The sequence below is a fragment of the Dendronephthya gigantea genome, unplaced genomic scaffold (genome assembly GCF_004324835.1).
Source record: "Dendronephthya gigantea isolate DGI-Jeju-01 unplaced genomic scaffold, DenGig_1.0 000172F, whole genome shotgun sequence".
Lineage (NCBI taxonomy): Eukaryota > Metazoa > Cnidaria > Anthozoa > Malacalcyonacea > Nephtheidae > Dendronephthya > Dendronephthya gigantea.
Genome location: NW_021163182.1, coordinates 255,538 through 392,526, shown reverse-complemented (window position 1 = coordinate 392,526; position 136,989 = coordinate 255,538). Strand labels below are relative to the sequence as shown.

Genomic DNA, 136,989 nt, shown 5'->3' with positions numbered 1-136,989 from the left:
ACAAGGTGCCTTCTAGCGTCCGATGGTTTTATCGAGTAGAGCGAAAGCGAAGAAAAATAAAGAAATTTTTTCTATCTGGTATCGCCCAAGACGTGAAAGAAAATCAGATTATATCTTACTTAAAGAAGAAAAATATAGTCCCAACATATATCTCCATTTTCCCTAGTCGGCGCAGTGGAACCCTTTCATCGAAGATCCATGTCCCCCTGGCTGCTAGTTCACTCGTGCAAGAAGATAATTTCTGGCCAAAATTTGTTACTTGTAAGCCTTGGCGCCCAAAGGAGGAGCATCTTGCGAAGCGTGAAATAAATTTAACCCATAAGGGAATTTTATCAACGTACGTGTAATGGCTCACACAATTCAAGTCAGAATATCTTCTCGCGCTCATGGCCATAGATCTAGGCAAAATGCGCGGAACACAGCTAACCGGCATCGCAACCTTAAGTACGTAAATATTGCAAAGTGTGAACCTAGCAAACCACAGCAAATCCCACAATGCTTAGTACTGAATACACGATCAATTGTAAAACCAGACGCTCATCCGGCCTTGTATGCAGACATTAAAAGCAATAACATTGATATTTGTTTTATATCTGAAACTTGGTTAAATTCTTCTGTATGCAATTCTCTTATATGTCCCTCTGGGTATTCAATCTTAAGAAAAGATCGAAAATCGTCGTGGTGGTGGCGTGGCAATTATATGCCGAAATGATTGGAAGATGGAGCCGCTACCAAATCTGACAAATAGCTTTGAGTGCCTATGGGCCAAAATTACAACTGAAAACTCAAGTTTTCATGTGGCCTCTATATACCATCCTCCCGATCATACATACAACTCTGATGATCTTGTTGAATTCTTGACTGACTCATGCGAACAGCTATTATCGTCATTGCCTAACATTAAAATCATAATTGCAGGCGATTTGAACAAACTGAATATTTGTTCACTATTAAACCAACAATCTCTGTTCCAGATAGTTAAAAAACCTACTAGAGGAGATAACATTCTAGATCTTTTTATCACGAACATTCCACACTATTGGAAAAAAGTAAAAGTTGTAAAAAGCTTAGTAAGATCAGACCACAAAATGATTATAGCATACCCTCGAGATGTTGTAAAAGCAAAAAGAAAAGACTCATATATCAGAGATGTAAGGCAGCATAGAAAACTAATTATGTGGAAAGAACTAGAAGATGTTGACTGGAATGATATAAATAAGGAACATTCATTGGACGAGATGGTCGAAAAGTTTTACAAAATTATCGAGCCTAAATTTGAGAAAAGTTTTCCGACGATTAAAGTTCGCACATCCACTAGAGACCCGCCGTTTATATCTCCCCTAGTAAAACATTTATTAAAACAAAGGAAGAAAGCAATTAAAGCCAGAGACAGTGAGGCTAATATTCGGTTACAAACCCAAATAAATAAACTTATTCGAAGAAATCAACTCCACGCCGTACGGAATGAAAATAAAAAATACAAATCTGGAACAAAAGACTGGTGGTCAAATATAAATAAAATTACAGGAAGAACTGATAACAAAATACCAGTTACATCTTTCATCGACGCCGATGAGATAAATAATTTCTTCCATGATGTTTGTACCGACCCACTTTACACGGCACCAGAGTTACAAGAAATTCCAGAAGGTACCAGAGTTCCTAAGTTAACAGTAGAAATGGTCTCCAAGTTTCTTCAAAATCAAAAACGTACATCGGCAGGCCCCGACGACTTACCACATTGGTTTTGGAAAGAGTTTGGAGTCGAATTAGCACCAACCATCACACAAATATTCAATTTATCTTTGAGAAATGCTAACGTCCCGAGAGCTTGGAAAAGAGCTGATATTGTACCAATACCTAAGGAATCGACTGTAGAGAATTGCAATCGGTTAAGACCCATCTCCTTGACCGACATAATCATGAGAATATTTGAGAAATGTATATATAAAGCCGAAATTGCACATTCTATTCATGACATTATTGATTCAGACCAATTTGCTTATAAAAACGGCCACAACACTATAATGGCCCTGATTAAGTGCCAACATATGGCATTAAAATGGCTGGAAGACGGTGCCAGATATGTGAGAGTCTTTTCATTCGACTTAAAGAAAGCCTTTGACAGTGTGCCGCATGACATCCTTTGTAGCAAATTGAAAAACCTTCCTCTCAATCCATATATTATTAACTGTAGTTTCTTGGACAATCGTCATCAAAGAGTAAAGGTTGATGGAATTAGAACAAACTACGTTAACATCAATAGAGGAGTTCCTCAAGGAACTGTGTTGGGTCCAGTACTGTTTTCGATAATGGTAAATGACATTAAAACAGTCAATACCCAAAATGAATTAGTGAAATTTGCTGACGACTTGACATTAGAAATCCCCGGGTATGATCATGGAGATACATCAATGATGGAGGTAAGCAATATTAAAGAATGGTCCGAAAGAAATAGAATGCAGCTCAATATGGAAAAAACATATGAAATGGTCATACAAAGTAAAATCCCAACACCCTTACCGACTCCCATTCCAAATATCGTACGTAAATCATGGCTGGAATTATTAGGAATAACGTTGGAAAATGTACCTGATAAATGGGACTTACACTTTAAGGAAATGATTAGCAAAGCAGGAGGAAGAATGTACATATTGAGAGTTTGTAAGTATTATGGTATACAAACCAAACAGTTAGACCTTTTATTCAAAAGCTTAATAATGTCGTTATTTGTTTACGGAATTGAACTTTGGGGAGGCACCCATAGCAAGTACATTGATCAAATCGAAAAATTCATTGGCCGTGCATATCGAAATGGTTACATATCAGAAAAGTATGATTTAAAGAAATTATTGTGGACAGAGACAGGAAATTATGGAAGAATATTACAAACAATAAAAACAATGCATTACAAGAATTGTTGCCGAATAAGTTAAATAGACAATTAAGACAGAGGGGACACGAGTTCGAGTTACCTGTAATAAGAACCGAACGTTATAAACGCACTTTCATAAACAGATGCCTTTTTAAATTTGTATAATAAATCCACTTATTATTGTCTTGGTCTTGTAGATTACAGCCAATTATCGTCTTAGTTTTATAGTAATTAATAGTTAAAATTATGTAAATAACAGTAAATCTTATCCTGTAATATTTAATCTTAGAAAACGCTGTAAACTCAAACGTGTGTTTTGAGTACTATTCTTGTAAGAATAATAAAGAATTCTATCTATCTATCTATATATGGCAATTGTATTCCAGCAGCACAATCCTAGACGCTAGTCACGCAACATTCGACTGGAAGTGCAACAAAACATATCTTTTTAATTAATATTCAAAAAGTTGTTTTTTTCAACAGACAGTAGCGTAGCCAGCCTGTCGATTTGTCCCACTATGCTAATATGTTGGTGTTCACTGACTGTAAAAACAATAGATTTCTAAAGACATGAATAATTATAATAACTCGAAATTTACATAGCGGGACAAAATCGTCAGGCTGGCTATGCCACTGTCAACAGATAACAATATATGGCAATTTCATAAAGTTTTCTTTACCATTCAGCAGAGCACAGGAGATGTTTCGTTGAACACGGCTCAACGTTTGTTCCAAAACCAATGTTCAACATGTTGAATAATTTGACCTACGAGTGCTCACTTCCCCCACGTCTGTTATAACCGGCTAATGTGCACTCGTGCACCAAATGATTCAATATGTTGAGTATTCGGTACGAATATACGTGTGAACAAAAGCTTACAAAGCGTTGGCGGACACTGGCGGAACTTGTCTACGCTAAAGTTCACCAGTGAATTTTAGCTCGGCAGATAGCTTTCGTGTGCTGCCGGAATTGTTCATTCCGCATATTTCTCTTCGGCTGCTGAGGTATATTTGGAGCATGCGTTAAGCCGCACCTGTTGACATGTTTTTCAGAAACATCAATCTTCTTCTGTGCTGAATGGAAAAAAAAACAAACTTTCCGTACAATTACGGCATGCAGAAGAGAGTTGAGTGAAAATAAAGATTTAATATAGGCATACATAGCCGTTGTAAATAGGCAATGAATGAAATTGTTTTACACGTCACTTGAATTACTATCCATTTGCAAATGAAATTGCAAATTTGTCGGCGAGGTATATGTTGCATTTTCGTCGCATTCATAAGACGTGAGCTACTGCATGAAAACATGAAAAAGCATGGGGCGACCGTTGAACTGTAGTACCATAGTATCTTCTCCTAACTTAGTTATTGTGAAATGAAACCTTTTTCTCTGAATAATTCGATTATCTGAAGAAGAAAATTCACGTCGCGTTGCCCCATCACGCCTGCCTGCCTGTGTGGGCCTTTACGCTCGACTGCTTTCTTTTCTACGTTAAGATTACTATGATATGTGAACATGAATACAGGAAAATATATCACCGAATAAAGAAAATCGGAAGATGAAGAATTTTAATTTCTCAGCTAAGGAAAATCCGTTCTGTGCATCGGTTCTGCTCATAACAATGGAAGGGCCCTCTCTGGTGTGACACCGCGGAAATTGGTAAAATTGAAAAATACTTAGCCACAAATCTCAATACTTAGGCTTCAAACTTGGTGAGAAAAAAGATAAACAGATACTACACAAAATTTTTCTTGCACAAAAGATTTAAAGCTTGCACACAGCAAAAACGAATCATCTGAATTTAATAACCTTGTGTATACTTTAAGCCTCAAAGTAGCCATTTCACAGCTGTCATATGTGTATGATGTCAAAAGTTTGGAGAATGCGTATTCGGAGTTATTCAATAGTTTTCTCTTTGATAGCGATGCAGCAATGCACAATGTGAACCAGTGATCAGATTTTCGGATTGAAACTTCATAAACACCAATTTCTGCGGTGCTCTGGTGTAAGAATGGGCAAATTTCGTGATCAAAGTTGACTTTATATTCATTTTAAAAAAATACAATTACATACTAAAGTATAACCCATGCAGCTAACGTATCCATGAATGCGAAGTTTAAGAACAAATATTATATATTATTATCGCTGACAAGTGATGATTATTAATTAGAACCACTTTGTATCAGCGCTCTTGAATTTGTTTCGGAACCTATATACGACATAATTCAGATTTCAGAACATGGGAAGGACACAAAAATACTAGTGACATATAATATACTCTGATTCAAATCATTTAATGTTTTATTGATATAATGCAAGTTCTTGATAGTTACAAATGCAGTGTGTTTCAGGGCAGTTTCCTAGGGGACAATTAGCATTGCACCAATCATCCATATCATCTGACTCGTATGGAGGAATACTGACGCACCAGCCAGGCTCGGGTGGGTTTATCAGCTCAATCGTTTCAGTGGCTGTCGGCTCCGTGGGTTCCGTAGGCCTGGTACTGGGGTTTGATGCATTAACTCTTCCTCCCTCCAAGGCACGGGTGACAGCTGTAAGCAGTGGGTATTTCCCTTCGCCACATTCAATACCTTTAAAATCATCCAAATCCAGAGCCCAGAACATGGCCAAGGAGGCCTGGAAAAAACGCAGAAATATTGATACATTTTGATGGTCGGCTATTAGAGTAATTCATTTTGCTCAAATTTATCAGTTGGGCTTACGGAGTTCATCAAATGTTTGAAAAACTCCACGAAAAACTCCTAACTTCAGGGTTAGAATTGACCACTCTCTAACCCTTTTGGATAATGAAAAAAAACATAGACTAGTCAATATGATTGGTCAATTCGAAACCGGAAGTTAGGAGTTTTTCAAATATTTTAATACTTTTATGAGCTGCGTAAGCCAACTGATAAATTTGAGCAAACGAGTTTCTCGATATTTTTCGAAACGCTTCTATTGTAAAAGAACTTCGCAAACTTCAATTCCCAACGTAAATTTGATGGGATTTTTATTCTATTTTAGATCAAAATATCTTCTCTAAACATAGCTATTCTGTAGATGAATCGTACCTTTCTCTTTGACCAAGCCAACTTTGTCCTGCATTAAACTTTCCTGTGTGTCGTAGCCGACCCACGTATTGCCAGAATAACCATACGGTGCGCCAGCAGCGTTCTTCTTCACGACGGTCAGCGGCATTTTACATATCTCGTAGTATGACAGGAGTCCCGCCTCACCCGTGTATCTGCCTGCTGGCGGAGCGCTATTTGCAGGAGCATTTAAGCCGTTGTTTTGGGGATCCACGAGATTGAATGCCCGTCCATAGGTTGCCATACCGAGCGCAATTTTTTCACCAGGCATTCCCTTTTCCATCCAGTATTCAACGGCGTACCTATAATATATAGGTCAGTGTGATTAATGTGATGAATTCTGATTTGTTGAGATTAAGCTGAATTCCGTCGGCATGCATACTCTGAGAATATGACGTCATACCTGACAGTAAGTTTATCGTCACCATACATTGCAGTGTGGTGTCCAGTTTTTCGTTCCCAATAAGTATGTAAGTCATACGCCATCAAGTTAATGAAGTCAAGGCTTTTTGCAAGTTTGTCGACTTCATATCCGGCGTCAATGATAGGGTATCCGGCAGGCACTGCGGCTGTCAACAATAAGCGCTCTTTACCAGAGTCTGCAGCCTCGGCTACAAACGCGGCCAAGAGCTCGTCGCAAAGGGCGGTAAAACGTTGTTTATCCTCAGGGGGAGAATTTCCACGACCCGCCGGGTACTCCCAGTCCAAATCCAAGCCATCAAACCCGTATTCACGAAGGAAAACGATTGATGAATCGATGAAAACCTTTCGTGTTTGAGCTGTTGCAACCATGTTGGAGAACCTACTCACAGGGCCGTCTTCGTGTGCCCAGCCACCGACTGCTAGCGAAAGTTTAAGATGAGGGTTTTTCTGGAAGAAATATAAAAGTATAAGGCAATATATGAAAAGTAGAAGACAATACATGAAATAATTTTAGTGAAAACTATTGTGTTGTAACATCGCGAAAATTCTGCACTCTAGCTCAATTAATCGGGTAAAGTTTTAGATAAAGAGATATCGAATACTAAACCCGTTTGACTTTAGCAAATCTTAGAAACATCTTTTCGTCATTCTGGTCGAAGGTTGCCAGTTTGGGCCCGTCAACAATCTGTGCAAACGCGTAGATCACATGGCTGCACAGGGAGGCATCGACATTTTCCGGGTAATATTTCATGGGATCAGGTCTGTACTGAGACCAGCTCGTGTAGTAACATACACTAACATATTTAGCACTTGTTAAAGATGTGCACGCCAAGAGGAAAATTGACAGATACGACATTTTTGAGTAAATCATAAACGATGAAAAACCACGCTTTTTTTTCCAATCGATGGAGATGAATTTGCCTATAAAAAGATCGTAATACAATATGTCGCCGAGTTGCTGACACTTGAACGATAATTTGGGCGTGGTGTTTATTCACATATTGAGTTTTACCCGACGAATTTTGCTTTGTATAAGTTATTGCACTTCGGGCGAAATCTGTTGGGCGAACTGAATATGTGAATAAACACCCGTCGCAATTATTGGTCTAGTTTTGCTCCTGCGAGCTGGTGTCAACTTACGGCATTGAAACAGATCTCTCATTAGATGTTATCAGTGAAACGTTTTGGCACTGTGTGGCTCATGACATGCTTTGTAGCAAACTAAAAATTCTCCCCTTAATCCGTATAATTATTATAAATTGGCTTAACAATTTCTTGGAAGATCGTTGCCAGAGAGTAAAGCCTGATTTGAGAAGAAGATATTTTGCGAAGATTAATAGACTGAGTCCACAAGGAACTGTATTGAGGCCAATATTGTTCACGGTATAATGATAAATGACATTAAGACAGTATATAAATGCTCAGAATGAACTATTAAAATTCTCTGACGACCTAACATTAAAAGTGTAGTCCTAGGTATGTATGATTGTCGAGACACAGCTATATAAACGATTTCAAGAACGAATTATGCTCAGATTGTATCTTCCTACAGTATAATTTTGTCACTTTTCCTCTCCTAGTTACCTGCATTTAGATAAGAACCCCGGAATTGCATTGTATTGTTTATGTGATGATTTAAACCGATATAGCTGCGAGGATTTACCGAATTATACAAAAAGGTTGTTTTTTACAGCAATGTCTATAAGGATAGAGTAAAGTCGTCTTGATTTCGACTATACTGTACTTTCACTTCTGCCTACCTCTTAGTCCATGGGCGTTAATCTGACGTTAATTGTGGGGGACCATGCATGCATATTCATATAATTATCCCGCTATGCCAGGCTGATTTCTATTGAAAGTGAAATTGTTTTGACAAGAAATTAGCCATAGCAGAATATATGAATATGGCCTCCTCAATTAACGCTCGATTGACGCGCCAATTCGATCCCCTTCGTAACTTAATTTTATATTTCTTCTATACCCTGTTGTATTAGGGGTAAAAATGCAGTGAAAATGCTTGCTAAAAAGTTTGTTTTCAGCAGAATGTATTGTGATTTTGTAGTATAGTGTATGCATGTTGGGGCTTTTTTGTGTGGTATGAGTGGTGAGTACTAATATATAACTCTTAACTCTGTGAGAACTTGTTCATTCAGTCATCAACGCTCTGAGCACTTGCTCGTTTGCTCGTAAATATTTCAGCAGTTTTATATTTGCATACAACGAAAACACTTTACAGGCATCTTTATAGATAAGTAAAATTTATTCTACTTCTATGTTAACGTTAAACTTTTAGAAATATTCGCTTAATGGTCTTTTGCGGCTTATTTACTTGTCGTTATTGTAACTATGAATTTCGTCAATGAAATCAACAGAACGTTAACGCTGGGATATATGGATTTACGTTCCCTGCGGTCACCCGTGAGATATGTTTTTACCACTTGAACATAAAATCCATATCAATTTTCGAACTGTATAATATCCAAGTGCTGGATATGTGCTTATGTGCAATCTGATTGGCTCTTTACCTGGCAGATATTAGCTGATATCCGTCTATAGTAGATAAACGTAAATAAAATGACTGAAAGATTTGGAAAGTTAAGCGATAACAAAATTCAAATTTTATTCTAAAGTACACTGAACTTCGCGGCTGGTCTTTGCTGAAGGGGAGAAAATTTAAACGTTAGAATAAGGCCTGTTTCAGACGTCGAACTTTTCATGTGCCGAACCTAATGTTAATGAGCGTCTTTGTTTAAGTTGATTTGCATTCGATTCGGCACATGCATGAAAAATTCGACCTTTGAGACAGGCCTATCCTAAAAGTATGCAACGGCATTTTGTTTAAAAACGATTATTTTACAAACTATACAGTTTGTTTCAGCTTTTTCGTATATTAATTAAAACACGTTTGAAAAAAATACACGAACAGCACTTAATTGAAAAGTTGTTTAGGAATTAATTAACTAAATTATATTTAATTTGAAGTTGTTTTATCCAGCGCTTGTATAACAGTTGATCTAGAGTTAAATATATTATAACAGTTGATCTGCAATTAAATGTTTTCTATAGTATTCTTTAACCATAAACGCTCCGACAAAAAACCCCAAAATTCCCAGTAAGATATCAAAGACATCAAGTAATGTTCACTTACTTCAATTCCCTTTGCAACTTCGAAGTAAAATTAAACACCCAAATGTTTGAACGAACAATTTGAAGACTGCTGAGATTGTATATTTCGTCAGTAAAATTTCAACCCTTTGCATTGCCTCGCCTAATGACCTGCATTTATATAAGGGCTCCGGAAGACAGGTTGTTTTGTATTGTGCATTTGATGATTTTAGCCAATTATATTACGATGATTTTTCTAATAATATAACAAAAAGTTTAGTTTTTACAGCAATATACAGGAGTTGCTTAAAGCTTCCTTCACCATTCAGTAGAAGATTGCATAATTTAATTTAGTTTTTAACAGTTTTAAGTTTAGTTTTAGTTTTTAACTTACTTTTATTTTATTTAGCAACAGAGTAAGGTATAACTTTTAATTCGATCTTTCAATTAGATATTATTAATAGAAACCACAGACCACCGCAAGGGAAAAAATACGATCGCAGTCGCCGTTCGTTTCTGAACGACGGAATGTTATGAACTGCTGAGAACGACAACATAATATCAAATCGAATCCTTAGAAATGTCTGTCAGACTTGATTAATAAAAGGTTCAACATCGGTCTCACCGCGGTTCGGCCTCGGTCTGGCCTAGGTTAACCAGGGTTTTTGTTAGGTTTTTTCTTGACAGTACTGTATAATAACTGGACTGCTAAATGATTTCTAAATTGTAATTTTTTATGATATAGTATAAATCCAAGTTACGCAAATAAATTATATTCACCAAATCAACAGAATTGCCGTCTTCGAGCATCGAAGAAGATCTAAAGAAGCATCGAGCTTGTTATTTCAGAATGCTAACATTTAAAAATCTATCAATTGATAAGAACGAGCAAACCAACTCATCGATAGTGTTAGTCCAGCGTATTGACAGCATCGGAATTTGTCAACGTTGTTCATCCAGTTACCAAATCCACGATAGAGACTAGTGTTGTAATAACCAGCCTTAGAACATTTTGACCATCCTTCTTGATTAAACGATGATCCAAGATCTTCATCATAACACAATCCATACCGGTCACGATGATTGCTTGGTTTGCAGCAATAACCAGAAATTCAGGACATTAATTACCATAAAAGTTCATAATGCCAGGATTTCGCAATCAAAGATGGCTGCCTTGTTATTATAAATTATAAGACAAGAGACAAAATTTGAAATTAAAGCAACCTCCATCTTACATATTGCAGTTGCGAACTTCGATTTCAACTCAGTACTTTTATGACAATTTTTTCATATTTTTATCTTACGTTTAACAGGTTCCTCAGTAATGTCATCTCAGCAACTTGCTAACCATTATATTTCAAGGAGCGAAGGCGTTGCGGAGATGACATCACTGGGAGGTAAAGGTAAGACCAAAATATGAAAAAAATGAACTCAGATTGTACATTAAAAGTGTTAGAGACTTTATGTTAGTGTTTTGTTTACAAATAAACGCACTTGCTGCCCATACAATGAACTCGAAATTTCAATATTGCACTCGGCCTACGGCCCCACGGGCTCGTTTTCCACTGATTATTTCTGGTTCTCGCAAACTCTCACGCGTGTTTCTATAACTGTATAAAAACACGGAAAATTTTTTCTATTTCTTAATTATTAAATTCAGTTTTCACGTAATATGAAGAATTATCAAGCCTAAGATTGTGGTTGATAATTGCAAACTGAGGCTCGATAATTCTTCATATCATGTGAAAACTGAATTCAATAATTGTTTTATTAATTATTGAAAAGAATTAACATATTATAACTTTCTTTGCTCGAATTTGTGTCGATTTCACATTCCCGCTCTATTGGGACGTTGATGACTTCGCCATTGGTGTGACGTCAAACGTGTTATACTACATACTTAAAGTATGCTCCCGAGGGAAATAGTGAGTTTCTGAGGGAAATAGTGTATTGAGACTTTCAGACTCTTGGGACTCTATTTATCACACGTTATGACGTAATAGCGTGCATGACAAAAAGTCGCATCACACGTTATGACGTCACACGTTGGACATGATGATTTCACACATGGCACAATGTTAGGCTGTGAATTCTTTTAAATACAGGATAATTAATAGTTATTCGCAAACGGATAACGCGAACTGAGGCTTGATAATTCTTGATATCATGCGAAAACCGAATTCAATAATTGTTTTATTATGTATTTCCTTTTTAGAGAGGAAGCCTGCATCATTATTGGCAACAAACCACAGCGGCAAAATGACGTCACCTACGGATAATTTTCAATGTCGTATAGGTGGCAAAATATTGAGAATTATCTGTAGGTTTTTAGCCAATCACAATCGAGATTGCATTAGTAATGCATAATAATTATACTTATCAATACCTGCGCCTTTATCCTCAACATGATGAGACTGATACTTCTTTTTTTACTGATATCGCCTATGGTACTTGTGCGCACGCGCAAAATTTGAACAAGTGAAGGCTGGTAATTAGCAACTAGCTGATTGGCTAAGACGAGACGTTTGTGTCTCAGTGAAAAATGTCAGCAATTTAACTGTCATTTTGCAAACTATTTTTTAAAAGAAATGTTTCGAAAACACAATATGAAAGAATTTAAAATAATATCAGAACTGGAAGAGTTAAAAGTGAAAAGGAACAACTCGTAGCTTATAATCCTTTAAATGGTAGGTGTCTACTTTGTTATTTCGAGGTTATTTCGTGTTTTCTGTACGAATATATTTTATGACCTTGGTACAGTATGTCGTTTTGCTCGGTTTTGTGAAGACCTAACCGATTATTTAAGATTTACATCATCGTTTTAACTTAAAGCGTAATTCGGAGTTTTGATATAACAAATTTATAACTTTCAAGCTTTTATAGAGTCGACTGCAATCACTGCATGAATTCAATAATCGAAAAACAACATTCGACGTTTACTGCTTGGTTATTTATATTATTTGTGCTGTTTTGATTTTTTGAAGGTTTAGTTATAATGAAGTATTAACTCTCACTTAAACTGTGAAAGCCTATAACTTCATGCAACGTAATGCAGAAGGAAAAAAGGGTGATTTCACTTCATCTTTAATTTAACACAGCTGTGTTTGTTTCCGAAAAGTTTGAAACATCAGCTATCGGCTTTACATTTACAATAGGTCTGGCTAGCTCAGGAAATATTTTGCTTCGTTTGAAATGGCGAGGGGTTGCTGCATGCATGTATTTCTAGCCTTTGATCCTTAACTGGAATGTAATATATCTAGGTGCGGTTTAACTAGGAGTCTTGATCAAAAGCCTTTTGATGGTTTCTAGTAGTAGTCCCCCAGCCCAAGATATAAGCATGGATATACAATAATGAAAATTTGTAATTAATAAATGAGCGAATAAATTTAAACAAAAAAGTCACAAGACTAGCTTTTTGTATCGAAATACGACAACATAAACGACAAGTAAGGAACTTGTTAAGAAGTTTTAATTCGTTGTAATGATCATGAGGTTCATATACGTATATCAACATAAGAATCGCTACGGTGGAAAGCAGCCGTAAAGCCAAGGTTATGGCTACTTCGTATTTCGGTTGTTGAACGCAATTCAAACAATAGATAAGATAATGAGATTATAAACCTCATTTAGCCACATTATCATCTCATTATCCATTGTTTGAATTATATTTGACGCTAACCTAAGTAGATACAATACAAGTGCCATTGATTCAGAACCAGTGGGTCACAATACCCGGGGGACAAACTCCGGCCACGTGGCAGCAAACTTTTGCTCGGCAGTAAATCTGTTTCGTACAAAGATTTAGAAATTTTGTTCAATGATAACTTTTACAACATTTATTTAGTTTTATCACGTTCTCTACATTTTTGCACTCAATTATATCATAGTTACATTGGGTTCAGATATATAAAGAGCAGAAGAGGAACGCGGCAATAAAATCAGAATTTTGACACAGTGTTAGATGCCTAAAACTCGTCTTTCTGCAACGCTTCGTACAATGCGGTATTATTTGCCAACGGAGAATCCATATTATAGTGATATAAGTCCTTGTGATAAGCCTCCATCATGTACAAGGTATCGTTGATAGCTCTGCCTTTGCTTACATTTGATGTGTAGCATTTCTTACACGTGTCATACGCTGGGCCGAGACACGCAACACACGCTGGCAAGTCGATTTCAGCAGCAGAACAGACACCAACACATCCGGCAATGGCACCAGCACATTTCACCCATTCGCTTGTGCTACAATGAGTAGATTCACATTGCTCATTGCAACCGCCATCACAATTACAGCAGAATATATTACATTTCCCATTGCCACAGCACAAGAAATTGCCTTTTCTTTTGCAGCAAACCGCTTCCAGACTGGTTACAAGCCCCAGTGCAATAACCAATGTAAGCAGAAATTGAACGTTCATAATGCTTGCTTGATTGATTTAAGTGCTTGGCTAAAATAGAAGAACGGTTATAGTAGCTATTAACAAACTGAAGACTAGGCACAGTGAGGCTAACGAAAGAATGTGACAACGACATTTTGTGTAGTCCAGGCAAGGTAACAGGATATAAACTAATGCAACTTCGGATTTCCAAGGCATGCGTAGACCGCAGCAACTTACGCCAGAAATTTCAATGTATTTACATGGGGGAAAAAATAAGATTGAAAAATTGATGAGATAATATTGTTATTTTTTAAGGCTTTTAATTCTTATAATTTGCACCCGTTTCACGAAAACCCCAGGCTTTTGAGTTGAATGCATAAATGGATGTTAATATAAAATCTTCGTGCATTGGCCTAAATCTACTCTCGCGATTGGTCAACATCAATCACGTGGTTTCTTGTTGCCTGGCGACAGATCATGGGAATCATAATTTATTCGCAATAACCAATGAAAATCATAGTTTATTCAATAAATGACAGCCTGCAACCAAGCTTTGATCTTCAGTGCAGCAATGAATGAACTCAGATTGTACATTAAAAGTTTTAGAGACTTTATGTTTGTGTTTTGTTTACAAATAAACGCACTTGCTGACCATACCATGAACTCGAATAATAATATTGAAATTTCTGGTTCATTGTATGGTCAGCAAGTGCTTTTATTTGTCAACACAACAGTCTCTAACCCTTAAATATTGCATTTCATTTTCAAATCTTACTCTTAAACCATGATTTCAAGTTACAGTGCGGGAAAATATACAATGGTGTTAATTAATCAGAGGGTATTTATAGAAACATTAGTGCATTTATTAATAAATATTGCAATTAAGGGCCGTGAAAAAGAGGAACATTAAATTCACTTACCGAATAGTAATGTTGTCTTTGTGCTATTTCTTCTGTAGTTTCCTTCTCGAGGCTTCTTCCTTCTTTGTCTCTTACGCGATGGTTCGTTCTTTTTATACTCACCCTATGTAGGTTTCACCCACGTGACGTGTGAAGTCTCAGTGAGAAGACTCAAAACATCTGACGACTCAAAACAAATCATCGGCTATATGAAACAAACTTTTTTTGTATTAGTTAATTCATGTTTTCCGGCTCCCGTTGATAAATTGCTTATATACAGGGAAGCCATCAATCAACTATTTAGTGGGAGAGCAAGATTTTTGCAATCATTGTCAGTAGGAGATTATTTTTCTATGAAAACAGTTGTTTGTTTGAATTTCTGCCTTTTTGTTGTTTAACAGTAATCAAAGCGACATTTTCCATTTCAAAATTCGATTGAAAACGCCATGTTATGACCGTTAACCTATCCTATAAAGTTCATGCATTCGAATTAGCTCCATTTTTCGGTTTGAAATAATTCGTAATCATCTAAAGGTCTAAATATTTACTATTTTAAAACGAGGCATAACAGGGCTCCATCTCAACGAACCCAGTTCACTCCCCGACCATAATACCACTTAGAGAACACCACTATCGTTCCACTCTGGCGATTAAAAGCGCAAACACACAAAAATAATCCGCTAAATTTTTTTTTCATATTTTGTAATATACGTTTTTCGGTCCCCATTGATATATTGTTTGAAATGCATGCAGCGCAGCGATCCATCATCTATTCAGCGGGAGAGAAAGACATAGTCGTAGTCATGTCAGTGGTTGTATTATAGAAAAATATCGCATCACGAAACCTGTTATTGTCTTTAGACCAACATTCCGAAGTCTAACTTGATTAGTGGCGAAGCGACGGCGAGTCAACAAATGACAAAGCCAATTATTCACCCGATGCACAGTTATAATGAATTAGGCACTAGAGTTTTCCAAGTATGGATGAAATACGCCATACCCTTGCTGTTCAATTAGAAAAAACACTTCGCAACTCAAACGATCTTTTTAGCAGCTATTTGCATGGTATTTATATCGGTATGAAATAAGTTGTTTCTTAACAAGGCAGGGTTGATAGTATGTTAATAATCCATGCAACATTAAAGATTTAGGCTGCAAACGTTGCACGCTCGCTGTGTTCTGTAATTATAGATTTCAAAATGCAAGCGAATTTTTCAACATCATTGTTGAACCCCCGCGCGCGAGATTGATATTTGCAAACATTTTTGTTTGTTTAACTATGCACACTCTTCTTATTTTTAGAAAAAACATTCTTTCGACTATTCTAGACTTACAATTAATTACCTGTTCACCGGGTTGAAGTAGTCATGCAGCGAAATTTTTTTTCAAATATATCGTATTTCTCACACCATTTAAGCAAAAAAGGAAAGATTTTGTTTCTCTAACACAAATCTCGCAACACTTTCAATCGTTGTTGCCATAGTTACAAAGATATGAGACATAAAATATAGGTGTTGCGTTGAAATAAATAGACGCAAAGATACTTATAGCAGATGATACCAAATGGCAAAGTATACCCTATTCATCAGCCTCTGTCATAAAGATAAAAAATACTCAAATATATAGCCACAGAACATTATTTGTTTCCCATGTTAAAAAATTACGTTAAAACGACTTCATAAACTGAGGTTTTCTGATGGAAAGGAAAAAGATTTTCATGGAACATATTTTAGGCCTACGCGACATGAATCTCCTATTAACTATGGACAGATACTCGCTGAGAAATTTAGACGAAATCATGAATGTTATAGTGTTGAGAAAATGCCATTTGTGAAAAATACTTTGCTATTGTTTTGCGAATTATCTAAAGCAATAAAACACAATGATATAGAAAAAGGGAACAATGGAACCAATGACGGTAGTTCTCAGGGAAAAGCCGTCGCTTTACTTGGAGAATGAAAAACTTAGCACTATTTTATGTTTCAATTTTAAATTTTTTATCATGCAAACCTGAAAAAACCGTGTTTAGGGGAATTTGTCTGGGATCTGCGGAGTAATATTGGCAGAGGTTTTGCACAACTTCTCCGCTTCATTTTTTTCATTCCATTTAAGAAGTTAATGATCATAAATTAAAATCTTGAATAGAAAATTGCTCCCATTCCCTCCCAACTTGTATTGTTCTCTTTTGCTAGACATGGGGGTGTTGGAAAATACTCGATTAATAATATTTAAAATAAGCTTTTCTATTTATCACATTGAAGCGAAACCAAATTACTTTTCACAAACATTTATTTAAATTTGGGAGAATAATGCCACAAAATATCACAGTTACATTGTTTTAATAAACATAAAGGGCAAGAAGATTAAAGATGTGTCAGATGCTTAAAGTTCACCCCTATTAATCTTTCCGAGCAGTTCGGAATTATGTGCCAACGGAGTATCCGCATTGTAGTGATACAATTCTTTGTGATAAGCCTCCATCATGTACAAGGTATCGTTGATCGCTCTGCCTTTGCTTACATTTGATGTGTAGCATTTCTTACATGTCGAATACGCTGGGCCGAGACAGGCAACACACGCTGGCAAGTCGATTTCAGCAGCAGAACAGACACCAACACATCCGGCAATGGCACCAGCACACTTCACCCATTCGCTTGTGCTACAATGAGTAGATTCGCATTGCTCATTGCAACCGCCATCACAATTGCAGCAGAATATATTGCATTTCCCATTGCCACAGCACAAGAAATTGCCTTTTCTTTTGCAGCAAACCGCTTCGAGACTGGTTACAAGCCCCAGTGCAATAACCAATGTAGCCAGAAATTGAACATTCATAATGCTTGCTTGATTGATATAACTTGGCTAAAAAAGAAGAATTGAATTCACATTACAGTGCAGGGAATTAAAAGGGAATAGAATGTGTTGTATTATACCTTAGCAATACGGACAAAAAGCCAAGTTAAAGTAAATTAACAAAGATATGTTTGTATATACAATAATGAACTATAAATAAAGCAGTTATGGGACTGTGAAAACAATAAAATTCGCTTACTGAATGTTAATGTCTTTGTTATCTTTTTTGTAGTTTTCCTCTCGAGTCCTCTTCCTTCTTTGTCTTTCCCGTAATGGTTGTTTATTTTTATACTCACATTCTAAAGGTTTTTTGCCCGTGATGCGTGGATTGAGACGAGGTAATTAATCATTTCCGTTCCCTGTTGATATAGAGTATTACATGTAGGGAAGCCATCCATCAACTACAACTTGGCGGCGTAGCGAGATATTTACAGTCATAGCCAGAAGGTGGTTATTTGTGTAGCGAAACAGCTGTTTGTTACTGGATGTCTTTAATATCAAAACAACATGCTTTTGCTTGCAAATGCACAACACATGCTGCATGGTCACTGTTATTAGAAATTTTAAAATTTGACCAATTTTTCAACTCAATCTTAAACCACAATATCGGCGACTTGCTAAAATTTGTGGGTTTTTTGCAATACTTAATGATATGGCCATTCGAAAATCCTATAAAATCATCAAAAGACTCATATTACATTTTTTCGAAACCAAATAAGTCTTAATCCTCCAAAGAGGGCTAAATAAATATTACTATGTAATCTAATCCGGGCATGATATAGCTTCATCTCAATAAACATCATTCTGTGTACATAACATAACTTAGACAATACAACTGTCGTTTCGATCTAAAAACGTAGAAAAAAAATTGCTTGTTTTCATTATTATTTGAATGGTAAATAATGATAAAAACAAACAAACTTTTTTCGTATATTTAGTGATGCATGTTTTTTGGTCCCCATTGATATATTGTTTACACGCAGTGCGGCCATCCATCATCTATTTAGTGGGGGAGAAAGTTTTTTTGAGACGTTGTCAGACGGTGGTTGCATCAGTTAAAAATATCGTATCATGAAACGTCTTTTTTAATCCAATATGTTATGGTCTCAGTTTGACTTGATTAGCTATAGTGAAACAATGGCCAAGTAGCAAATGGTAAGCCAATTATATGCCCCTAACGTAGCACTTGTTAATTTTTTGGAATACTGCCAGTTATGAATTCTGTCTTTATACGACTAGAAATTTCCATGTTGCGATAAAATCAATTGTTTTTTCCACACCGCACCCTTGGCTGTTTAACACTTATTTAATTAGATCTTCCAGTTTGGAAATGAATTAGCAAATGAGATAAGAGCTTTGCTTAGATAAGATAAATTCGTGGACTAATTACCTGTATATCAGGTTGTAAAGAGTTATATTTGTGTTCAACATGCATATTATGCTTAAAGCAGGTTTACAATGAGTGGTATTACAAGTATATCGTTAACCACCTTGTGATGAGTTTATTGTGGTGGGAGATGAAAAAGATATTTTTGTTCCTCAATGTGTTCAATGTCAATTCAACGTCAATGTTCGTCAATGTCTTGGCAATTTTTTGATAGGCATTTTCAACTACTTCTGAAGAAGATGGACGAATGCGCAAAATTTCATATATTCCATTTTTCGAAATAAACTCCATAATCCACAAAAAACGTCTAAACATCGATAAGATGTCGGCGGCATGGATTAGTATAGGGTTGGACGACATATTCATATATTCATTCATATTCATTTTTCTATTCTATTTCTATTGAAGCGAAGCTTTCAACAAGCAGTATGCTAGAAAACTTTTGCGATACTTTAATTTGTGACATTCACCCATATTTACCATAGCATACATACAACAAAACGTTTATTTTGTAAAAAAATTCCATCCAGTACACAATAGTGGTTTCGTGAAATCTTGTTCTAAGATTTTCACCAACATTTATTTCAACTTGGTACAATAATGCCTCAAATCATAATAGTTACATTGTATCAAAAAATATAAAAAGAATAAAGAGCAAAGCAGTCATAATATCAGTATGTTAAAAATGTACTAAATTTATAGATGCTTAAAGTTCATCTCTATTAATCTTTCCGAGCAGATCAGGATTGGCTGCCAACGGAGTATCCGCATTATAGTGGTATAATTCCTTGTGATAAGCCTCCATCATGTACATAGTATCGTTGATAGCTCTGCCTTTGCTTACATTTGATGTGTAGCATTTCTTACATGTCGAATACGCTGGGCCGAGACACGCAATACACGCTGGCAAGTCGATTTCAGAAAGAGAACAGACACCAGCACATCCGGCAATGGCACCAGCACACTTTACCCAGTCGCTTGTGCTACAATGAGTAGATTCGCATTGCTCATTGCAACCGCCATCACAATTACAGCAGAATATATTGCATTTCCCATTTCCACAGCATAAGAAATTGCCTTTTCTTTTGCAGCAAACCGCTTCCAGACTGGTTACAAGCCCCAGTGCAATAACCAATGTGATCAGAAATTGAACATTCATGATGCTTGCTTGATTGTTTGAATAATTGCTAAAACAGGAAATGTATGTAAACAATAATTATACAATAAAGCAGTTATTGGGCCGTGAAAACTAAGAAAATAAATTTCGCTTACCGAATGTTACTTGCGTGTGTTTGTTCTTCTACTCTGTAGTTTCAACCTTGAGTATTGTTTCTTTCACTGGCGTGATGGTTCTTTCTTTTTATAGTGGAAAAAGCCACGTGACATCAATCCGAAAACAAAAACACACTGGAATCATCGGCTACCCGGAACATACGTTTTTTTAATTATGCATTGGGTAATATCAGGTGATTCATTTTTTCCACTCCCTGTTGTTATATTGTTCACATGTCGGGCAGCTATCAATCACCTGTCGAGTGGGGGAGCGAAGTTTTTACAGTCATAGTCAGCCGGTGGCAATTGTTTTACTTAAGAAATATTGCATCTCTGAACGTCCAAACTTTTAGAGCTGCAAGGTTTGAGGTTTGTCGGTTCGAACTAGCGCATGCATGCCATGAGACGATCACACGAACAACCTGGTATATTTTTATACCTGCTATATGTTTACAAAAATGGCAATGCATAATTATCTGGTAGCACCCAGTTAATCATTTTATTTCAAGGATTTTGTTACGTTGCTTTCTACTAATTGTTTTCTGTAATTTCTTCAAAACCTCAAAAAGAGCGCGAATTTCTCAGTTTAATTGCCGTACCACAATGCACGCGAGGAAGATATTTGCAAAAGTGTGTTTGTTTTCCTATCAGCATTTTGCATCCATTAAGAAATTAAATACAGTTGTTTGAAATGATAAGTTCGCAATGAACATCGAGACTGTAATACGCTATACTCTACTCTGTCATCGTGTTTGAATGCAAACAAATTGTACAGGATAACTCGCGTTAGAGCTCGGTTTAGTAAAATATACCTTCCATAACTCGAGGCCTAATCATTGGGTGATAACGGAAATTTTTGGGCTACCAACATAATGATGCACTTTAGCAGTAAGTGCATTTTATTACAAGTAGCGTTTGACCCCTTGAGATGGGTTGAGTGCGGCGGTTGGAGACACCGCGGAAATTGCAATAGGGCCGTTTACCCTCGTTTACGATTTTCGCTGCGATTTCATGTGCAATTTTCTTCTTTAATAGATGTGAACGAGTGATTAATTATGAATGCTCTGGTTATAAATGTTCCTATTTGATTTTGGTGAGTAAGATTTAATAAAACTCAACAAAATATGACTTCAACAGAAGATTTGAAGCTTGCACACGGTAAAAACGAATTGTCTGAATTGATAACCTTGTGCTTACTTGCCTCAAAATGTGCTTCACAGCTGTGGCTACTGAGCTGTCAAAGGATTGCAAACGCGTTTTGTACGTCATTCAGGAGTAAACACGTATATAAAACACATTTATATAAATCATGCATCAGGTACATCAAAAACACGCTTTTGTCCGATCTTTGTTGATATATTGCTTACGTACAAGGAAGCCATCAATCACCTATTTGGTAGGAGAGCAACATTCTTTACAGTGAGAGTCAGCAGGAGGTTATTTGTCTAACGAAACAGTTGTTTGTGAATTAATGCCCTTGATTGTTTGTTATTGACCGCACACTTGCTGTTCACTGCTATTAATAAACACTTCAAAATGTACGATTTTTTTACTGCAATCTTTTTATTACTATTATTATCCCTCCAATCTCCAAACTTAAACCACAATATACACGACAATGAATAGCTACTTACAGAAATTTGTTTTTGTTTGGCGACGTTGGCGATTTTTGCATGAGTCTACTTAAAATACCACATGTTCTATTTTCGGAGTCATGGAAATAGCTAATTCATTTAATCCTTCAGAGGTCTAAATATTAAAAAAATTAAAACGAAGCATAACAGCGCTTCAACTCAATCTAAGCTAGGGCCTGTTTACATGGAGCGAGTTATCCCGGCTAGGCGAGGTAAAAAGCGCATCACATAATTAGTCTTTTATTATACCCCGTTTTCACCTCAAAACAGGCCCTATAAGCATTTAATTTTGTCAACGGTTTCTTCAGGGATAATACAATATATGCAAATAATCGACCGAAGTTTTTTTCGTGTTTTTGTTCGTGTTTTTTTTCGTATTTGGCAACTTTTGTGTCCCCACTGATATATGAATTACATGCAGCGCAGTCATCCATCCTATTTAGTGGGGAAGAAAGCTTATTATAGACGAGGTAAGTTAGTGGTTGCATTGCTAAAAAAATATCGCAGCAAGAAACCTCTTAATTTTTAGACCAACATGTTCTGAGACTGACTTGATTAGCGCATGGTGAACCAATTATTATCTCGTAACGCGCAGTTATATTAATCTGTGTTTAATGATTTCGGTCTGTGTTTTTCTAGAATTTTCCATAATTATGGCGATGAGGCTGTTTACTGCTGTTTTTTTGTTTTAAGCAATTGCTATAATATGACGACGAAATTAGTTGCTTGTTTACTTAAACATACAAAACTATTTTTTTATACTGTAAACAACATTGCTACCACTTGAGCAGTCGTGCTTCGTTCTACTCATTTCAAAATTGCGGTTCGCTCCTCAGGAACCAACGCAAAATTAAACGATTCGCAACTATGTGAGCTTTTGCAGCTTTTTCTACGAGGGCATTGAACTTCACCTAGCCTTTTTAAAACACATTCCAATAATCAGAACTTCCTTAGAACTCTTGCTGAGAATATTTCACGGAAGAAAAATGAATCGTATGCCAACGTTATTTCATGGCTACGCATACAACTTTCGTTTGGCTTTCTGAGAACTACACATAAACGTAACCGATGATCGAGGAAACAATTTAACACAATATTTTAGCTACCTTCGGTATTTCTGCAATCAGCCTAATTTATACAACATATTTAATATAAAATATATGAATTCACGTGTAATAATATACAAAAATTTGTTTAACTGAGATATTGTCTTTCGTATTCCTGGTACAATTCCTATTCTCCTATACGGCGCGGATTTTGTCTGCTGACATATCAGTCTTATTATATTAGGCAGTTCAACCATACGAAGCCTATATACACACTTGAACACATCATCAAAACGTTGCGAAATGGCTGTTATATTGATCTAGAGGTTCTATTGACCTCCAGGCTCTATAATCTAGAGATGATTATAATTCACTTTAGGGTATGAGTACCTGCATATAATTGAGTAAAAATTAACGCTCAGCCGGCTGTAAATAGTACTATGAGCATGCGCATAATTCATCTCAAATTATGCGGATTATGCGGCAGCTTCGATGGTTTCATGAGGCTCTTGCAAGATATCGCCTTGGAGATCAATTTCATGTGCCAATCATTGTCTTAGGTATGAACATGCCGGGTTAATTGATCTGCCTACCATTGAAAAATCCCAAAACGTAACAACTCTCGACAGTTTAAGCGACAACTAAAACATAATGGGGCAGTTCTTCGAAAGGCGTTTAGCTTAAACGGTGAATAAGCCAAATTTAAAATATACTCTCATAGATCTTGTGAATGACTGATATGTACTTCCATAAACTATTTATATTGAAATATTTCAGCTCAGTTGATCAATAAAAACATAACTTTGCTTTCCGTTTTGACCTTATCCACCGTTTAAGTTGGTTATCGTGAGCTTCCTCCAACGAACTGTTACTTCAAAAATTGATTACTGAAATCGTGTAGAATTTTATCTAAAATTCTTTCAATTGATTCAATTTTTCAATTTAATGCAATTAAATGCAAAATTCGTACATACATAATGCAGGATTCAAATCTCGAGAACGCCATGCAGCGCTACTGCGCATTAACATTTTTTCTGTAGAGTAAAGCCTGACTAACGAATTAAAGCGAAGTTATGAATTAGGTTTATAAAATAATATGGTTTGGAAGATTCTTCTTCACCTGTTTTTGTTTTTCCTAACCGTACCTAACCTCCTAATTATGCAATGCCAATGATGGCAAATTCTTAAAATTATTGGATGAGTTTGAGCGTGATATTGAGAATTATTATGGCAGAGGTTGGCCGCGATATCTGCCAAAGCCGTTGGCTGCGGCAATTTCATTCGTGCTCTGCCTTTCCGTTTGCATGCTGTTAAAATTTGGATCTAGTTATCACTTTTTCCGTGCCGTGCCAATAAATAGTTTCCAACTATATTGCACACCCTAAATTCTGAGCAGACGCGCTACTCATTTGACAGATTTGTATTTTTTAACACCAGTTAAATATCCAAAGCTGTTTTTTACTGTTCACTATATTTATAATATGCGCTATGTTCACTTTTGAAATCTTAGTACCCCATTTAGAATTTGAATGCTTTACTATTATGCTGAATGCACAGATACGAAAAATTGAAAGCGAGATGCTAAATTTGAATGGCTCAACCTATTTACCATGCTATTTACAGATGCCAGTATTCAAAAACTTCATTTCAATAGGGGGTACTTTTTATATACTCTTTTTATATGTATTGTTCTTCAACATTATTAATTGAAATAGTCTTCTGACGTACTATCTTCGATCACTTAACAAAATATCTATAGTTCATATCAAGGTTAAATGCAAACGAATGTAAGTAAGAACTTAGATTAAATTTACCATCCACAACCCGATGCTTAATTAATCACTTGCACTTCTCAGGTTAACATAAAAAACGCTTTTTTTTCAAAATTCTAAACACGCATCGCAATTGTGTATTAGTTATAGCTGCCTTTGGACCCATTTCTAAAAGGAATGGACACAGACGTGTTTTTAAGGATGATCAAATCTGCTTTTCGGTTAGGTCGCATAATTAACTTTTTTTTGAAACGTCGCACAGTTTGGATCTGAAGAAGTTAATTCAGATATTTTTTTACATAAAAGACGCATGGTTGATCAAATAACATCGGCCATATTCACGGTAATTATGCCCCCTGCAATTCTTAAATCCCATAAAATGCATTCAAATCTACACACATACAATTTTTCCGAAGCTGATGAATCCGTTATCCTATTACTCTATATTAAACTAATCCCAGACATAACGGGACCGATCCGGCTCTTTCCAAGCATTGTACTTAGTCAAGAATTGAAGCGAAACTCAGACAAAAAACTGCGGTTTATAATTAGATCAAAGCTTTAAAAAACACAATTGAAATCATGCACCCGCTGCATGAAACACATTTTTTTTTTCATATGTGGCAATTCATGTTGCGGATTCCTGTAGATATAGTGCTTACATGCAGCGCAACATCTGTCATCTGTAGAATGGACCTAGATTTTTGGGCGGGACCAAGATTTCTTGCAGACATTAGTAAGTCCATGCATGCATTGTTGTTTTTACTGAGCGCTCAGCACAACTACAAGCCTTTGGAGCTATTAGGTGAGTGAGATATAGACTAGTAATGCGAATATATTGGCATGATGGGGCTTTGTCCTCGAATTTGATAATATATTTAGTAATGTTTACTTCCTTTTCGAGTTTTTCAAACGGAAAGAAATTAAAAACGGTAAACAACCGCCACGAAATAATCAATTGAGGTCAAGCAGAGTTTTCTTCACTGCCAACCGAAGCCATTCGATAAGATAATTTAGTCTTTTTGTTGTTTCATGAAGAAATGGTGTTGATTTATAATAAAATTGCTTCTTTTCAAAAAATTCCTAGAATTGTGCACAATATTGCTTTAAATTAACTATTATCTAATCAGCCCATGACTTCATTAATTGGACTTCGACTCCCAATAAAATGTGGCGGAACGGCGTTGTTGGGGTTCTACTGTAGAAATTTTGAACCAAATAGTTTCCATGGAGTTGGTAATTTGTAACATCCAATCTACCTTTCCAGATTGGTATTGCCAAATTGCATGCATTCGGCATTGCCGTTTCCATATGCATGGCTGCAGCACCGCTTTATGATTTGGAAAGAAATTTGTGCGCACTATAAATTATGGATGTCTGTAATTGCTGTGTGTTTTAGGTAAAAACCGTGCACTCTTGTTGTTTCTAGAGACTAGAGTCAGTATTAAGTTTTGCAGGACAGAAATCCGGACCTCCAGGATTGCGAAATACTCGCATCGGAAACGTGGAACGCGGAAAATGCTCGAAGGGCACAGACAGGTGATGTTGTATGAAACTAATAAAACCAAGAAAAAGTCGCCCAATGACCATAAACCAGCTTACTAAAGTTCATTTTTTAAATGATTAATTGAAATAAACAAGTTATCTAGCTCGTATCATCCCTTTTAAATGGAAACGAATTTAAGCAATAATTTAGGTAAATCTTACCTTCCACAACCCGATGCTTAATTACCTGCAATTTTTGTTCGACATGTTAAACACGAATAGCAGTTGTATATTATAGCTGCCGTTGGACCCATTTCTAAAAGGAATGGATAAAGAAGCGTTTTTAAGGATAGCTAACAGTTCCGCTACTGCAAAGGGACCTCCAGGATTGCGGAATGCCGCCTTTGGAAATGAAGGTTTCGAAACAAAAAATCACTAATTTGTGGCGTTTCTTTCTTAAGGTTCTAGCTGCTGCTGCTGTTAGAACGATGTAGCAATTTTTCAAAAGTGGCAAAATAATCTTTATAGACTTCCACACGAACCTTTAGAGGATCAAGGTTATGTACTATAATTATTGTTATAGCAAAATATAGTGATTAAAAATTCAGGATCATTTTGCAAGCTGCCTATTAATTTCTGGTCTCACGATTTTCCTCGACTAGCTCCTCGCATTGGAATCGTGGAACGCGGAAAATGCTCGAAGCGCACAGACAGGTGATGTTGTATGAAATTGATAGAAGTAAGGAAAAGTCGCGCAATGACCGTAAAACAGCTGACTGAAATTTACTTACTCCTTCCATATTTCGCCGTCTAGTTGAACTGGGCAAGGCGCAAAACACAAACCAAGATCTCTTAAACTATCATCAACACTCAATGACGCGGATCTAAAAATTCGGTCTGTTTTAAGCTTCAGTCTTAGGTCAATGTTTTTAATCAATCCCGTACATGTAGTTTAGAAGAACACGCGCGCAATCGGCGCAAGCCCTAAGGACAGACTGACATTCTGTAGCGCAACCTAAGTGACCTAAATATTGACATATTGCTAGAATAAATTGTTCCTACTTTGACTATTCACTGTGGAAGATCATTGTGGGCGGTTCATGACCTGTTGTATTATAAGGTTAGGCATATTTCATTACGCTCATTAACAATTATTTTCCGCCAAGCAATCACCTCGATCATGCATCAGTGCTGTTATGTTATTTAATATCGCGTGTCTGCATGAAAAAAACCTGATTGCATTCGCTTTGGCTGCATTGCCTCTTCTGAGTGCATGCATTGGCTCTGTCGTGCATATATATACATAGGTTTCAGCACTAACGTGTGCTTTGCAGAAATATTTGAGCGCACTCTCTGCTATTGCAATATATGCTTTAGTGGAAAAAGTGTGCACTCGCAACAAACTTGCCAGATTGTCGAGTATTAAGCATCGCAGGGCGCAAATCCGGACCTCGGGGGATTGCAGAATGCCGTCTTTGGGAGATTTCGAAATATATATCATTAATTGATTCATTTTCTTTTACTATATTGCTGAACGCATGTGGCTTGGAGACATATATAGCTACAGTTACTGTGTGCGCGCTCTAATATTATAACTGCATAAAATATCTTTTAACACTATATACAAATCTTATTTATCACTGCAAGAGTTGGTTGTCATTGCACCGAAGAAAAATCCCTACAGACATGAGTGTTTATCCTGCATGAGGTCGAGCGTCATGTGCAGCCTATACGTACATCTGTTACTCGTCCAAGTTATATATAACATGAGTATGACATGTATTGTCTTGTAAACTCCTTTAAATTGCCTATCATGACCAGAGGGGTTCGAATTTGGCGAAGATCATATTACGAAACGTTGACATGAAACGTTGCCAGACCTTTCAATGCAAGTGGGTTGGTATAAGGTTTGAGTTATTTACTTGCAGTGGTCATAAATTAATTATAGGGTGAATCACACTCAAACAACACTTCACTACGTTTATTACGTTTCCAGACATTTCTGAGAAATAGTCTGCAACCTTGAAATTTTTAGAAGATACCGTAGACAAGACAAGATTAATTTGCCAGATTAATTTTATGTGTTATAATATCGCGTGTTTGCATGGAAACCCCGACTGATTTATCTCGTTAGTGAGCGGAAGACACAATTGGTCTCAAAAGTAGATGTCTCGAAGATGTCGAGGATAATTTTTTTGGTAAAATGAGTGAGTATAAAATTCCCTGTTCATGCATTTGTCGTTGTCGTTTCTGTGTATGGTGGCAGCAATGCCTAGTGCTTTGCAGAAAATTTTGTTTCCGCTTATTGAAATTTAAAACCGGGGCTTCTATATGAGCCGTCACCGCCGTCTTATATTGCTTTATGCTTTAGTGTGAAAACTGGAAATCTGCCAGGATTTAGTAGTAAGTTGGTTTGCACGACGGAAACCCGGATCTCCGGGATTGCGGCAGTCGATTAAAAAACGGCTTCCGCGCAAAAAAAGGTGACCAAAAATGTAGTTTGACTTGACACGAATAAAAAAATGACCGGGAGAAGAAAGGTTAAAGTTTGGAATTTTAGAATCTGATTAGCTTCTTACAACTTGAAACTGATTAATCCGGATTTTGACTGATTTATATACATTACAAAATAAACAACATTTAAATAACATTTAAATATATCATATTGTTGATAGAGCCTCTCGATTGCGTCAAATATCTTTTTGAAAATCGTGGCGACATGCGATGTTTATTGGCATTAGATTTATAGCACCAAAGTAGTCTCGAAATAGCCTTGCGCTTAGAGAGACGACATAAATTTTACTGAAACGATCAGCTTCTCTAACCTGAATTTCGCGAATTTCGTAGTTTAGCGCTTTCTGTATATTGGGATGAATCAGTTGTTGGTCAAATCCAGTTGAAGCGAATGATCATAATTCTCATAATCATGTTCTTCAACATGATTAATTGAAATATTCTTCTGACTTATTATCTTCCGATGCGCTTAACAAGATATCAAGCTCGTATCGTTCCTTTTAAATGCAAACGAATGTAACTGAGAACTTAGATAAAAATTACCTTCCACAACGCGATGCTTAATTACTTGCAGTTCTCAGATTATTTTAAACACGTATCGCAGTCACTAGTGTATTAATTAAAGCTGCCGTTGGATCCATTTCTAAAAGGAATGAATAAAGACCCGTTTTTAAGGATAATCAAATCCGCTACTGCAAAGGGGCTTTTCAGTCAGGTCGCAAAATTTACGTTTGTTTCGAGCGTCGCACAATTTCGATCTGAGGGAGTTTATTTAGATCCTTTTTTTACATAAAAAACACTGGGTTGATCAAATAACATCGGCTACATCAGTTCACGGTAATTATGCCCCCTGTAATTCTTAAATCCCATAAAGTGTATTCAAATCTACACACATTCAATTTTTCCGAAGCTAATAATCCGTAATCCTATTATAATCTATATTATATAATCTAAGCCCAGTCATGACAGGACGGATGTCTTTCTAAGCATTGTACTTGGTCAAGAAACTCAGACAAAACAAATGCGGTTTAATCAGATCAAAAGCATTAAAAAGACTCGTTAAAATCACCCGCTGCATGAAACACAGGCTTTTTTCGTATTTGGCAATTCATATTTTCCGGTTCCCGTTGATATATTGCTTACATGCAGCGCAACAATCTGTCATTTATAGAATGGTCCTAGATTTTTGGGCGGGACCAAGACTTCTTGCAGTCCTACAACTACATGTCGTTGGAGCTGTTAGGTGAGTGCAGTGGCGTAGCCAGCCTGCCGATTTAGTCATGCTATGCAAATTTTATGTTATTATCATTATTCATTTCTTTAGAAATTCATTGTTTTCACAGTCAATGAACACCAAAATATTAGCATAGCATGACTAAATTGTCGGGCTGGCTACGCCACTGGGTGAGTGAGATATAGAGTAGCAATATGAATATATTAACATGATGGGGCTTTTTCCTCGAATATGAAATTAGATGAAGTAATATTTGCAGTATAGGATCCTTTCGAGTTTTTCGAACGGAAAGAAGTTAAAAAACGGTAAACACCCTCAATGAAATAATCAATTGAGGTCAAGCAGAGTTTTCTTCAGTGTCAACCGAAGCCAGCGGCATTGTACAATTCGACGTATATATACCAGCATTTCATGAGGCAATTTAGTCTTTTCGTTGTTTTATAATGAAATAGTGCTCATTTGATAAAATACATTCCGTAGCTGCTTTTCGAACAGTGTCTACAATTGTGCACAATTCTGCTTTAACTCAACAATTATCTAATCGGCTCATGACTTCATTAAAAACATCTGGGCTTTAATTTGACTCCTGCAGGAATGTTTGTATTGTTATACGACCAAAATATTTTGGCGGAACGTTAATTGGTGGGGTTATAGCTACCGCATGTAGCTAGAAATTTTGAACCAAATAGTTTCCATATAATTATATAGAGTTAGTAATTTGTAACATCCAATCTTTCGTAAAATGTGAAGTTCAAACACCACTTGTGTGTGTCCTATGTTTCCAGATTGGTATTGCCAAATTGCCCTATGCATGCATTCGGCATAGCCGTTTCCATATATGGAAATACATATATGGGCTGCAACACCGGTTCATGCTTTGGAAAGAAATTTGTGGGCATGCACTATATAAATTATTGCCGTCTGTAATTGCTGTGTGTTTTATAGGTAAAAACAGTGCACTATTGTTGTTTCCAGGGTGAGTATTAAGTTTGCAGGACAGAAATCCGGACCTCCAGGATTGCGAAATACCGCCTTTTTAAACATGTACTTACATTATGAATTTGTGCCGTTTCTTCTTAAGGTTACTAGCTATACTGTTGCTGCAGTTAGGACGATTAGCGATTTTCCAAAAGTGGCAAATTAATCTTCATAGACTTCCAGACGAACCTCTAAAGGATTTCGAACCTCTAAAGGGTAAATTTTACCTTCCACAATTTCCTTAATTACCTGCAGTTTTTGTTCGACATGTTAAATACGAATAGCACTTGTATGCTATATATAGCTGCCGTTGGACCCATTTCTAAAAGAAATAGATAAAGACGCGTTTTTAGGGATAATTAACAATTCCACTGCTGCAAAAGGACGTCCGTGATTGCGGAATGCCGCCTTTGGAAATGAAGCTTTCGAAACATACATATTATTAATTTGTGCCGTTTCTTTCTTAAGGTTACTCAATACTGCTGCTGTTAAGACGATGTAGCAATTTTTCAAAAGTGGCAAATTAATCTTCATAGACTTCCAGACGAACCTCTAGAGGATGAAGGTTATGTAGAATATTGCTATAGCAAAGTAGCGATTAAAAATTATGATTTTGCAATTTCTGATCTCACGATTTTCCTCGACTAGCTCCTCGCATCGGAAACGTGGAACGAGGAAAATGCTCGAAGGGTAAAGACAGGTGATGTTGTATTACATTAATAAAAGCAAGGAAAAGTCGCGAAATGACCATAAAACAGCTAACTAAAATTTACTTACGCCTTCTATGTTCCATCGTCTTGTTGAACTCGGCAAGGCGCAAAACAGAAACCACGATCTCTTTAACTATCATGAACACTTAATAGCGCGGATCCAAAAATTCGGTGAGTTTTAAGCTTCAGTCTTAAGTCAGTGTTTTAATCAAGCCTGCACATGTAGTTTAGAAACCGCACACAACCGGCGCAGCCCTAAGCACAGACTGACATTCTGTATATAGCGCAACCAAAGTGACTCAAATAATGAACTATATAGCTATAATAAATTGTTCCTACTTTGACCATTCACAATTTGAACGTATGAATTCGAATTGGTGATTATAACGATTTACAAACACAATTGAAACCTTTGGGTTATTTCATTATTTTGTGTCGCGCTTATATACATTTATTGGGTTTTAATCTATCAGACAGTGTACATGGCTATTGGCAAAACAGAAAAGAATATTCATACATTTTATTTGCATTCGAATTTGGTTTTTTTTTAACGAAATTGCACAAGTCGAATATGTTAGTGATCGGTCTTTTGTAAAATTGGTGCACTGATGAGTACTAGTGTAGACATTCCTGTGCAGGCATTTGTGATTGCCGTTTCTGTCGTTGCTTTGCACAAAAAATTGTGCGCATTCTTTGTAATTTAAAACCGGGGTCTTCTTTTGGTTATACTTATTTTGGAAAACTGCCAAGATTGAGTAGTACATTCCCTTGGAGGTTGAAAAGCCTGCAAAGGGAGTTAGTTCATTCGACGTACGATATTCATCTGCTTGGGCAACAAGAAAATATTCATTTTAATTGCAATCGAGTTTACGTGTCTTTGTTTACAAATTGCCTGCATTCCAAATCAATTTCGTGTGCGCGTACATGTAAACATATGCCTATATAAAGCAATAAACCCTAAACACAAAACGACAAATCTGCAGAATTTGTTTAGTAAATAACATTTATCTCTTCTATTTGCGAGATGCTTTGAATTAATTAGGTTAAGTTCATAAAAAGCTCAAATAATTTAGCATTAGCACTGTGGGCGGTTCATGACCTGTTGTATTATAAGGTTATATTTTAGGCAATATTCGACTATGGTCGAGTATGCCGTTTTCTTGTATACTCGACCATATATTTCAAAATTTTCCCGGACTCTCCTAGCAGGCGCGCGGTTCAGAGCCCCATGCAGCAATGCGAAAAACGCTCCGCGCGGTCTTTGAATTGCACAAGTAGAAGACGTTAGAGATCGGTCTTTTGTAATATAGATGAGCATAAACATTTCTGTGCAGGCATTTGTGATTGTCGTTTCTGTCGTTGCTTAGCATAAAAAATTGTGCGCGCTCTCTGTAATTTAAAACCGCGGTTTCTCTTCAGCCGTCTGCTTTTTATTACACTCAGGTGAAAAAACTGGGAAACTGCTATAAGATTGAGCAGTAAGTTGCCTTGGGGGGCGAAAAACATGCAGTTAATTCGTTGGGCGTACGATGTTCATTCTGCTCGAGCAACAAGAAAATATTCATCAATTTTAATTGCAATCGATTTTGCGTGTATTTATCCACAAATTGCCTGCGTTCTACATCAATTTCGTGTGCGTGTATATATGTAAACATATGTAAACTGTTAAGCAAAAAAAATTTATCTCCTCTATTTGGGAGATGATTTGGATTAATTAGGTTAAGTTCATAAAAAGCTTAAATAATTTAGCATTAGCACTGTGGGTGGTTCATAACCTGTTCTATTATAAGGTTAGGCATATTTCATTACGCTGGTTAACAATTATTTCTCGCCAAGCAATCACCTGGATCATGCTGTTATGTTATTTAATATCGCGTGTCTGCATGAAAAAAACCTAATCGCATTCGCTTTGGCTAAATTGCCTCTTTTGAGTGCATGCATTGGCTCTGTCGTGCATATATACATATGTTGTAGCACTAATATATGCGTTGCAGAAGTATTTGAGTGCACTTTCTGAAATTTAAAACTTCAGTTTCTATGTGGGCCGTCTGCTATTGCAATATATGCTTTAGTGGAAAAGCTGTGCATTCGCAACTTGCCAGATTGTCGAGTATTAAGCATCGCAGGGCGGAAATCCGGACCTCGGAGGATTGCAGATTGCCGTCTTTGGAAAGATTTCGAAATATATATCATTAATTGATTCATTTTTTTTCTTTAGGTCAGTTACTGTTGCTGAACGCATGTAGCTTGGAGACGTAGCTATATAGCTATCGTTAGCCGTGTGGGCGAATTAATATTATCACTACATAAAAAACCTCCCACTGATTTATCACGCTAGTAAGCGGAAGACACAAATTGTCTCAAAGATAGATGTCTCGAAGATATCATGGATAATTTTTTTTGTAAAATGAATGAGTATAAACTTCCCTGTTCATGCATTTGTCATTGTCGTTTCTGTCTTTGGGTGGCAGCACTGCCTAGTGCTTTGCAGAAAAATTTGTTTCCACTCATTGTAATCTAAAACTGGGGGTTCTATATGAGCCGTCAACGCCGTCTTATATTGTTATATGCTTTAGTGAGAAAACTGGAAATCTGCCAGAATTTAGTAGTAAGTTGGTTTGCAGGACGGAAATCCGGATCTCCTTGGATGGCGGCAGTCGATTAAACAACGACTTCCGCCTAAAAGAAGGTAACTGAAAATGTAATTCGACTTGACAAGAATAAAAAAATGACCGGGCCGACTTATATTGCTATATGTTTTAGTGAGAAAACTGGAAACCTGCCAGGATTTAGAAGTTAGTAAGTTGATTTCCAAGACGGAATCAGTTCCTTTTGCAATGGATTGTTTTTACGGTCTGCATGCCCACATGAATATATGAATATTGACCGCCCCACCCCACCCCCCACACACACACTTAACACCCTTTCGCCGCCATTAAACGTTTTCATCTCGCCAGTAAAATCGGGTATAGTTGCAGTTAAACTAACTCAACCTCTTTTCAAATAAATGCAATGAACTATAAAACACGTACTTATCCGGCTGGATTCAAATTAAAAAAACCTCACTCTATCACCGTTCGGACGGTTGAAAATGAAGAAATCATTCGCGATCGTATGCTTGCTACTTATGCTAACTGATAATTTAATAAACTTTTTCAAACTCTCGTCTTCCATGGAGAATGAAAAAACAAATTTAATGTTTTACTGAGCATCCTCACCACATAACCATGTAGTAATTGTTCCGTGACATACGAAATCGCAAAGAAATGTGATAGATAAATCAAATCAGAAGATACGAGCAAAACTCTGTTAGACGCTACGGGGAGTTCGCTACAAACTGTTTAAAGGGGTGGCAAAAAATGTCAAAATTGACCAAACTTCGACTCCAACATAAGATACGAATGAACTGATTTCAAAATGTCAATGAATGTTAGTGATATTTTGGAGGAAATTCGGGAGAACTTTCAAGGTCTTAGTATCCAGGTCAGTAAAGTCATTTAAATATAAGATTTGAAGCGAATGACTCTTATCAGAATGTTCATCTTTAGCAATTATTTTATATAAAGGCACAGGAGAATTGAGAAAAGTAGCTTTATTAGATTCGAGATCGCTTGATGTCCATGATTTAAGCGAGTCTCACTGTATTGTTTTTTTACTGTATTGTACTCTACGCAAAATCATCCGCCATCTTGTTTGCGTTAGTTGGCAGAGGCTTGGGAAATTACCCCCCTCCCATCGTACCCCGTGCGCTGATAATTGTTGGGATACGTCATGTAATAGTAAACCCAAGCATCTGCGTAGGAGGAAGATGGGCGAGCATTACCACGCACTGCAGAGCGTGGACGATTCGCATAAAATGACCAGGGTTACAAATGGGACATATTGTATGAATTCGTGTTTAAATATAGAAATATATGCATGCACCAACCACACAATTTCGTGGGAGAGCCTGACCTAAACTTTTATCATGAAATAACTCAAAATTCAAATAATTCAAACTCAAAACGATAAACGCTGAATTTCGATTCCAAAATTTTAGGGCCAAGATTGCTCAAAATTTTTAACTACTCTGAAATTATTATGGGAAAAATTATTATTGAAATTGATTGTTTTCATAACTAGTGAAAGAATTTCTAGAAAGAAACTTTAGGTAACGTTGGAGTTTGTACTGTGGAACAGTCTTTCTGCTGAGGCTGCTTATTGGATTTACTGTTTCAAAAGACTTATTTATTTTATTTGAATTCCGTTTTTAATTTTCATTTATTTGTATTTATTTATTTATTCTATTTCTAATCTACTTATTTGTTCTGGGTGTATATTTGTTTTGGTTGTGTGTTAATGAGTTACTTCTTTATTTTTATCGCCGAGCTGGTGCGCAGCCGGAGCACAGTGCGAGGGTAGTAATTCCGCCCGGGGATTAGGAATTACACCCGGAACCCGGGAGTACATTGCAGATTCCAAAGTTGCCCTATCATCGACGGTGGACGGTGGACGGGTACGACCGTTTTGTCAGTTATGCGCATGCGCGAGTAACGACTGTTAATCAATAACGTTCTGAATGGCTTAGACAGAAAGTTTGTTTCTCAATGAGAACGGCAGGAATTTAACTGTCATCTCGTAAACTCTTTGTAAAAGCTTTTCCGCTGTTTCATAAACTTTGCCAAAAAAAAACGAGAAGAAACAAGATAAAGAGTGACAGATAACTAAGAAGAGCATGGGTACAGCTTAAGACAAAGCGATGTAAGAAAAATAATTCATAATCTGCAAGATAATATAAGTGTTTTAAAAGGGTACGTGTTTACTTTGTTTATTTCGTGTTTGCTTCGCGGTAAGGATGCAGTTTATTCGAATAATTTTCATATTTGTATGCCGTTTAGCAAAGGCATAACCAACTGTGAGAGGGTATTACACCTTCGCTTTAATTTCAAAAAGTGTTTTTCAAAGTGTAATTTTGCTGATTTTGATATGACAAATATCACTACACATGCAGTATGAAAACTTTAACTACCGATTGCAATCACATGCATATTAAAATAACGTTTGAGTTTTTTTGTTTGGCTCTGACGATTTTGTACGCAAACGTCAGGTCAATGGCTATTTAAATTCTAATATATTTTCTCTGCAAAAGCACACACTTGCGACGACGAAATACAATAAAAACAACAACAATTTCGTCGCTTACGCCGGAGTGATATTTATTGATTTTTAGCTAGTTTTGAATCTTTCAATTCCATAAGATTTGTCAAGAAATGAAGGCTTTTCACACTGATAATGAATTTTGTGTCGCACTAAACAAGTATGAGAGTTTTTTTATTTAAAGCACTGTATATATAAAGGCCCAGTCTTAAAACAAACAATAATTGCATTAAAGCCCAGGTCTCGAATGAATAACAACAAGAAGGTCATAGTTTATATGTTATTAAAACAAGACGCCTGTTCTGGCGTAAATTCTGGCGCGCCGGGCGTGCACCAATCTTTTTGTTGGGACTGCTTTCCACTGCATGTCGCGTTTCTTATCTTTAAATGCTTTCAAATTGTTATTATTTCACAAGTGGGTCAACAAATGCATACTAGAATATACGGAAAATTAAGTTCTTTCGATCCATTCGACTAGCATTTTTAAATATGAAAATATGTATAAGGCTTTAGGCTTTTACGTGCGTGCATGTACGCGAGGTTCGTGTATATGAAAAGTACATTGTCTAAATTTATGCATTCTGATTGCCTTTGGCTAAAAAAGGAAAAAAATATACCGATTAGTTAAAAAACGAAGTTCTTTCTTGTTCCCTCCATGTAAAACAATTTTGATGGGAAATTACGTTTTGAAGTTATTTCTTCCCAGCAGTTTCACCTATTCGATATTGCGTTCTAAAAAGCATTCGTGGATCTTTTGGAGAATACCCAGACCGTTTCTCCCCAGCTTTGTGCATAACTGCCAAATTATCCCAAATGACGACATCTCCTGCTGTCCAGTAGTGTTGATACTTGGGTGCCTGAGTGATCATGATATCCCATGCCTTTTGAAGATCTGTCATTTCGTTTACACTCTTGGGTCGCAGCGTCACCATTGTGTTGGTCAGATACAAACAACGACGCCCGGAGCCTGGGTGATTGTAGAATATGGGATGTCGCGCTGTGTCTGGGAAAAGGGCAAAATCTTTTTCTGTGCCATTCTTAAAGTCTGGGATGTCTCGTACCGACACCGAAAATATTGTGTCCTGGATCCGTGCTCTAAGGTCTTGGGGAATGAGATCGTAGGCAGCACAATTATCCAGAAACATTGTTGTTGATGCTGATTTTTCTACTTTCTCAGCATAGAGGACACCACCAATGTAATCATCGAATTGAAAATCCCCGTCCTTGTGCCAATAACATCCAAAGCAATGGCGTTTGCCTTTCCATGTCCCATTGTGGAAATAGTTGGTGACCCTCTGAATAGCTGGAAGCCCTGGTTCCGGATCCTTTCCCTCAAATGATTCCGGAAGAACAACCACAGAACCCAAACTCCTTGTAAAATCACACTGCTGAACTCTATTCATCGTCTGATTTCGAATCACGACCACACCATTCGCGACGAGCGAACGTCTAATTGTATTCAAGATTAGGTCATAAGAGGCCGAGTTTTCTTCGACATGTTCAAAATTAATTTCAGTACCAAGAACAGCGTTGTTGTCAACTGGGCATACTTGGTGTTCGATGCATTTGTTCAATTTAGAACCTTCGCATGATATTATCACCAGCGTTAGAAACAAACAGTAAATATATCCCCTTGTCATGTTTCACTCTGAGATTGCAGTAAGTTACCTACAAATATTGCAAAAATTCTATTTTTGACTTTGAAAATCATCAAGATATTTTTCGAAACTAAAGGTATTGTAGCAGGATAATATTGTCGCACCAGTATTTATTACTAGCTCATTAGAAAATCCTGTACAAAAAGTCATCTTGATCAGTGTCTTTGTACGAAAGTTTTTTGAAGCCGAGATTCCGCCAGCTAAATTTTGAAGGGAAATGCGAAATAATTCGCCTGCTCCTTTTGAATTCCAAACAATGAAGCACGTTTAGTTTATTTACGTTGCCTCAATGAAAAATACGTACAGGCTAAATATTTTGGATTTTTCCGAGAAAAAGCGTCTATGGAATCAGACAGATGCCCCATAATTTCCTTCTTATGGAAAAATCTGTTATTGAAAATATATTAGAATGTATAGTATAGCTCGTCGGTATAGCCACGTTAATAAACAGTAAATAATAACCATCAAGTACCAGCACACCCGTAATACTGCTGCATGGTTCACAAAAATATTGGAGAGGTACAGCAAGGTAAGTTTAAACATGACTCGAGAAAGTTGCATGTTCCCATTGTGTTAATCGATCCTTGTGGCACGGCTAGTAAACCCTAAAATTGTTAATTTATCACATCATCCCATCACATTTTTGAAATCCAAGAACAGATATGATTAATTTCAGTATTATTCAATTACTATGATCACAGTTAAATCTATGTCGGGGAACATTTATGCAAAAAGTTGTTCCTTATTCGTCACGTGTCTATTGTATTTTGAACAAATGAACCAATAGTAAGGTCTGAATTAACATGTTGTTCAAGTCACGGTTGAGGAGCTAAGCCAAGCCATTGCTATTGGTTAGTTGGGCAAAAATACAATAGACATGTGACGAATAAGGAACCATTTTTTGCATAAACCTGGACAATAACATAAATAATGAGTTGTATTGTACTTCCATCTAGTCTCCAAACCATGTATATTCTAATAACTGTGCTATGATTGACTTAAGTCAATAGGAAGAAGTATCATAGCGAAACCAATCGTACGCATAATGTCTGCATGCATATAATATATTTAAGAAAGATGTCTTTAAAAGCTCCGTATACAGTACAATCAATTTTCTAGCACGGACGGTTAATTAAAATGAATACCCGTACCCAATTTCATTTCTCCTGGGTATAGGCAGGGCCGTAGCTAGACCGCTTAATTGGAGGGGTGTATATTCATATATTCATGTTTATATATACCGTAGGAACAATAGCGTACAAAAGAAATCAGTGGGGCATAAGACGAATATATGAATATACACCCCCCAATTAAGCTTCTATCTACGGCCCTGAGTATAGGTATACATAGGTATAGGTTGGCATTTTTTGTTTTATATATTAATTATTATATATTTTGTTCCATAGAGGACTATGGTAGATATTAGATACGATAATTCCCTCAAGATCCAATTAGGAATAACGTGCTTTTGAACGAGTCAGAGATTTAAGTTCGAGAACGAATCAGAGATTTAAGACGATGAATTAATTCGGGTGTAGTCGATGCAACTGACGATAAATCATCAAACGGCAAGGTAGCGCTCAAACGTTTGCTTTAAGGCTCGTGGAAAGTGTTGTTAATCAGATTCCTGCATGTGGTGTTAAATTAATCACATTGTGATTCAAATTAGCTGAATTATTCATTTGTAGACAAGACACTAAGGGGCTGTTTACATGAGCCCGGTTACCCGAGATTCAACGATAACATGATCCTGGCAGTCGTATATTCACCACAACAATAGCATGTGCTTGTTTGGTATCATAAAGACTTATTTCAATACCTCAAAGTCCTCTCACGCTTCGTTGAATCTCGGGTAACCGGGCTCATGTAAACAGCCCCTAAATCTGTAGGAGTAGACATGCAGGAGTCATGGCAAAAAGGCATTTCAGCCCCTGCTACCATTGTTTATAGGGTTGAAATGCTTTAAATGTTCAACTTTAGAGGAATATATTAACCTATAGCGGACAAGATTTCCTTTAGCTGTTAACATTATTTCGATTGAACTTGAATGTGGTTGGGTTCCCAGAGAAAAGACCATGTTGTTTTAACTAAATCAATTGTTTATATTTAGCAGAAATACATGGGGGATCATAACAATGGAGCGTGATTTTCCACATTTGACGGAGCCTAAACCGCATAATAAGTGATTTTTAGAGGGTCGTATAGACCCGTGATTAGGTAATTTTTCTTCTGAGGTCTTCATCATATCAAAACAACTTCTGGTATATTTTTCGCAGGAAAAGCAGTAATAAAGTTAGCTTATCCACGCTAATATCCGACTTTTGTTGTTGGTGAAAAAAGAAACTAAAGATCTTATTAAAATACAATATTTCTGTTTTAATTAGCCAACTAGAAGGTTGTTACCAGTCCTTATGTTCGAATTTCCTGCACGCGTAAATCAGCCACGACCATTAAACATCCAACGTTCATGACATAGAATTTGGATAACATGGATTCGGCTATGTTCTGTTAAAATACTTTAGTGTCATAAATCTCCCAGCGAAATTATTGTACCGACGCACGGCCTGGTAAAAAGCACATTTTTAGGTGGACGGACATTATGGTTGTGCACAGTTATATGCACATCGTCCATAAATTCATCTATTAACTTCACTACAAAAACGTTCCAAAAAATTTGATTACATAATTTCCAGAAAGTGAAAAATAGAAAAAAAGCAGGTTTCTTCATGCTAAAATCTGTACTTTTGTGTAATTAGTTCAGAAAAATTGAGTTGTTGATACAAATTACCGGAACAGGGAATCCTCACCATGGAAAACAAACCAATTCTTGCATGTGTCTACAGTGAATATTCAACTGACCTATAACATGCATACAATTGCACTGAATCAAATGGCTTTTACTACGATTTGTGAGGCACGAAGTGGGCTTTTGAAATGTCGAGAACCAAGCTAGTGATCTTCGACATGTCGCGAACAAAGCTAGTGATCTTCGACATGTCGCGAACAAAGCTAGTGGCCTTGTTAAGAACCAAGTGCTCTTCGACATATATTGAGAACCATGCAAGTGGTCTTCGACATATCGAGACAAACGTGGTTTTCACATGTCCAGAAATGCCGACTGGCAAACGGTGAGGTGTGTGGGCTCACGCGGTTCAGTTTTCAGTGCATTAAATAGATCAGTGTATCATAGCCAGTGCAATGAAAATAACTCGAACGCTACCTTCTGACCGGAAGTTGCAACTAAGTCATCCCCAGTCTTTACACGCAAAAACTAGCGAAAGCGTAGCGTATGCTGGTAAACGACAGTAAACGTCAAGAATTTGAAAGGTGGAAAAAATCAAACAAAAGTATTTGAGCGATTTAAATTAATGAACGTTTGATGTTTCTAAGGAATACTTTAATTCAAGCCTTATGACGCCATAACATTACTGAGGCAGGATAGAGAAATGTGTGGTAAACAAACAACATGTATCGACAGACGCACAAAAATACTGAAGTAAACAAGTTTAAGTAAAATTATATTAGCTATACAACTTTTATCATACTATTTTGTACCATATTACATATATTATATACTAGGTTTGTGTTTTGCCTGAGGTTCGCGTTAAGCGATCAAAATCTACGAGGTGATAAAAACAAGCGCACGTCAAATTAATCAACAAGTATGCACGTTGGTCATATTCGGCAAATTTTCTCCCGGTAAAGAGGGCTCAGTTTTCCAGCGGTCTTCGCATAAAAAATTAAAAGCTTTTCGTTTTACGCTCTGCTCTCAATTTTGTGTAAGTTGTCCGCTGACAACATGAGCCCGCACGAGTGGGAGAAACTTAGCTAAGTTGGACCTGCGTGATGCATCTGGCAATTCTACTGTACATATTTGCAGCATGTATTCAAACAACACGCAGCGCGTATTAATGGGTATTTGCAACAACATAAGAGTCGCTGAACTGAACGTAATTCTTCAGCTTGGTACGCATCCGTTTTAATTATAATATAACATAGCTGTAGCTGTCAATGCAAACTAACAAATAATCGTCATGCGAACTGCGATAATAATATCACTTAAAAAAAAACTCATTATGTAACCCTACAAAAAGTCATTTGTGGTGGCTTTATAGCTACGTGGTAAAATTCCATGAAGGATGACATATTACATTTTTTTTCGTAGTATTCTATATACAGGGTGCATAAAAGAAGAAGACCTTTAGAAATCAAAACTATATTGTTAGTTATTATAAGTGCCTGATCAATTTTCTAAGCCCACGGGTGCACAAACATGCACAAATCTAATGCATGGCACGAATTAAGACTGCACATTAATTTTCCCCCTGCGTTGTTGAAGCCTGAAGGTTGTGCTTTTCACCAGTGGATTTCGATAAAGAACCTTTCTCAAAACGTGTTTTGCACGTATGTTTTCGATCTCATGAAAACGTCCCAATTTGCAATTTCAAAGCCGTTTGAATGCCAACCCACTCGTTTGAAAGCCTCAAAATTGGTGTTTTCGATGGTACATGTCCGTGGTAATAAGGAAACTGGAACTTGACGTCACACATGTGAGTCGGCTTTTGAGTGCTTAGTGTTTCTGTATTATGTATAAGCATACTAACATGTTTATGTCGATCGTTGAGAGTTTTATGCACATGGCGTAGGAAACATTTGTCAGTAGGTAAACGCGCATTTTAAAACAAACCAAGTTGTGTTCGATATGTCGAGAACCAAGTGGTCTTCGATATGTCGAAAAGCAAGTGGTGTTCGATATGTCGACAGTGGCGTAGCCGGCCTCGATAATTGGGGGGCCCATATTCATATATTCATGTTAATAGACTGTAAAGCCAATTGATTTGAAAAGAAATTAATCCTGCGTACCACAAATTTATGAATATGGCTGCTCCCTCCCCCCCAATTATCGTTCTGGTTACGCCACTATTAATATCGAGGACTAAGTGGTGTTTGGTATGTCGATAACCAAGTGGTGTTCGACATGTTACGAACCAAATGGTCTTTGATATGTCGAGAACCAAGTGGTCCTTGATATGTCGAGAACCGTGTGGTATTCCTATACCAGCCGTTATTGTATAATATGTCAACATCACATATTTGAAAATTAATATTTTGAATTACGCCACGACGCGGCGAAATTTGAAGCAAAGAAACAAAATGCGGCGATATATTTTACAGTCAACAATTTCATAGTCTTGACCAAGTAACAAAGCTTACTCGAGGATCATTAAAGGCTGTCGGTTATAGTTGCCGTAAACTAAATGACAAATATAATTGACTATTGATGAAAAAACTAAGGGGCTGTTTACATGAGCCCGGTTACCCGAGATTCAACGAAGCCTGAGAGGACTTTGAGGCATTGAAATAAGTCTTTATGATACCAAACAAGCACATGCTATTGTTGTGGTGATTATATGAGTGCCAGGATCATGTTATCTGCTCATTTCAATACCTCAAAATCATCTCACGCTTAGTTGAATCTCGGGTAACCGGGCTCATGTAAACAGCCCCTAAGCTCATTCATTACTATATGTAAAAATATAACAAAGGGAGAAGCGACCTACGCTTGTTTGCGAAAAATCGTGATGTGCTTGATGCATTAAAGGATGAATTCAATCACGCGCATATGGCATTGCACGATATGATTAAAAACGAGAACGATAAATTCACATTTTATAGTTGGTTTGATATTCGGGACCGGGAATTTATAGAATGTAGGCTTAGAATGACAGAGCGCATACAAACACTAGAGAGAAATTGAACTCGAGCCAATTCAATTATTTCGGCCAAGTCACGACGTTTCGAAAGCATAGCAAGTCTATAAGCGTATTATAGAGGAGAGGATCGAATACCAGGACCTAACAAGCGAAGATATATAGATACAACTATTATACAAGGCCTGACTTAAGCTGTATTAAAACTGATCCGAAGCTTCCCGTTCGTGATGTAAAGCCGGGTCATCCAGCGATTTGTATATAAATACAATAAAGACCTTTAGCTTGACGTTTACGACAACCCTCTAACGGCAAACACAAAAATTTATTGCAAATTTTCAAAACAAATGCTAGGTTTCTGAGGCCGAGAAAATTGGTGCATTATTTTCAAACGTAGAGTAACTACTGAGACAAATTGTGGGCGAGAAAGTGCCAAAAATCTAATTTTAAATGTTATTGCATTACTAAAAAAATATAACAAACAACTTACTTAAGAAGCCTATCGGCTTATACATACACTTAGCTACACTAAAGATTTAAAAAAGGCTTATAAATACATACACTTACACTATAGATTTAATGCGTTCTAAAAGTTCAAATCTAGTCATGTAAACTGCTAAAACTATCACGTTAACAAAGAAGCTATACACAAATTAAAAACAATTGTAAAAATAAACTTACATAACAGTCCCGCTAGTCGAGTCGAGGCGATGCGCAAACCACGATATCCACTATTGGTGCGACTACGAAATACTTCTAAACAAGTGCCTTATTTAAACACTTTAGGACACGAATTTCAAGTGCGACAGTGCCTTACAAATGCTCAAAACCAACTGAGTGAAAGGGTGATTTACGCAAAGTTTGCATGCTTCAAATCGGAACTTGTTACCGAATCATATTAACCGCTAATTGACTAAAGGTTCCTGTTATTGTCATTGTTATTTTTAATTCTTGCTTAAACAAGCTGAAAGCTGCTATGGCCCCAAATACAAAAATTACCATATAAAAGGGTCACTATTTGCTGAACTGGTGCTGGAAATTATGCTGAACTGGTTGTTATAAAAGAGATCCATACATAAACCAGTCTTACATGTATTTTGTAGCTTGGTAACTTTAGCTTTAACTAATTGGTACTTAACCTACTTAAAATAGCCTAAATTTTAAGTTCCCTTTAACTCTTAATACACTAGTCCTGCCATGCACTGAGTATTACACAGTATTCATATATTGCCGCAGTATTTCACAGCATTCATACTTGTTCCTTTTAAATTTGCACTTGGGTCACTGTGCGAAACATAACAATATATACAGTATGCTATAATTTGTTAGTCCTCGTGTAATGTAATACCTAGAGCCCTAGAGTATTTATGCTTTCTGTCAGTTGCCCAACAATACACTTTAACAGACTCAGAACTTGGAAATTTGACATATATAAACTCATAGATAACCTCCATTTTTGACATTTTCACTCCCTAAATAAAATATAAAACATAAATAGGTTAAATTGCTGTAGCTTTTACATAAACCTTTGATAATTAAGGATTAATGACTCTCTGCAGAGTGCATTATCGGGTTTTACATGCACGAGTTCACAACAAGGAACAAGAAGTTCAAGAGGCGAAGCCGAGTGCAGTATTGAAATTCGAGTTCCTTGTTTTTGAACGAGTCCTTGTAAAACCCGATATTGCACAAACAAAGAGTGCTTTAATGCATTAAATATTCATTTTGAGTAAACTCGTAAAGACTTTATATCATTTTCAAACTTAACTAAACAACACATGATTATACCTTTAAATGCTGAAACACCCCATGCAAGCGCTTGCCCATTTAGTATTTTCGGTGTGGATTCACCTATATTTACATTAATTTCCTCTTCACTAAGTTCGGCAAATTTTTTGTTTGTTGCCGCCATTTTGCTAGTGCAATAAATCCTATAACGGCACTGCCGTGGAGTTGTTGCTATATAACAGCATAGACAATCCAGAAGACAGGGACTGGAAACGCAAGCTAAAACACTTATAATGCTGACGCGCCATCCGTGATATGGCTTTATCACGTCAATTTTTAAGTTGCCAGGCAACTGGGCTCTTTATTCACAAAAAATAATGCAAAGTAGATCCAGCAAAAGTTTGCATATTTTAAAGGTTTTTTAAATATAAATACTATATTTCTACCTGACCTTTAAGTCAGATAAATTTTCAAGGTAACTGCGTTTCTATTATTCATCTTGAGTGTAAACAGTGCTCATAGTTCCAGTTCCAGAAGTGTTTGCATCAAAAATATACGCACGTAAAAATTAGGTAGTTTTTGGGACCCGGTAACTTGAAATCAAAGCTATAAATTTTCTTTGGCAACATACAAATAGCATCTTATATTACAAAAAAATGCATTAGGACAGCGACTGCAACTTGTAACTACATGCAGACTAGTGTGTGAGCAGTAGCGTAGCCAGCCTGTCGATTTGTCCCGCTATGTTAATATTTTCGTGTTTACTGACTGTGAAAACAATAGATTTCTAAAGACATGAATAATTATAATAACTCGAAATTTACATAGCGGGGCAAAATCGTCAGGCTGGCTACGCCACTGTGTGTGAGCCCGACAGTAAGAACATTTTTCAGTCTCAAACACAAAAGGACCGCCATGTATGCACAATTAATTTGTACACTGTAACTACAATTTTAATAAATTGAGAAACTTTGTCTTACAAATCGACGATCGGAAAATTAGCATCAAATGTGGTATAACAACTGCTTAAAATTGACAAAACACTTCTCGACGTTTCGACCTGAGGGCCTTCGTCAAGGCCTTTGTATCATACTAACTCTCCTGACGAAGGCCCTCGAGAAGTGTTTTGTCTATTTTAGGCAGTTGTTATACCACATTTGATGCTAAGTTAATTGTTTGAAGACGCTGCCACGCTGCTCCCTGGTTAGATCGGAAAATTAGCCAAAGATTTCGAGCTGTGCACCACAGCTCTTGGGAACAAAAAGTTGACGTAGACAAATACGGTCACATACACTTTTCAAATACTGGTATATTTCGCGCCAAAACACACTTGCGACGACGAAAAATAATAAAAAAATACAAAAACAAAACTAAACCTATGCGAGTTTTCAACTCCGTCGCTGACGCCGGAGTATTTAGCAAATCTGGAGACCGCTGTGATTTGACGCCAGGTATTGTTGAACATCAGCACAAACAAAGCGAGACCGGTAACTAGAAGCTATTGACTAGCTATTGACTGTCAATGATGATCATGACATTGCGGAAGTTCAAAATTTAGCGCCGCGGGTCAAGGGAAGATATTGATTTCATAGTCATGAGTCCAACACGCAATGTCAACATTTCCTGTTATTAAAACTTGCAAAATCTACAGCGCAGACCTACGCTTAAGTTCGATTCCTGCCGGAGGACCGATAGTTGACTCGTTTTCATTTACTGTTCCTGGCTTGAATTTAAAGTGTGTATAATTCCACATTTTCATTCGAAATTAATACCCTTTGAGCCTTGAGAATTTACTTGCATTAAGTGAAGTTTCAAAAATCACAATTATACAACATTTATCATATTTTTTATACCATATTACATATATTATATGTGTTTGTGTATTGCGTGAGGATTCGGGTTAAGCGATCAAAAGCTCCGACGTAATAAAAACAAGCACACGTCAAATTAATCAACAAGTATGCATCCGACGATTCTACTGTACATACATGCAGCATGTATTCAAACAACACGCGTCACTAAAAACGTAATCATTCGTCTACTGGTATGCGTCCGTTTTTATTGATATAACACAGCTGTAGCTATCAATGCAGACTGACATATATAACGTCACGCGAGTTGCGATAGTAAATAAGGATGGCACATAATATCATTTCTCACGCATTAGTATTCTGATACTATGTTACCTAAAGGCAGTAAGTGCTGCCTGTACTCCTATGTAAATAGCCTGCGCAAAATGCTTTTTGGCCGCTTCTTTTTAAAATGCAGCAGAGGAAATCTCATTATATGAACTCGCACAAAATTTATGCTGGTTACGCAAATTATAGTCATATGTTATAGGACAGTCAAGTTTTATACGACACTTCAAATTATAATAAATCAATAATCAAATTTCAAATGCGCAGGTATTTGTGAAACTAACAGCCTGAGGCAGCCTTTAGACAAAACAAGCAAAGAAGTAACTTAAATACTTATACATACCTTAGTTTCGCCACACAGGTTTACACCAATGATATAAAAGAAGAAGATATGCTTCAAACCTGTCACAAAAATCGAAATGACAAAGCTATTATACAAGCCATATGCGAATGTTATACGACACTTCAAAATCACAATAGATCAAAATTCAAACTCCAAACGCGCAGGTATTTGTAAAAGACTAAAAGCCTGGCAACGTTTGGATAAAACAAGCAAAGAAATAACTTAAATACTTACATATATACTTTATTTAATTCATACAAGATTCCAATTTCCAAAGAACTATATGAAGAAGAAATACGAGGTTCACCAAGTCGTTTTTGGTGAAACAGTGGTATGTCACGCGAGCGCGCATTGCATTGTGGTAGAGTCGCAATGCATGTTTGTTGAAATATGTATTGAGGTTTAGCGCAGCTATACAAAAGTAGCTTTCTGCCTTGCTCGCTCGCTTAATGTTAGCTTAATGTTCGCTCGCAGCCGCAGCAATAATGTTTCATCCTAATTACAATTTGTATACGCAAATACATTGCTCGACAACAATTACCACTTATTTACTGCGAGCGAAATATCTATTCATAAAATAATTTCAAATGGATAAACAGTCCAAAGGTGGCACGTCCAGGTGCGCCTCACGAGATTAAAGTTGTTATTTCTCATAGGATAACACGTTATCTTACTAAGCAGGGGGTATCCCGGGCGACATGAAAATTTCGTCACTCTCATGTGATTTGCTCTCGACCAATGAAACACTACGAACACCAAACTTTGACACGTGGTATATAGTAATGCGGTATATATTTGCGCCTCGCGTTTTAAATATGATAAAACACTCCTTCTCGTGTTCTTTAGTTGAGATACAGGCACACTGCTACAGGACACAAATTTTATGCCTATATATAGCTCCCCTTTCGCGGGCAAAATATTTTACTACAATAAAGATAATTTCTTTCCAATAGCCAAACATGAATATCCCACAGGATATAGAATATGGCATGCAATAAGTTCAACTGTTGTAACTTATATATCACCAATTTAAAGTATTCACAGAATAAAATTCACTAGTTGAATTTTTGGCAACTTTTTCGCGCATAATTAAGGTTTAAAACATTTCGAAACATTACCCCATTAATTATTATTATTATTAATATTAAATCTTTACATTTAAAATCTAGCCACAACAGACGTGTGATCTTACAATTCAAACTAACATATACTAACATATACAAGAATGGAATAGAATTATTAATGTACAATATCTAATATGACTAAATTTTTTAAAAGTCAATCCTTTAAGTTTTACTATTAAGATTATTAAAATTTAAGATTATTAATTTATTTAAAATTGTTAAAAAGACATCTATTTAAAAAAGACCTTTTAAATCTTTCTGTTTCGACTTTAAGTAAAATAAAATCATGTTCTCGCTTCCTTAAACGCTTTTTCCTTTTAGGTGGAAGTAGTTTTTATAAAGGGTGGTTCAGGCTACTACATATTTTACCAAATAGAATTTTGTCTTTGATCAATCCGTTCTCGATATTTCTTCTCAAGGGCGGAACCCCATATTTCAATTCCAAAAGAAAACAGTGACATAATAAGGGCGTCGAAGAGAGTTTTTAACTGTTTTTTTGAGTAACCATATGATCCGCACATCCTCAAAATGTACATTCGACTACTAGCTCTAGTTAGCAATTTGTCAACTTGAATGTCCCAACACGACGGATCATTAATCAGGCCCTTGTCCATGTTTAACAGACATTGATTTGTACAACTTTAACAGACATTGATTTGTACAGTTTCTGCAGAATGGTTTGGCCGGAAACCTGATTGTTGCTTACAAAGAATTTCGTTTTTGCTAACTTAGCTGATCGTAAATAACTTTTTCCAAGATTTTTGCAGTGGCGGGAATAACGGAAAAAGGTCAGCGTTTCCGCATTCAGTTTTGTCTCCTTCCTTGTAAATTGGTGTTCCTTCGCATACTTCAGGTCGTCTGCATGGAAAGACCCCAGTAGCTAATAGAAGATTAAAAATGTGTAGCAGAGAGTCATGTATGACTTCTCCTGCTAGTTTGATAAGTCTATTTGGAATTCTGTCGAAACCTGGCTTACAATGACATAGCTACAATAACATAGCTATACACTGTTTACCAGCGTTCATATAAAATATTAAATCATTATCCTGATTAGCATGTACCGTACAGGCGGAATCATCTATATCATTTATATTCCTAAGGCCTGGATTTCCGTCCATGTCATTTAACAGTCTTAGTCAGTAGCATAATCAGTAGTGTTTTTTCATCTTGGCAAAACAATTTTTCAACAACAAATTTTTTATACAAGCCATATGCGAATGTTATACGACACTTCAAAATCACAATAGATCAAAATTCAAACTCCAAACGCGCAGGTATTTGTAAAAGACTAAAAGCCTGGCAACGTTTGGATAAAACAAGCAAAGAAATAACTTAAATACTTACATATATACTTTATTTAATTCACACAAGATTCCAATTTCCAAAGAACGGTATGAAGAGGAAATACGAGGTTCACCAAGTCGTTTTTGGTGAAACAGTGGTATGTCACGCGAGCGCGCATTGCATTGTGGTAGATCCGCAATGCATGTTTGTTGAAATATGTAATGAGGTTTTGAACAGCTATACAAAAGTAGCTTTCTGCCTTGCTCGCTCGCTTAATGTTCGCTCGCTGCCGCAGCAATAATGTTTCATCCTAATTAGCATTTGTATACGCAAATATATTGCTCGACAACAATTAGCACTTATTTAGCTACTGCGAGCGAAATATCTATTCATAAAATAATTTCAAATGGATAAACAGTCCAAAGGTGGCACGTCCAGGTGCGCCCCACGTGATTAAAGTTGTTATTTCTTAAAGGATAACACGTTATTTTACTAAGCAGGGGGTATCCCGGGCGTCATCAAAATTTCGTCACTCTCATGTGATTGACTCTCGACCGATGAAACGCTACGAACACCAAACTTTGACACGTGGTATATAATAATGCGATATATATTTGCGCCTCGCGGGCAAAATATTTTACTACAATAAAGATAATTTCTTTCCAATAGCCAAACATGAATATCCCACAGGATATAGAATATGGCATACAATAAGTTCAACTGTTGTAACGTATTACCAATTTCTTTAAATTGGTAATAAGTTACAACAGTTGAACTTATTGTATGCCATATACACAGAATAAAATTCACTAGTTAAATTTTTGGCAGTGTGCAACTTTTTCGCGCATAATTAAGGTTTGAAACATTTCGAAACATTACCCCATTAATTATTATTATTATTATTAAGTCTTTACATTTAAAATCTAGCCACAACAGACGTGCGACCTTATTAATGTACAATATCTAATATGACTAAAGTTCAATCCGTTCTCGATATTTCTTCTCAAGGGCGGAACCCCATATTTCAATTCCAAAAGAAAACAGTGACATAATAAGGGCGTCGAAGAGAGTTTTTAACTGTTTTTTTGAGTAACCATATGATCCGCACATCCTCAAAATGTACATTCGACTACTAGCTCTAGTTAGCAATTTGTCAACTTGAATGTCCCAACACGACGGATCATTAATCAGGCCCTTGTCCATGTTTAACAGACATTGATTTGTACAACTTTAACAGACATTGATTTGTACAGTTTCTGCAGAATGGTTTGGCCGGAAACCTGATTGTTGCTTACAAAGAATTTCGTTTTTGCTAACTTAGCTGATCGTAAATAACTTTTTCCAAGATTTTTGCAGTGGCGGGAATAACGGAAAAAGGTCGGCGGTTTCCGCATTCAGTTTTGTCTCCTTCCTTGTAAATTGGTGTTCCTTCGCATACTTCAGGTCGTCTGCATGGAAAGACCCCAGTAGCTAATAGAAGATTAAAAATGTGTAGCAGAGAGTCATGTATGACTTCTCCTGCTAGTTTGATAAGTCTATTTGGAATTCTGTCGAAACCTGGCTTACAATGACATAGCTACAATAACATAGCTATATATACACTGTTTACCAGCATTCATATAAAATATTAAATCATTATCCTGATTAGCATGTACCGTACAGGCGGAATCATCTATATCATTTATATTCCTAACGCCTGGATTTCCGTCCATGTCACTTAACAGTCTTAGTCAGTAGCATAATCAGTAGTGTTTTTTCATCTTGGCAAAACAATTTTTCAACAACAAAATTTTTCCAGAAGTAGTGTCCAACGTACCGTTCGTGATCTTTCGTATATCCGACGATTACCTAAGATGGCATGACACACATCCTGAAAGTTTTTCAACTATAACAGTGGTTAGCCGCAAGAAGTTCCAAAAACGCACACAACCAGCACAAGGGAACCACGAAACAAACAGACAAGTTTGAGAATAAGATAATCAACATGCTCCAGGACAACGATTATCGAAATTTCTATCGTATTTTGTGTCCTTTTTTACGTGCGAGACAATATTTTTTTTGCAAGAAAAAAGCCGGTATACTTGTAATTAAATCGTAATGATTATTGTGAAAAAACATCTGAAATTGGTTCACTTCCTCCAAACCACCCAACTCTAGCGAAACATCGGCCTTTTCGTGCAACTCATATGCCAATTGTGCTTGGAACGGTCTGTCAGAATTTCGTATTGGTCGATCTCTACAATCGTTTTCATGTTTTGCAATCGAAACAATCAAAGCTCGAGCTAATTAGATTTCATCTTTGGTCTGAATACGAATCACCGATCGCTTTTCGAATTAATTTCAGACCATTTTGTACCCTCGTTTGGATTTTCAACATGAATTAAGTTGACGGTAACTGCATCATTAACTAGGGAGTTTTCAATACGTTACATTTATGAAACTCACAATCAAAAATTGGCTACAAACAATAAATCAACCAGTTTTTAACGTTCATATCTGATATATGTTGAGCTAAAAGAGTCTGAAAATTTGTAACTATAACTTAAAGTAATAAAGTAATATAATGCAGTAACACTGCCGTCGTCTTTCTGATTCTTTTCATCCGACTTTCAAGGTTCGTTGGTTGGGTAGATTGGTCCTGCATTCGGACCCACTTCGGGATTTCCGTTTTCTTCAATTGGCATCTGAACCAAACTGTTGCCATGAATAAGCAGGTCTTTCATTTTTGCTACAGAATCCCCAAACAAGTAGGTTTTTCCATCAAAAACATTTTGCAATAACTTCAACAATCTCCAATATGACTTGCTAAATAATTTTGCCAAAATTTCGACTCGGCTGCCCTCCTTGTACATCGACATCATCGGATTGTTCACGATGGGCCAAATACCATCTTCATCGAAAGGCAGTTTTTTCCCTATGTACGCGAATGTACTTGCTTTCGACCCAAGGCACTCCTATAGAAAGAGCACAGTTTCAAAATACAAATAACATGAAAATATGCACACATGAAATTAAAAATAAAGATGCGACTCTTTAGGATTGTCGCCATCGCTTAAATGTGGCGAAAAAAAAAGTTTTATCGTAAATTATAGAAAATAATAAAATAGAACAATGAGACAATAGAATAAGCCAACCAACCCCATTTTGTGTGCTCAGAATAAAACCCTAATAAAACGGGTTTTTTTATTCCTGTTTTTTTTCTATATTTAATATTGTATCTTTCGAACATTTTAAAACAGGAAAATCTGAATTTCCAGTTTAGTAGACTACCTTAACAAGACGGTCTTTACTTCTATTATGCCTAATAATTGTTTCATCCATCGTACGGGTTAATGAAAGGGTAAAACACATCTACATAAATCTGCCAACCCAACTAAATGTAAATAAATTCCTGTTCTCACCGTGCAAAAATATTCAAAGCAAAGTGATAATAAATTGTTTGTATAGAATACTATAAAAAGTTCCCGAATCATATTGAGACTTTAGAAATATATTGCTACAGCTGTCATTTAAAGTGGAGGTCAAGTCCCTCTCTGTACATCGGTTCTCCTCATAACAACCGAGGGCCTAATTTCTATAAAACTTTTCCCAAATTTTAGATGTTTACCATTTTTCTGCACATACGCTCTAATATACGTTCATTTTGCGAAATATTTTGTATTTTAAAAAATATATAGATGTTCAAAATGTAAACAAACAGTAGCGTAGCCAGCCTGTCGATTTGTCCCGCTATGCTAATATTTTGGTGTTCACTGACTGTGAAAACAATAGATTTCTAAAGACATGAATACTTGACTTGAACTTTAGATTTTGTTATATGTGAATGCCCTGGAATGCCCACAGAGGTAAAATTCCAGAGAGAATGTTTCCGCAGAAACAAACTGATAAAAAATGATGAATGGACGACTTGCGCTTTAGACTAATTTTTGATCGAAGTAACTAGAAGAAAATAAATCATCACAGCTAGAAAGATCTTACTTAAATTAGTGCAAATGCAAAGTTTGGCTGCGAAATGTTGTAAAATACGGAAAATATAGCTACGCGAAGTTGGCAAATTTTGTATACTTTTGTATTACGTGCGGAAATGTGTAACTAATTTAGTTACACATTTCCGCATGCAATACAAAAGTATACAAAAATCAACAACTTTGCATCGCTATATTTTCCGTACTTTACAAAATTTCGCAGCCAAACTTTGCATTTGCACTAATTTAAGTAAGATCTTTCAGAAAATGTCCTTTTTATCGCCGAGGTAAGAAATTAGTCTAAAGCGCAAGTCGTCCATTGATCTAAACACGTACATGATCAGGATCGGTGGTTTCAACCTAGAAAAAAAGAGAGAACATTTTTGTTTATAAAGTTATATGTTGGGCTTCCATATTTATTAGAGCTAATTCCCCCCCTGCCAATTCTCCAGCTATGCGCTATTGCTATATAGGTGCTGTGAACACCGCGGAAAAACGTCTGCGCACGCGTCAATTCTGCCTGTAAGTGAGATTAAAATTAATTAAAAAGCGGTTCCGAACGTTTCCGAAGGCTAAAAATGGCGGCAAAAAGGAGTGATTTCATTTGTGTCTTCAAATCCATATTTCGAGGGCATAAATAAACATTGCATGATAGAAACTAAGAGAAAAAACGTCCAGAGAGTCCTAGAAGTGGCATCCTACAAAAACACCTGTAAAAGGTTACTGTTAACAAATTTTTCGTCTCAAACATTTTGTTTATCAAATAAGCAACGACAGTTTCCGAACTTTTAATTGAGACACGTTTTATTAAAAAAAAACATGTCGCCAGATACAAGACGTTTGCGTGTTCTCAATGATTGAAAATTAAGATGTATTTTACAATTTAAATATATTAGAAAGCTTAACTTTCCGCGGGTTTTCTTAACTTTTAGGTTTAAACTTTTGTTTTCGAAAAATATTCTAAAGCCACCCCTTAAAAAAAGGCTAGAAGGCTTTTAATTTATGTTCTGTCTGGCGGTCTTGTATATTTTTGCCTTTTCTTAACTTATATTTTATCAAAAAATGGGCATGTTTTGTTCCAAAAGTTGATATTTAGATTTACCATCATATTTTGATATTTCGGCGCGTGCGCAGACATTTTTCCGCGGTGTTGGTGCTGTGTATTTTAAATGTGATTGGTTCATTCGTAGTCACATGACTTTAAATAAATGCAATGTTTCCCGCCAGATAAACAAGTGAAAAATTGCTGCGCGTTTCTTGTCATAACAAAGTAAAGTGGTTTTTTTTAAATGAGATTGTTTTGTAAAATGCATGCTTTTGTTCCTATATAACAAAACACCTAATGTTCGCTACACCTCGGGAAATAGTGAGTTTTATAATAACGCCCACCTTAGCTAGATACTATATTGTTCTAGTGACTCTCGTTTAAGTTGTTTCTCAATGGTAGAGTTGTAAAGGCAGATTACTAAACTTCGTACAAGTTTTTTTCACATATGATTAACTCCTTTTTTTTCTGGCTTCACTGATGAAAATCAAGCGAGAATGAAATGAGTTTTTAAACTAACCTTGCTATCTTTTTGGATCGTTTTTATATGACGTTTGTTCGCCATTGATGCAAACTTGTAGTAATGTGATAAATCGGTGTTCTGGTCCAGCGGATTGCAAGGCGAAGATCCCTCGCCCTCTTTAACGATGTTCTTTATTGCCTGCACAGCCGTCCCAAAATCATAAACTTTCATCACTTTCTTTCCACTTTTCCCACCAACTTCAAGCTGATTCTTTTTACCATCGAATTTTAATAGTCCAGCACACTGAAGCTTTGCCATCACGATAAGAATTGTGGTATACAAATCACCAATTGTGTTATGATTCGTTAGAATATTTTCACTCTTCATAACAACGTCATTGTACAATGTTAAAACATCAGCGCACGCCGGGTCTTCAGAGTAAGTAGATTTGGCATTGGTAGGATTGTATAAAGTATTTTTAGTTATTTCGTCAATAGCATTAATCAGTCCATTTTCTTCGAGTTCCTTAGACGGCGTTTCAAGAACCATGTACACGTTACGAATTTGAAGCATCGACATCTTGTTGACGGTGATTTTAACTTCAGGATGAACTCCACCTGGCAGGTAGCTGGGATATGACGGGACAAAATGTTCAGCAAACAAATTAGGATTTCCATCAATTGCATTCAAAATGTTAGACACTTGGGCCAAGTGATGCATTTCGTCGATTAAAATGTCTTTCAGCATGCTTTTTACCTCAGTATTATAACCCTTCTTTATTGAAAGATAACCAGTCAGGTATGGCGGAATTGTCGAATGTTCCAACTGAAGTGCCGTCTGTAAAAGGTGTTTCAGGGTGAACATGTCAATTCCAAGATTTGAATATCCATATCTGGGAGTGTCATCTTGTAGCCACTTTAAAATCATCTGAACTTTACCCGGAGACAAATCTCTTGTGACGGGCATATAACGTGGATCTTCCACGTCGAGCGACATGATCTTTGTGAGTGGGTATTTGTTTTTAACAACTTCAAAATAATTTGAAAGGTCCAGGAAGTTTATTTTCATCACAGGATACAAAGTCGCATATTGTTTGAAAATTGGTTTTACATGCCTGATCCAGTTGGGCTGAGTTGGAACCTCAAACTTGTCCCAGACAAGTATGACAATTGCTGAGTTAACATCATCATCGGCGGGTGGCTCTCTCCCGGATAAGTAGTATTTGAAGAAAGAGACGTCTCCATTGATGAAAAGTCTAGCGTTGTCTGGGTCTTTTGTGGTCGTTTTGAATTCAAAAATACCATGTCCCTTTTTGGTGATCGATCCAGAGGGGGAAACACTTACATTAAAGGAATCATCTTCGGAAGGTGGCTTTCCATAAATAGTCAAAAACAGGCGAACATTCACATCCTCTTCTGGCACAGCGCGGTGAACCCAACGTGTGAGGGGGTGGATTTCGACACCTTGTCTGTCTTCGGCCAAAACAACTTGTGTACACATTCCGTTTTCATCTACCTGTCAATGAAACCGAACAAAAAATTGCATCAAACAAGTACTGAAAACCACATAAAAACAACGCAGGGTTTGTTACAAGCGCACTGTATCTGAGTAAGTATAGAAACTTTAGTCTTCTTTTCGGCTTGTTCCAAATGTGACAGTGAGGTTATAATTTATTAAAAATCCAAAAATTAAGGAAAATGAAGAACATACGTATATTTATGGAAAATGGAGAATGACGAATATACGCACCTGTGCCAAAATAACTCTACGCTTACTTATATCCTGCTCTCCAACATCAATCTGGAATACCCCAGATGTAAGCGTGTACTTTTTCAGGTCATTGAAAGATATACGGCCAAATGGATTCCATACTTTCGGACATTTTATATTGTCGTCCTCATTGTTATCTGTATACGCTATGGCCATGTTTCCAATTGATTTCAATGGAATGCCTTCTTCTGTAATACCTAAACTATTGCCCAAGTCAATCAAAATGGTTTTCTTCTCCTGATCATAAACAAAAGGAGTGTACCAAAAATCTGGTCCAGTTCCAATAATCGGCTTGAGCATACGGCCGAAAGTAACATACGGCGGGGAATCGCGACCTGAAATTCCAATTGAACCAACGATTCTACCATAAGAAAAGTTAGCTGTCGTACTTGAAGAATCGTACATGTCAACGTTAAAACGGATTGATAATTCTTTCTTGTCACTACGTTCTAAATGTTCTTTAAGGTATTTCGTTATCCGCGAGTCTTCGCTTCTATTTCCAAACTGAACGTTTTTAAGAACACTTTGATAGGCAGCTCCATAAACAGCCAAACCATGACCAGCTTTCATTTTTCGCCACATATACCGAAATCCAACTCTTTGAAAATCAGCTTTAAAGAAGTCTCTGACTTGCATTGACCAACCATAAATTGCGGAAGAATCCTGGAAATGTACATCAAGGTCAACCAGCTTCGCACTTCCAGCAAGATTACTATCTGCATTAAGAAAAAACAAAAACATATTTCACACTGTATGAAGTGAGTTCCAAGACCAATGCAACTGAACTACCTGCTATAAAACGAAATTACTGGATCACAACGCCAAAAAGGGGGTGAATTCCAAAGTTTGCCTATTAGAACTTCAGACGTGTTTACCGGAATTTCGCTTCAGGGCGACACAGCGGAAATTGGTAAGACTCGATACTTAGGCTTCAAACTTGCTGAAAAAAATTTATAAATAACGAACAAAGTATGTCTTGCACAAAAGATTTGAAGCTTGCACATGGCAAAAATGAGTCGTCTGAATCAATAACCTTGTGTATATTTCAAGACTCAAAATGGCCATTTCACAGGTACCTGATGTGTATGATGAACAGTCGAAAGATTGCAGAATGCGTATTCAGAAGAATTAAAAATTGAACTTTTAAAAATTATTCAACAGTTTTCTTTTTGATAGCGATACTGAAACGCAAAATTGTGAACAACTGATCAGATTTTCGGGTTGAAACTTCATAAAAACCAATTTCTGCGATGTTCTTCAGGGCATGGTCCAGGGGTGAATAGAACTGGGCAAAAGTTTTTATACCTTCAAGTAAGGTGTTAATCAGCGCGTCATCGCTTACGAAGGAAGTGCAAGCTTCATTTGCGTAACAAACTCTTGTAATTCGCGTCTCCCTTAAACGCCATGCGGAGCTCCCGGTTGGATTCCATCCCACGCTTGTTTTGGGAAAGCTTTCCGTATCAAAATTATCAGGATAATTGTTTATAGTCGACTGATCAGCTTGAAATCTTCCAGCAAAATGAATACGGGGAAAGTGAATATAAGATTGATGCTCTGTGAAAAAACAAAAATGTTACAATCTACAGCACGTTCCGTACACGATGTTAATATTTTAATGATTCGAAGGAAATGATGCATGAAGTTATATTTAATCAGTTATTTTATCAAACACCTTCCGACATTAGTTTTTTTTCACATCCTATTCAACGTCTCATTTTTTTGCTTTTGGTTACATTAAACGTCACAGTATCTCAAATTGAATACACTATTCTGCTTGGTCCTGGGTTTGTTAAGCAAAGAGATTTTGCAAGTCCAATGAGTCAAGAATTTCAAAAAAGTGATGCTATATTTATGTTATAGTTCCAATTGTGATTTGTAACAAACAATATTTAGCTACCTCGTTCGTCACAGAAAGCACCTTTAAAACCTGGAGCACAATCACACTGTTTTTCTTCACATCTTCCACCATTTCTACAATCACTGTCGTCATTACAGTCTGTAGCTACAAAAAAAATAGGGACAGCTCCAAATGCTCTCTAAACGTGGCTAAATCTATATCCTGGCGTCAGCAGGTCATATGTTAAAAGCTACGAATTGATTGTATATGAATTCTATTTTTAAGGTTGAAAAATTCACCCAGTTAAAGAGTTTAAGCTCCAACGGGTCTATATTTTTACAGGCCTCATTTAAAACTGCATGGTTGGCTTTTCTTGCACCGGTTTAGTTGAAAGCAAGAAAAAGTCCGAGTTTCTTGATCTTAATTTCACTATCAATAATATTGATGTGCGGATTTGTGTTCAACAGTGTAGAACATCTTTAATTCCGCAGTCCTCAAGTTTAATTTGCCTATTAGCAGCGTGCGGGGACCAGTTTCCGCTCCAAAAAAGTTTGCCACTAAAAATCGCGGACTGCTTATGTGGTACGTTATTTTGCAAGAGGTTAATAAAAATCTCAGCTATTTTTTTTCTTCCCGTTTATGCAGAGTGATTACGTTCAATCTGATCCTCAAGATATTCAAATCTAGACTGCAAACGCTTAGAATAAGTTCCTGTGCGCCTAGTTAAGATATTTGAATACAGTCATTGTTTTTATCACCTTTTATTTTTACCAGTTACCTTTCTCTAAACACTGTTGACCACTATACCTAATGAAGCAATTGCATCCTACTTCTAGACATTGTCCCTCTTCTTTCAACTTCAATTTACAAACTCCATGTTCATTACATTGCTCATTTATTTCTACAAAGCAAAAAAAGCATTTTTATTGAGAAAAGTCACGCGTTGTAAAACTGCAATTTAAATGGCTCAACTTATTGTGTAACCTACTAAACAAAAGATGGCAAATGAACTGGGGTTCTAGGGAATTTCAAAATCCGAGGACTCTACAGTTATTAGCAAATGATTATTAACGGAAAGATAAAGACATAAAACAGGATTTTACTCATTCATAGTCTACGTCACAAAGCAATCACGTGAGATTGCGCGAGCAAGCTCCGGCAAGTTTCAAACATGGCAGACACGCAGGTGAATGACGCAGCGCGGAAGATTCAGCACCAAGCTCAGACGAAGACGTAAAACTGTTGGAAGACGAAGATGAAGAGACATCAAGCGCCTCAAAGATTAACAACACAAGCGACAAACAACCGATGTCCAGTAAAATGTGGAAAGCCATCGAAGGGCTCCAAGAAGAAGTTGAAGTTTTAGCGGGGGAGCGTTCGAGCGACTACACCGTGCAGCTCCTCTCCCCAAAGCTTCACCGATGCAAGGGAAAAGAAACATAGTAAAACAAAACTTGACTGCTCCGCTCCACCAGGGCCTCGGAACAAAAAGCAGCGCACTGGTTCGCCAATTCATGACGGAACTCTGGATGTTCAGACGCAGAACTATCAGCCATGCTTGCGACAAACGGAGACGAAGGAGAAAGCCAAGATGGCGCTTACGCGTACGGCGCCAACGACAAGCTACTGCAAGGGTTCGAAAAAGAGACTCAACAGAGGTGACCCAACGGCTCCAGACGTCGATAAGCTTTTGGCAAATATTGCAAACAAACTAAAGAGAAACTAAAGGATGAGAAGCTCAAACAGAAATTTGAACAGTATGCCCGACCCGTGAACTGTGAGAAAATGAAAGTCCCAATTGTAAACCACGAGTTGTGGGGCAAACTTCGACCACCGTTCCACCTAAGACTGGCAAACATCCAGCAAACTATGACTAAAGCAGCTGTTGCACTTACAGAGGCAAGGGAGCAAATAACCGAATTAAAAGGTTTATTAGAAGGTAAAAATGAGATAATACCTGCCCTTACAGATCCGAACTTTCTTGTTTATCATGCTTATTGCGCAATCAAAAACAGGCCACTGTGTCTTACCGTGGCAAAAGCTTGCCCTGTGATTGGTTTGCTACACTGCACCGTGTCCAAACGTTACTATATTTAGTAACAACTGCGCAATAATCTGCACGCTGACCGTGTCAACTAGGTGCTGTGATCGCAGCTTCTGAATGCACAACTAGCTTCCGAACATACTCGGGACAATTCGGCAAGCGTTCGGAAACTGAACAATCATACTATGAAACAAGGAATAATATTTGGGAATTTGCTCCCACTTTTAGCAAGAATTGGTAATAATATGGCAACGATTACGAAAGATATTACTCAAATTATTTGCTTTAGACATATATTTCCTTAGTTTTGGTGTGATTCAAAGAATTAATATGTAATTCTAAATAATGTGTGAATATTAGATTGCATTTCGTATCCAAAAAGATGAAGCTAAAAAATTCTAGATGGGAAAATCTGACCGTGGTCGATACGATCCAGATCCACGCCTGAAAATATATTCTCTAAAACTCTATATGCAAAAAAGGGATGGAAAGCTTTACTCGGTAGAAAAATTCTACTTACTTGTATCACATGTACGCCCGGTATACCCTGATTTGCATTTGCATTTGTACTTGAATTGACCAGTACGTACAGGCAGACATATACCGTTGTTCTTACATGGCGTATCATTGCACGTTTCTATAGATGAAAAATAAGACATTGTGTTCTATGCTATCAACAAGACAGTAGAGTTTATGGTGAAACAGCCGTGGATATGGGGATTAAAGGGCAGGATTTCCTCTCCCGAAAAATAGTACTGCGGGGGGTGGGAGGTAGCGGGGGTATAGCAACTTTAGCAATTAGAACTTTTTTCAGAAATATACCCTAATCACTTCCACTGATCAGGGACCGGTTGTTCAAAGGCCTTTAGCTTAAACGGTGGATAAGCAAAAGTTTACAAAATAATACTCTCACACATCTTGGGTATGACTGAATCCTATAAATTTTGCATTAAACACGAATTTTCAGTTTCATTAAAAATTATTTACGTAGAAATATTTTAGTCCAGTTGTTTAATAAATAGATAATTATTTTTTTTTCCATTTTGAACTTATTGTCGCTTTAAGCTGAATGCCTTTTGAACAACCGGCCAAACGCATCATAGTACTAAAAAAAATCAATCAAGGCTACTGATCAAATTCAACCCACGAATCTGTCTAGTCCTCTGTGAAAGAATAAAAAATCGGCTAATAATAGAACTGTAATTAAATTTATAATACCTTGTATGGGTCGATATTGTGAGAGAGTCTGAGATGGGGGAGAAATATAAATATTATGTATGCCCTAACTCAGCCGTTTTAATCCAAGATAGACAAAAACAAAACTATTCACCTGGGGCCGGTTGTATCAAGCCCGTTAAGCTTAAACGGTGGATATAAGTTCAAAATAGAAATCAAGTCTATCGTTTTATTCAACAAGCAAACATAATGTTTTTAGCCTTAATACAAAAATACTGTTTAAAACTACATATTCAGTGCATAATATTCAAGTTGACTCTTTCAACAGAGTTGTAAGAGTGTTATTTAATTTTGACTTATCCACCGTTTAAGTTAAACGGGTTTGATACAACCGGTCCCTGCGCTCACAAATTTAAACGTATCAACAAAGAAACTTGTCGGTATTTACCAGTAGGTGCTCCACTGTTTTCACAGAAAGGAATATCCACAGTTCGCCCATCACAGGAAAGCTCTGAAAAAGTAGTATGTGGCATTTGGAACTGTGAGTTGAAGAGACAGAGGTATGACTGTCACAATACAGATACTTGAAATAGATTTGGCTAGCTTTTGTTTTTATTAATAATGGTAATTGTACTGAGTGGAGTGCAATTTGGTGTAAAATCAAACGTGTGATTAGTAATCAAAAGTGTGTGATTTGTAATCAAAAGTTTGATTTCACAGCAGAATTGCACGACACAAAGTGCAATTTCCATTTTATTATATTCATTTTGAAATCATACAAAACTTGGCTTGGAAAGAATTGTAAACGGTGTAAAATGTGAGTAATTTTCATTTCTTTTTGTCAAGAAATTTTGCCGGGCATTTAAAAATTCAAAATAATAAAATTTTGTTCCATTTTTCCCTGTAATTTGATTGGATAGTTACACTGAAATACTAAATCTGATTGGTTATAGTGGTGCAGAGCTTCAATCTGATTGGCTTATAAATGATGTGATTAATGCTCAAAAATATTGCGATTTTGGAATTAATCACACTGTTTTTAACCAATCAAATTGCAATAAACACCATTGATTTCAAAATGAATATAATAAATTCGAAAATTTGTCAGCATATTCCCTGTAGCAACATTTATATATACATACCTATCTCATGACGCTCGCAGCTAACCCCAGAGAAGCCAATTGGGCAAATACATTTGTATCCATTTTTATCTTTTTTTTCGCAAACTCCACCATTTTGGCAAGGAGCTTTGTAACATGGCGAGTCTAAGAACGACATGCGTATTCAAATTGCATAAAAGCTAGTAATCACCAATTTCATAGAATTAAACAGAGTTTAACAAATCGAGGTGAAAATGAATAAAAGAAAAAGTAAACTACTTTAAGGTGAAGCAGGGTTGGCTTTGGCTATAATATAACAATAGAGTTGATGTTCTTGGGCATAAATGTGTTTTTGGCCCGACTCCGAACTCATTTTAGCCCGAGCGTAGCGAGGGTTAAAATGTGTTCCGAGGAGGGCCAAAAACACATTTATGCCCAAGAACATCAACTCTATTACTATTATATTAACTTTAAAGGGCAATTTTTATATAAAAAAACTACGCAATGGGGAAACACTTCATTCAATTTGGCGACAATACTTGCAGATTTATTTCAAAATTGTACCGTTATAAGTATATAAAATTCTACTGCAGTAGAAAATAGTTAAACAGTTCAAAATAACAACAATTTTATTCTAGCTTCTCTTAACATTAAGAAATAACTAGAGTCATTTAGCGGAATTAATATTAATAACACAATTGTTAAACTGACAGTTCGCTAAAATTTCCTGCACTGAATGGGTTTCGTTTGAGGACGAAGACAGACTGACATTTAATCCGGTATCGTTGACCGAAGTAATGTGGGCATTTTCTTCACAACCCAGAGATTCGCCTGATGTAAGTGAACGACTGAGGATACCGGAACAAACACGTTTCTGTGAACTTGAGCTATCGTTGATATAAAAATTCAAGCTTTGTTCGTTTCTGTGCTTCGTAATGGCGCAAATTTGTTTGGCATCCACCCCGGCTTGATGCAGACTTGTTATAGTTGAGGCCCGTACACAGTGTGCGGTGTAGACTTGCGAAAGGCCTGCCTTTTTCGATATCTTGGGCATTAATTGAGAAATTGTATTTTTTCCCATTGGCTCGTTCTTGAACCAGCAAATCCCTGACATATCGAAGTTTAGCAGTGGAGTTTGAAAAAGTGCTCCCCAATCCGGATGAAGTTTTGTGAACATAAATTTTAGTGCAGCTATAGGATCTAGTTTTGAACCTGGTATTTCATACATCCTTACATCTGAGTAATCTTGGTCTTTTTGTTTATAGCCGCCTTCGTGGTTCTTGGTCTGCTCTGTGTGCTTAATTATAACATATTCTTTATCTTGGTCGTCCTTGTTAAACTCGAGGGAATCTTTCGTCAGGTCACGCCAACCTTCCCTGCCTCTTCCGCCCAAATAATAACACAGACTAAACCACACAAACTCAACGAGCTTTTCAGGACTTTCACACGAAAAATAAGACTTTAGTTTTTGCATATCTCCACTTTCGATTGGGCTCTTGTGCTTTGGCTTCGGATTTCCTTTCTTGTAATACGACTTGCAAACAGCTTCGAACATTTTGTTCGCTTGCAAAAATTCGGGATATTTTAGTATGTTGATGGGTCTTGAAATGGGGTGGCTTGTAATTTTGCGGTGAATAGCTGCTCGAATACCAGTCAAAGCACTTGGTGTGAGATCCTTTTTGTCCTTTTTGGTTTTTACTTCTGCATAAAATCTCCTCAAAATACCGCTCAATTCAGTAGCGTCTACGACAGCAAGGTCACAAACAATCCGTCTCCTTTGGCACCACTGCTCGAATTTACTAATGGCCCACAACGTTTGTTTTTTCGTATTTTTCGGTACTGAGTCCTCCTCGAGTTTTTGCAGCTCTTCTTCATCCAACTGCGACGATTGGGAACACGCCTCTTCGGTAAATTCTGCCATTTTAAACTATTTTAGTATAACAGTAACACTGACATAAACAAACCGACAAATCGAAAGCATACGAAATGAATTTTTAGCATCAATGTAAAAACAACCCCTACTTCTGATTGGTTGGATACAAAGTTCCCTTTCTTCTGATTGGCTTAGATCAGCGGGCTAAAATATATTTTAGCCCGGCAAATTTATCATTTTAGCCCGTATAATACACCACAATGCCCGTCAAAGTTAATATAATAGACGTTAATCAAGTATCGCTTCGCGTTCATTTTAAAATATATTTTACGATCGAAAATTATGCAAAAATTGAAATAACTCTTGAACAAAATCTCTTGATGATATAGTTTTGCACTGCTTTGCACGAGTTTTCGCAAAACGAAGTTTGCAATTTTGAGACAAGAAGTTCTTATCACAAGGAAAGATTGCTGCCGAAGCTCAGAATTAAAATTCTTTTGTTTCTTTGTAAAATCAGTAAATGTCTCTGAATGGAGAAAGAACCAGAAGTATACAGTTAATTAATAAAACCTAGCTGCCATGATTATAAGGGAAACTTTAGTATGTAGAAATAAATAAAATAATTTATAACAAAATTTAATTGATGCAATATAACAATCATAAACTGATAACGGTACGATAAAACTGACTATAACAAGTTACAAATCTATAATGCCTAAGACTCCATGCATCAATCAATTAAGCTATTAATTAAAAATCTTTCGTGTTAATCAGTAGAGAAACAATATATATAGCCAATTTCATATTTAAAATGCTGAGGTGAATATGAATTATACGAATCAGTGACAATATAACCTGTTTGATTTTTGCAGACATGATGATAATGCAGTAAATTTGGGTATAGAATCTGCATTTTCCGAACACCTTGATTCACTTTGCAATAACTGTAGTTTACTATAACTTTATTTTTGTTTCATGTCCATCGATGCTTTTCTACGAAGTGGTAACAAGGGCTGTATATATCATAGGTCAAACTTGCTCTAATTCACCCCCAACATCAATTGCAGTAGCAGGTAGCATTTTGTGAACAACACATTCACCATAATATTACCTTCTACAAATATTGAGGAAAGATTTCAATGATAAAATACTGTTGATTCATGCAAAAATGTATGATCACCCTCTCATGCTCTACTGACACTATTTGTCGTCTCAACAGACAGCACTGAAGGTACTACAGCTGTGATAACGGTGTCTGTAATTTGTAAATACTCTTTATTCTAAAACATAGTCTAAAATATAGTCTAAAATACAGTCTAAAACTAAGTGTCCGATCAGAGCTTTTACATACACTCTCACATATGACACTATAAAGTCATTATAACTTCATACTACTCACCTCCTGAAGTTTAAACCTCCCGTGTTATAGAAAGAATTAAATCAATAAATTACTAATACAAGTATAAACATCAGTTCTGGATAAAATAATTAAAATTCTTTCACGTATATCACCCGTCAGATACGAGCGATGAGAAAGAGATAAAGACATCGATCCTTACCTGAAATATTCAAAATTTTGCCGATCATGCATGCCAGAAGTATACAACAACAACGTGATTTATATATCCTTTCTTCTTCACAAACATTACTTGGAATTTCGCATTATTACTTTTCACTTCATGCCCGTTTATAAAAGTTGCCATGTTGCGAAGAAAAAAAATAATATCCTAACTTATAGTTTTGGCCCGTTTTTGAAATACAAAATGACACAAATCGAGATTGTAGCAGTTATAAATTCGGCGGTCACGTGGTAAGAGCTCCACTACCACGATTAGTGCGCTGCGTCGCTACGCTCGGAAGCAAAAAGTTTTCTTTTTTACGATCATAGCTGTTGATGCAAATTGCAAATTGCACATACACGAAAACACTCAAAAAGGCCTTTATGCATGTTGAAGGTTCGAATTTTATATATGAAATAGTATATGAAATAATTTTATATATATAAGTGGCAAGTTATGGTTAAATTTGATGAAAATTAAGGTTTTGGAATGAGATATTAAATCATCAAGCGTGATCAATTCAGGTCCCCAGACCTTTAATGACGCTAAGGTAAGAGCGAATCATCTTCCTCCCTCTTTTCCTCTTTGAAATGTCCAGATAATAACTTACCGTAGCAATGGTATCCATTTCCAAACGAGTCAGGCGGACATTTACATTCGAATTTTTCATCTCCTGTGATTTCCTCGCATATCCCAATACTGCCACATGGATGATCATCGCATGTTATTTCTTCCAAAAAGCACATAAAGTTCGTTTTAAGAACAGTTCATGATGCATCGATAACAAATTATTGTGAAAATATTGGTGACAATTATTAAGTGCAAGAGAGAGGATCAGCAGTTTGACGATACGAAGCATGTAATGTTTTTATTTAACGGTCAAAAGGCTTTAAAAGGCAACTTGGAACGAAAGTAAAGAAAACGTGAAATTACACTCTTAAATATTCAAGCAAAATTCGTAAATATTGGGGTGAATATATTCACGTTCATATATGAACGCTTTACTTAGAGTATTAATTTATATATCGCTACCACAGGAGACATACGGTATCTGAAATTATTTAATACAAATTACCTTTGCAATTACCGCCTTTCAAAATATATCCATCTTCGCACACGCAATCACCGTTTAGGCATATTGCATGAGGGTCATTGCATTCGTCCTTTGTTTTACAAGCTAAAACAGTACGAAGGATTTAGATATCATGGTCTACCGGTCTTTCATTTCCAATAATAATGTTGAAATAAATCCCATAATATTTCCTCTTAGTATTTTTGCACAAGTGAATATAACAAATCCTACATTCTGATCGGTCAAATTTTTCGTATTATGCTGTTATATTTACCTTCAGGGGCCGGTTGTTCGAAAGGCATTTAGCTTAAACGGTGGATAAGTTAAAAATAGAAAACCAAATTAACAATTTGGTTTTTTATTAACAATTTAACAACTGAGCTGAAATATTTCGATGTAAATATAGTTTAATTGCATGTCCATGGAAGTACACATTGAATGCATGAGACGCAGGTTCAGTCATTCACAAGATCTATGAGAGTATTTTCAAACTTCGGCTTATCCACCGTTTAAGGTAAACGCCTTTCGAACAACCGGCCCCAGGGGCCGGTTGTATCAAGGCCGTTTAGCTTAAACGGCGGATAAGTCAAAATTAAATAACACTCTTACATCTCTCTTGAATGAGTCAACTTGAATTTTATGCACTGAATATATAGTTGTAAACAGTATCTTTGTATTAGGGTTAAAAACATTTAGTTTGCTTCATGAATAAAACGATAGACTTGCTTTCTATTTTGAACTTAACCAACGTTTAAGGTAAACGGGCTTGATACAACCGGCCCCAGGGGGCGGTTGTTCGAAAGGCGTTTAGCTTAAACGGTGGATAAGTCAAAAATGGAAAATAAAATTATCTATTTATTGAACAACTGAGCTGAAATGTTTCGATGTAAATGGTTTAATTGTCAATGGAAGTACATATTAAATGCATAAGATGCAGGTTCAGTCATTCACAATATCTATGAGAGTATTCTTAAACTTTGGCTTATCCACCGTTTAAGCTAAACGCCTTTCGAACATCCGGCCCCAGGTGAATATAACAAATTTCAAAATGGCGGATATAGCCGTTTTGTGACCGCTTCTTACAAAGAGATAAGCGAACGATAATCACCTCCCTTCGGGGAATAATTGTTAAATATAAACCTAGCCGGGGGACACCATTGAAATACACTTAGCTGCAATTCACAATACTAAGGCTTCAAACCTGGTGAGAAAAACTGGGATTTAAAAACACTCAACCAAATATGTCTTGCACACGGCAAAAACGAATTGAATTAATAACCTTGTGTATACTTTAAGTCTTAAAATGGCCATTTGACAGCTGTCAGATGTGCACGATAAGCTGACAAAAGATTGCAGAATGCGTATTCATTTTAAAATTATTATATAGTATTCTCTTTGATATCGATACAGAATGCACAATTGTGAACCAGTGATCATATTTTCGGGGTAAAACTTCAAAAACACCAATTTCTGCGGTGTTTAGCCGGGGTATTCTGGAAAAGATAAAGGATTTCTTTGCTCGTATATTTTCGCTAAACAAAGATTCAAAATAGAGAAAATAGAACTCCCGTATTCGAGCTTAAAAAGCCTTGAAGGTGGAGGCTATAGACCTTGCGAAACATAGTAAGCGCGCCTTCGCGCAACTGGAAACGAGGCTTATTATGTAAAAAACAATTTTTATATTTTTGGCTGTACAAAGCTATCCGCCGAGTTATCAGTGGCATAGCCAGCCTGACAATTTGGTCATGCTATGCAAATTTGAAGTCGTTATAGAATTATTAATAATATAAATACTAAAATAATATAGATTATTAATAATATAAATACTGAGATAAACTCACCTGTTTTTGCAGTCACAGCATGTCCCCATACTCCAAGACGATCAAGTGCTTTAACGGCAACTGTGTATTCTGTATATGATTTCAAACCAACCAGGAGAGCATTGTTCATTCCCCCACGAACTTCTGTTACTTCATCGAGTGCACAATCATTTGATCCAGACAATTTCAATTCCATATACCCAACAGTATATCCTGAAATGCTATCATCCAGATGGTTCCAGAAAACCTTCAACGTGCTGCTCGTTCGTTCTGTATTATAAATTCCTGGACCGCCTTAATCGAAGTCAAGAAAGAAAGTCTAATGCTTACACATCACAATATTAATGGGCAAAAGGCTATACCAGGTGTTTCGATAAAACGAACTGAAATTCATATATTTCTATGCAGGATAGATTTCATTCGATATTCAATTACTATCATTAAAAATTAATTCGATATTTATACGTGGAATAAAGTCAGCATCGGTTCTGCTCATGTTTTGAATTTCTTTGAAAATAAAGTCTATCTCTAATTCATTTAGAAATATTGTTCGCTTTTATTGACATCGCTTTAATTTAGGGGTCATTTGAGTTTGGCATGCCAGTAAACCACATAATATAATGCTTTAATAGCCAATACCTAAGGCGATATGGCACAAGAGCAACAATATTGCACAGTGGAACACCTTCTTCTCAAAACCTTTTTTACCCAAGAAAGCAGAATTTTGAGGCAACGTAATGCTGACTGTTGGTCGAAGCATGTAACAGCTTGGCACACATCATGTTAGGTTAGCACAAAGAAGAATGAAAAGAAAATTACTAACCTTTGCAATTTATACTCTCACGACTCTCACACGCACAATTGCAGTGAAGACATTTCAACGCGCTCCCGCAATCCGTGTTCGATGCGCAAGCTATGAATAGAAGTATATATTAGAGTAAAAATAGAATAGAAAAATAGTAAGAATACAGTTCGTTTAGATGCGTAGCAGCATTGACCCAGCTTGCAAGTAGAGAACCTTGAATTGAACGATAATCTCGACCGCGGGCTTTATCGCTTAGTATCCACTATTCAGCAAAATATATCGGACAAATTAAAGAGCCTACACGTGCACGTGTCACACTCTCGAAAGTTTTGCATGAAAGTGCGTGAAAAATATAATGTTTTAGCTTTGTCAAAGACTTTCAGTAAATACCCAAATGAAATCATTGAGTTTGTTAAGAAAAACGTACACGTTTTTACAGATAATCTTTTGTTACAAGATTCATTTTCACTCGAAGCAAGACCGATAGTGTACTCGGTACACACGGCTAATTCATACAAATCCGTTTTATTATTGTTGATTTCTTTGAATGACCATTCGGTTTCATCTGCCTTTTTATAACAAACTAAGTAATGCAGGTCATTGTCCACGAATACTGTCATCGTCGTACTGGTTCGTCCAATTTTGGAAATGTTTGGATCCTTCGTGTCACAAGCTAAAAGCAAAGATTATTACCATAAGGCCATTTCTTCGAGTAGGATGAATGGGGCTTTACTTGAAATACTTCAAATAATTCGTCATTTCTTGAAATAATTAGTCATTGCATTGCAAAACAATGAACGCGTGTAATCACGTCTGATATATTGATAAATTTTAATAAATTATTGGATATATGGTATTTAAGGGTATATATCCGACCGGGTTTTACTCATCAGTTCTGCTGATGACAATGCCGGGACGCAGATTAGAAAGTCGCATAAATTACGCATGTTTACTTTAGCTCTTATTTATTCAAAACTATATAGTGAACTAACAATGTGCGAGATAAGAAATTTACATTACGACTGGACATCGTCTTTAAGATATCACGAGTTATCACGGCGAGGTAGATGTAGTGTAACTGTAAAAAAATTAGATTCCGTTTCTCATCTTTATTTTTTAAACATATTTCCTGCTTTCCGCAAAAGGAGTAAAATTTCTGCTGTGGCATACGTCGTTAAACTTGACCATGAAGATTACTAAACTGATGTAAACCTAAATTACTTTTAACACAGGATGTGAGAAAAATTGCAACACAGTTAGGAATTTCCGAAGAAATCTGCTTTGTTCTTATGCAAAAAATCATTTAGATTCTTTGGCATTTTAAACAGCTTATAATTGTATATTCATGCAGTATTACTATATATTATATTCATGAGTGACAATACACATGAATTGGAACACCTGTATAACTCGGCAAACTTTTGCTAAAACGCTTCTAAAGAATTATTAAAAACCGCCGAGAATAAGATAATGTTCACCTGAAGAACTACCAGCATCTTTAGTATAAATCTGATTAGCCCCTCCTTTTCTTTCAGAAGTACATTCTATACATAAATATATAGTTCAGTTTAGTAAAGAAGCGTGTTAAAGTGGCGAACACCTAAATTTAGAATGGATGGCTTCCGCGCTATAGGACATTTTCGGAAAAGGCATACTGAAATTGGAATTTTTTTATTTGGAATTCGTTTCTTTTTCTGTCTACTTACCCTGTGGCTTGATTCCTGTCACTGCCTGACATACGATCCAGACCAAGACTACAGTTGCTTTCATTATCAGTGATCTATCTAAAGATGCAATCACTTAGTTTTTTAATTTTTAAATTCCGCGACATTTTCCACTTGGGATTGATTCTATTCAGGCTGCAATTCAAAACTATTATAGCCCAGCGTTAACAGTATTCTTTCGGCAGCACATATATACAATGCTATTCTACACATCGAAATAAAGGCCTCCACAGACAGCTAGCTAGACCGCTTAATTGAGGGGTGTGTATATTCATATATTCATGTTTATCTACCGCAGGAACAATAGCCACACAAAAGAAATTAGTCGGGCATAAGATCACATTATGAATATACACCCCCCCTCCCCCCCCCCAATTAAGCTTCTAGCTACAACCATTGAACTGTAAACAAACTGGAATGATAACCCAGGGAGGAAAATTGAAGCCAGTGCTTTTAACTTTTTCTGAGTTTTGAGCCGAAATACTTAACGCCTAATGTTGAGCCGTATATGAAATTAAAGCTATTAAACAGTTATATTTCGTGTAGAAATTTCGAGACTTGAGCTTAAAGGGAAATATCTAAAAAATATTTTAAAATTTTCCGGTTTTTTGCCGATTTGTAATTGTTTTTGTTTTTTTTAAATATATTTCCTTTGCAGTTTAAGTCTTGAAATTTCCACACCAAATGTAACTTCTCAATAGCTTTAATTTGACACACAGCCCAACGTCTGGCGTCAAGTATTTCGTCTCAAAACTCAAAAAAACTATTTTGGCTTCAAGCTATAAATAGGGATGTTTGTCAGGAGTTATCGTTCCAGTTGTATAGAGTTCACTGGCTACAGCCCTGTCCATAGACTAAGAATTTAGTTGTCTACAACTATTTGTGATCGGATAAATGATACAACACATTGACGCTCAAATACTGATTTAGTAACCGAAATAGCGCGGAGATTAAAAGTATAGTCGACAAATAAAACAAAAATTTTCACAGACTATAGAAAAACGCCAAAAAATGAGGCCGTCGACAACTACGCAGTTTCCCTTTTCGAAAAGGCTCTAAGATTACTAAAAAAGGTTATTTATGTAGGTTAGATGATGATCTTTTGCATTCGAGTTAGCGAATTTGAACGTCGAGGTACACGGTAAACGCTTTCACGTAATGACTGTGAACCAGGATATGTGTTCATGAATTTACAAAGAAATGATTCTTTCTACTGGGGGCTTTCCGTTTCAGACTGAATTTTTAACGATCGAAAGATATTCCTCGCTTGATTTCCTTTTGAATAGTGATCGGTTAAGGGAATCCGCTACGGTTGAATTCTTACAATTTCCAAAGAAGATAAGCTGAAAATTTTGTTTGATCAAAAAATTCGGGCTGGCCATGGTGGAAAAGCCAAAAAGCTGGTTTATATACCAACGCGGTTTTTATATACGCACGTACACGAACAGAAACTTAAAATGCTTTTAAATTTTTATCATTTAACATATAGATCAACAAGTGCATAGGAAAATAGGCAGCCACCAAAGCCACCAAATTCTTTCAATTTTACTACGTACGTACGTGCGTATGAAAAACTTTAGCGCCTGTTTATATGATCCCGTCTAGCCGGGACGGGATGTTTTCATCCGGCTTAGCCGGGAAACTCGCCTAGGCGGGATGGCGTGTTTATATGGAGTTCATTTTGTAGTGCAGGTTCCTTCGACGGCATGTTTTATTGTAGAAAACGAATATGCCAATATATACACATGCTCCTAATGTATGTTAATCGCGAATCATCCCGGCCAAGCGGGATGGAGTGTTTATATTGCAATTTCTCGTCCCGTCTAAGCGGGATCCCGGCAAGACGTGCCGGGATCCCGCCTAGGCGGGATGGAAAAGTGGTCATATAAACACTAATTAGTGTTTGTATTACAAGCGGGATCTCGGAAACTGTCCCGTCCCGGCTAGGCGGGATCATATAAACAGGCCCTTAGTACGTGCGTAAAAAAGGCTTTAGTACGTGCGTATAAAAAGCTTTAATACGTGCGTATAAAAAGCTTTAGTACGTGCGTATAAAAAGCTTTAGTACGTGCGTAAAAAGCTTTAATACGTGCGTATAAAAAGCTTTAGTACGTGCGTATAAAAAGCTTTATTACGTGCGTATAAAAAGCTTTAATACGTGCGTATAAAAAGCTTTAGTACGTGTGTATAAAAAGCTTTAATACGTGCGTATAAAAAGCTTTAGTACGTGCGTATAAAAAGCTTTAGTACGTGCGTATAAAAAGCTTTAATACGTGCGTATAAAAAGCTTTAGTACGTGCGTATATAAAAAGCTTTAATACGTGCGTATAAAAAGCTTTAGTACATGCGTATAAAAAGCTTTAATACGTGCGTATAAAAAGCTTTAGTACGTGTGTAAGTAGTATACAGAAGGGGGGTTCTGGAGCAGGCGGTGCAGGCGGTGCACGATGCACCGCCGATGACGTCGTCGAATCTTAAATATTTTAATTTATTCAGGTAATTTTAATATAGTTGAGCACTTGAGCTTTGCCGGTTTGTTACTCAGCAATTTCGGTTTATTTTCATGCGATTTCGCTACCGTTTATTTATCTACATCGTTCGGTAGTGTCTGGGTACTTCATTACCGTTAGCTGTGTACAATTTTAGTTTATTTCACACAGTATATTGCTGATATGGTTACCGTTCATATATCTGTAGAGATTTTAAATTGCTGTCGTCTTTGTTTACAAAAGGTAATTTGTGAGCGCCACGGTGTGCGCTACTCCCACGCTATCTACAATCCATAGTATTTTATATTATGAGTGAAAATGCAAATTGTACCATAGAACAGACAAGAACGAACACGTTCGAGCACGTTCAATAAATAGTTGTTAGTGCGCATGCGTGATACCTATTTCATTAAATCTTCTCCCACAATCAAACGGTGAAGGTTTTGTGGATATATACGGCGGTTTGATCGAAAACTTCATTCGTCGGTTTCGTCCTGTAAATTCGAACGTCGATTATTTTTGCAACTTGCGAGAAATACTGAAGAGTAAAGACAGTTGACAGAGGAGATTAGGTAAGATGCATTAACTAAAGTTCAATTATTATAAAAAATACTAAGATTTTGTTCAATTATTATGAAAAGCACTAAGAAATCGCTTCTTAGTAGTTGCTGTGCCCTTGTTTGCTACACCTATGAAGAAATATCTGAGGTGTCCCTTGGGAAAGTCATGCAACGAACGGTTTAGTTGTTAATAGTGCAAAGAAGCCGATTCCTAGTAGTTGCTGTGCGCTTGTTGGCTGCACCTATGAAGAAATATCTGAGGTGCCCCTTGGGAAAATCATGCAATGAACGGTCCAGCTGTTAGTTCGAATAAATCGCTTCTAAGTGTTGCTGTACCCTTGTCGCCTGCACCTGTGAAGAAAGAATCTGAAGGGCCCCTTGGGAAAGTCATTCAACGAACTAGCGGTGGCTGTACAAATTTTATTCAGTACTTCTGTCACAATAAGATGCTAAAAGTGTTCTGTTTATATTTAATAGTTTGATAATTATCATCGTGAAGTTGAAATCCAAAGAGTTGCTGTATTGAGGGTAAGTGTTTACAATTTCAACTAGTTTGAGTTGTTTCCGCTAGGGAATGTCTAGCAACGAACTGGTGGTTGTAGTCAGTGAAGTTTATTTAGGGCTGTCTTACGACAAAGCCATTACTTGCGCATGCGTGATGTTTTAATTTTATTCTCCCACAATAAGATGCTAAAGGTTATGTGTTTATATTATGCTACAGGTGTTGACGTGTTGTGTTTATGTATCTATGGCTGCAGTTGCTAAATTGGAGAATTCAATGTTCTATTTGTAGAATGTCTTTTACATGCAAAACCTGCTCCAAGAACTTTACGCAGCTGAGAAGTTTAACTCGTCATGAACGGTCCGTGCATGGAGAGAAGAAGTTTGTCTGTGATCAATGCAGCGCATCCTTTACACGGAAAGATGATTTGAAGCGGCATAAGAAGCGGCACGAAGGAACGATCACACATATCTGCGAAAACTGTAGGAAAGAGTTTCACCGTCGTGATAATTTAGTGGGACATCAAGCTCAATGTCAAGGGAATCCTTTGAAAAGAGGGTGTGACGAAGACCGAGATGAAGACGATAGCAGTCCAGCTCCAAAGAAAATACGAGTTCAAGTTGAAGAAGGTGAGCCAAATAGTCAAGTTGAAGAAAACCCTTGCAGTTCCACTTCGGCGTTTGACGATTCCTTGAAGAAGATCGAGTTGAAACCGCGGAAAGACCAGAAACAGGACGTGTCCCACTTCTTACGTGGCAAGACCAAACCGATTTTGACCCACCTTTCCAACGAGTTGGTAAAGAAAAGGGGTATCAAATGGTTCATAAGCGTTAAAGTACGGTTCATCAAACCTAAACCCGACGGTGAAGATTTGACTACCGAACCCCACTTCCGTAGTCATTGTATGAAAACAGTAGCCCAACACGAACTCGATAATCAACTAGACGAAGCCAAGCAGAAAATCATCCAGTCATTGGTCATGTTTCAAAAAGAAGGAAGTGGTTGGATATTAGACGAAATCTTTCATCTTGACCTGAGCATCGCTCAGTATTCTCCAGTTAAAGGATCCAGTTATATCCCTCTACCCAGCAAGCTAAAGACTAAGAAAGCTATCATAAACGTGAAGAATTCTGATAACAAATGTTTCATGTGGTCTATCCTCGCCGCTCTACACCCAGTGAAACAGAATGCGGAAAGATTGCATCATTATCAACAGTTTCAAGATGAATTAGATTTGGCTGGTATTGCGTTTCCTGTTACTGTTGACAAGATTGAAAAATTTGAGCGTCAGAACAATATTTCTGTGAACGTGCTTGGCTTTGAGGATGTACTCTTTCCCATCTACATCACAAAGGAACACTTTGATACCCACGTAAACCTATTACTATACTCCCAGGGAACAACTAGACATTACTGCCTCATCAAAGATCTGAATAAATTACTCTACAGCAAAACCGGAAAAAGGCTCGTATGTATTACTGTCGTTACTGTCTTCATGGATTTATCCGAGACGATCTCCTCCAAGAACACGAACCCCATTGCTCTCAACACGGTCCACAACGTATTGAACTCCCGAATGAAGATAATGCTCAACTGTCCTTTAAAGACTACCACAAGCAGTTGAAAGTGCCCTTTGCAATCTACGCCGACTTCGAAAGTCTTACCACCAAAATCAATTCAGTTAAACAAAATCCTGAAAAATCCTTCACTGAAAAATACCAACACCACCAACCTTGTGGATTTTCCTACATTGTTGTATCCGACTATGCGAAGTACTCCAAACCACCCGTTGTGTATCGCGGAGAAGATGCAGTCGACAAATTTTTAAAGTGTTTAGAAGAAGAGCAGAAATATATTCAAGAGAAACTGGATTGGGTCGAACCCATGCGAATTGAGAGAGAAGAAGAGCAAGCGTTTCAAGATGCAGTCCATTGTCATATTTGTGGATATGAATTGGGTTCTGATCGTGTTCGCGACCACTGTCATCTTTCAGGAAAGTACCGTGGGGCTGCACACAACGATTGCAATTTGAACTATAGTTTTACCGGCCGAATTCCTGTTATTCTTCACAATCTACGTGGGTATGATTCTCATCTCATCATGCAAGGACTCGGTAAACTCAAAGAGAAGAAGATCAACTGCATTCCAAACAACACCGAAAAGTACATCTCCTTCTCCATCGATAATTTGGATTATATCGACTCCCTACAATTCATGAATGCATCGTTGGAGAAGTTAGTATCCAATCTAGCAAAGGACGGCGTTGAAAAGTTCCCCATTCTCAAGAAATACATCGACAGCGACAAAATATCCCTTCTGCTAGAAAAGGTGTCTACCCCTACGACTACATGGACTGCATAGAGAGATTTGAAGAACCAATCTTACCACCGAAGGAATCCTTCTACAATGTGTTGAACGACGAACATATTTCAGACGAAGATTACGCACACGCGACGAATGTATTTAACAAGTTTTCCTGTCGGAACATGGGTGATTACCATGATTTGTACTTGACGTCGGACGTTCTTCTCCTTGCGGATGTGTTTGAAAATTTTCGAAGCGTATGCCTCAAAGCCTACAACTTGGATCCCTGCCACTTCTATACAAGTCCTGGTCTAGCCTGGCAAGCGTGTTTGAAAATGACTGAAGTCGAACTCGAGCTGCTGACCGATCCAGACATGTATCTATTCATCGAAGAAGGTCTTCGCGGTGGAATTTCAATGATTAGCAACCGTTATGGTAAAGCTAACAATCCATACATACCCGATTATGACCCAGAAAAAGAGACTTCTTACGTGATGTATCTTGATGCTAACAACCTCTACGGCTGGGCAATGTCACAACCTCTACCCACGGGTGAAATTGACTGGCTAACCGACCAAGAGATCGCAGAACTTGACATCACAGACGTTGCTGACGATGACGAAAAAGGCTACATATTGGAAGTAGACCTTCACTATCCCTCCGATTTACACGATCTTCACAACGATTATCCTCTAGCACCTGAGAAAATGAAGTTGACAAAGATCCACCGCGTTTTAGTATTCCAGCAAAGCACATGGCTAAAGTCTTATATTGATTTTAACACCGGGAAACGAAAGCACGCTGCAAACGACTTCGAGAAAGATTTTTTTAAACTGATGAACAACTCGGTGTTTGGTAAAACCATGGAAAATTTGAGAAGGCGCGTCAACGTCAAACTCGTCAACGACAAGACGAAACTATCAAAACTAATAGCGTCCCCTTCCTTTGACTACTTCCGTATATTCTCAGAAGATGTAGCGGCCGTCAACATGAGAAAGACGAAGCTTTACCTAAACCGTCCCATCTATGTCGGATTCGCCATCCTGGATCTTTCCAAAGTACTCATGTACCAGTTTCATTACGAGTACATGAAACGCAAGTATGACTGCAACGCAAAGTTGCTGTTCACAGACACGGACACCTTTGTTATGAGATCAAGACCGACGACGTTTATGAAGATATGCTGCAAGACATCGATCTCTTTGACACGTCGGAATACGCGCGAGACCATCCATTGTACAGCCTGACGAATAAGAAAGTCCTCGGCAAGATGAAGGATGAAACGCACGGCATACCCATACAAGAGTTTGTTGGTTTGAGACCCAAGATGTACTCCATCCTTTACACAGAAAACGACAAGCAAGTGGAGAAGAAAACTGCCAAAGGGATAAAGAAGTCCGTAACAAAACGAAAGCTCCGACATACTAATTACAAAGAATGCTTGTTTGAGAAGAAACGGACAATGGCTAGCATGAATCAGATTCGAAGTGAACGCCATGAAATCTACTCCATTACACTTAATAAAATAGGTCTTAGTCCTTATGACGACAAACGATATATTTTAAACGATGGAGTGAACACACTTGCTTATGGACATTACAGTGCAAAGTAATAAGAACTGCATATATCAGTACATATATATGCTAGCTATATTCAATTTGGTCACAGCCTATTTAGTGGGTTTGCACAATTCTCTATAACTTTTAAAATTTTTTAGCTTAAGGGTGTATATTGCCCTAACGTGTATTATGTTTATTATGTTTTAAAACACTGAAATGCTTACCCTCTGTAAATATATAATAATTTTTAATATTCACAGATAATCACAGTTTGATAAAGGGTATATAGTGCATGTAGCTAATATATGATAAATTCGTGTAACTATATAATTATGTAACTTGAATTTTTATGAAATATATTCCTTTACAAATTGCATATGACCTGTTGTGTTTTATAGCTAAGTCTTTCAATCTACGTCTACATACAAGGTATTCTGCGAGATAAAAAATTCAATAAACATGCTTTCACACCTTATCCATGGACGATAGTCGATTGCTTCGTTTGTTTGTTTGTTTTTAAAGAATAACGCATGTAAAATACACCAAACTTCATATCACGCCATTTTTTTGTTGTCTGCTTTGACATTACAACGACGTGGTTGCTGTTTCTTTGTAGTCGATCTTTTGGATGGTCTGTCTTGTTTGAGTCGAGTAAGAGGTTTGTCGGGTTGTTCATTCGGTTCTCTAACTTCTTTAGAAGCTCTGATATATTTATTAATGTTTACTTCCATATTTTTTTGTCGTTTTTAACTTTGTGTGTTTTCTAAATAATATTATGACCTGATATAGGTTTTGTAATTTATTGAAAATTGTCTGAAAATATAGCTTTTCAATAACCGCATACTTATTGTGTATTTCTCTCGAACAGCCCCCTTCACACAAACACTCCTAGCTTTTCCGGGACACCAGGGACTAAAAAAGTCCCTGAAGGGACACTTTAAATCTTACAGGGACACCAGGGACTAAAAAAGTCCCTGAAGGGACACTTTAAATTTTCCAGGGACACCAGGGACTAAAAAAATCCCTGAAGGGACACTTTTAGTCCCTGGTGTCCCTGTAAGATTTAAAGTGTCCCTTCAGGGACTTTTTTAGTCCCTGGTGTCCCTGTAAGATTTAAAGTGGCCCTTCAGGGACTTTTTTAGTCCCTGGTGTCCCTGTAAGATTTAAAGTGTCCCTTCAGGGACTTTTTTAGTCCCTGGTGTCCCGGAAAAGCTAGGAGTGTTTGTGTGAAGGGGGCTGTTCGAGAGAAATACACAATAAGTATGCGGTTATTGAAAAGCTATATTTTCAGACAATTTTCAATAAATTACAAAACCTATATCAGGTCATAATATTATTTAGAAAACACACAAAATTAAAAACGACAAGAAAATATGGAAGTGAACATTAATAAATATATCAGAGCTTCTAAAGAAGTTAGAGAACCGAATGAACAACCCGACAAACCTCTTACTCGACTCAAACAAGACAGACCATCCAAAAGATCGACTACAAAGAAACAGCAACCACGTCGTTGTAATGTCAAAGCAGACAACAAAAAAAATGGCGTGATATGAAGTTTGGTGTATTTTACATGCGTTATTCTTTAAAAACAAACAAACAAACGAAGCAATCGACTATCGTCCATGGATAAGGTGTGAAAGCATGTTTATTGAATTTTTTATCTCGCAGAATACCTTGTATGTAGACGTAGATTGAAAGACTTAGCTATAAAACACAACAGGTCATATGCAATTTGTAAAGGAATATATTTCATAAAAATTCAAGTTACATAATTATATAGTTACACGAATTTATCATATATTAGCTACATGCATACTATATACCCTTTATCAAACTGTGATTATCTGTGAATATTAAAAATTATTATATATTTACAGAGGGTAAGCATTTCAGTGTTTTAAAAATAATAAACATAATACACGTTAGGGCAATATACACCCTTAAGCTAAAAAATTTTGTAAAAGTTATAGAGAATTGTGCAAACCCACTAAATAGGCTGTGACCAAATTGAATATAGCTAGCATATATATGTACTGATATATGCAGTTCTTATTACTTTGCACTGTAATGTCCATAAGCAAGTGTGTTCACTCCATCGTTTAAAATATATCGTTTGTCGTCATAAGGACTAAGACCTATTTTATTAAGTGTAATGGAGTAGATTTCATGGCGTTCACTTCGAATCTGATTCATGCTAGCCATTGTCCGTTTCTTCTCAAACAAGCATTCTTTGTAATTAGTATGTCGGAGCTTTCGTTTTGTTACGGACTTCTTTATCCCTTTGGCAGTTTTCTTCTCCACTTGCTTGTCGTTTTCTGTGTAAAGGATGGAGTACATCTTGGGTCTCAAACCAACAAACTCTTGTATGGGTATGCCGTGCGTTTCATCCTTCATCTTGCCGAGGACTTTCTTATTCGTCAGGCTGTACAATGGATGGTCTCGCGCGTATTCCGACGTGTCAAAGAGATCGATGTCTTGCAGCATATCTTCATAAACGTCGTCGGTCTTGATCTCATAACAAAGGCTGTCCGTGTCTGTGAACAGCAACTTTGCGTTGCAGTCATACTTGCGTTTCATGTACTCGTAATGAAACTGGTACATGAGTACTTTGGAAAGATCCAGGATGGCGAATCCGACATAGATGGGACGGTTTAGGTAAAGCTTCGTCTTTCTCATGTTGACGGCCGCTAAATCTTCTGAGAATATACGGAAGTAGTCAAAGGAAGGGGACGCTATTAGTTTTGATAGTTTCGTCTTGTCGTTGACGAGTTTGACGTTGACGCGCCTTCTCAAATTTTCCATGGTTTTACCAAACACCGAGTTGTTCATCAGTTTAAAAAAATCTTTCTCGAAGTCGTTTGCAGCGTGCTTTCGTTTCCCGGTGTTAAAATCAATATAAGACTTTAGCCATGTGCTTTGCTGGAATACTAAAACGCGGTGGATCTTTGTCAACTTCATTTTCTCAGGTGCTAGAGGATAATCGTTGTGAAGATCGTGTAAATCGGAGGGATAGTGAAGGTCTACTTCCAATATGTAGCCTTTTTCGTCATCGTCAGCAACGTCTGTGATGTCAAGTTCTGCGATCTCTTGGTCGGTTAGCCAGTCAATTTCACCCGTGGGTAGAGGTTGTGACATTGCCCAGCCGTAGAGGTTGTTAGCATCAAGATACATCACGTAAGAAGTCTCTTTTTCTGGGTCATAATCGGGTATGTATGGATTGTTAGCTTTACCATAACGGTTGCTAATCATTGAAATTCCACCGCGAAGACCTTCTTCGATGAATAGATACATGTCTGGATCGGTCAGCAGCTCGAGTTCGACTTCAGTCATTTTCAAACACGCTTGCCAGGCTAGACCAGGACTTGTATAGAAGTGGCAGGGATCCAAGTTGTAGGCTTTGAGGCATACGCTTCGAAAATTTTCAAACACATCCGCAAGGAGAAGAACGTCCGACGTCAAGTACAAATCATGGTAATCACCCATGTTCCGACAGGAAAACTTGTTAAATACATTCGTCGCGTGTGCGTAATCTTCGTCTGAAATATGTTCGTCGTTCAACACATTGTAGAAGGATTCCTTCGGTGGTAAGATTGGTTCTTCAAATCTCTCTATGCAGTCCATGTAGTCGTAGGGGTAGACACCTTTTCTTAGCAGAAGGGATATTTTGTCGCTGTCGATGTATTTCTTGAGAATGGGGAACTTTTCAACGCCGTCCTTTGCTAGATTGGATACTAACTTCTCCAACGATGCATTCATGAATTGTAGGGAGTCGATATAATCCAAATTATCGATGGAGAAGGAGATGTACTTTTCGGTGTTGTTTGGAATGCAGTTGATCTTCTTCTCTTTGAGTTTACCGAGTCCTTGCATGATGAGATGAGAATCATACCCACGTAGATTGTGAAGAATAACAGGAATTCGGCCGGTAAAACTATAGTTCAAATTGCAATCGTTGTGTGCAGCCCCACGGTACTTTCCTGAAAGATGACAGTGGTCGCGAACACGATCAGAACCCAATTCATATCCACAAATATGACAATGGACTGCATCTTGAAACGCTTGCTCTTCTTCTCTCTCAATCGCATGGGTTCGACCCAATCCAGTTTCTCTTGAATATATTTCTGCTCTTCTTCTAAACACTTTAAAAATTTGTCGACTGCATCTTCTCCGCGATACACAACGGGTGGTTTGGAGTACTTCGCATAGTCGGATACAACAATGTAGGAAAATCCACAAGGTTGGTGGTGTTGGTATTTTTCAGTGAAGGATTTTTCAGGATTTTGTTTAACTGAATTGATTTTGGTGGTAAGACTTTCGAAGTCGGCGTAGATTGCAAAGGGCACTTTCAACTGCTTGTGGTAGTCTTTAAAGGACAGTTGAGCATTATCTTCATTCGGGAGTTCAATACGTTGTGGACCGTGTTGAGAGCAATGGGGTTCGTGTTCTTGGAGGAGATCGTCTCGGATAAATCCATGAAGACAGTAACGACAGTAATACATACGAGCCTTTTTCCGGTTTTTGCTGTAGAGTAATTTATTCAGATCTTTGATGAGGCAGTAATGTCTAGTTGTTCCCTGGGAGTATAGTAATAGGTTTACGTGGGTATCAAAGTGTTCCTTTGTGATGTAGATGGGAAAGAGTACATCCTCAAAGCCAAGCACGTTCACAGAAATATTGTTCTGACGCTCAAATTTTTCAATCTTGTCAACAGTAACAGGAAACGCAATACCAGCCAAATCTAATTCATCTTGAAACTGTTGATAATGATGCAATCTTTCCGCATTCTGTTTCACTGGGTGTAGAGCGGCGAGGATAGACCACATGAAACATTTGTTATCAGAATTCTTCACGTTTATGATAGCTTTCTTAGTCTTTAGCTTGCTGGGTAGAGGGATATAACTGGATCCTTTAACTGGAGAATACTGAGCGATGCTCAGGTCAAGATGAAAGATTTCGTCTAATATCCAACCACTTCCTTCTTTTTGAAACATGACCAATGACTGGATGATTTTCTGCTTGGCTTCGTCTAGTTGATTATCGAGTTCGTGTTGGGCTACTGTTTTCATACAATGACTACGGAAGTGGGGTTCGGTAGTCAAATCTTCACCGTCGGGTTTAGGTTTGATGAACCGTACTTTAACGCTTATGAACCATTTGATACCCCTTTTCTTTACCAACTCGTTGGAAAGGTGGGTCAAAATCGGTTTGGTCTTGCCACGTAAGAAGTGGGACACGTCCTGTTTCTGGTCTTTCCGCGGTTTCAACTCGATCTTCTTCAAGGAATCGTCAAACGCCGAAGTGGAACTGCAAGGGTTTTCTTCAACTTGACTATTTGGCTCACCTTCTTCAACTTGAACTCGTATTTTCTTTGGAGCTGGACTGCTATCGTCTTCATCTCGGTCTTCGTCACACCCTCTTTTCAAAGGATTCCCTTGACATTGAGCTTGATGTCCCACTAAATTATCACGACGGTGAAACTCTTTCCTACAGTTTTCGCAGATATGTGTGATCGTTCCTTCGTGCCGCTTCTTATGCCGCTTCAAATCATCTTTCCGTGTAAAGGATGCGCTGCATTGATCACAGACAAACTTCTTCTCTCCATGCACGGACCGTTCATGACGAGTTAAACTTCTCAGCTGCGTAAAGTTCTTGGAGCAGGTTTTGCATGTAAAAGACATTCTACAAATAGAACATTGAATTCCCCAATTTAGCAACTGCAGCCATAGATACATAAACACAACACGTCAACACCTGTAGCATAATATAAACACATAACCTTTAGCATCTTATTGTGGGAGAATAAAATTAAAACATCACGCATGCGCAAGTAATGGCTTTGTCGTAAGACAGCCCTAAATAAACTTCACTGACTACAACCACCAGTTCGTTGCTAGACATTCCCTAGCGGAAACAACTCAAACTAGTTGAAATTGTAAACACTTACCCTCAATACAGCAACTCTTTGGATTTCAACTTCACGATGATAATTATCAAACTATTAAATATAAACAGAACACTTTTAGCATCTTATTGTGACAGAAGTACTGAATAAAATTTGTACAGCCACCGCTAGTTCGTTGAATGACTTTCCCAAGGGGCCCTTCAGATTCTTTCTTCACAGGTGCAGGCGACAAGGGTACAGCAACACTTAGAAGCGATTTATTCGAACTAACAGCTGGACCGTTCATTGCATGATTTTCCCAAGGGGCACCTCAGATATTTCTTCATAGGTGCAGCCAACAAGCGCACAGCAACTACTAGGAATCGGCTTCTTTGCACTATTAACAACTAAACCGTTCGTTGCATGACTTTCCCAAGGGACACCTCAGATATTTCTTCATAGGTGTAGCAAACAAGGGCACAGCAACTACTAAGAAGCGATTTCTTAGTGCTTTTCATAATAATTGAACAAAATCTTAGTATTTTTTAATAATTGAACTTTAGTTAATGCATCTTACCTAATCTCCTCTGTCAACTGTCTTTACTCTTCAGTATTTCTCGCAAGTTGCAAAAATAATCGACGTTCGAATTTACAGGACGAAACCGACGAATGAAGTTTTCGATCAAACCGCCGTATATATCCACAAAACCTTCACCGTTTGATTGTGGGAGAAGATTTAATGAAATAGGTATCACGCATGCGCACTAACAACTATTTATTGAACGTGCTCGAACGTGTTCGTTCTTGTCTGTTCTATGGTACAATTTGCATTTTCACTCATAATATAAAATACTATGGATTGTAGATAGCGTGGGAGTAGCGCACACCGTGGCGCTCACAAATTACCTTTTGTAAACAAAGACGACAGCAATTTAAAATCTCTACAGATATATGAACGGTAACCATATCAGCAATATACTGTGTGAAATAAACTAAAATTGTACACAGCTAACGGTAATGAAGTACCCAGACACTACCGAACGATGTAGATAAATAAACGGTAGCGAAATCGCATGAAAATAAACCGAAATTGCTGAGTAACAAACCGGCAAAGCTCAAGTGCTCAACTATATTAAAATTACCTGAATAAATTAAAATATTTAAGATTCGACGACGTCATCGGCGGTGCATCGTGCACCGCCTGCACCGCCTGCTCCAGAACCCCCCTTCTGTATACTACTTGTGTATAAAAAGCTCGTAAGTGGAAAGCAGTTATAACACAAAAAAACATTTCTTAATCCGACTACTGTGGTTAATTTCAGTTAGAAATACAGATGACTACAAATTTAATTTTTAAAAGCTTTCATTACCAGAAATTTGCGACATGATAATTTGCATGTATACTAATTTGCATTTAACTTTCAGTATAATGGCCTGCAACTTTTACTATAAAATACATATAGTAAATAGACAAAACTTAAAAATGCCCTTGCCCTAGACCTTGCCCACTGTTTGCCGACCTCTAGATCGGTAGAGCAGCTGTTTAGAAACGTTTTGGTGACAGGATTTTTTAGCTTGGGCATTTCTGCATTCGGCCAAATTTAAAAATATATTGCTCAAAGTTTTGTCCGTGTGCTGTCCACGAACTTATAAAATCGCTCACATTGATTCGAATATTTCGATTCAGGTAGTTGATGAATTGACGTATAATGTACCCAAAAAAATTGTTTAAGATATTCTCTTTCGTATTTGTGTATAAACTTTTCTATACGGCTCGGATTTTTACTGCAATCACTTTAAAAAATATTATCAGTCTTGTCTGGAACTTGAACAATACGAAGGCTATATACACATTTGTTCACAATCATTTGGCTGAACGTAGAAATACCTAAGGAAAGTAATTCGATCATTAAAACGTTGGGAAACGGCTGTTCTATTGATCCAGAGGTCGGCAAACAGAGGGCAAGATCTAGGTCAACGGCATTTTTAGGTTTTGTATATTTACTATATGTATTTTATAGTGAAAGTTGAAGGCCATTATGCTGAAAGTTAAATGCAAATTAGTATACATGCAAATTATCATGTCGCAAATTTCTGGTAATGTTAGGAATTGAAAGAAAACGCTCAAATTCACGCAGTGATTTTTCGTTAGCAGCTACAAGAACCAAAAAACGAACTTTAATTCATTTTAATTGATCGCCAAAATATAAGAGATCTAGAAAGATCGATAAATCAGAAAGAATCTGCGGTATATGCAAAAAACATTACGCAGTATGAGGTGATGATACACATCACGAGATAGTCTATAGTTGTTATATATACCAGGGGAAAATATCGCAAACACTTTAAAATGCTCTGTAGATAGTCACAAACATGCAGATGCTAAGAAAAGTGTGAACAGGAAACATATTTCACTGGGGCCGTTTGTTCAAAATTTGTTTTATTTGCTTAAACGGCGGATAGGTTCAAAATGGAAGACAAGATTATCTGTTTATTGAGCAACTGAAAACTTGATTTGAACAGCCGATATTTCGATGTAAAAACTTTTATTTCAAATGGAATTACATATTTAATGCATAAAATATAGGTTCAGTCATGAGTTTATAGATTCAGTCATTATTTATATTACATACAAATACGCACTAACATTTTAGAGATAAACATTTTGCTCCGCATGCCCCAGCGAGATAAGATAAGAAAAAACATGCAAACGAAAGATATATGTTTTAAAACGTTCTTTCAGATGGCAGAATGAAGTTTAATTATCGCCCCATAAATGCGGGCAATTTCTCAAAATGCAGCGCCAAAATGCCACTGAATATGAATACAAAATTATAATTACAGGAATTCAAGCCTGAAAGTCTAATTAAAATAGCCGGTGCGACGTTTGTCGACAAGAGAAAAAACAAGGATGACAGCTAGTATTACAATTGTTTTGAAGTGATACTCCATATATACAAACAGTCACGCAATATTTTATGTAAAGGTCCTGCCAAATTTCCTTCCAATTCCGCTGCAGAACAAATGCATTAAGCTTTGCGCAAAGTGAAAGTCATGCAGTGATACTTTGATACGTCCGATGCAAATTCTCATGCAATATGATTTTGGTCATTGCAAGGCATGTTATACGGTGCGAAGACTTGTACAACTTCTCGATATGGCGGATATGTCAGACGAGTTACAATCCATGAACAATTGCATCGTACAACAGGGTCTTAAATCATTTGAGATTATTCTTAGGTAAATACAACATACTCCCTTTTTGACATTGGAATTTATCGCTATCAAAATATCCAATATTTATTTATCAAATATGGCAAATAACTAGTTGCTAGGATTTGCACAAGTATCTGAAAAATAATTTCCTTGATTCAGCTGATCGAGCGGATAATTGTGTACTTCAGCGTATAACAAAGGAAAAATTAAGTTGCTACATTCCACAGAATATACGCGAATATTTAATATTGCAAGTAAACACAAAATTTCGCAATGATATAAACTGACATTTCCTGACCCTGCATCGTATTTCCCAGACACCAGTCATAAAATCTGCTCAGCCTTGCATTGGGTAAATACTATTTATAAATCAATTACAAAAAGTTTAAAGAGTAAGCTGGTATAGCGCTGTTGTTTACATAAGCCCGACTAGCGGTGAAGCGTAAAATTACTTAGTGAAATAAGTAAATAATAATAATATGAGCCAGGCAATCGTCATCCTGTTTGGTTTCAGAAAAACTTCTTTAATACCTCAAAATCATCTCATGCTTCGATCGTTAAATCTGGGGTAACCCGGCTCAGGAAATATCTTTGGAATTTACACGAAAACTACCGCTGTTTCAACGCATTATTGACAATTGATTGTAGGTTTCAAATCCTTGTTTGGATTTATACTTATGGTTATGAAATATGATTCCAATGAGCTCAACTTTAATTGTGTAAATAATGGACGAAATCTAAGACAACTTTAGTGTAGTTTTAGTTTTGGTAAATATATCCTTGAATCATGCTTCACTTATGAGTTTTACGGCGACATATAAAGGCCTAATATACTTATACACCACACTCAGTTCACCTGAGGACCGGACTAAATTGAGAAAACACAAGATTAAATACAAACCTGGATTTTATGACGTCTATAGTATTGCCCACGGGCAGTTATAATTGAGATGCCAGATGTTTCAAGAAAATGTTTTAAGATTGCCGAAAGTTTTGATAACTGAGAAGCTTGTTTAGTTGTTGTTGATAACGAGGCCAAGACAAAAACAATGCGGTGCGGTGTTTCCACATATATTCACAAATTTTCCAGTTTTCATAAATCATACTCAAATTTCCTGTAATCTTGGCTTTGTACGCGCGTGCAATCACGGTCAATGGTGCAATCATGGAGTTGATGCATGCTTGATGGCAAAAGCGGTTTTGAAGGTTAAAAATAATCTCGATCTTTTAAACGGCTCTCGATCTTTTAATCTCGATCTTTTAAAAGGCTCTGTTCTGTTATAAAGAGGGAACAAGAATTCTCGGAGCGTTTTTTTACATAACAAGAACGCCAAAATTCACACAAATATTTCCCCCTGCTTTTTATTTATCTTATAGCCATTTTTAGCTCTAATTGGCCTTTAGTGTAATAGTCCAACTAAGATCTAGGCAACAAGAAGGAATTAAATCACCACAGCTTAAAAGAGCATACAGAAATTAGTATAATTGCCATGCAAGTTTGGCTGCAAAATCTCAAGTATTACCGAAAATATAGCCATGCAAAGTAGCCAATTTAATAATAAAATTGGGCACGGGTACCCATTTTAGCCGTGCCGTGCCGATAAATTGACTGTAGTGTAAACAGGGCTTTTGTGTCTTGTTTTTTAACAGCTCATGTCTTGAGTTTACAAGATGTTTATTTTCGGAGTATTTTTTCTCTTATATTTTATGTAAAGGTCCTGCCAATTTATAAAATGTTCATTTTGGTCATTGCAAGGCATGTTATACGGTGTGAACACTTCAACAACCTCTCAATATCGCGGATATGTCAGACTAGCGAGTTACATGCATGAACAATTGCACCGTACAACTGCAGGATCTTAAATAATTTGAGATTATTCTTATGATATTTCTGTATTCATACTCCGTCCTACTCTCAATACAACCTACTCTCTTTTGTCGCTAGCAAATATCCAATATTTATTTTTCAAATATAGCAAATAAATAGTTGCTAGGATTTACACAAAAATTTCGGAACGATATATAAACTGACATTTCCTGACCCGGCATCGTTATTAATGTATAATTGAAATTCCAGATATTTGAGGAAAATGTTTTAAAATTGCCGAAAGTTTTGACTCATTAGTGATAACTGAGAAGCTTGTTGTTGACAACGAGGCCAAGATCTGGCCAAGACAAGAACAATCCGGTGCGGTGTTTCCACAAATACTCACAAACTTTCCAGTTTTTCATAAACCATACCAGAATTTCCTGTTATCTTAGTCTTGTACGCTCGTGCAATTAATGCATGGTTGATGGTAATGGTAAAACGCGCAGGCGGGATGGCGGAAGCGGAGAAAGGGGTAAAATGCGGAAGCGGAGAAAAGGGTGAAACGTGGAAAAGAGGGTGAAACGAGGAAAAAAGTGCAAAACGCGGGAAATGATTATTTTTTTTGGAATAAAATAATTTATGGAACAGTATATATATTTAAGAATGTTATGACTTTTTGTTTATGTACTTGTAAATTCGATAACATTGAGTGATTTTTTTTACGTGAAAACACTTTTTCGCTGCTAATGGTTGCTTTCAACTTACTTTATTTTTCATACGTACGTATGAATTAGAATGCTTTCAAAATTTTTGTGAATTTTTCTTATTTAACATCGATGTCAAAACGGAAAAAGGAACGGAAGATTTATATGTTTACGTGGTTAAGAAAAGCATATGTGCAGGGTGTATAAAAAAACCCAACCATTAAATATTCATGAATTTCAGTTATTATTTACGCTTTCCAATTAATTACACCTTTCGTATGTCATCAAAAAATGAACAAATTATCTTTAAATAAAATTGACAGTGCATTCAATGAGTCTGACGACGTCAGACGCCCCATTTTCCGGGCAACATGTCAGGAAACAAGGGATTTGCGCGGCTTGACTTTGGGAAATGGTTAATGAATTCCGTATTACTGATCCATGCGTTTGGGCACATGAGCTTACTTCAGTTCACCTTTTATTCACTGTACTCTGGTTGTTTTAATTTCTGATATTTAGAGTTATTTTTCAAATAACATAAGAAAAGTAGCATTGGAAATCTGAAAACCCACTAAACAGAATATCCCAATTAAAAAAAAGTATGTCCTATCAAAATGAACAAATATATGTTAATAGCTTGTCTAGCCTCGCTGCGTCTTTCCCAGATTGTACTCCAAAACAAATACAAGGCAAACAAAAGACGCCATCGAGATACTTCGAGTACACAAGCCATGGGAATTGAACTAAGCACTCGTGTCTACTCTTTCGTAGCTTTCCTGTGTTATTAAACACATGAGGGAAAACCAAAACCCAAAGTAGGCTTCCAAACACTGCTGATGAAACGATGCTTCTCTGCTGAGGAAGCCTTAGAAATATTGAAATAAACAAGCCCAATGTCCAAAGAAGAACAATCTTCCTTTAAAAGAATAGGCTCACCGCGGGGTACTGCGTATGTCGACAAAACATTAGCATTTCACGCAAATATGCATATATTAAGAAATGTTCGGTGTATTTATAACTTTCACTAGTGCCTGACTAGTTTCCGTGGGTTTAATTAACGGCCTTAAACCAATGAAAGCACGCTCTCACTAGAGCACAAATAATGTATTTGCAATTAGCCAATGATGGGCGATTTTGACTAATTTGCGCGGAAAATTTCACGCCAGCTGAACTACTGCACACGCGCAAAGACATATAACCGCGCATGCAGTAGCTATGGTTACAAAAAAATTTACTAATTCTAACGCTACACGGTTGGCTCACGCGTGCCGTAATAGGATTAAATAATTGCTTCTAGCTAATAGGTTATAGCGAGAAGGAAAACATTACGATTGTCATAAAGTTACATATACAGTATATGGGTGAAAATGGTACTGGACAATATTATGCAGATTAGAATTCAGTGTCTAACCAACCATTTACCCAGTAATATTTATAATCGAATCACGATTTCCGTTAAAATTACCTTAAAAATTAAAAATTCGTGACCTAAATCTTTTGACTTCCAACATCAAATTATGGAAATTTGATTACATGGTAACTCAATTTCTAAAAGAATCTGCTATGTTTCCAGCTGAAATAGTTGTAGTTACACACATGCATATAAATAGTGCTATTAACTAACCGTTCTGGAAACAAACTTCATCTATTTGTTTCCAACATTTTAAATTAAAGTGCATGAACCACGTACATAAAAAGCAGCGTCGAAATTGATCGATGTTTTTAAGTATTTTGACAGCATCGAAATTTCTCGATGTTGTCCAGATCCACGATAAAGACCAGTGATGTAATAACCAGCCTTGGAACAGTTTGACCATCCTTCTTGATTAAACGATGTTCCAACATCTTCATCATAACACGATCCATACTGATCAGTATGATTGTTTGGTTTGCAGCAGTAACCTCTGTTGATTTTACTTATTGTGTCGCCAGCACTGCGATAAAACCCGTTTAGGAAGTGACCCTCTGGACAAACACTCCATGTGTCATTCCTATATAAAATGAGCGCGGTAATAGACTTTAGACATTAAATGACTTTTTATTTTTTTGCAAGGATGAACTGGATATCAGAAAAACGTGAGTTAATTATAGTAGATTTGGATATTAACTTTCTTGTAACAAATTTCTCATACTAATCTAGTTATTGTGTTTTTACATAAGAAGGATTACCACGCATGATTGATGTCCTCATGTAGCTTAACACGCACGCCTTCTTAGGCAATCTATATCTAGATATATATTGCCTAGATATTTTAATATTCTAAATATAACGCAATGTTTTTAACTGTGATAATTACGTAATTCAGCCTTAAGGCTGCATACATACATACACGCAGATGTCGGCAAACAGTGGGTAACGCCCAGGGCAACGGCAGTTTTAGGTGTTGTACTAGAGCTCACTAGAAATGTAACTGGTATGGCCGGTATGAAGTATTGCAAGGAAGACTTGTTCTTGAAATATATTATTAGCAATTACTGAGATACATTTGCAAAACACTCGTGAGAACATTTCTACCATACCTCTCTAATATCTTAGAAAGTTATGGTTGTGCCACTATGGTCGTAACACTTTGTATGATGTTTTTGAATAAGTAAACAAATAAATATATGGTTTTGGGTTGAAGTGCTCCCAGTTGAAGTTGCTTCCAGTTGAAGTCCTTATGGGGATCATTGCCCCTTCTTATTTCCAGGGGATTACCATCCCTTCCACATTATTTTGTTAGGGGATTATCACCCCTTTCTTACTTTAGTTCCTTAATTCTGGGGGATTATCACCCCTAGGATATTCAGGCCAGGGAATTACGACCCTATTTTAGATAAATTGTGTATGGTCAATTGAAAAACAATTTTGTAAATAACTATTGCTGGAGTACTTCAACCCGACAACCCATTCTCCCACAATTTGGTGTTAGTGTTTTAATCACTTCTGCTAGTCGAAAAGCAATTGCAACATTAAGATATATTTGATGCGTAACCAGGGTTAATGATATTGAGAAATGTAAACGTTCTCTGGTTAAAATATTAACTAATTCACGAGCTTTCGACTGTCAGTCTACAGTCTTCTTCCATTTTTTCCATCCCTTGAAGACTGTAAACTGACAGTCGAAAGCTCGTGAAATAATAAATATTTTAACCAGAGAACGTCTACATTTCCCAATACAACAAACTTTGCTGCTTTTACCAAGTATGATCTGAAACACACAATTTCAAAATATTCGTTTTAACAAACTAGTAATTTCAAACTTGTAAGTACATCACTATGTCGTTCAATTATTTCTGTGCTCAGCACTAAATATGGTATAACAGCCGCCTATAAAAGGCAAAAACACATGTCGAGGCTTCGTTTTAATTGCCTTTGTTTAATTCCTGCCACTTCAAATCTTTTTCGTTTTTCATACCAGGCAAGTTAGAATCGATCCTCTGATGCGAATCCAATTTTGGCAAGCTCCTTCCTCAAAAGTTACCCGACGCGCAAACATACTAAACTCTCCCCGAATCATCGAACCTAGCAAAATAAATTCGTGCGAATAACGGTAAAAATTACTCGAATATTCTATTCCTTCTGTCCTAACTCTCCAGTCCAGATACTATGTTTTATTTATCCCTTACGTTTTTCGCAATGCAAAAGTGGCGATCGCAACAATAATATTTAAGCGCATAATGAAAATTATATTATAGTCACAAGACGGCTCTTTTATGTATATCGGCTACTTTTGCACTTCAACTATAAATGTAGTGTGTACGACTAACGGTTATTCAACGGATATCAAGATAAACCAGGGACCGGTTGTTCGAAAGGCTTTTAGCTTAAACGGTAATTATTCCTTTATTGGACGAAGGAGCTAAAATATTTCGATGTGAATAACTTAATTTTCAAAGGAAGTACATACTGTAATTAATACATAGATGCAAGTTCAGTCATTCACAAGGTCTTTTAGAGTATTTTTAAACTTTGGCTTATCCACCGTTTAAGCCAAACGCCTTTCGAACAACCAGCCCCAAGCCTTTGGCTGTTAAGTGACACATTTCCCTGCCCAGAAAAAAATAGACGAATACCACGATCTTGTCCGATCCTATCTGGATTTTTTCTCAAAAGGAAATAAGAAATGCGGGAAAATATTTCGAAATAAACGGCCGGCTTTTGACATTTGAAAGACGTACTGTATGGCGGGAAAAAGTCGATATTATATATAAACTGCGTAGGAGCTTCTCATTGAAGTAATTGTCTGTCGTTTGTGGTTCATTGTCCCAAGTGTTGTTTTCTAAGGTTAGATATTTATATGAACAGAAAATAACTTTTGGAATATTTATGAATATACTGTAGAGCCTAGCGAAAAGCACAATTATTGCGTTGAATAATTTTTAAAGATGAAAATGAAAATTGGCCTACCGTTTAAATGGCTTTCGAGTAGAGATCTCTTCATGTACGTGTGTATTATTTGTCTATCGTTAATTCCGACAACAAAAATTGCTAGGCGACCTATTTTTCAAAAAATACTTCATTCTGATGTTAATTAAAATTCCATATGGTTATTTATTAATTGGTCAAGTGCAAATTGAGTGCGTCAAAACCACTGAGCTATGCTCATTGAGATGAATAAACCTGGAGTGCGTACGTACGCCATCAAAAGTGGCTGAAAAAAACTGGCGTGAGCAGAGGTCAAAACGTTCACGCGCGCATCCCACTGGCCACGATAGACAACGTACCGCAGTGAAAAAATTAGAAGTCCCACCTTTTTTTGTGACTCCTTTATGCAACATTCTAATTTTAATAAAGACTTATACATACATACATCAAAAGCGGCCCAGGGACTATACTAAGAAGGCAATATCAAGAAATATATATCTCACTAGGCGATTTGAATCATACTTATATGAAATTTTTTTTCAGGTTTTTATTGAAATCATGACCATAATGTGGCGTGAACTTAAACATAAGAAGACAGGCGAACTATCTCTAAGACAGGCGAACTAAACGATCGGTGCAGTTTCGTTTTTATTGCCAAAATCGTAGTCGACGGGATCCTCACCACAAGCAGAGCGGAAGAAATTTAACTCGTTGATTATGCCTTCGTTAAAAATTATCTGGGAAGCATCTTTGTCTCCTTCAGTGAAAAACTTGTTAGCGAATGTCTGGGCACCGGAATAACCATTATCTAGATTATCATCAACCCATGACCGGTAAACATTCTTCTCTGGGACTTGATGATCAATTTGCGCAGCAACCCAGGGCCATAACATTTCACAGGGTAGGATACCGATAGCGAGGTTCTTGGGTTGGGTTTGGGCAAGTTTCATTTGATAGGCTACGTATGTTTCGACTGCTGGGCCCATTAAGATGCTCGACGCGCTAAAAAGCTTCCATTTAGAAACGAAATAACTTGCATAACTTGTAAAGCACTCGGATCTTCCACGATAAAACAGCGCGAAATCGGGAGGGTATTCGCCTCGCATATTTTCAGCGGCGGTGTCAAAAGCCTTCACTGCGTCAAATACGAAAGCTGCGTCCTGCACCATGTAACCGCCATACTGCTCCGGTTCCAGAGTATTTTGAATAATACCCTGGAAGAACTTCGTTTCAAGCACAGCATTGCGTACGTTAACGCTAAAGGGATCTTCAAATAAGGATTGTGCGAATGTCAATCCAGTGTTAGAATCTTTTAAGCGATGTCCTTGAATAGCTAGCAAAGAAAGTGGCAATATTCACTTAATCATTATTTCAGGTAATTTTAGTGACATCATGCAGGTTTTGGTGTCTTAAGACTAATTTCTTTATTGAAACATATTGGTATGTAAGTTTAAAAAGGGGGCACAAATTCGCATTTCCCATGGGACGTTGTCTTCGGGGACTCATCCATAAAACATTCGCGCCGATGGAAGTCCACTCGGCCCTCACCTTTTTTATTCAAGAATTCATTTTGAAAACATTGCGGTGCGTAACAAAAAATGTTGGTCAGTGACACAACCATTGTCAGGAGTAGAATTGCCTCTGATGACGTCATCGTAATCAACTGAAATGTTAGAAATTCAAATATAAATTTTAAGATATGTTGCATATATTCTCAAATAATTCTCGCATCGTGTAGTGCGGATGTTTAGTTTCCCGTCACCTGTTAGAGAATATATTGTGAAGTTACATTGAGTTTTTCGTGACGAAAGGAAATATGAGGCCATAGATAATAAGGCATGGATGATAAGACTCGTCCACCTCTTATGAACTCGTCTATCGTAAAGATTTCTCAACTGTTCTCGGTTACGTCTTTCAAATATATAAATGAAGCAAAAACTTTATACTTTTAGTACGATCCTCCCAGCTGTGGTAATATGTTTTCTTTTTCTTTAGCTAGATGATATAATTAGTCTGAAGCGTAAGTAGTCCATTGATTTTTCACTGATGCTTTTGTAAGGCATTTTTATTCTTTAGCTAACACTCTGTCTTTTTCAAATCACTTTTCAGTCAAAGCTACTTAAATTTCTCGAGCTTGGTAATATACAAAACTTTAAACATTAGATATGTAACATAATTATGTGCATGCTTAACTACAGATTTGTATCAAGGCTGTTGTGTCGACAGATTCAAGTCGGTTCAAAAAGATACTCAAATTATTTTATATTCTAAAAATATGTATATCCCTGTATAAGGAAGCTATAAAGACATGACGTGTTCATTCTTAATTAAACGGCTCAGCTTGATGTGTCTATGCAATTCAAACGATGGTTAATGGGATGATAGCTACACCTCATTAAGCCTCATTATCGTCTCATTATCTATTGTTTCAATTGCATTCGACGCGACCAAAATGCGATGTTTAACCTACTGTAGGCATAACATTCCAATAATCAAACTAAACACTGAATGCTACCTATAATATTGCCATCGGCCGTCGTTCAAATATATTATCTCTTAGTTGATTCAATTAAGGCTTTCGATTTCGCGATGTCCAACAAACGTTTGGTACTTATAAAAATAGCATTTCAATGCTGCACAGGAATCATGTTTTAAAAATAGTTATATCGCATTCCTCCTTGCGTCTTATGATCATTCGAGCGTGCATTTCGTTAATCACACGTTTTAAAACAAACATTCTTTTAGAAGCCTTTCAACAATTTTCATTTTCATATTCCATATTTTTTTCAAATCGTCAGATGTGATTCCATATCATATCTGCTGCACTCAGCCCGTTTTCTTGGAAATAATTCGAAAAGGATTAAACTTTTTAAACTTTTCTTTTAATGGACTGTATACAGCGGTGCATGTATGAATTTGGGGGACGTGTTATTTTATCTCACTCGTACTAAATTCGTGTTTAAATTAAATCTGTACATGTATAAAATAGTGGGTTAAAATCTTGCTTGTTAGGCCAGACACACTGGGTGATGCTACACGTGGCGCGTGACATTTTCTCGAAAACACGCGAAAAAGCCAAGACGTCTTCAGCTAAATTTTATTTAGAACGCGTGCTTTCTTTATGTAAACAGAGTTTAACGTATTAAAACATGTTAACTCGAAAAACATGGGCGTGTAACGGGAAATCATCTAAACACGCTTGCTTGGTGCTGTGTAAATGTGTACCGTGTAGATGCTGTTCGCTGTACTAAGAAACTGTTCGCTGTTCAAAGCGGTTCCCTTCATTTGACAAATTGCTTCGTGCGCTGTGAGCTTTTAGGAAAAAAGGCGTGTTTTTCAAAGTAATGAATTAACATTGACCTCACCTGGCTTGGCCCTGAAAAAGCCAAGTGCAGTTTGTGGGCATTAATGTGCGGTGCGGAAAATATTAGAACTGCGCATTAAATTTTTAGACAGACACTGCACTCAGACACACATTATATTCTATTATATAGTATTAAAAGACATTTTCAAGAAAATTCAGACAATACAAAAAGTGTTTGTATTGGAATTAATTATTGGACTTATATACTTTTGCATTTTTTGCATATTAGGTTCGCTCAATATGCAGTCCAGGATATAACCAGGGACATGTCTTTTATGGACACAAACGTACACATGCTTTAAGTACCAGTCAGTTTTGGTTCCTAGTGGTTTGATAGTATAAATATGGTAGGACCTATGGGTTAGTATGTTCAGTTAACTATAGAAACCATTGGAATGTATAAGCATCTCATTTCAACTAATTAACATATTCACTACTCTACATTTGCCTTTTTACAGAGGAAAAAGACATGATGCAAGAATATTTGTTGAATCAGGACTTTACCAACAGTTGCAAGCACACTCTTTTGATGCTACTGGCAAGCCGTTATGTATGTGTAGAGAGACATACCCTGTCACACAGCATGTGCAAGGATCTTTTAAAGGGGCACACTTGACCATGGAACAACAAGCTTTCAACATATCCATGAGCAAAGTGCAAATTGCTGTAGAGTGGCAATTTGGTAGGATTAACTTGATTAACTGACACCAAGGATTAACTGTGTATGAACAACAAATTAACAATGTAATTTTAATTATATGCTTGTTTTAAAACAATGTAACAAACATTTGCAAAATATTTACATTTTTTGAACCACTACCATTTTGAATCTCTCAAAACTCATAAAAAATGTAGCTGTATCTGTGAGTTTTGGACTTGCATTTGTGTTGGCATTTTCTGCTGTTGTTCATAAAAACCTTGTTTTTGATTCTCAACCTGAATCCGCATGAATTCTTTTTGCGATTCCCTTGCTTGTCTTTCTGTTGTACAAGAAGCATAGATTCCAGCTGTTGCTGCTTGTCCACAACATGATTGAACATTTCGTGTCTTTCATTTCGTTTTTTGCTTCAAGACACTTTTCCTCCAAAGCTATTCGCTTTACTTCCAATTCATTTTCAGCTTTCCTACCTTCTTCTATGATCTCTTTGAGTACAGTGCTCTCTCTTTTCATCTGTTTGGGATTTTTTCATTCTTTTCATTGCCTGTGTCCTTATATCTGTGATTATAAGTTTTTCTTCATTTTCTATCTTTTGCTTTTCGTTAGCTTGTGTTGCCAGCTCTGCAGTTGCATCAGTATATTTTTCAAAGGTATCATAAAAAAATTGATCAAGCTCATCATACTCATCATCAATTCCTGAAGCAGCCAATTCCTGTTTATCCTTCTTTACAAACTCATCCATGAATTTTTCATACTGTGTGCGCACACTTCGTTGTGTCACATTTAAAAACCCAGAATGAGGCATTTGATTTAAGGTATTGGCAATTTTGCTCGACACATCACCCCTTTCTTTTAATCCTTTCTTGAAACGGTAAGGTTGATGAACCAAGACTTCTTTCAAAAGCAGAATGCTATGATCACGTTTCCATCGAAAAGGTTTTTTGATTGGTGCTGTTCTAGATGCTAGAAAAACCATCATCAGTTACTATCATATAAGATTTATGCACAGCAGAATGATGAAATAAAAATCGTATTTCACTGTGCAAATTAATTTCATGCAATTTGATTGGACGTACGATATTTTTCACGTGTGAAAAAATGCCATACACGGCTTTTGATTGGACGTACGATATTCTTCACACGTGAAAAATTGTCGTATGTCATTTTGGCGGCAATTTGTTTAAATTTTCTTTCAAGATGGTGTTGAAATATAGGAGTGAGATTCAAAACATAATTCTCATATTCAAGATATTTTTACATTCAGCACATTCTCAAATCTTTCGGAAAGAATGTCTAACTTCTATTGAACAAAATTACAAAGAAACTGAACGGTAATAAATATGTTTTCATGCATAAAGTTTCCATTTTGTTGCTCGCTGTGTTTTTGTATATTAAAAGCGTGTCGTTATCAAATTGATCTCTATACACATTTAATAAACAAATTACTTCATGGTTGGCTCGTTTGTACGATTTTTATTATGCACTCGTTGCGAAGGATCGCAAACTCACTTGTTCGCTGCGCTCACTCGTTCGTATTGCGATCCTTCACAAAATAGCCATTTATCCCTTCGCTTAGCTCTAAAAAATTGGCTAAATCTTTAGTTGTTCGTGCATTTCCGAAAATAAGCGGTATTTTTTTGCCCAAAAGATCGCAAATATTCACAAACTGATTCAACAGTAATGGCGGATAATAGTTTCCGACGGTTCGCGAATTTTTGAGTCCTCGGAAGATATCGTAGTTACGTCACATTCTTACTATCTATCTATCTATCTTACACAGACGATGACATAAAGGATTTTGCATAATGAGCAAATCCTTAAAAAATTACAACACATTTCAGGAAGAAGAAATTGAATGAACCGTATGATATCGATGTTTAACATCTGGGCTCCAGGTGAATATAAAAATAAATATTGAATTCGGTTTTCACCTGATTTTGAGAATTATCAAGAAATTCTAATAAATTTTCATTATCACGCTAAACCTCATACAATAATTATTGATTACTCGCCGCAAATTGAATTTCTTGAAACAAGGAGATCTTTAATGATGCCGATTACCTTTACCAATATAGCAATCTCAGGATGGTTCGGTCCTAATTGCTCGGATTGAATTTTCAGCGCCCGTTGATAATAATCATAAGCATGATCAAAAGCACCTTTTTGGCTACACACATATCCTAAGATGGTGTATGACTTGGCCACGTCAGTATTGCTCGGTCCTAATAGCTCTAATTGGATTTTCAGCGCCCGTTCACAATACACTTGAGCCTGATCACAATCACCTTTTCGGATACACACATTATTCAAGAGGTTGTATGAAATGGCAACGTCAGTATGATTCGGTCCTAATTGTTCCAATTGTATTTTTTGCGCCCGTTGACAATATTCATTTGCCTGATCAAGATCACCTTTTTCGAGATATACATTGCCCAGGTTGTTGTATGAAGTGGCAACGACAGTATGACTCGGTCCAAATTGTTCCAATTGAATTTTTAGCGCCCGTTGACAATATTCATTAGCCTGATCAAGATTACCTTTTCTGCTACACACATTACTCAGGTTGTTGTATAAAATCGCAACGTTACTATGATACGGTCCTATATGTTCCAATAGAATTTTTAGTGCTCGTTGAAAATATTCATTAGCTTGATCAAGATCACCTTTTCTGCTACACACATCACCTAGGTTGTGGTATGCAGTAGCCACGTCAGCATGGTTCGGTCCTAATTGCTCTAATTGCATTTTCATCGCCTGTTGAAAATAAGCATTAGCCTGATCAAGATCACCTTTTCGGGTACACACAAGACCAAGGTTGTTGTACGAAGCAGCAACGTCAGTATGATTTGGACCTAATTGATCAAATCGAATTTTCAGTGCCCTTTGAAAATAATCATTAGCCTGATCAAGATCATCTTTTTTGAAATACACATTGCCCAGGTTGTTGTATGAAGCAGCAACATCAGTATGGTCTGGTCCTAAATGCTCTTTTTGAATTTTCAGCGCTCTTTGATAATAATCATCAGCATGGTCCAAGTCACCCTGATCATTACACAACACACCCAGGCTATTGTATGAAGCAGCAACATCTGTATGCTTTGGTCCTAATTGCTTTATTCGAATTCCCAACGCTCGTTGATGATACTCATTAGCATGAAGGAAATCGCCCTTAACATTGCACAACACTCCCAGGTTGTAGTATGAAATAGCCACTTCAACATGGTTTGGTCCTAATTGATGTAATCGAAATTTCAACGCCCGTTGATAATAATCATTAGCCTGATCAAGATCACCTATTTCTTTACACACATTAGCCAGGCTGTTGTATGAACCAGCAACTTCAGTGTGGTTCGGCCCCAACTGTTCTAATTCAATTTTCAGCCCCCGTTGACAATAATCATTAGCATGATCTAAATTACCTTTATCAGTACACAACACACCAAGGGCGGCGTATGACTTGGCGACTTCAGCATGATTCGGTCCTAATTGCTGTAATCGAATTTTCAGTGCGCGTTGATAATATACATTAGCCTTATCAAAATCACCTTTATCGCTACACAACACACCAATGTTACTGTATAAAGTTGCTACGTCTGTGTGATTCGGACCAAGGTGATTTAATTGAATTTTTAGTGCCAGTTGTAGAAATTCCATCGACAGCTCATACTGACAAAAGCGATAAAGTGTGCTCCCCAAAGATATATACATTTGAGAAATGTCAGCTTTTTCGAAACGTAAGCTTAATAAGTATAATGCTTCATCGGGAAATGAATATTGTCAATAATTTCTTTGTGAAATGCTTTCAAATGCGGAATAGATTTGATTTTATCTTCTCTTTCACTAAAGTAACTCATTATTTTGACAACCCTGTAAATGTGAGTTATATTTTCTTCCTCGCTTGTACTTTTGTTTTCCGTATTATCTTTTTTAGATTTATCGAAAAGACAAAATGTTTTGACGGCTTCATGAACAACACGATGTAGGCGGACATCACCATTGCTACCATCCTGAACAAACAGCGAAGAGAGTTTTATTGCTGTAATGACGTCCTCCGCATCTACCTCCTGTTGCTCCTGAATATATTTTACAACAAGATCAAGTGGTGATGGTTCAAAAGATATCAGAGAGAAAAGGTTGAAAGCGTGTTCCAGGATTGTGTTATTCTCTGCACATTTTCTAACCGCTAGCAACACTGCCGTGCTCATTGTGGAGGAATATGCCGCTGAATTCATTTGCCGAAGACGTTCCTCGGTTAAACCCCTTTTACCCTTCTCAAGTTTTCGTAAATAATCTCGCCAAGAAAAATCTGAGCAACTATTGGTTATTTCTCTCATATACACGGCTGCCGCGGCCATTGCCAGTGGTTGACGATCCAACTTCTCCGCCATCTCATCTAGTAATGGGTCATTGACTTCGGTACACGATAATAGAACAAGCAGCTGGCGACACTCTTGGTCATTCATTCCATGAATAAGTGAGATATGCTTAGTTGAGGTGCTGTCTTGTGGGACAGCATTTGTGTTTTGTGTTGTTAATATAACTTGGCCGTTGTTCCAAACTTCGTCTCCCTTCAAAGGCAGTAGTGGGGATATGAGTTCTAGATTTTCCACATTGTCAACGATGATCCACCACTTTTTTCAATTTTTTATTCTGCAAGATATTTGCGATCTTAAATCTTTTATTTTTTCTTCTTTAGGTTTAGATGAACTTGAAACACTTTGCAATGCGCTCTCGTTACAATTCAGCCGACGACAAAAATCTTTATATGAATGAAGAAGAGAATCTAAATCTTTTCCGTTCAATGTCATTACAAACATTGCCTCGTCTTTCCCATGAACATCTTTGCAAATATCTTCACAAACTTGTCTGGCGAGTTGAGATTTTCCACTGCCTGGATTCCCAGAGATGTACAAATATGTAAGTTTGCCATCGTTATGACTGCGCAACTTTTCAAGGTATTCTCTTATCTCGTGTATCTTGTCAGAACGGTAAACGACTTCATGGGCTGGTTCAGAGGGAAGAATTATAAATGACGCAAACAGGTTTTTTATTCGAACGACTTCGTTGATTGACAGTCCCAATGCACCCAATGCATTCTCAACTTCTGTTGTCATGGTTTGAATGTCTTTATTAGTTAGCGTTTTGTCAGGTACATTATGAGTTATTTCATTTCGCAGTTTTCGAAGAGTGTCGATTTCAGTCTTTTCTGTTGTACTAAGACTACAACCGATTGAGTTGGAATAAAGAATTTTATCAAAAAGTACGGTACAATCCCATTCATTTGTATTTCCATTTTGAAATTTGGACTGAAGCATGGTCTTATTTGGTCTTGTTCGTTTTTTCTCCAGATTAAACAACTGACTACCACTGACGTTGGTGTCATCCCATGCTCCAAGAGAAGCCTGGTAACGTTTGTTCCATTCATGAATAAATAAATTCCTCAACTCCTTTCTTACAGCATCAGTGAGAATTCATTCCGCTCGAATGTAGTTTTGACTTTCCTCGCTTTCCCACGGTAGACCAGACATTGCTGATCCTAGAAATTAATTTAAACGTTTTAAAGAGCGAATTTGAGAAGTCTTTATGAAAATGTAGCCTTGTTTAAAAAAACGCATACAGAAACAAAAAAAAAATTCGAAAGGCCTCCATAGCAATCCATAGGCCTCCATAGGCATCCATAGCCATCCATAGGCCTCCAAAGGCAATCCATAGCTATCCATATGCCTCCATGGCTCTCCATAGCCATCGCATACAGAAACAAAAAAAAAATTCGAATTTCCAACTAAATAGGACTCAGGTAGTCCACTCTTCATTACTCTTTATTGAGAGAGTTTTGCCATATTTGCTATAACAATATAGATGGATTCTACTGCGAAATATTACCCGCGCGAAATCAAGTACCGAGTGAAAACTTGGAATAGACGATTCTTTTATTAAACATTCGAAGCGCTTTGCATTATAGTTATCGCGGTATCATAAATATTCAAGATAACGGCTTTGAAAGAAATTAATCAAAATATTGTCAATATTTACATCTAGTTGTGTAGCGTTAACTTGAGTTTAATAAACCAGACTTATTTTTCGACGACAGTTACCTTATCGTTATCGATATAAATATGGTTTTGTTCATACTGCTGTCCATAATGTCGTGCTCTGACTGGGAGACCTTTCCCGAACCGGGCCAGGTGTGTGGTGGCTAACTCCGGCCTGCCCTTCGTGCTGGCATTATCCTCTCTGTCTTTTTATCCCTCAGACGTTCCTGAATATCATCATCATATATACTTGTCATCAGCATGATGAGCTGACCGCAGTATGTAAGGGACTCCAAATACCAAGCATAAACTTAGAAGTTCTTGGATGCCTTAGAGCAGATAATCTTTTCTATATGCCTGACTTATTTGAGACATGTGGGAATCACATCATCGAGGTAATTGCTCATCGGCATTGCGCAAAAGTTGAAGTCGAGGCATATGGAGCGTGCATTGTTAGAAGATGAACGATAAAAACAAAAAACGGCTCTTTTAAGAGCCATCAAATCCATAAAAGATGTGAATGAAATATCGAGATAAACATATAAAATCACCCAATCATAGCAAACACTACATTTACAATCGCTAACACCGATTCGCCCAAAGTACCTTTTACAAACACGATATTATGAAATGTGAAAATAACGTGTACATTTGGTGTGACGTCATTGTACGCTAATATACACCACACATGTTCACGTGAAACTATTGTGTATTCCCACATGATGTTCGCGTGGCAACCTACTGTGACGTCAATGGCGGCATCCCTTTCATCCGTATATGGGGGGGGGGGGGATAATCTACCGCCAAAGCCACATTCAAAACAGCTAATCTTGTATTTTAATCATTTGGATTACCTTTCGATGCAATTACATACTATATATACATAATTCAAAATTCCTGTTCCGTAGATTAGCATATTCCTGCAGTAAAGCTAATTTGCATAATAACGGTGCTTATGCGAAATATCAATTTCGTAAAAAGGGCCGAAAGAGTCAATTAATTAATCCGTAGCCTTTTCCCTGTAGGAACACTGGGGCTGATTGCACGAAGGCTGGATAGCGCTACCCACAGAATTGTGATTTTTTCAACCGTTCTAAAAATGCTTGAAAAGCAATAAAATTTCATCTTTGGGACGAAAAATTATTAAAGAGAATCCTCAATTTAAGAATGCTAACATTTTATCAAAGTTATATGCAACAACAGGAGATTTTAAAAGCATGTGAAAAAGCCACTATCCGGTGGATAGTGTTATCCAACTTTCGTACAACCAGGTCATATATAATGTTTTGTTGTTGTTTTTTTGGGCACATGATTGTGTCTGTTTTGTTACAACGTATAAACCTTTTAATAAATGTTTGGAAGGGGTTTTAAACAATATTTGAATTTCGAACGTTTGAATGATGGAAATTAGTCATATGGTGTTTTTGAATATCGTGTTCAATGTCGTGTTGAATGCGGTGCGCACTTAACAGTGGTATGTGACTCGAAACCAAAATAATCAACACAATATATATCAAATATGAACCTCGATTTTATTTCATGTTCTACCAGGATGGAATTGTTCTATTACCCAATGTGTTCCTTGCAAATGGTCTCAAGATATCATTTTGATGTTTGAATGATTATATATAATCATTATATAGATAACTTAGAAATACCCAGACTCACTCTGCTGTTTTGTCTGATAATTTCAAAATGAAACGAATATCGCACACGGATTTCGGATTTCCCCTTTGTTATTTGTAGAAGTTTTGTAGGCTGCCGGTTATACTATACAGAAAATGTCGAGTATGATTTCAAGTGTGATTTTACGTTTGATGCCTTCACATTTTGAGGCCGTGTATGCGATAGCTGTCTCTAAATTCTAATCAAATGGTCGACAAACACTATCGCACTATGCTTAACACAACTCCCTCAATTTTGATAAATTTATGGACAGTTTTCCGCCAGGAGGGAGAGAACTCGGATTATAGAAATTATTTCCCATCGATTAAGTCGTAAAATATATGTATATATATACGATCACTAGGTAAAAGTAAAACGGCAAATTTAGCACAATGAAATTTAACAATTTCATGACCAAAACAATGAACACAATATATCAAATACGAACCTCGAGTCTATTTCATCATAGAAACGATGGAATTGTTCTGTTACCCAAAGTATTTCTATCAACGACACAGTTTTGAATGATTACTCAGAAATCAAGAGCCGATGAGCCAGTCTTCACCGTCTAGTCATTTCAAGACGAAATTAATTCGCATAAGGATTTATCCTTTGATATTTGATATCCTATTTTCAAGTATATTGTAACATTTTAGTGATTTTACGTCAGATTAAACAATCATCATCATCTTCTAATATAGGGCCTAGGCCTATTGCGCCAATGAGGCGCACAGGGCCAGTGGAGATTAAACAATGACAGGGTAATATCCTGCAGGATGCTGGATTTCTAAATCGTTATATCGTTTTAGTTCTAGCTTTGGTTCTAGTCATTCAGATAAACGATTTATTGATGTCTTACCATAAGAATTGAAGCCGAATGCACCTCGGTAATTTCATTATTGCATTATTGCAATAGTCTTAAAGGGGGGGGGGGGGGTTCAACGGGTAAATTAAGCTAGCGCACAACGTTATCTCAACGTTATCTAAAGGTTGTATTTAGGTTAAGTCATGACTGGACTTTATTTAAAGATCATAGGTTTCATTATTAGCAACGACCTGAAGTGGAATTGCCACGTAGAATACATTGTTAAAAAGCTAGTAGGAAGTTGTATTCTTTAAGAATTTGCGAAGAGCTGGGGTCTGACGAGGCAGTCTTGTATGAAAGCATAATTTTTAAAAAGTCTGTCTATGAGAAGGATATTAAAACAATAATAAGCGTAAAAGAGCACAACTGCCCAATGGAGTGTATAACCTACCCCAGATTTTGCTAAAGTAATGCAACGAACTGAAATCAAGAAATTAGCAAGTAGTTTGAAGTCTCGTCGGGTGGAAAGCTATTTAGGACGGTTGCTAGAGTCAAATGATTGTAAGCCATATGCATTTGAGGCTGCCCACCAGAATCTTCAATACTAAAAAGAGACACACTGAATCCTTCACTATGAATCTTAATGACACTGCTATCCGTGATGAAGTTTTAGATCATTTACAGTCCATTTCAGTTTAATCATTTAATAGCTGCAGTGATCCAGTAAAGGAATTAAAGCATGTTGCAAATATTACACACTCAGAAGTACTCCAAATTGGATTAATCTTTCACAGTGGGAAATGGTTTGAGGAGCGCAATAAGAGACTCACAACATCAAATTTAGGTGTAGTAGTTAATTGAAGAAAACAATTTTCCCAGCACCGATGCTTAACAAAATTAATTAAAAACCAGTTAAAACAGGCTAAACGTCGTGAACCCTACCAATGGGGAAAATATAAGGAAGAAAAGGCTATTACAGAATGCTTGTTAAGTGACAAGTGTCCTTTCTCAAAAAAGGATGCTTGCATAGAGGAAGCATGCAAAGACAAGAACCTTTTCTCGGGCATAAGTAATGGAAAAGTCCAACTGAAAAAGACACACAACTATTTCTATCAAATCCAAGAGAGCATGGCAACACTGAATGTGAGTTGGTGCAACGTTGTCGTTTTTACCAATAATGATTTACAATAAATTCTTATAACAAATATTGAGAATAAAAACATTGTTGAAACGAATTCTCTCAACATGTAAATTTTACATGTCGCAAATTTCTGGTAATGCTACCTGCGTATCAGCTGGAAACAAAACTTGGATACCCATTTGGTGAAATTCCAATCAAACCCTTGGCAGTGTTATAATTCTTATAGCTGGAAAATGTGATAGACTGGCTTCTGCATGATGATAGTGTTTCAATGAAAAACTCAGTACAATCAATAATATTCCTGGTGTTAAGACTTTCTTAAAGCATGAAGGCATGTAATCTTGAATGGATTTACGGCTGGGCCAAATTGGGAGGGTGCGGAAGCATTAACTGATGCATGAAGGGAATCCAGGTTTTAAAAATATGAGAAACACTGCTTGTCGAGATCTTAAATCTACGAGCAATATCTTGTAAAAGTAAGCCCAAACGTAACCTTGTCAGCACACAGAATAATCCCTATTCAGGGGACATTGATCTTTGTTTACCACAATTTGTTTGCGATACTAAAGTTATAGGAGCAGTGTTGGAACCATGATACACAAGGTGTTCACAGGCAGGAGAAACGTACTCATAAAAAGCTTTAAAACTTGCTATGAATCTTTCTAATCGGAAAGCACTTAATTGTACTTTTTTGATATCTTCTTCATGCTGTTTTTGTTGCTTCTTAATTGTTTTTTTAGTATCCTCAACCTCAACACCTGTAGAATTAATTAATCTCGCTAGTGACTGCATGCATCATCTCTTATTTCTTTACTAGTTTAACTTGATGAACATTGTGAATAATTATCATTGTCCACTGTTACTCTGCATTGGGCCTTTTCTTTGTTTACTTCTTGTTGCAAATATTGTTGGAATGTTGTTAGTATGTCTTTTTCCCTCCCACATTATGCATTGAACACACCGTATGGCTGGAACTGGGATCTCTTACACTATTACCATTTTTTTTTAAAAGTGTTACCCCCTTTTTCTTTTAATATCAGGATTCTTTGGAATCTGATGAAAAGACAGTTCAGGGTAAATTCGAGCACAAATGCGACAGAGGTTGTCAATTTCACGAGGCCTCAAATACCATTTTAATGCGCGAACATACAAAACAACTGTGTGATCGAATGCAAGGAAATATCCGAGCATCATATTTTAAAAAAAAAATTTCAGCCAATCGCATAATGAAAGGCCGACTCACGACCTGCTTTTGTTGCGGAGATCTAAATTTCACCTAGTAAATTCTGCAAAATATGTTTTCAAAGCATGTCACTCTCGGAGTAATTTCTCGGCTGATAATAGATAGAAACTCCATAAAATCACTCAGAATATAGAGAGCAGTGCCCTTTGCAGATAAAAAAGAATCTCGATTGAAGCAATAAATAGTCTAAAAACTGCCATATATTCCTCTGAAGGAAATCGCCCCCTCCAGCGGCCATTTCGTTCGAAAGCAACCTACAACCTCCTACCATAATGCTTAGGAGCGCGAAATTTATAATTCAAGTTGTCTATTTGCTGATCTTGCTAAGGCGTTTGATTTATTCCACCACAATATAATCATCTAAGAACTTGTTAATCTAAATATTTACTCAGTGTTCATACGTTGGATTAAATCCTTTCTTATGAATAGAGAACAGTGCCCGAGGATTAATAATCTACGTCCCTCACGCCTCATAGCGTTCCTCGAGAAAAAGCTTGGGCCCATACTCTTTGCTGTTTTGGTAAGTGGTAAACCCGCTGATGAGAAACTGACAAAGACAAATTAGGTTTGTGGATGAGGCCACCGCTGTTAAAATCATTGGCCATTGCGTGTCCACCTAGCGTTCTGCCTCTAGTTGTGGATGAAATTAGTACGCATCAAACAACTAAATTCACAAGTAATAACTTTGTCATAAGCAGTTTATTGAAAATAATTATTATTTTTATTATTATTATTATTTACGCTAAGACGGCTGGAATAATTTTGTACATGTTATAACTGTTGCAACCCTTCGAGATTTGAACCAACATTTTGCACACATTTTGCGAGAATTAAAGAAAGTGCTTGAAACTAAACGCAGTTCAAGGAACGTTTAAAGCATATACATGACTTTGGAAAGAGATCGCTTTTTTACCAGTGGCGTAGCCAGCCTGACGATTTAGTCATGCAATGTAAATTTTATGTTATTATCATTATTGATTTCTTCAGAAATTCATTGTTTTCACAGTCAATGAACACCAAAATATTAGCATATAGCATGACTAAATTGTCAGGCTGGCTACGCTACTGTTTTTAACTACATTTTATTTTAGGCATTTTTAAATATTTCCCGTCAATTTCCGAGACTATCTGATAGGCTCTGATATGTGGAAAATACTTCGCTATCCATATTTTTAATTTTAAAAGCCTTATCATTATGATATAATTCCACCCCTATTTCTACCAATCGCTGCATGAAAACATCTAATTCGTAAAAGAATTAGCTGAATGTCACCAAATATTGCTACGAAATGAAGCAAGTGATATCATCATTTACGATAGCTACACAAATATCGCTTCGTCATTTCTACAAAAAGCAGTTTGTAAAATTGGTGACACGAGAAAAAGCCGGTATATTTTAAAAATTAAATAATGGCATAGTTTGGCGCAGTTTAGAAAAAAATTACAACCCATTTCAGGAAGAAGAAATTGAATGAACCTGATGATATCGATATTTAACATCTGGGCTCCAGGTGAATTTAGAAATAAATATTGAATTCGATCTTCACCTGATTTTGAGAATTATCAGAAATTCTAATAAATCTTTATTATCACGCTAAACGTCATACAATAATTATTGAAGGAGATCTTTAATCATGGCGATCACCTTTACCAACTTAGCAATCTCAGGATGGTTCGGTCCTAAATGCTCGGATTGAATTGTCAGCGCCCGTTGCTAATAATCATAAGCTTGATCAAAAGCACCATTCTGGCTACACACATGACCCAGGCTGGTGTATGACTTGGCCACGTCAGTATTGTTCGGTCCTAATTGCTCTAATTGGATTTTCAGTGCCCGTTCACAATAAACCTGAGCCTAATTACAATCACCTTTTCGGCTACACACATTACTCAGGAGCTTGTATGAAGTGGCAAGGTCAGTATAATTCGGTCCTAATTGTTCCAATCGAATTTTTAGCGCCCGTTGACAATATTCATTTGCCTGATCAAGATCACCTTTTTTGAGATTTACATTACTCAGGTTGTTGTATAAACTCGCAACGTTAGTATGATTCGGTCCTAATTGTTCCAATTGAATTTTTAGCGCTTGTTGAAAATATTCATTAGCCTGATCAAGATCACCTTTTCTGCTACACGCATTGCCCAGGCTGTTGTATGAAGTGGCAACGTCAGTATGATTCGGTCCTAATTGTTCCAATTGGATTTTTAGCGCCCGTTGATAATATTCATTAGCCTGATCAAGATCACCTTTTCTGCTACACACATTGCCCAGGTTGTAGTATGAAGTGGCAACGTCAGTATGATTCGGTCCTAATTGTTCCAATTGAATTTTTGCGCCCGTTGATAATATTCATTAGCCTGATCAAGATCACCTTTTCTGCTACACACATTGCCCAGGCTGTTGTATGAAGTGGCAACGTCAGTATGATTCGGTCCTAATTGTTCCAATTGAATTTTTAGCGCCCGTTGACAATATTCATTAGCCTGATCAAGATCACCTTTTCTTTTACACACATTACTCAGGTTGTTGTATAAACTCGCAACGTTAGTATGATTCGGTCCTAATTGTTCCAATTGAATTTTTAGCGCCCGTTGATAATATTCATTAGCCTGATCAAGATCACCTTTCTGCTACACACAATGCCTAGGTTGTAGTATGAAGTGGCAACGTCAGTATGATTCGGTCCTAATTGTTCCAATTGAATTTTTAGCGCCCGTTGATAATATTCATTAGCCTGATCAAGATCACCTTTTCTGCTACACACAATGCCCAGGTTGTTGTATGAAGTGGCAACGTTAGTATGATTCGGTCCTAATTGTTCGAATTGAATTTTTAGCGCCCGTTGAAAATTCGTTAGCCTGGAAGATCACCTTTCTGCTACACACATTACTCAGGTTGTTGTATAACTGCAACGTCAGTATGATTCGGTCTTAATTGTTCCAATTTAATTTTTAGCGCTTGTTGATAATATTCATTAGCCTGATCAAGATCACCTTTTCTGCTAAAAACAATGCCCAGGTTGTTGTATGAAGTGGCAACGTCAGTATGATTCGGTCCTAATTGTTCCAATTTAATTTTTAGCGCCCGTTGATAATATTCGTTAGCCTGGTCAAGATCACCTTTTTTGCTACACACATTGCCCAGGCTGTGGTATGAAGTGGCAACGTCAGTATGATTCGGTCCTAATTGTTCCAATTGAATTTTTAGCGCCCGTTGATAATATTCATTAGCCTGATCAAGATCACCTTGTCTGCTACACACATGCCCAGGTATTGTATGAAGTGGCAACGTTAGTATGATTCGGTCCTAATTGTTCCAATTGAATTTTTAGCGCCCGTTGATAATATTCGTTAGCCTGATCAAGATCACCTTTTCTGCTACAAACGTTGCCCAGGCTGTTGTATGAAGTGGCAACGTCAGTATGATTCGGTCCTAATTGTTCCAATTTAATTTTTAGCGCCCGTTGATAATATTCGTTAGCCTGATCAAAATCACCTTTATTGCTACACACATTGCCCAGGTTGTTGTATGAAGCGGCAACGTCAGTATGATTTGGTCCTAATTGTTCCAATTGAATTTTTAGCGCCCGTTGATAATATTCGTTAGCCTGATCAAAATCACCTTTACTGCTACAAACATTGCCCAGGCTGTTGTATGAAGTGGCAACGTCAGTATGATTCGGTCCTAATTGTTCCAATTGAATTTTTAGCGCCCGTTGATAATATTCATTAGCCTGATCAAGATCACCTTTTCTGCTACACACATTGCCCAGGCTGTTGTATGAAATGGCAACGTCAGTATGATTCGGTTCTAATTGTTCCAATTTAATTTTTAGCGCCTGTTGACAATATTCATTAGCCTGATCAAGATCACCTTTTCTGCTACACACTTTGCTCAGGTTGTTGTATAAACTCGCAACGTCAGTATGATTCGGTCCTAATTGTTCCAATTTAATTTTTAGCGCCCGTTGATAATATTCATTAGCCTGATCAAAATCACCTTTACTGCTACACACATTGCCCAGGTTGTTGTATGAAGTGGCAACGTCAGTATGATTCGGTCCTAATTGTTCCAATTGAATTTTTAGCGCCCGTTGATAATATTCGTTAGCCTGATCAAGATCACCTTTTCTGCTACACACATTGCCCAGGCTGTTGTATGAAGTGGCAACGTCAGTATGATTCGGTCCTAATTGTTCCAATTTAATTTTTAGCGCCCGTTGAAAATATTCATTAGCTTGATCAAGATCACCTTTTCTGCTACATACATTGCCCAGGCTGTGGTATGAAGTGGCAACGTCAGTATGATTCGGTCCTAATTGTTCCAATTGAATTTTTAGCGCCCGTTGATAATATTCATTAGCCTGATAGAGATCACCTTTTCTGCTACACACAATGCCCAGGTTGTTGTATGAAGTGGCAACGTTAGTATGATTCGGTCCTAATTGTTCCAATTGAATTTTTAGCGCCCGTTGATAATATTCATTAGCCTGATCAAGATCACCTTTTCTGCTACACACATTGCCTAGGTTGTTGTATGAAGTGGCAACGTCAGTATGATTCGGTCCTAATTGTTCCAATTTAATTTTTAGCGCCCGTTGATAATATTCATTAGCCTGATCAAAATCACCTTTACTGCTACACACATTGCCTAGGTTGTTGTATGAAGTGGCAACGTCAGTATGATTTGGTCCTAATTGTTCCAATTGAATTTTTAGCGCCCGTTGATAATATTCGTTAGCCTGATCAAAATCACCTTTACTGCTACAAACATTGCCCAGGCTGTTGTATGAAGTGGCAACGTCAGTATGATTCGGTCCTAATTGTTCCAATTGAATTTTTAGCGCCCGTTGATAATATTCATTAGCCTGATCAAGATCACCTTTTCTGCTACACACATTGCCCAGGTTGTTGTATGAAGTGGCAACGTCAGTATGATTTGGTCCTAATTGTTCCAATTGAATTTTTAGCGCCCGTTGATAATATTCGTTAGCCTGATCAAATCACCTTTACTGCTACAAACATTGCCCAGGCTGTTGTATGAAGTGCAACGTCAGTATGATTCGGTCCTAATTGTTCCAATTGAATTTTTAGCGCCCGTTGATAATATTCATTAGCCTGATCAAGATCACCTTTTCTGCTACACACATTGCCCAGGCTGTTGTATGAAATGGCAACGTCAGTATGATTCGGTTCTAATTGTTCCAATTTAATTTTTAGCGCCTGTTGACAATATTCATTAGCCTGATCAAGATAACCTTTTCTGCTACACACATTGCTCAGGTTGTTGTATAAACTCGCAACGTCAGTATGATTCGGTCTTAATTGTTCCAATTTAATTTTTAGCGCTTGTTGATAATATTCATTAGCCTGATCAAGATCACCTTTTCTGCTACAAACGTTGCCCAGGCTGTTGTATGAAGTGGCAACGTCAGTATGATTCGGTCCTAATTGTTCCAATTTAATTTTTAGCGCCCGTTGATAATATTCACTAGCCTGATCAAAATCACCTTTACTGCTACACACATTGCCCAGGTTGTTGTATGAAGTGGCAACGTCAGTATGATTCGGTCCTAATTGTTCAAATTGAATTTTTAGCGCCCGTTTATAATATTCGTTAGCCTGATCAAGATCACATTTTCTGCTACACACATTGCCCAGGCTGTTGTATGAAGTGGCAACGTCAGTATGATTCGGTCCTAATTGTTGCAATTTAATTTTTAGCGCCCGTTGAAAATATTCATTAGCTTGATCAAGATCACCTTTTCTGCTACATACATTGCCCAGGCTGTTGTATGAAATGGCAACGTCAGTATGATTCGGTCCTAATTGTTCCAATTTAATTTTTAGCGCCGGTTGACAATATTCATTAGCCTGATCAAGATCACCTTTTCTGCTACACACATTACTCAGGTTGTTGTATAAACTCGCAACGTCAGTATGATTCGGTCTTAATTGTTCCAATTTAATTTTTAGCGCTTGTTGATAATATTCATTAGCCTGATCAAGATCACCTTTTCTGCTACACACAATGCCCAGGTTGTTGTATGAAGTGGCAACGTCAGTATGATTCGGTCCTAATTGTTCCAATTGAATTTTTAGCGCCCGTTGATAATATTCGTTAGCCTGGTCAAGATCACCTTTTCTGCTACACATAGCCCAGGCTGTGGTATGAAGTGGCAACGTCAGTATGATTCGGTCCTAATTGTTCCAATTGAATTTTTAGCGCCCGTTGATAATATTCATTAGCCTGATCAAGATCACCTTTTCTGCTACACACAATGCCCAGGTTGTTGTATGAAGTGGCAACGTTAGTATGATTCGGTCCTAATTGTTCCAATTGAATTTTTAGCGCCCGTTGATAATATTCGTTAGCCTGATCAAGATCACCTTTTCTGCTACACACATTGCCCAGGCTGTTGTATGAAGTGGCAACGTCAGTATGATTCGGTCCTAATTGTTCCAATTGAATTTTTAGCGCCCGTTGATAATATTCATTAGCCTGATCAAGATCACCTTGTCTGCTACACACAATGCCCAGGTTGTTGTATGAAGTGGCAACGTTAGTATGATTCGGTCCTAATTGTTCCAATTGAATTTTTAGCGCCCGTTGATAATATTCGTTAGCCTGATCAAGATCACCTTTTCTGCTACAAACGTTGCCCAGGCTGTTGTATGAAGTGGCAACGTCAGTATGATTCGGTCCTAATTGTTCCAATTTAATTTTTAGCGCCCGTTGATAATATTCGTTAGCCTGATCAAAATCACCTTTATTGCTACACACATTGCCCAGGTTGTTGTATGAAGCGGCAACGTCAGTATGATTTGGTCCTAATTGTTCCAATTGAATTTTTAGCGCCCGTTGATAATATTCGTTAGCCTGATCAAAATCACCTTTACTGCTACAAACATTGCCCAGGCTGTTGTATGAAGTGGCAACGTCAGTATGATTCGGTCCTAATTGTTCCAATTTAATTTTTAGCGCCCGTTGAAAATATTCATTAGCTTGATCAAGATCACCTTTTCTGCTACATACATTGCCCAGGCTGTTGTATGAAATGGCAACGTCAGTATGATTCGGTCCTAATTGTTCCAATTTAATTTTTAGCGCCTGTTGACAATATTCATTAGCTTGATCAAGATCACCTTTTCTGCTACACACATTACTCAGGTTGTTGTATAAACTCGCAACGTCAGTATGATTCGGTCCTAATTGTTCCAATTTAATTTTTAGCGCTTGTTGATAATATTCATTAGCCTGATCAAGATCACCTTTTCTGCTACACACAATGCCCAGGTTGTTGTATGAAGTGGCAACGTCAGTATGATTCGGTCCTAATTGTTCCAATTGAATTTTTAGCGCCCGTTGACAATATTCATTAGCCTGATCAAGATCACCTTTTCTTTTACACACATTGCCCAGGTTGTTGTATGAAGTGGCAACGTCAGTATGATTCGGTCCTAATTGTTCCAATTGAATTTTTAGCGCTTGTTGATAATATTCATTAGCCTGATCAAGATCACCTTTAACGCTACACAACACCCCCAGGTTACTGTATAAATTTGCTACGTATATGTGATTCGGACCATGGTGATTTAATTGAATTTTTAGTGCCAGTTGAAGAAATTCCATCGAAAGTTCATACTGACAAAAGCGATAAAGTGTGCTCCCCAAAGATAAATACATTTGAGAAATGTCAGCTTTTTCGAAACGTAAGCTTAATAAGTATAATGCTTGATCGGGAAAATGAATGTTGTCAATAATTTCTTTGTGAAATGCTTTCAAATGCGGAATAGATTTGATTTTATCTTCTCTTTCACTAAAGTAACTCATTATTTTGACAACCCTATAAATGTGAGTTATATTTTCTTCCTTGCTTGTACTTTTGTTTTCCGTATTATCTTTTTCAGATTTATCGAAAAGACAAAAGGTTTTGACGGCTTCATGAACAACACGATGTAGGCGGACATCACCATTGCTAGCATCCTGAACAAACAGCGAAGAGAGTTTTATTGCAGTAATGACATGCTCCGCATCTACCTCCTGTTGCTCCTGAATATATTTTACAACAAGATCAAGTGGTAATGGTTCAAAAGATATCAAAGAGAAAAGGTTGAAAGCATGTTCCAGGATTGTGTTATTTTCTGCACATTTTCTAACCGCTAGCAACACTGCCGTGCTCATGGTGGAGGAATATGCCGCGGAATTCATTTGCCGAAGACGTTCCTCCGTTAACCCTCTTTTACCGTTCTCAAGTTTTCGTAAATAATCTCGCCAAGAAAAATCTGGACAACTATTGGTTACTTCTCTCATATACACGGCTCCCGCAGCCATTGCTAGTGGTTGACGATCCAACTTCTCCGCCATCTCATCTAGTAATGGATCATTGACCTCCGTACACGATAATAGAACAAGCAGCTGGCGACACTCTTGGTCATTCATACCATGAATAAGTGAGATATGCTTAGTTGAGGTGCTGTCTTGTGGAACAGCATTTGTGTTTTGTGTTGTTAATATAACTTGGCCGTCCTTCCAAACTTCGTCTCCCTTCAAAGGCAGTAGTGGGGATATGAGTTCTAGATTTTCCACGTTGTCTACGATGATCCACCACTTTTTCCAATTTTTAATTCTGCAAGATATTTGCGATCTTAAATCTTTTATTTTCTCTTCTTCAGGTTTACATGAACTTGAAACAATTTGCAATGCGCTCTCGATACAATTCAGCCGACGACAAAAATCTTCATATGAATGAAGAAGAGAATCTAAATCTTTTCCGTTCAACGTCATTACAAACACTGCTTCGTCCTTGGCATGAATATCTTCACAAACTTGTCTGGCAAGTTGAGATTTTCCACTACCTGGATTCCCAGAGATGTACAAATATGTAAGTTTGCCATCGTTATCACTGCGCAACTTTTCAAGGCCTTCTCTTATCTCGTTTATCTCGTCAGAACGGTAAACGACTTCATGGGCTGGTTCAGGGGGAAGAATTATAAATGATGAAAACAAGGTTTTTATTCGAACGACCTCGTTGATTGACAGTCCCAATGCACCCAATGCATTCTCAACTTTTGTTGTCATGGTTTGAAAGTCTTTATTAGTTAGCGTTTTGTCAGGTACATTATGAGTTATTTCATTTCGCAGTTTTCGAAGAATATCGATTTCAGTCTTTTCTGTTGTACTAAGACTACAACCGATTGACTTGGAATAAAGAATTGCATCAAAAAGTACGGTACAATCCCACTCATTTGTATTTCCATTTTGAAATTTGGACTGAAGCATGGTCTTATTTGGCCTTCTTCGTTTTTTCTCCAGATTAGACAACTGACTACCACTGACGTTTGTGTCATCCCACGCACCGAGAGAAGCCTGGTAACGTTTGTTCCATTCTTGAATAAAGAAATCCCTCAATTCCTTCCTTACAGCATCAGTGACAATGTATTCCGCTCGAATGTAGTTTTGGCTTTCCTCGCTTTCCCATGGCAATCCGGACATTCTGGTTCCTAGAAATTTATAATAATTTAATCTAAATATTATAAGGAACAAAATAGGACAGTCGTTTTGATATGATTAAAAACATTTAGAATATTTTTTTAATGAGACCGCACTTATTGAAAGAAAAATCGTTTTGACGATGTTAAACGACTAGAAATCAAATCATCATAACCTGACTCGCATTGTTAGTTTTGTTGCCAAAACGTGAAGATTGAACCTTAATGATATAAACAAACCGCGAACGTTCTGAAAATTTAACGGGAATAATATCCCACGTTCATGGGGCTAAATGGGAATTTGGAAGAAACTATCTTCAAATAAAAAAGTGTATGTCGATTTTTTTTTTATATTGACTGTTCCTGGCTTGAATTTGAAGTGTGTATAATTCCACTCGAAATTAAGACTCTTTGAACCTCTGGAATTTACCTGCATCGAGTGAAGTGCCAAAAATCCTAATTGATTTACCCTCACCTATTAATAAAGTCTTTCTCAAAACGAAGCGGTGTAATCTGCAGGAATTTTTGATTACACAGATGACTGCAAATTGCATGCAAAGTTTGGTATTTTCAAAGCGCCTTAAAGCAGTATATCAAACTTATTCGAATTGCATAAAAAACTTACATAATTCAAGAAACATATGACAACTCGGCTTCTAAAATGTATATTTTTGTATCCAGATGAAAGGTTGATAGGGCTGTAAGGCATTTGCGTATAGGTGCCTGAATTATCCTAGAAGACACGCGGGTTTCCCCAGTCAAATTTCCTTATTTGCACGATCTTCTTTAACGAATATAAAGCGTTGCATGAGCTGCGAGATACCTTGACTACGGAAAATTATTCTATTCGTAATGAACACCATGTCAACCTAATTGACTGTAAAACTAGTCGTTTTAGAAACTCGTTTTTACCTTCAAGTATCGTAGCTTATAATGACTCATTAAAGTAGTTTTTAGAATTTTATGAATTAGCTATGGATTGTCTGTTTTGTACTTTTCTAAATAATTTCCCTAGTATAGTTGTAAATTTAATATTTTTACTCTGTATTTGTATATTGGATATTCTTACTGTAAATAATCCTGTATACTTCAGCTTTTGTAAGCTGCTATCCAGATTATTGATAAATTCAATACCTGTTTAGCGTAAATTGATATAGTGTGCCTTGTGTGTTATTTCTCGTTGCGCGAACACAATTTAAATAAACAGTAAAACTTTACGAAATCGTTGCCGGGTATAGAAAGAGTGAATTTCAGCTTACGCCATCTGATGCGTGGGTGGTTTATATTTGGATATTACGTTGCTTCTGAGTGTTATATATGAACAAATCATGCATCAATGTACTATAACATAAGTCTATATGAAGTACTTACTGCTACTTCGGAACTTTAAGATATATTCTTCACTTTTAAATCGTGTTCTAAAGAAAAAAGGTTAAATTGCAACATGTTATTTGTATCATGCTGATTATCGGCAGTCGACATAATGCACTGCTATGTGCAAAATTTTGGTTCTTTTGAAAAACTTACCGAGTGAATTTGTAGTTCCCTATACTTAGTTCCACTGATGTTCATAATTGTTCGATTCTAAGTCTTGGCAGATATTTAACTGATCAAAAGTGATTGAAGTTGCCTTACTTTGATACAATTCAACAATCCTATCCGCCACAATTCCGCTTTTATGACGGCTAATTTGCATGGTCACTGAAGCCATACATTCCACGAATAGCAGAGTTTCGAAACAAACGTTATAATTTAACACATTTCATTTGTGGCTCTGCCTCGCTGGGATAAAAGGATTGAGATCGTCCTGGCAATCTGATTGCACTTAGGGCCCTGTTACACGGTGTAATATATATATATATATATATATATATATATATATATATATATATATATTTATATATATATACTGTTAATTCAAAAGAGTCATTTTGACTACCCATGGAGTCGTTTCAAAATGACTCTTGCAAAACAGTTAGAATGCAAATTAACTTCTCAAAAGTGTCGTTTCAAAAGAGTCATTTTGATTTTTGACTCTCCTTTGACATCAATTTTACTCTTATTTAGAGTCATTTCGACTCCTTTTTGTCATCGATTTTACTCTTATTTGGGGTCATTACGACTATTCTGTGGCATTAATATTACTCTTATTTGGAGTCATTCGACTCTTCTTTAGCATCGATTTTACTCTTATTTGGAGTCATTCGACTCTTCTTTTAGCATCAATATTACTCTTATTTGGAATCTTTTGACTCTTCTTTAGCATCGATTTTACTTTCATTTGGAGTCATTTTGACTCCTTTTTGACATCGATTTTTCTCTTATTTGGAGTCATTTAAATTCTTCCTTGGCATCAATGTATACTCTTATTTGGGGTTATTTGAACTCTTCTTTAGCATCGTTTTTGCTCTTATTTGGAGTAATTTCGACTCCTTTTTGACATCGACTTTACTCTTATTTGGTGTCATTACGACTATTCTGTGGCATCAATTTTACTATAGTACTGTACACCAATATTAGTTTCATGAAGCTTGCATATAATACAAAAGCAGAGTTTAAGTAAACGATGTTTAATAATGTATATGCAGTGAGTATTACAGCATACCATACATGCATCCCGCAAATATGTTTCTTTTAAGAGAAATTATATATAATAAATATCTATGTATAAGCATGCAGGCTTTAAAATATCGGCCAACAGGCCATCTGTCAAATGTCCGGTGTCTTTGAAAAATGGGTTGGATATACATTTTTAAAATTAAAATATGGTAAATGGCCATATGTTAGCAGCAATTAATTAATTAATGGTTTAAAATCGAAGTTTCAAACGATTAAAACAGTACAAAACTTCAGAGACAAAGAAAAAGCCTCAAATGTTATTTTATTCTGTAATTAGCTACAGTCGACGGCTAAACGTTTTATACTTCATAGACATAATGTGTATTTTTTATATCAAAATTCAAATTACACTTTCAAAAACACTTTTTGAAGTTATAGCAAAGGTGTAATAGCCTTTCACAGGTTTATCCGTTTGCATAAAAAGCTGAAAATTAAACAAATAAACGGCATACAAAGCTGAAAATTATACAAATACAGCTCATCCTTACTGCGAAGCAAATACGAAAGACACAAAGTAAACACGCACCCTTTGAAAACACTTATAAGCTTGCAGATTATGAATAAATTCTCTTACACGGCTTTCGGTCTTGATTGTATCCCTGTTCATCTTTGCTATTTGTTGTGCTTCACATATCTTGTTTCTTCCCATTTTACTTTGCACAAAGTTTATGAAACCGGCTTTTACGAAAAGGTTTACGAAATGACAGTTAAATTGCTGACGTTCTCATTGAAATTCAAACTTTCTGTCGGAGCCAATCAGAACGTTTGTTGATTATTTGTTATTTTTGATATCAGCATATACTTATCAGCATGAGTCAGAACTATTAAAATGGATTTATGCATAATATATTTTTATGTGTGCATATCCTGTTCCAGCTGACATTTTCAAGAAATATAAAACCTATATACAAGCAGTGTAATATATTTTTTTATATTTATTTCATTTTATAAATTTGCCATGTTAAAAAGTTAGAATGAACTACACATAAACTACAAATGAACTACACACATGCAATGGCTGGAATCACCACACAGAGATATGTCTCCAATAACGGGGTTCCACAACTAACTTACAAATAGACAGACACAAACATACACATATATAAGCAACTTAACAAATTTATAAGACTTTCTCGATAAATGAAGAAACGATAACAACTAATATCAAGTGTATTTGTGTCATAATAATTGAGTATTTTTTTAACGTGTTGACTGGTTATTTGCTTTAAATACAAAAGATTTGTAATACATGTGACATGCCTAATGACTTCAATTTAATATTTTAAACAAATAGTTTGTTTTGTATATATAAGTGGCTGTTATAAAAGCCAGAATGACTCTAAGAAAGAATTCCACCACTCCAACAAAGAGTCATATGGCTCCAAGAACGAGTCACATGACTCCATGTGAACTCTACTTAAGAGTCTATTGACTCTTGCGAGAGTCTTGTGACCCTTCAAAATAACTAAACGAGTCCTCCCAATGTCGGAGTTAAAACGACTATTAGAGTCGAAACGACACATTAGAGGAGTAAAAATGACATTTTGACAAATGACTTGCCCTGGTCAAAACGGCTCTTTTGAATTTACAGTGTATATATATATATATATATTTATATATATATATATATATATATTATAATATATATATTATATATATAATATACAGTAGGAGGCAAAAGTTTGAGTCCAGTCGTTGTAGAATTCCACTATTAAATCCTGGCAGTGTATTCGAGCTAAGACATGCGTATTAGTGTTTCAATACTGTAAACCATATTAATTGCACACTGTTTTGGTCCTAATGATGTAAATTATAACAAAATAAAGTTCTTATTCCTTTACGCTGCCCAAGATGGGTGGGGAAAAGGGCAAAGTGATGGTGCACAAGGACAAATAGTTGCATTAAGTATTGAAGGATTCTTTCCTCGTAAGATCGCAGAAAAGTGAAATTTAAAAAGGTGTGCAACTAACCTTGGAGAGGTTCGAAGAAACTAAATCCTACTCAAGCAAACATTTAGCTTTCTTCGGTCATGCTCGGTTTGGCAATATTGAAAGATATAGCTAATAGGATCCTAATAAGAAAAGTATCATCCAATTCTTCAAGGACATGGAATTTCATCTGGGACAAAGATGATCGCGCGTCTAACTATACATGATAATCCCCTAAGCACCTGCACATCTTCTATGTGCCAGAAATCTTTTAGAAGCAAACTCGTTCTGGTGATCTCGTTCTCATGGCTTTCCACCTCAAATTCCAGATCTGAAACCCATGGAGCACTTGTAGAACCGTTTTAACCGGAAAAGGGGCGAGGCACAGGACTCACCAGCCAGGATGACTTGAGGCAAGTGGTCAACGAATGCTGGCAAGGTATTGAACGTGTGACATTAAAAAACCTATGGAGTCTATGCCAGCAAGAATAAACGTCATTTCAAGAGCAAAAAAGAGGGATACTAAGCATTGATATGTAATGCATTTTTGCAGATTAACATACGTAAATGAATATCATAGCATCTCATAGTTGTTGTACAGCATGTATTTTTCTGTTTACTCATGTACTTTTTTGTAGTTCAATTATCGGTAAGGTTTCTGTAGAATATTAATAATATTGCTGCTAAACAATGAAATACAGTCACTGGACTCAAACTTTGCCTCCTACTGTATATATATATATATATATATATTATATATATATATATATAATTATATATATAATATATATATATATATTATAATATATATATATAAACACTTCATTTTAAGACTTAATTTCATCTATATATATATATCGAAGCCACGTTTCTAAAATGTACATTTGTACACCCGAATGAAAGGTTGATAGGGCTGGAAGACATTTGCATAGAAGAAGTAGGGGTATTGGCAGTCAAATTTATTTGCAATTTGCACGATCTTCTTTTGGGAATATAAAGCGTTGAGGTGCGAAATAACGTGACTACGGAAAATGACCTCTTTAGCGTTGATGGTCTGCATTGTGTGTTATTTCTCATTGTACGAACACAATTTTAATAAACAGTAAAATTTACGAGCTTGTTGCCGGGTATAGAAAGAGTGAATTTCAGCTTACGCCATCTGTTGCGTGGGTGGTTTATATTTGGATTTTTTTACGTTGCTTCTGAGTGTTATTTCTGAATATATCATCGTCAGATGTTGTATAATAGATTTTTATAGTTTTATGAAGAGTACTTACTGTTACTTAGGAACTTGAAGATATATGTATGATTCACTTTTCAATGATGTTCTAAGCGAAAAAGTTAAATTGAAAGATGTTATTTGTTTCATGCTGATTATCGGCAGTTTATTAACCGCTGGTAAGTGGGAAATTTTGGTCGTTTTGAAAAACGTATGAAGCAAATTTGCACTTCTCACCACTTATTATTAACACAAGAACAATTTTGAATGATGACAAGATAATTAACTGGTCAAAACTGAATGAAGTTGCTTTATTTTAATACAATTCAACATTGCTATAACAAGTCTGCTTTTATTTAATTTGCATGGTCACTGAAACCATGCATTCCACGAATAACGAGATTCGAAACAAACGATATACGGCGTCGTTTAAGCTTTTTGCGCGTCGTTTTTATGATTAAAAACTATATTCAAAATATTTTCTCAACCTGTTCGCATTTTTTGAAAGAAAAATCGTTTTGACGATGTTACACGACTAGAAATCAAATCATCATAACCTGACTCGCATTGTTAGTTTTGTTGCCAAAACTGGAAGATTGAACCTTAATCATTTAAACAAACCGGGAACGTTCTGAAAACTTAACGGGTATGATATACCACGTCCATGGGGCTAATTGGGAATTTGGAAGACACTAACAGTTATTAAAATAAAAAAGTGTAGGTCGATTTCTTTTTATATTGACTATTCCTTTAAACCTCTGGGGCCGGTTGTATAAAAACGTAGTTAGCGCTAACTGCAGTTAAAAAGTAGTTAAAAAGTAGTTAACTTTAATCACGTAGTTAAGCCGGTTGTATAAAAGTGTAGTTAGCCTTAACTGCAGTTAAAAAGTAGTTAAAGTTAACTATCCTCAAGGGCATCGTTAACTTTCCAAATCGTAGTTAAAAATGGCGTCTTGAGATTTTGAGGAGTGAGAAAGCATTAAAATCAATACATACCAAGGTTGTGAACTGTTATCCACTCAGAAAAGGCCCCGTTGAAGCTTGTAAACTTTCAATATGCTTTTATTTTTTTCATTTGGGCAGCAACGGAGTATATTTTTGCTTCGGGAGACGTGTCGATGCAAAATTACGATCCTAGCAAAGATTGGCCATCTCCATTTTCAACTGCACCCAGTATTTTGACTCAAAGGGACCTTTTTATATTAAGAGCGCCTTTTTCGTTGAATTATTTTGAATTTTTTCCTTGTTTTAATGCATTTTTTCCAATATTTTAGATCAAAATACTGTCAATTTTTGTAAACACGAGTCCACAGTCTTGTTTAAAATCAACAATAGCGTCAATAATTTCCCGATACTTCATGTTATTTCTCTGTTTAACAACCCCACGCAAGCTCCACGCAAGTTAACTACGTGATTAGTTAATCATCCGACTAACTACGGTTTGTGCAACGCAGTTAAGTCGTGTAGTTAACTAATCATAGTTAAGGATTTAACTACAGTGATTAGCGCTAATCATAGTTAAGGTTAATTACGTTTTTATACAACCGGCCCCTGGAATTTACCTGAATCGAGTGAAGTGCAAAAATCATATTTGATTTACCCTCACATATTAATAAATCTTTCTCAAAGCTAGGCGGGGAAATCTGCAGGAATTTTTGATTATATAGATGACTGCAAATTGCATGCCAAGTTTGGCCGTTTTAAAAGCGCCTTAAAGCAGTATATCAAACATATTCGAATTCAATAAAAACACTTACACAATTCAAGAAACATATGACAACTCGGCTTCTAAAATGTATAATTGTATATCCAGATGAAAGGTTGATAGGGTTGTAAGACATTTGCGTATAGGTGCCTGAATTATCCTAGAAGACACGGGGGTTTCCCCAGTCAAATTTCCTTATTTGCACGATCTTCTTTAACGAATATAAAGCGTTGCATGAGCTGCGAGATACCTTGACTACGGAAAATGACCTCTTTAGCGTAAATTGATAGTGTGCCTTGTGTGTTGTTTCTTTTTGCTTGAACACAATTTAAATAAACAGTAAAACTTTACGAGCTCGTTGCCGGGTATAGAAAGAGTGAATTTCAGCTTACGCTATTACGTTGCTTCTGAGTGTTATATTTCAACAAATCATGCATCAATGTACTATAACATAAGTTTATGAAGTACTTACTGCTACTTCGGAACTTTAAGATATATTCTTCACTTTTAAATCGTGTTCTAAAGGAAAAAGGTTAAATTGCAACATGTTATTTGTATCATGCTGATTATCGGCAGTCGACATAATGCACTGCTATGTGCAAAATTTTGGTTCTTTTGAAAATCTAACCGAGCGAATTTGTAGTTCCCTCCACTTAGATCCACTGATGTTCATAATATTTCGATTTTAGGTCATGGCAGTGTTTTAACTGATCAAAAGTGAATGAAGTTGCCTTACTTTGATACAATTCAACATTGCTATAACAAGTCTGCTTTTATTTAATTTGCATGTTCACTGAAGCCATGCATTCCACGAATAACGAGATTCAAAACAAACGATATACGGCGTCGTTTAAGCTTTTTGCGCGTCGTTTTGATATGATTGAAAACTATTTTCTCAATCTGATCGCACTTATTGAAAGAAAAATCCTTTTGACGATGTTACACGACTAGAAATCAAATCATCATAACCTGACTCGCATTGTCAGTTTTGTTGCCAAAACTGGAAGATTGAACCTTAATTGATATAAACAAACCGCGAACGTTCTGAAAATTTAACGGGAATAATATCCCACGTCCGTGGGGCTAAATGGGAATTTGGAAGAAACTATCTTCAAATAAAAAAGTGTATGTCGATTTTTTTTTATATTGACTGTTCCTGGCTTGAATTTGAAGTGTGTATAATTCCACTCGAAATTAAGGCTCTTTGAACCTCTGGAAATTACCAGCATCGAGTGAAGTGCCAAAAATCATAATTGATTTACCCTCACATATTAATAAAGTCTTTCTCAAAGCTAAGCGGGAAATGCTAATTTATGCTAATTTTACCAATGCACAAAAGTCGCTAAATTAACCGTTGTTTTTAATAATTATGATATAAACGAGTTATTCTTGGATAAATTTTAACCCTATCGTCGTATCACCATCCTATCCTACCAAGATATGTCATACCAATGCAAAATTGACTCAGTTGATACCAATTATGTCAGTTAGCTATGTTTCATAAATGCAAAATAATTTATATGGAAAGGCAATTTTTTGAAGAATTTTATTGTTTCCATATCTTTTCGAATTTTTTGTTGATATATATATATATATTTTTTATATATAAACATATTGACTTTAGTGTTTACCCAAGAGCGTGCACGCTCAACGAGGGGCTCACACTACATTTGACATTACAAATAATTAAATAACACTTACAACAGGAGAAGACGAACATTACAAAAAAAAGAAGAAAAACCAACAGCAAAAGTGATAAAAGCTGGTTCAATTGAAGGTTCAGAAGTGAAAAATTAATACTTAGAAGAACGATTAGTTTGCTTAATATATTTTTGAACATGCATAAATATACATCTATTACTATCTACACTCAAATCAGTTGAACCAAACAAAAATATTTTAGACTTTTGAGAATCCGACAAGAGATACCAGCCTTCACCATAAATATGACCAGCAGCCGAGAGTAAGGATAATCTAAGAGCAGCATAACGAGGACAATAAAACAAATAATGAAGGACTGATTCACAAGAATCTCCACATAAACATGCTGGAGATAATCTACAATTAATTTTAAACAAATAATAATTTAGAGCATTACAATTAAGGCGCAAACGAGTGTGTAAGATAGAAGAATACCTATCAATAGAAAAATCATAATAGCCAGTATAAGTTTGAATGTCAAAAAACGAAGTTAATGAGCTCTTAAATAAACCAATCGATTTTGAATTTCGATCATTATAATATCAGTGCTATTCCATAATATAGTAGTTGAAGGAAAAAACGATTTTTTAAATCTTTCAGTTCTCACACCAAAAAGAGAAAAGTCAGAAGCATTTCTTAGGGATAGACCCGACCTTTGTTGTACTGTTTGAGGCAGTAAATCCAACAAAAAATTTGGTGTTAGCATATTTACAATTTTAAAGTATAAAATAAGTTTATGAATGGATCGCCTAGTTTTCATATCTTTCCAAGCTAATTCCTCTAATAACCGTACTCTACTAGTACCCTTCATAGCACCTACAACCACTGTTGCAGCTTGATATTGAACGTGCTCAATGAGATCGCTTTCATTTTCAGAGCAACCATCCCAAAGAACATCAGCATATTCCATCACTGGTCTAATAAGAGACTTGTACAATTTCGATAAAGTTTCTCTATTTAACTTAAACTTAAAACTTTTTAAAAGATCAAGTTTTTTTGAAGCTTTCTCATAAATATTGAATATATGTGCTCTCCAAGAAAGATTAGAAGATAGGGTAACCCCTAAATGCTTATGATTACTAACAATTTCAATCGGCTCATTTGCAAAATATAACGTTGGATGTGCTGGTTTGAACATTTTAGCTGAAAATGTGAAAGATTTGGTCAGTTTGCCTGGATTTATAGTAAGATGCCAGTCACGTGTCCATTCATTAATGCATTGCAAATCATTGTTAAGTCTTTCCGCAGAAATATCTATATCTTCAACTACTTCAAGAAAAGAAGTATCGTCAGCATAAAGAAAAGAGTCACACTGAAGATCCTGAGTAATATCGTTTATATAAATTAGGAAAAGTAATGGACCTAATACAGAACCTTGTGGAACGCCAGCCTCGATTTCATTCCAGTCAGATGACTGGCCATCAATTATACCCCTTTGTTTTCTTCCAAACAAATAACTTTTAAACCATTTTAAAAGAGGGCCCGCTACACCAAGTAACTCAAGCTTATAAATAAGTCCTCTATGTCAAACCTTATCGAAGGCTTTACTAATATCAAAAAAGACCATGCGAACTTCTTTACCTGATTCTAATGCTTCGTATATTTTATGAACAATTGAAATAAGTTGATTTACTGTTTAATCACCAGGGCGAAACCCGCTTTGAAAACGATTCAAAAACTGAATTTCTAATAGAAAATTATAGAGACTAATAAAAACTATTTTTTCCATAATTTTTGATAATGATATCAAAAGTGAAACTGGTCGATAATTTAATTTTGACTGGCGGTCATCTTTTTTAAAAATAGGTATTACATTTGCCAACTTCTATTTAAACAGAAAAATTCCTCTAGAAAGAGAGATATTTATAAACCTAGAAAAAGATTTGGCAATACCATTTGCACTAGCTTTAATTAAAAAATTACCCATACCATCGACACCACAAGCTTTAGAAACATCGACACTATTAAGTAAAATTTTAACCTCATATTCGCACGTGGAAATATCTGACAATGTTCTTGTATTTTGAAGAGCAATTAAATTAGGTAGCGGAGAATCATTATTTTCCAATCTACACTGTGTGCTGAAATATTCATGAAAAATTTCAGCTTTCTCTCTTGCGTCAATTATTAAGCGATCATTTCAATTAATGTAGGGATTCCAGATTGTATTTTATTACCATACAATGATTTCACTAACCCCCACCACTTTTTCGGTCCAATATGTGGGTTCTGTAATTCTACATTTAGATTTGCAAAATATCTTTCCTTGCTTGAACGTATTAACGATATTGTATAATTTCTTTGCGTTCTGTAATTTTCCCATGCCACTAAATTTTTCAGCCGCTTAAAAACTTTTAACAACCTATTTCTTTCGCGAATTGCACGCCTAATTCCAGAAGTCATCCAAGGTTTATCTCTTGGACGAATAACAACTGTTCTGTTCGGAACAAAGGTTTTAAGTACTTGCTCAAAACAATTAAACCACTCATTATATAAATCATCGACGTTTTCAACATCCTGAAATAATTTGTCCCAATTCACCTCCGACAGGGCTTGACATAACGTATTAGAATCTACTTTGGCTAAGTCCCAAATGTGTCGTTTATAACATTTTTGTTTTGCGAAGGAAATGCTCATCCGAGCATAAACTAAAGAATGCTCACAATTATATGGAGAGCTTAAAGTACCAGAATTAACAAAATATCCCGAAGAATTTGTTATAATTAGATCAAGTATTGAAGCACCGTGTGCTGTTATACGGGTTGGTTCGTTTATCACTTGAAAAAGGCTATTGCACTCCATCCACCTATAAAAATATATTCCGAAGTCACTACTAGACTGAATATCGTTTACGTCAAAATGATCAGTAAAATCCGCAAGAAGTAAAACAAAAGTGCCGGGTCTAGCATTTATACGAAATTATCAGCGATCAGTTTATTAGAATCTACTTTGGCTAAGTCCCAAATGTGTCGTTTATAACATTTTTGTTTTGCGAAGGAAATGCTCATCCGAGCATAAACTAAAGAATGCTCACAATTATATGGAGGGCTTAAAGTACCAGAATTAACAAAATATCCCGAAGAATTTGTTATAATTAGATCAAGTATTGAAGCACCGTGTGCTGTTATACGGGTTGGTTCGTTTATCACTTGAAAAAGGCTATTGCACTCCATCCACCTATAAAAATATATTCCGAAGTCACTACTAGACTGAATATCGTTTACGTCAAAATGAGCAGTAAAATCCGCAAGAAGTAAAGCAAAAGTGCCGGGTCTAGCATTTATACGAAATTATCAGCGATCAGTTTCAAAGGACTTCACATAAATTCAAAATAGCTCCACAACCTTTCACTGAAAGGTTACATATAAATTTTAAAGATATCAGTATTTGTAATAAGCTTATAAACAGAGCTCAAAGTCGCGATGCTCGCTCCTTGCCTGCTCATTAATTATCAATAATAGATTTTAAATGAACGAATTCAAAAATTATGAGGCATGTTTCTGTTGGAAATTGTGCGGATATATGATAATTAGCATAATGCATGCAAATGTCATAGGGATAATTAACACTGCATGAGGAACAATAATAAGTAAGGAATTGGGATGATTGAAAACAGATTGGAAGTGACGTTCAACTGGAGAGTATCAATAAGGGATTGCGATAGGGAATGTGAATTGGCGTCTTTACTTTACTCTTTATTATTAAAGGTTAAACTATAATTGTGATTGTGTTGGTTCAACATAGCCTCTAACGGCATTCCCAACATTTCTGTTTATTCATTTATCGCTTGTATTCTCTAAATTCAAGCTTACAACGAAGGCAGATAAAGTGTCTTCAATGTATGTATAAATATATTTCTTTAGAATGCAATGTGTGGCACAAAAGAGGCCACTTACGAGCAAGTTGTCCGAACGCAAAAAAACCTGCCCGTGGCAGGAACGGCCAAGCAGGAGCTGGGGCTTGAGACGAAGACGACGATAATAATAACAACAAATACGCATAGAGCCTGGCGCGGACGATCTAAAGGCTGGCGCGGAGCCGGATCTAGAGGTTGGCGCGGCAGAGCAAGAGGCTGGCGCGGCAGAGCAAGAGGCTGGAGCGGTAACGGAAGAGGAAGAGGCTGCCGCGGACATTGGGGGAGGGGGGGTGGGTATTGTTTTTAACTTTTTTTGAGTTCATTTTTTCAAATATTGTTTCTTAGTAAACAAAATATTGTTTAAAAATATTGTTTAAATATTGTTTAAAATCTTTCAAATATTGTTTCTTTGTTTCATTGTTTCCAAGTAGTCATGCAATTTTCCAACATTAGCTTTCTTGTGCCACTCTCGAAACTTTTATAATTAAAATCTCAATATAAAATAGTACTAAATAAAATGTCTTTTGGTTTTGGCACAAGCGTACGATTTCAGAAAATCGGCGATAGGCTCGAATGTGGGGATAGCATAAATAATAATTATTCTAACTATAGCGCACGGTACCAATGGGTACTAGTAAACATGCAATTCCTCAACAAAAGCTTTTTTGTGCCACTCTCGAAACCTTTGTATTTAAAATCTCCATATAAAATAGTACTAAATACAATATCGTTTGGCTTTGGCACACGCGTAGTATTTGGGAGAATCTTTGATAGGCTCGAATATGTGGATAGCTGAGTCAGCAATTTTAATACCAATTAATATACCAGCTGAGAAAGATGGACACATGTTTTTGAAACCAAGTTTTTTCGTAACCACTGTCTAGTGTCTAGAGACTTTTATTTAAAATATTCATACAAAGTAATACTAATTGAGATAAAGTTTGGTTTCAGGAAGAACAAAATTTAGGAGAACTTTGAATAAAACGAATGTCAAGAGAATTTCATGCGCGTTGTAATTAACAATTCTGTAATTAGCGCGCGAGCCATGGTTGTTAGACTGGAAATTTTTGAAGTAAATCTTTCTTGTTCCACTCTTGAAACGTTTATATTTAATATCTTCATGAATAATAGCACTAAATATAGTATGTCTTGGTTTTGGCACAAGGGCAATATTTAGCAAAACGTCGGTTGCGAGGATAGCCGAATCAGCTATTTTAATATCTATATGCCGAAGAAATATGGAATAATGTTAACGAAACCAAGCTTTTTTGTACCACTCTTGTACCTTTCATATTAAATGGTACTATGTAGGATATGCGTGATGCGTCAGTTTTAGCGCAAGCGTAGTATATGGCAACATTTCGAATGTGAGGATAGTCGGTATTCGAAGGTCGGTAGACAAAGCTTTTACCATGCTCCAAATGCGAATTTACTGAGTAAACATTCGGGGCTTTTTTGCACTGTTCAATAAAATGATAAAATATAAGGGGGAAATAGTTTATTTAATTGGCAATGGCGTTTTCCGTAGCATTTCGTATATGTATGGCGAATATGTGATAAAAATTGGGGTTGAATATTGTGACAGCATGATATTTCAATTTCCGTCCAAATTTTGGCGGTTTTAACGACCTCTACCATTTCTTGAATTTCTCCATAAATAAAGGTGTGCCAGATCTGAAATTCGACATACATGTGAATGAAAGATTGGCATATCTTTTTTGTTGTATTTTACGACGAAATGATGAAATTGTCAGAGAGATACTCACTTGTAAGTTCGTCGTATTTCGCAAGCAGCTTTGTCTGCTTTTACAGTAGATAACACGAGTATTTTCGGTTTATTATATCAGCAAATCGTTATACGTTATTTCTAAAGCGTTATTTTAGCTGCAAACAGCGAATTTCGATGTTTTTAACAATTTTGAAATTTCAATGTCAGGATGAATGTTAGGATGAATCTTAGGAATAATATCAGGATGAATGTAAGGATGAATGTCCGGATACCTTCACACTAGTCTTCCCATCAAATGCTATACTCTTCAACGTACTTTGAATTGTTATAGCTATAAACGAACTATATATAAGGGAATAAACATGATACCTGGGTTTGTAACGACTGTTCGTTGTTTTCAGATTCATCATTTGAACTGGAACGTTCATGTATACGGTCGTTATTTTTTTCGTCATGAATGAGTTCCACACGTACTCTCTTAGATCGCGGTTCGTTACCCCGTTCGTAACGATTTCTTTCTGCGTAATGTTGTTGATGTTTTTTGAGGATATGCTTATGAAAAGAATTGTACTTGTTAAAAGTTGCTGGGCAACCTCCAACTCCACAGATGACACAGAAGTTTGGTTCAGTGCAGTGAACAGTGTTGTAATGATTTAGCAAGTTTCTCAATATCAATGACTGAAATGTTTTACATATAGAACATTTAAAAACTTCGTTTGCTCTTATCATGGCTGCCACCATGGACAATTAATATGGTATTATGAAGTGCTTCCACTTTTAAATTCGATTTGTATCCCAAATTTCCTGTATGCTTTTTCTATAAACTTTGTACGCATTTCGTATGCAGCTTGTAATAGTTAATGGAAGTATGCAAGTACCAAAGAAAAGCCAAAAATTGTGAACAAATTAATTTAAAAATAAAATATTACGAAATCATGCCCACATAGTGGACTTCATACTCTCACGGAATTTTCCACACGAAAGAGGAATTCTTCACTGTATGGAAGCAGTTGGCACCATTGATTGGCACCCACAAGGCATGCCGGTATACATACGATCTTTAAAGTTCAAACGTATTTTCAGACCGCCACTTTGCTGCTGTTGTCGTTGAGTTTGCGAAGTGTATATTTTTACAATGAATTCATCGAACTCTTTGTCGGATTTAATAAGAATAGAAGTTCCTGAAGCAGCAAAAATCATTGAAGGTAATTAATGAATTATTTATTATTCAACGCCTTATAAATTATTCATTTATTTATATCAAGTTGCAGTATATATTAAGAGGGCGCAAGCTCAGCACGGCTGCACAGAGGTTTCGTAATTCAAGGAAAGAAGTCATATTCTTACCAAATTTGTCTAAGGCAAAGTATCAAGTTGTTCAATGCGATTTAAAAGTGCAATATTTAGGCGTTTGCATCAATCAAA

General features: G+C 36.6%; 9 protein-coding genes and 2 long non-coding RNA genes across 11 annotated transcripts; all 11 read right to left on the bottom strand.

Annotated features, from left to right (window-relative positions):
* Positions 1-5,177: 5,177 nt before the first annotated feature.
* LOC114538019 (chitotriosidase-1-like) lies at positions 5,178-9,547 on the bottom strand. Its single transcript, XM_028559130.1, has 5 exons — positions 9,537-9,547; positions 6,996-7,309; positions 6,369-6,835; positions 5,922-6,267; positions 5,178-5,513 (listed from the first exon to the last, which is right to left on the bottom strand). The coding sequence occupies exons 2-5, from the start codon at positions 7,257-7,259 to the stop codon at positions 5,178-5,180; spliced, it is 1,413 nt and encodes a 470-aa protein (XP_028414931.1). The 5' UTR covers positions 7,260-7,309; positions 9,537-9,547.
* A 10,004-nt stretch (positions 9,548-19,551) lies between these two features.
* On the bottom strand, positions 19,552-20,360 carry LOC114538020. The gene is made up of 2 exons (XR_003688665.1): positions 20,284-20,360; positions 19,552-20,198 (listed from the first exon to the last, which is right to left on the bottom strand). It is a non-coding gene; the product is annotated as an uncharacterized LOC114538020 (long non-coding RNA).
* Positions 20,361-37,484: 17,124 nt separating this feature from the next.
* LOC114538018 (alpha-ketoglutarate-dependent 2,4-dichlorophenoxyacetate dioxygenase-like) lies at positions 37,485-38,432 on the bottom strand. Its single transcript, XM_028559129.1, has one exon. The coding sequence runs from the start codon at positions 38,430-38,432 to the stop codon at positions 37,485-37,487; it is 948 nt and encodes a 315-aa protein (XP_028414930.1).
* A 14,828-nt stretch (positions 38,433-53,260) lies between these two features.
* LOC114538017 lies at positions 53,261-70,119 on the bottom strand. Its single transcript, XM_028559128.1, has 13 exons — positions 70,110-70,119; positions 68,686-68,787; positions 68,221-68,340; positions 64,221-64,343; positions 63,527-63,589; positions 62,423-62,539; positions 60,637-60,759; positions 59,919-60,023; positions 59,327-59,575; positions 58,001-58,737; positions 56,309-57,766; positions 55,080-55,103; positions 53,261-53,732 (listed from the first exon to the last, which is right to left on the bottom strand). Exons 1-13 carry the CDS (start codon positions 70,117-70,119, stop codon positions 53,388-53,390), a joined length of 3,576 nt encoding a protein of 1,191 aa, XP_028414929.1. The 3' UTR covers positions 53,261-53,387.
* Positions 70,120-71,781: 1,662 nt separating this feature from the next.
* Positions 71,782-73,091, bottom strand: LOC114537991. Its single transcript, XR_003688664.1, has 3 exons — positions 73,014-73,091; positions 72,786-72,851; positions 71,782-71,980 (listed from the first exon to the last, which is right to left on the bottom strand). It is a non-coding gene; the product is annotated as an uncharacterized LOC114537991 (long non-coding RNA).
* Positions 73,092-82,500: 9,409 nt separating this feature from the next.
* Positions 82,501-84,318, bottom strand: LOC114538016. Its single transcript, XM_028559127.1, has one exon. It carries the CDS (start codon positions 84,316-84,318, stop codon positions 82,501-82,503), a length of 1,818 nt encoding a protein of 605 aa, XP_028414928.1.
* A 68-nt stretch (positions 84,319-84,386) lies between these two features.
* Positions 84,387-86,436, bottom strand: LOC114538015. Its single transcript, XM_028559125.1, has 2 exons — positions 86,393-86,436; positions 84,387-86,127 (listed from the first exon to the last, which is right to left on the bottom strand). The coding sequence occupies exon 2, from the start codon at positions 86,124-86,126 to the stop codon at positions 84,387-84,389; it is 1,740 nt and encodes a 579-aa protein (XP_028414926.1). The 5' UTR covers position 86,127; positions 86,393-86,436.
* Positions 86,437-102,433: 15,997 nt separating this feature from the next.
* On the bottom strand, positions 102,434-104,169 carry LOC114538014 (tetratricopeptide repeat protein 28-like). Its single transcript, XM_028559124.1, has one exon. It carries the CDS (start codon positions 104,135-104,137, stop codon positions 102,434-102,436), a length of 1,704 nt encoding a protein of 567 aa, XP_028414925.1. The 5' UTR covers positions 104,138-104,169.
* LOC114538013 lies at positions 104,163-108,726 on the bottom strand. Its single transcript, XM_028559123.1, has 3 exons — positions 108,575-108,726; positions 105,095-105,965; positions 104,163-105,064 (listed from the first exon to the last, which is right to left on the bottom strand). The coding sequence occupies exons 2-3, from the start codon at positions 105,742-105,744 to the stop codon at positions 104,170-104,172; spliced, it is 1,545 nt and encodes a 514-aa protein (XP_028414924.1). The 5' UTR covers positions 105,745-105,965; positions 108,575-108,726; the 3' UTR covers positions 104,163-104,169.
* A 5,843-nt stretch (positions 108,727-114,569) lies between these two features.
* Positions 114,570-116,874, bottom strand: LOC114538011 (tetratricopeptide repeat protein 28-like; the record flags this gene model as incomplete). The annotated part of the gene is made up of 2 exons (XM_028559122.1): positions 114,570-116,240; positions 116,323-116,874. Coding segments are annotated over 2 exons (2,223 nt in total), but the record flags the coding sequence as incomplete, so codon positions are not given.
* A 486-nt stretch (positions 116,875-117,360) lies between these two features.
* LOC114538010 lies at positions 117,361-122,220 on the bottom strand. Its single transcript, XM_028559121.1, has 3 exons — positions 122,179-122,220; positions 118,840-120,819; positions 117,361-118,587 (listed from the first exon to the last, which is right to left on the bottom strand). Exons 2-3 carry the CDS (start codon positions 120,809-120,811, stop codon positions 117,464-117,466), a joined length of 3,096 nt encoding a protein of 1,031 aa, XP_028414922.1. The 5' UTR covers positions 120,812-120,819; positions 122,179-122,220; the 3' UTR covers positions 117,361-117,463.
* Between the last annotated feature and the right edge of the window lie 14,769 nt (positions 122,221-136,989).

Excerpts from the sequence above, each read along its gene's own strand:
- LOC114538015 (XM_028559125.1), bottom strand. The coding sequence starts at position 86,126 with ATGTCTTTTACATGCAAAACCTGCTCCAAGAACTTTACGCAGCTGAGA.
- LOC114538014 (XM_028559124.1), bottom strand. The coding sequence starts at position 104,137 with ATGTATATATCTTTGGGGAGCACACTTTATCGCTTTTGTCAGTATGAG.
- LOC114538018 (XM_028559129.1), bottom strand. The coding sequence starts at position 38,432 with ATGACAAGGGGATATATTTACTGTTTGTTTCTAACGCTGGTGATAATA.
- LOC114538017 (XM_028559128.1), bottom strand. Across the intron at positions 60,024-60,636 it reads TCAACAGTGTTTAGAGAAAG|CTACAGACTGTAATGACGAC; the intron begins GTAACTGGTAAA and ends TTTTTTTTGTAG. Across the intron at positions 55,104-56,308 it reads CGATCCAAAAAGATAGCAAG|GTTGAAACCACCGATCCTGA; the intron begins GTTAGTTTAAAA and ends CTTTTTTTCTAG.
- LOC114538010 (XM_028559121.1), bottom strand. The coding sequence starts at position 120,811 with ATGTCCGGATTGCCATGGGAAAGCGAGGAAAGCCAAAACTACATTCGA. Across the intron at positions 118,588-118,839 it reads GGTGTTGTGTAGCGTTAAAG|GTGATCTTGATCAGGCTAAT; the intron begins GTGATCTTGATC and ends GTAGCAGAAAAG.
- LOC114538019 (XM_028559130.1), bottom strand. The coding sequence starts at position 7,259 with ATGATTTACTCAAAAATGTCGTATCTGTCAATTTTCCTCTTGGCGTGC. Across the intron at positions 6,268-6,368 it reads GACGATAAACTTACTGTCAG|GTACGCCGTTGAATACTGGA; the intron begins GTATGACGTCAT and ends TATATATTATAG. Across the intron at positions 5,514-5,921 it reads TTCATCTACAGAATAGCTAT|GCCTCCTTGGCCATGTTCTG; the intron begins GTTTAGAGAAGA and ends CGTTTTTTCCAG.
- LOC114538013 (XM_028559123.1), bottom strand. The coding sequence starts at position 105,744 with ATGCTTCAGTCCAAATTTCAAAATGGAAATACAAATGAATGGGATTGT. Across the intron at positions 105,065-105,094 it reads AAAATAAAAGATTTAAGATC|AAAGTGGTGGATCATCGTTG; the intron begins GCAAATATCTTG and ends AAAAAATTGAAA.
- LOC114538016 (XM_028559127.1), bottom strand. The coding sequence starts at position 84,318 with ATGCAAGGACTCGGTAAACTCAAAGAGAAGAAGATCAACTGCATTCCA.